We start from the raw sequence: 144,179 nt of genomic DNA, 5'->3' as shown, positions 1-144,179 counted from the left end.
GTTGCTGAGAAATTACAAAAACACTTTGAAAGTGCTTGTTCTAAGGTCAAAGGTCAAATGTCATACCTCCTACACTCCACTTGATGCCTCCAAGTCAAAGTACCCAACATGACTGTTCCAATAACACCTCTTTTATATAAATGTGCTAAATGGTAGCAGAGCAACAACAAAAAAACACTTTTGGGTGGGAGATTCTAAGGTCCAAGGTCAAATAACAAAACCAGAGTCCTTATCTGATCCATAAATTAAAAAGCACAAATCAGGACTTTCGAAAAGACACCTCATTTGTCAAAATCGGTCCCACGGTTGTATAACAATTTACAAAAAAGCACTTTGCACTTGATTATTGTGAGGTCAAAGGTCAAATGTCATAACCTCTCTACATATTAGACAATGGATTATGGAGAACATGTGATTAACTTCCAAAAGACACCGCAATTAAGACAAACAGATTTAGGATTATAAAGATATGATGACAAAAACATTGAATGTAGTGCATTTTAAGGTCAAAGGTCAGATACAAAGACTCTGTGACCCATTGGCTCACATACAGATATAACACGTTCGAAAATTGTCTGCTGACTAAACATACATAACAGAACAAACCATTTACTAGACTTTATTGAGTTCCAGTTCTGAAATAGAGATTCTTGCAGGGAAAACAGCAAGGGAAATAAACAATGTCGGCCATTTTTAAATGTATGTAAGACTACCCAGAACCTCTGAGAATATTTATTTTCCTTTGCATCATATTGCTACTAACTAAAACATGATTTCCCTAACGACGCTTCTAAATTATTGGTATTTTCCTTTCACTTTTTTCATTATATTTGTGGATTGGAAAAAAGTTCACATTTGACACTCATGGGATGCACTTACGCTAAGCCCCAAAAAATAAATAAATAAAATAAAACATAAAACTTCAGTTTTTTGTCTGAGCAGCAAACATAATATACTTGAAATTTGCCCATCTACCTACTGCAAAAAATTGTTTTCTGAAAGTGCTACCTTTGTCGTCAGTGATATATACTCTGTACAGTGATATGTGTCCACCATATTGAATTATGTCATGTGACCTCAGGGTGTGACACAAACGTGTGCTTTTTGGCTCATTTTATAGGGAAAAATATACTGAAACAAAAAATGTATGGTTATCCTATAGTATTATCGATTTCTAGTGAGCTATAGCAATTTGAGATGAAACAGCTAAGAATCAGAGAAAATAGCATGGCACTGAGTGTTTTCCAATGGGCACTAAATATGTTTCCATTTCTTTTAAACCGAAAGTGTTTGCTATATCAGAAGGAGTCACCTGCTTTTTTTTTTTAATGCAAACTTCGATTGAAATCCTCAGTAAAATGTAGACATCTTGAACAATGATGCACAGCAAAGGCCTATGGTTTAAATGCAACACTTACATGTGGTTTCGTCGTTTGTGGGTGGACATAGATTTCGATCTGTTGCGGGTAGTTTGACAAATGTTATCCTTTTTTAATTGGGGACCACCCCAACTCCAACCGTGCTACCTGTACCCCCCATGACCTAACTCATACATATACATAAATATATTGGTGGATGAAACACCCTAAAAGGTTTAGCTAAATGTCCACTCACAATCTATGGTCGACAAAACCCCTGTAAAATATCCGATTGCACCATGTGGAAAGTCAAACCTCCTACCTCCTGTTCAATTCTGATTCTATGCTGGAACAGGAAAACTTGTCATTTTTTCCTCAATTCACCACTAAACACCACTGGAAAAGTTTCAACAGGACCCGCAGTCCAGTATTCATTTAATTCGAGTATAAGATGAAACCTCAATTAACTCGGCCGCACAACCTGCACAAATATAGTTTAAGCATTTATGGCTTAAGTAGGTTTCACATTCTTTAAAATCGCACCCATTCAACGCCCAGGCTACCAATTCCTGTCAGAAATACCACTATCAGCACCCGTGCACGCAGTCAGGCGATAACACAACGGATTATTGCACATAAATAACAGCTACCAGCAAAGTGGCTATTTCCCTACAATTGGACACCAAACGCACATGGTGTTGGTGTTTGTCGGCTTTGTTCTTTCTAGCCCATCAGGAAAGGGCTCGTGTGCACATTGTCTGTTAAGTTTTAGCAGCTGTTGAATATACAGTAGCTTCCTGCGGCCTGCAGTGTACCTCCGTTTCAATTTACCATCTGACTTAAACGCGCCAGCATCACAAAAAGGAACTTCTTCGCGCAAAGCTGTACATATAAACAATCCTCCTGCACATGTATCCTGTTTATCCAATACAAAATTCAAAAAATGGTTTCCAGTCTTTCTAATAGCTGCTTTTTATCCATCCTTGTGACATAATTCACAGAGCATTTTCCAATGGCATTGCTCCATTATAAAACACGTCTGTGAATCAGGCTATTACTAACTCACTATATTTAGAAACTGATCCTGAAATGCTATTACCAGTTTTTCAAATGTTAGCTGAAAACATATGGTTGGGGACAAAAAAACATGTTTTTCATCTATCTTAATTACGTCTTTCATGGGGCCTGCCACCTACCAGCAGCATGTGTACAGAAAATATCGTTGTGGCATGATAGGTAGCAGTGTTCCATCATTATCCTGCGAATATTAACAATAAGAGGATGTGTGATTTGTTTATGTGGTCTTTCTATGTCAGAGGCCAAAACATAGTGGAGCCTCTGCAAATACCTACCGGTATTGCAATCAGTAGTTAGCATTAAATGTAATTGTTTTTGTCATACAGGGCGCCTGATTCTGGCCCTACTACTGAATTGGAATGGTGCAATAATGTCGGATTTCGCGTTAACCTTGTTTACAACTCCCTTTTCCCATCTGTGTAATGTATGAAGCAATATTGCACAGGGATGGGGAGAATGGCGCAAATTAGTCACATGCCACAGCTATGGTTGACCCCCACAGACGCTCTCTACCTCAGTTCCAGTGGTTTTATGTAGACGTTTTTGGCCTGATGTACACAAATGTTTTAACATGGGAAAGGCCCAGTGAAAACATTTTTGTAAATGAGGCCCTTGGAGTTTTTCAGTAAATTATATATTTTTTTCAGATCATGTTAAACTGTTTCCTACCTTAATAGAAATGAGAAACCCCCCTGTCAGGAAATTGTAAATCTACAAGCCTAATAATGTCCTCATTGTGTATGGTAATCTTCATTACTCCGTATCATACTCTTCTTCGTCACATGCCACACCCTGGAATTTAGGCAGGGATGCACAAGTAGGTGTAGCAAATAAACTTGTATGTGTATTTCTATTTATATGTGTCTGTGCATATTTGCTTGGAGTTGTGTGTGTCTGTTTTTGTACACTTTTGAATGAATACCTATGTAAACGGGTGCACATGTGAAGGAGAGTGCCTGCGATTGGAAGTGTAATGTGTGTGTGTGTGTGTACTGGGGCAGCCAGTAGAGTCACTGGGAACCTGGGAAAAGTAGAGCCAGCGAATATGAGGGTGCATAGGGGAGGACTGCAATGCAGTCATCTATCTCACATTTTGCACTGTCTCTCTCCTTGCACTCCCTCTCTCTTTGCACTGTTTCTCACTCTCTCTTCTCTGACCACCTGTCTCCTTCTCTCTGCTTCTCTTTCCTCGTGTGCTCTCATTCATTTGTTCTCCTTGTACACTTATGCTCTCTCTCCTTGAGCTCAGTCCATCTGTCTTTCTCTCGTGACAGCTGCCCTCTCTGTCCCATGTGCTTCTCTCTCTCTCCCCTCGCACTCAGACTTTTCAATGGCACCTTTGCAGGCATTCTGCCTCTCTCATTTTTCCTTGCACCTATATTTTCTCTCTTGTCCTTCTGCTCACATCATCACTCCCTCTTACCATCGCTCGCTCACACCCCCAATTGCTCTCCTCGCAGGCATCCTCCTTTTTCTCTCTCTCAACCCTTCTTGCATCCTCCCTTGCAACCTTGCACGCTACCCTGTGCTACTGATGCCTATGCATGCAGACTGCAATAAGCAGTAGAAGACAGCAAATCTATTTGACTTGCCAATGTTTTTTTTTTCAAATATAATTGTGGTTGCAGCCCACATGAATGGTGCACATCTAAATGATTATGACAGCAGGGTGCCACTTCTTGCATTTGTACGAAGACCAGGAATGCTTAAATGGCAAACCTCGTGATGGGCAACCAGTCATATTACATGTTCTGTTACTATGCTTTTGTACTGCGCCAAATCACCAGCATAGTGTATTCAGAGCACAAAAACCTTTCCTGAGGTACGTTTTGCCCCCACTCGGTATCAACAGACCATAGTTTGGTGGGAAGAATAGCATAAGCATGGTTGATGTAAGAGGGAGGGAAAGCATCGATATCAGGCACAAGCAACCTTCTCAATTTTCTTGCTGTGAAGGCATCATGAAGCAAGACACATATAACAGATTCAAAGTTCACAATAAAATGGTTTATTAAATCAAATGTCAATATGGCAGAAGGTGTAACTTGCCCTATGCTAAGGTGGGGATTCCCTACCTGAAAGAAACTAAGAAACGTCTGAGTTCCACTTTAATGCAAGTCTTTGTCCAAAGCCTATCCTTGCCCTCACAACTAAAGCTAAGCAATGTGTAGGAATGTCAATAAAAAAATAAATGGCAATGAACACAAAGGTCTGAGCTTCTTCCAGCACTTAGTTTCCTGTTCAGCTCCCCTTTCCCAAGTTCAAGAAAGTTCCACCAAAGTCTCAGAATTACCTTTCCCAAGTTCAAGGCAATACAGTTCCACACAATCCTTGGGGTTCCCTTCCCCAAGTTCAAGGCAACACAGTTCAAAGGAAAAGGGGTCTTGGGGCTCCATCCTCAAGACAGCATTTGCAGTTCATCAAGTCTCAGGGATCCCTTCCCCAAGACTTCAACGTAGTAGCTTGTACTTGTTTCAATCTTTCAAAGTTCAACACAACTTTAGGTCCACGTGACTCTACATCGGGATTGCATCACCAGTTCACTCACAATTCTCCTTCTTAGTTTATTTCACAATGATGTTGGCTATTACAATTCAGGGCTCCCTGGTCTAGGTGCAATTTGTCAGACCACAAGGTCCACCAATCACGAGTTGTGCAACCAGGATCCCTAGGCTTTTTAGGTTCTTCTGTATTGCCCATGTGTACAGATTCATGTTTACGTAGTCTCTTTGTGTCAGCCTCTTGGCTTTATGTGCAGGTTTACACTCTCCTGGCTTCTCCTTGTTAGCCTCTTGGCTTTGCCATTATGTGTTGCACGTCTTATGCTAGTGTTTGACCTTACCACACTGTGTCCATTCATAAAGTTCATTTTGAGGTGGTCTTATGTATTCCACACCTTTCCATAACACATTTTCACACTTGCATTCTTTTTTGTAGGCTACTTTCAAATGGCACTTTCTTATTTGGGTTTCATCAGCTACTAGCTTTTCCCATTAAGTTTCATTCAGTTCAATATTCGATATGTGTAATTTAGCGGTCTTTCAAGTTTTCATTCATTTCGGTATTTTATGTACGTGATTTAGATTTGCTTCAAGTTTTCATTCAGTTCTGGATTCAATATCATTGATATGGCACTTCATTACTTATGTGTAGCCCTGTAGGAGTGCCCCGCCAACATTCCCTTCCACTTACCGGTACACAGCATTCCTCTCCAGCTGCTTCCATTCTGCTTCACAGGCTGGCGAGCTGATCTTGATTCCAGGTGCTTCCTTGCACACGCTGGCAGGTGTGCTTCTTTTCCACGGGTGTGGACAGTATCCCCACATCCTTGTTCGCATCTACAGCTGCTTTCTGCTAACCACGTAGGCTCCCAAACCTGTGGCAGCCTAACGGCCTGACTCACCATGGGCTCCAAGGGATCTCTGCAACATCTGCCAGCATCCTGTCTTCCTCTCAGGACCCACCATGGCTGCCCCCTCATGAGAATGGTCGCCTGCCAGTCTCTCCCACACAGGCCTCCTTGTTGCTCTCCCTGCTGCTCCTTTGGTCTACCTTGATACACCTGCAACCACTTGACAGTTTACAGGTGTGGACTCTCAGTGGGTAATTCATAGAATTCGGCGTACAAGTGGCGCAAGCGAGTGGCGCACAGTGTGCGCATGTGGCAGTCTGCACATGCCGCGTGCAAAACCCATTTCAGCGCACATGGTATTCATGGATTTTAACATCCATAACCAGCCGTGGCGCAGAGTGGCGCAGCGACCCTGCAGCAGCATCAGTTACACCCCCAACCCCGCCCCGTGCACCATGAACAGCGCACAAATCCAGTACATGGCGCAAAAGCCAGTGGACCAGCATACAGCCCCCCAACCATGAAAATGCGTGTAAATCTCCCCGCGCACCCCTCTGAATACACATACCCCTCTCGCGCTAGCAAAATTGCGTGTAAAACTCCCTGTGCACCCCTCGGAATACACATAGCCCTCTTGTGCTAGCGAAATCGCATGTAAAACTCCCCCCCGCACCCCTCAGAATACATGCATGCAGCCCATCCCCATGCCCCACAGGCAGTCCATCCCTCCAGTGCATGCCCCACAGGCAGCCCATCACCCCAGTGCATGCCCCACAGGCAGCCCACATCATAGGGGGGACTATTCCCACGCGATTTCGATAGCACGAGAGGGCCACGTGTATTTCGAGGGGTGCGTGGGGAGTTTTACACGTGATAGGCCCTGTGCGAGTGGGGTACGTGTATTTGTGGGGTACGTGGGGAGTTTCACACACGATAGGCCCTGTGCGAGCGGGGTACATGTATTTGTGGGGTACGCAGGGAGTTTCAAATGCGATAGGCCCTGTGCGAGTGGGATACGTGTATTTGTGGGGTACACAGGGAGTTTCACACACGATAGGCCCTGTGCAAGTGGGGTACGTGTATTTATGGGGTACGCAGGGAGTTTCACATGCGATAGGCCCTGTGCGAGCGGGGTACGTGTATTCTGAGGGGTGCGTGGGGAGTTTCACATGCGATAGGCCCTGTGCGAGCGGTGTGAGTGTTTTTGTGAGGTACGCAGGGAGTTTCACACACAATAGGCCCTGTGCGAGCGGGGTACGTGTATTCTGAGGGGTGCGCGGGGAGTCCTACACACGATTTCGCTAGCGCAAGAGGGGTACGTGTATTCCAAGGGGTGCGCAGAGAGTTTTACACGTGATTTCACTAGCGCGAGCGGGGTACGTGTATTCTGATGGGAGCGCAGGGAGTTTTACATGCAATTTGGCATTGTGTGCCCTCCCGGGTATATGGTTTCCCCCCTCCCCATGCCCTGCAGGCAGCCCATACCACAGGGGACTACCGTACAACCCTCACCTTGCCCTGCAGTCAGCCCACATGGCACCATGCACTTGTGAGCACACTTGTGAGCCCCGACTCATGTCCCCCACCCATCCACCCACCCCCGGTGATGGGCACCTGCCAACAGGCCCTGACTCATTTCCCCCACCCATCCACCCACCCCCAGTGAAGGGCACCTGCCAGTAGGCCCCAATTCATGTCCCCCACCCATCCACCCACGCCCAGTGACGGGCACCTGCCAGCAGGCCCCAACTCATGTCCCCCTGCACCCCCACCCACCCAGCATTGACAGGCACCCGGCAACCGGCCACAACTCATGTCCCAGTGCACCCTCACCTGCCCAGCATTGACAGGCACCTGCCAGCAGGCCCTGACTCATGTCCCCCTGCACCCCCACCCACCCAGCATTGATGGGCACCTGCCAGCAGGCCCTGATTTATGTCCCCTGCACCCTCACCCACCCAGCATTGAGGCGCACCTGGCAGCAGGCCTGACTCATGTCCCCCTGCACCCCACCCACCCAGCATTGATGGGCACCTGCCAGCAGGCCCCAACTCATGTTCCCCTGCACCTCCACCCACCCAGTATTGACGGCACCTGGCAGCAGGCCCCGACTCATGTCCCCCTGCACCTCCACCCAACCAGCATTGACGGGCACCTGCAAGCAGGCCCCAACTCATGTCCCCCTGCACCCCCACCCACCCAGCATTGACAGGAACCTGCCAGCAGGCCCTGACTCATGTCCCCCTGCACCCCCAGCATTGACGGGCACCTGCCAGCATGCCCTGACTCATGTCCCCCTGCACCCGACCCACCCAGTATTGACGGGCACCTGCCAGCAGGCCCCGACTCATGTCCCCCTGCACCCCCACCCACCCCCAGTGACGGGCACCTGCCAGCAGGCCCCGACTCATGTCCAAAACCCATCCACCCACGCCCAGTGACGGGCACCTGCCAGCAGGTCCTGACTCACGTCCCCCTGCATCCCCCCACCCAGCATTGACAGGCATCTGGCAGCAGGCCACGACTCTTGTCCAAAACCCATCCACCCACGCCCAGTGACGGGCACCTGCCAGCAGGCCCCAACTCATGTCCCCCTGCACCCCCACCCACCCAGCATTGACAGGCACCCGGCAGCTGGCCACAACTCATGTCCCAGTGCACCCTCACCTGCCCAGCATTGACAGGCACCTGCCAGCAGGCCCTGACTCATGTCCCCCTGCACCCCCACCCACCCAGCATTGATGGGCACCTGCCAGCAGGCCCTGATTTATGTCCCCCTGCACCCCCACCCACCCAGCATTGAGGCGCACCTGGCAGCAGGCCCGACTCATGTCCCCCTGCACCCCCACCCACCCAGCATTGATGGGCACCTGCCAGCAGGCCCCGACTCATGTTCCCCTGCACCTCCACCCACCCAGTATTGACGGGCACCTGGCAGCAGGCCCCGACTCATGTCCCCCTGCACCCCCACCCAACCAGCATTGACGGGCACCTGCAAGCAGGCCCCAACTCATGTCCCCCTGCACCCCCACCCACACAGCATTGACAGGAACCTGCCAGCAGGCCCTGAGTCATGTCCCCCTGCACCCCCAGCATTGACGGGCACCTGCCAGCATGCCCTGACTCATGTCCCCCTGCACCCGACCCACCCAGAATTGACGGGCACCTGCCAGCAGGCCCCGACTCATGTCCCCCTGCACCCCCACCCACCCCCAGTGACGGGCACCTGCCAGCAGGCCCCGACTCATGTCCAAAACCCATCCACCCACGCCCAGTGACGGGCACCTGCCAGCAGGCCCTGACTCACTTCCCCCTGCACCCCCCCACCCAGCATTGACAGGCATCTGGCAGCAGGCCACGACTCTTGTCCCCCTGCACCCCCACCCACCCAGCATTGACGGGCTCCTGCCAGCAGGCCCTGACACATGTCCCCCTGCACCCCCACCCACCCAGCATTGATGGGCACCTGCCAGCTGGCCCTGACTCATGTCCCCCTGCACCCCCACGCACCCAGCATTGATGGGCACCTGGCAGCAGGCCCGACTCATGTCCCCCTATACCCCCACCCACCCAGCATTGACAGGCACCTGCCAGCAGGCCCCGACTCATGTCCCCCTGCACCCCCACCCACCCAGCATTGACAGGCACCTGGCAGAAGGCCCCGACTCATGTCCCCCTGCACCCACACCCACCCAGCATTGACGGACACCTGCCAGCAGGCCCTGACTCATGTCCCCCTGCACCCCCACCCAACCAGCATTGACGGGCACCTGCCAGCAGGCCCCGACTCATGTCCCCCTGCACCCCCACCCACCCAGTATTGACGGGCACCTGCCAGCAGGCCCTGACTCATGTCCCCCCCAACACGTCATCACGATCCACACACATGGCCCTTATGGCCACCCAAATCCCACCCCACGCCACCCCAGTCCAAACACCCAACCAAGTATTCTATCCACCCCACATTGAAATCCCCATTACATGATACATCCCAAATGGCAAGTATGCACATCAATACATGTCCATCACACACACTCAATGGGTACAAGTGAATGAGAAAACCCACATCATGACATGCACAAAACCAATGAGAGAATACCACACAAATGAAGTATGAAACCTAAATGTATTAAAAATAAAACCAAGGGAATGAAAGAAAATCACACAATAATAGAAATAATAAACAAAAGGCTGCATGTCCAAAATAAATGAAATAAAATATACGAATACTGCATCAAAATAAATCCAAATGAAAATGTCTCCAAAGGGTTCATCCATCAAACAAAATCCAAATGAAAAAATAAATCCATTGCTCCATGGTAAAAAATGAAAAAAAATGAAGTCCAATCCTGTCTTCAACTATATACAATTTCCAAATCCAGGGTCCATGATGAGCCCAACAAACGAAATGAAACCTACAAAAAACCCTACCTAATAAACAACTATATACAAAAAGGTGGGACATAGTCCATGCGCCCCAAATGAAATGAAAATATAAAGGAAACCTAACACTAATTAACTATATACAATGGCGGCGGGCAAGTGCTACGGCTCACTTGTTGATTTCCTGGGCCAGGGCATCATCGAACTCCTGTTCAACGTCCTGGAGGTGGGCCTGTTCCCTGGCCCTGAGGTCTCGCAGGGATAATGTCATATCCACCTCCAACTCCCTGCGAATTTCCTCGAGGCACTTAGCCCGCCTCAGCGCCCTGCACATGGAGTTCTCCGCCCTGACCATAGTGAGCCGTGCCTCTTCCGCCCGCCGCCGCGCTGCATCTATTTGCTGGCCCAACCGCTGCCACATGGAAGACACTCCCAATCCAGGGTCCTCCTGCCCACCAGCCGATGGCTGCCCCTCTGATGTTGATGGCCCTGAGCCATCATCGCTCCCACCTCGAGCCTGCTGCTGCCGTGCATGTGCCCTGCCTATTGATGCCTGCACATCCTCCTCCTGCTGGGGTCCAGTTGTTGGGGTGGCTACCCCTGCTGGACCTCGGACTCCCGACTGTGTCAGGGATGTGTCCTCCACCAGCCTGGCTGCTGGGTTAGAGGCAGCTCCACAGGGTACCCAGATGATACTTGGGCCGGAAGATGGCACAGAGGGGGTTCAGTTGAGGAGGCGGTCGATACAAGGTCCAGCAGACGGAGGAACCCAGCACTGGTGACCCATCCTAGTAGGTCAACGCAGCCAATGAGGCATCCCAAATAACGTGCAGAGACCTCACGAAAACCATGCATGTCATCCCGGATGCCCCGTTGACGCAATGCCACCCCAGGCAGGACAGGCTCAACACAGTCCCGGATTGCCACGTCCGCAGTGAGAGGAAGGCTAGTTGTTGTTCGCGCATCCCCTCCCTGCGAACGGGTCTGGACGAAGGCATCCCTGCTGGTGCGGGATGATGCAGTCAAATGATCGGGGACAGGATTACACACAGACACCTCTACGGCAGCCTGTGCTACCTCCTGTCCCTGCCCCTGGACTGCACCACTAGCACCAGTGGAATCCCCCCTCCAGACCCTGTGTGTGTGCCTTCTACGGCCTCCTCCTCAACCAAACCCACCATCAACCTGGATGACTCCATGCCATCTTCCTCCATCGGACCGTGTGGGGTCTCAGCTGCCCCTTCAGCTGCTGAGGAGTCCACCTCTGACCTTCGCCTCTTGGCTCAGGGTCTGCCAGCGCAGGCTGCGTTGGCTCTTGAAGAGTCCATGGAAGATTTCCAGGAGGTCAGGAGGCACACTGTAGGTGCACGCAGGGCTGCCCTGACTGAGGCACGTATCCCTGGGGCAGTAATGTCATCTGCTGCCCTAACCAGCCAGGTTTTGGCAAGTGCATGGGCAGATGCAGCCGATACCACCCCGGTTGTGAGTCTACCAACCAGGACAGTCCCGGTCAATGACCCTGGCACAGCGGATGTTGCTGCGTAGGGTCCATTACAGGGCACCCAGCAGCCACTGACGCAAGTCAGGGCTTCCGTCCATGTTCCACCTGCCACTCCCTCGGCTCATTCCACCAGTGCCACTGCCCATACTGATCAGGGCGGCATTTGCCAGCCAGGGTCCAGACCAGCGTCCAAGAGGAGGAAGGTTGCAACTGCAGTAGAGGCTGGGACCCCAGACACAGCTACGGCCTCCGGCAAGTCGACGAAGAAGCCTTTCTGCGTGCAGGAACACAACCATGACATGCTAGTGGGGCTGAATTGTCAAACTATGGCTGCCCATCGTAATACCCACTGGAAGCAAGTTGCGGATCATGTGAGTGCATTCGGCCATGAGGTGCACACAGCTCAAGAGTGCAAAAAGTGTTGGGATGACCTCAAATGCAGCACTAAGGTGAAGCATGCCTCTAATTACAACATGACTCTGGTAACTGGCAGTGGGCCACCCCCTGAGGAGGAAGACCTCACTCTGCACAAGTCAGTCACAGCGGAGTTCATACCGACAGGAATGGTCGAAGGAGTGGGAGAGATGCTGGACTTTTATGCCCCGTCCAGTGAGTGTTGCCGTGTGTTTGTCGAGGCCATGGGTGTTTTGCTTGTGTGATGTGTTGTGCTTGACTGCCACTACATGTCATGTGTACATGGTTCTCATGTGCAAGTCATGCAATGCTTCACTGATGCGTGCCTGCTGTGCAGGATAGTGGACATGTAGAGCAGACGGAGACTGTCCTCATCACCACACTTGCACCCTACTCACATGCTAGTCACCCGGCTGCCCCTGCGGTCCATGTTCCAGCTCACTGGCCCTTCTGTATGTAGCGTGGGGTGTCTTTCCTCTCAGCACTGGGAATACGTCATTGCATGACTGGTGTGCATGTGTCCTCTGCCTGCATGCGGGTGTTCCATTTAGGCATACTCCCTTGCCCCTCCACCCCCCTTCACCACAATTTGACCATGGCACTCGTGTGCATCATGTTGGTGTACTGCCCTGGCCTGTTCAAGCCTCCTGTGTACATGCAAAATTCCACCAGGCAACCTGCCCGACACATGCAGTGGAGTACATCCTCTGTCCTTGATGCAGGGTGTCTCACTTGGACTGTGCAGATGGCAGATGCTCCACAGGGACATGAGTGCCCATTCATGCTCCATGTGCATTCCATGCATGCCCCTATGTGTCCTTGACAGGATGATCATAGTAGTACGTGTCCAGACTGACGTAGGGTGTCACAGTCTGTGTGGGGAACAGGCCTCACCCTGTTTCTGGCCCACTGACTCTGTGCAACTGGTGTAGTGGCTTCTGCACACATGGGTGTATTACTGAGGGTTCCACATGTGTCCTGCTTACTGTCCTATCATCATCTGCTGTGTTGTCAGTTGACTCAGATGATGCAATTGACGCTAGTCAACACTGTCTGGCAATACACAGGTCTCTGGTCACCTTTTCGCTGCCATGCAATGCCTCCCTGCATTTTCACTTGGGGGGTTAGGGGGTTTGCCTGTAGCAATGCAACCAATTGCATGCACATTGCACGTGATGCCTGAACTTGCCCTTGCACTGCCTACACGTGTATTGGTAGACTTCATGATGTACTTGTTCATGTAGATAGTGGGTCACGTACACATGTTCTGCACTGCATCATCCCACTTCTGAGCCGGGTTACACCCGTCTACATAACTACTCACTGATGCTATGTCAAAGTCACCTGGCATGTATGGACTGTTTTTCATCCCTTCTCTGTCATGTATGCGACGGGCACAGGTGCATCCTGTGACACATGTACTCAGTGTTAGGACTACCTAGTGGTTGTTTAGATGAGTTTATTGGTCAATGTGCGGCTTATTCTAACTGGCATAGGCCACTGATTGGATGTAGCCTGCCAATTGGGTTGTGATGACTGTGGAGCATCCTTCACGTGTGTATGTGTGCTCTTCCACATACATCAAAGCAAGCAGCGTTATAGCTGCTTGCTTTGGTGTATTGGATGCTGGTCATGTTCACAATACAGGTGTATGGGGAAATGGGTGTTTTAGAACGCTTTCACATGCACATATAAAAGCAGCTTCAACGTTGTGTGGTGCAACATTGCGAGTACTCACTCTTGTGTTTGTGAAAGTGTCCATTTACACATGTGTCTTCCGCAGCTTTATTGTTGACAGAGTAACATGTGGTTGATAGACGTTTCTGTTGGTGATATTTCTGCATTGCGCACGTCAGGTGGAACTGGCATGATCCCAAAGGTTCACTGTTGTGCAGTATGTGTATGCCCAGGCCCACTTAGCTACTATGGTGGTTCCTGGGCATGTAGAGTTCCACAGGGAATAATGTAAGAGGGCACATTAATAGCCCAATGTGGACAATCAGGACCTGAGGGGTGTTGTGGAGGCCTCATGTCCTGCAGCTCGGACAGTACAGGGTGTTATGGTCCCTCATGCCTGGTTGCAGGCCCTTGCTTTGCTTGTGACATTCACTATTTCTACATGGACCATGCCACCCGCTACGGGGCGAGCTGCAGATGGATGTAGCTATATTGATGATAATGCTTCAGTGATACATGGTTACGTGTATGTTACCTGTGTCATTGTGTGTTTGGATTCACTTGCAGCAGTGGTCAATTTGCAGTTCAGGCATGCTTATGGTGTGTTGCATCTCTTAGTTGCCATCTGTCTTTTCTGCCTATGACATGTGCCAGATAGAGGTGGTATCTGATGGACTTCATATACGACATTTTGTAATAGTGTAGGCTTTGCTATTTACACACATCCATTTCTGCTTTTGGGATGTGTTTGCATATCAAGGCCACTGGATGCCTGCCAGGTTCTCATTTGTGTGTGACATGTCTGCTTCATGTGTTGGCTGTGTATATGATGTCTATGTGTGTGTGTTTCATGTGCTTCTGACATGTGTACTAATGTTCATCTGTTTTCCCCTTTCCAGATGATGACGCAATGGAGCCAGAGGATGGTGGTGTCATGCCAGACACAGGGTTGCTATCACACCAGCAATCCAGCACAAGTCGGGTTGTGGGGTAGTAGGCCACGAGAACCCACTTGTGTTGCAGAACATCTTGTCTAAGACTGGCAATTAATCTAGCTTGGATGATCACTCTGACGACAATGTCGAGTTGGATGTGCATCGGGTCCATTAGTCAGAGGTGAGTGATTCTGATGTGGATGCTCCTCTGTCCTCGACACCTGCACTGAGGGGCCAGACGGTGGTGGGACCTCCGCCTGTGGTGGATCGGGATGCAGGGTCACCCTCCACTGAAGTTGCTGATGTGCCTGGGGCATCAGGTCGATGGTGGAATGTAGTCCTGCAGCCATGGGTGGTGCCAACCCAACAAGGACGTCGGCTCTTGGGCCAGGCAGGTGTCAAGCCCAGCAATGCAGTGGCCACGCGCCACTGGTGTATACTGAGTGGGAGCAAGCCATGGTTGCCAATTCAGAACACCAGGGGGCAGCAATTGATAACATCGCTGAGAGCATGGAGCGTGTGGCCCAATCCGTGCTACCCCCAGCTGGGCAGCTGGAACTCTATTAGCGGGCGGCACAGTCCACAGCCCGCTCACTCAGGCTGGGCACGGCGGCCTCAGACACGGCACTCCGGGCTGAAATGGTGTCTTTGCGTCAAGCAATTGCTGCTCACGCACAGGCACACATGGATGCGATGAGGGTTGAGTATGATTCCCTCAGATCTATTCTCGGTGTGCTCTTGATGTCCCAGAGGAAGCGGTCAGAGGAGAGGTTGGAGCAGCTAGAGAGTACCATCTCGTCTGAGCTACGTGCTTGCCGGGAAGTATTGTCCTTGATGTCCCAGAGGAAGCGGTCAGAGGAGAGGTTGGAGCAGCTAGAGAGTACCATCTTGGCTGAGCTACGTGCTTGCCGGGAGGTATACCAGTTGCCCAGCCAGGCCATGCAGGAAGAACTCTGTGTTACACGTGCTACCTTGCAAGAGGAAGCACGCGTATCACGCAAAGTTCTAAATTCTGACCTACGTGTCATCGCCGCACAGAACCAGGCTCACCCATCCCGCAGACTTGGTGCTGATGAGGGGCAAGCTGTGTCTAGGTGTGGGCAGGGTACTGTGCCACATCAACCTTTTCAGCCAGAGGGTAATTCAGACGACGAGATATCTCCCACACAGGTCGAGCTGTGCAGGCGTTGAACCCATGGAGGATTTCTTTTTGTCTCAACATCATCGCATGTGGGTGTTGAGGGGCACCCTGTACCTCCCCCCTCAGGGTGCCTTCCCCGCTGGGTCATATGTGGCCATTTTTGATTTTTCTTCTTAGTTTAGTTAGTTAATATGTTTTTTGATAGTTAGTTTAATTAGGTCATGTAGGTTTTTTATAGTTAGTTTAATTAGTTAATATTGTTTCAAATTGCTTGTCTATTGTGCATTCATGTGACGGTGTGCTGCTTTTTGGCTTTTGAAAGCATCCACTGTCTTTTCCAGCTGGGCCCTTCAAGCTTGTCTCGTGTATGTATTTGCATCTTGGGGTCCTGACTCACAAAGGCCACTCCTGCTTCCCTTATTCATGGGCTCGCAAGGATGGTTCGGTGTAACAAACATTTACACAAGGGCTTTGGACTGTCATATCTGTGGCCTGTCTGCTGCAGTACTACTTGTGTTAACACCCCTAGTGGGGATTGTGGGGGTTTTATCTGTGATCAATTTGGGTGGGTTCATGATTGATGTGTCCATTAATTGATCTAGATTGTGATGTATGTTGTTTTCTTTCCTGTATATGTGCTTAATGCACTTCATGCTTTAGACAGTAGCCTGCACCCTTTGCCTATCAAAGTCACACCGATGGTGGGAGGAGTTCTGTTGTAGGTCTCTAACAAAGCCAGTGACACACACAGGGAAATTTCAAGCGTTATTTATAAGTTTTATGCCCTTTCTGCAGGACAATGAGCCTCCAGACCGCCTTTGTCAGCAGACACAGGGCAAAGCACTACAGTCGGTGGTGCAGACATGCGCATGTGTGTGCAAGCAGTAGCACAGGGCTTGTGCTCATATGTCCAACAGAAGCAGGCGTGTTTCCAGGAGCTACAAGCGAGGTGAGCAGCACAAGGGGGCCACACCACAGCCAACCTTCCACCAGGCCACTTGTACATGCATTTTATTCTCCACCTGTGGTGTCCCCCAGGGATCAAATCTCTCTCCCTGGCTGTTCAACCAGTATATGGCACTCCTTGCCCACCGCATCGCCGCTCTCTGCCCTAATTTCCAGTGCTATGCGGACGATACCCAGCTCATTTTCAGGCTACCCTCAGCCTCCCCCTCTCCTTCCCTCATCTCTGACTGTCTGTCTGCTATCCAGGAATGGTGTGCCGCAAATGACCTCTGCCTTAATGCCAGTAAGACTGAGATCCTACTCATCGGTACACCCACTCCCTCCTTCCCTGCAGCTCTCTGGCCTGCCTCCCTTGGCCCCCTCCCTGCTCCTACCTGCAATGCAAAAAACCTTGGGGTCATCTTCGACTCCACACTCTCCTTCTCTCCTCATATTTCTGACGTCGCTAAGAAGTCACACTACCAGCTGCACCTCCTCAGAGGTATTCTTCCCTTCCTCTCCTTCCCCCAGAAGCTCACTGTCTCCCGAGCCCTGGTTCTCTCGAAGCTGGATTACTGTAACAGCCTCTACCTTAATCTGCCTGCCTCCACTCTCCGCCCTCTGCAACTCATACAGAACAGAACTGCGAGACTTGTCCTTGGCCTCAAGCCCAGGGACCGTATCTCTCCAGGACTGAAATCTCTACACTGGCTCCCAGTAGCTGCGAGGATAAAGTTCAAAACCCTCTGCATTGTCCACAAGGCCTTCTGGGGCCTTGGTCCTATATACCTTCAACTCTCTCTTCCCAAATATCTTCCTTCCCGAGCCCTTCGCTCATCCGCCTCCAACTCCCTCAGGGTCAGCCGCTTCTCGAAGCAACGAGCTGGGGGTAGATCTCTCTCCGCGGCAGGGGCCTCCCTCTAGAACAGCCTTCCTGCCTCCCTGAAACTTGAGGAGAACCATCTCTGGTTCCGGAAGCACCTCAAAACCTTCCTCTTTGCCTCTGCTTTCTCTCTCCCTCTCCCCTGCTGAACAGCCAATTATTCCTCACTGATACTGCACTGATTCTGCAACTGGACCACTCTTAACGGCCTCGGTCCTGGGCCCAGCTATTCTCCACTTGCACTGATGCCCTGGAATCCCTCTGCACTGCAGGACTGTCTCTGTATCCCTACAGCCCCCCCCTTTTCCAGCACTTGTTCTGCACTTACCTTGCACTTGCCACCAGTTGGCCCTATTTATTTATTACTTTACGCCACTTACCTTTACTGCACTTCCCCCCCCTCCCCTTCCCCTTGCACTTTTCCCCCTCCCCCACCCTTGCACTTGCGCGATCTGAATGACACCTGGCCTAGTAGGATCGTTGTCTGTTTCCCCTTGTTTCCTCCCCTCCATGCCTCGTCGCGCCTTGAAACACCTGTGTATAGGCGCGTTACAAATGCCATATCATATCATATCATATCATATCATATAATATCATGCTAAGTAGCGCCACTGATCGGGGGCTTGGCCAGATATTGTTGTAGAAGCGCACAGTACAGCTAAAATGCGTTGAGGGACAAATGCTAAGTAGCTTTAGAAGTTGTCAGGGGCACATGCAGGGGCCGTCACACATATCCTCCAGTCCCCCCTGCTCCATAGAAGCTGAGTTATTAGCGCAGTAGTGTACCTAGCCAGAAACTTATACAGCGCACAGGGACACCCAGCGAGGCACAGACATGTGTGCAGTGCATGTCATTTGCATGTGAAAATTGCCACTTGCACTACCTATTGTAATCCACGGCTGCCAAAACATGACTTGTATTAAAGTCGCACCTCACTATACGCGTCTAGCAGGTCACCCAGGGACCATTCTATCATGTGTGATTCTTGACGCATTGGTCTTCCATTTACTGCACGCCCACGTGCGCCTGCCTTACTGCATTGACAGTGTATGAACCATCACAGGGGCAAGCTAACGTATACATACATAGCAGCAGACAAGGGTGTTTGTTTGTGGAGAAGTCACTTACTTTGGGGCAGGAATGTTGTTGTGTGAGTGTTGTAAACACACACAGATTAGTAACTGACGCTCTCTTTGCAGCATTGAACTGATCCTGTTACCGGACCTGAGAGTGCGCAGGCAGGAGGCCAACACTCACCCCAAAGATAAGTCTCTCTTTGTCTTGCATTTCACTCATTTTGTACTATGTGCATGTAGAACATGGTTTCTCTGATTGAGTATGTGTTATTGTCAATAATTGTATTTTGTATTTTGCCTACTTTCCCTTGAAAATCCACCTCCCCTCTCCTGCCCCTCTTTCCGGTTATCCTGAATACCAATGCCTGTCCAACCAACGGATCCCTGACCCTCTTTCCCTGCCACGGTCTCAGAGGCTTGTGTAAGTTTTACCTTGCAGGCACCCAGACCACGGAGGGGGTGGTTGGTTCGTGCCACTCCTGCGCCTGGAGACCTGAGCTGTGATACTACCCATCAGTTGTTGCATCCTCATTGTATGTTGTTTCCGGGAAAAGGTTACCTTCCTGTTGAACCATTGTTGAATTGTGCTACCTTGTTAGTTCGATCATTCTGATTGTACATGTGCCAGGACTTTTTTTTCCACTTCGAGTAATCTACTGGAGACTCTTCCAGGGTTTTTTTGTACTGAGAGGCTTTTTCCCTGGTTTGGAGGTTTGGCTCCTTGGAGTTCTCTGCAATTGTATATTTTTACCAGTCAAGGAGGCCTCTGAGGGGGCTGGACCTTATTTACAAGCAAGGTGGAACATGAAGACCAAGGGGTAGGGGGATCCTGTAGCCAGGTAGACTAAAAGGGAGAAGGTTATATACCCCTGACACAGTTGTTCAGAAGGTCCTGGTGATGTGTAAATGAGGGAGGGCCTTTTGTTGTTGGACAGTAAGCCTGGGCTACAATATTTGGGCACTCTCTGACAATGCCATTGTGGGGTATTATGTACATGATGTGTTCTGCTGGTCAATGGCTGTTCCTGTGTTGTATTTACTTTTCAGGTGTCAGGGGATTTTTGTGGTTTGACATGCTGGGGTGTACACATGGGCAATGTTCACATGTGATGTGTATAGGACACTGAGGGTCACTTGATTTGACATGCATATATTGAGTGCATGTCCCTACTGACACACACAGTTGCACAATGCTCTACCACATGTGCAACCACCCTTCCATGCCCACAGGTGCACACAAATTGCCTTCTCGGGCACACTGTGTCCCTGCAGCGCATGATCAATTACCATTTGGGGATTCTAGTCAATGGGAAAATGTGTTATTTTGTCCTTTTGATGTGATGCTCAAGGTGTATCCCCAACACAATGGGCCTCATCACGAGTTGGGCAGTAACGCCGGCGGTATTACCGCTGGCGGTATTAGCCCTACCGCCAAACCCCCCGGCGCTATTAGCACCAGATCACGGGTTTGGCAGTAATGGAATTCCCCATTCCCCACTGAGCCCATTCGGGAATGCCCCATTCCCCATTGGGCTTAACGGGGAATTTTCACGCTCTTACCACCAATGGATTTCCCGCTGGCGGTAATAGGGCGAATTTTCAGCGGATTTCCCCTAGCTCAGAGCTGGGGAGAAATCCGCTGAAGCCCTGATTTGGTGGACCCTAAAATCCGGCAGTAATAGCGCGACCGCCGGATTTAAGGGTTACCGCCAAACTCGTGATGAAGCCCAATGGCTGCTCTCAGTGCTCTGTACTGAGCAGTGTGTAGCAGGAGACACACACAATACACGGGTTTGGGAGAGGTGATTTTGACTTGCCCAATGTGCATGTGAATAGGCATTCAGTGCTGTGTTGAAGCTACCACTGGTGTACATCATTTGTGTATGATTTGGTATGTGTGGAAGGTTGTTGTCAGTCATTTCACCTGATTCCATGTCAGGCATCATTGTCTCGGGCCACTTTCCATTCAACACATGTCACTTCGTATATTATTGGTCATGTGTTGGCCTTTTGCTGTGGCAGGCAAGGGTGATGGGATTTGGGAGGGTTTGGGTGACATACCAGGGATTGTCATGGCCTGTTTTGCGGGGGGGGGATGTGATACACACCTTGCATGTGTTCCTTTAGGTCACACAGCATTGGTTATGTTTAAGTAGCTAGGTATGCACACAATGTAGCACTCCCATGGAAACATCCCCAGGGTGGTAAGGTTGTGACAGTTGACTGTCTCTTTGTCATCATCGATTGTCACCTGGTATGTGCCAGGCCTGTGCGCACTCCGCAGGGGTGGGACTTTAGGTGAAAGATGTGGCCACAAGCAGGGTCCGGGCAGCCTCACCACTTGCCCTTGACCCTCCCATGGGCAGCGCCTGTGCCTGTGGTTGGGGATGTGGGGGCACCACCATGTCCACCGGTACGCCCTGCCTTGTTGCAACATTGTGCAGGACGCATGCTGCCACAATGATCCTGCACACTACTGGGGGTCCATATAGTAGCTGGCCGCCACAGTGGTCAAGGGAGTGGAAGTGTGACTTGAGCACACGGAATGCGCGCTCCACTATGGCCCTGGTTGCAATATGGGCAGCGTTGTATCTTACCTGGGGTGGTGTGGTGGAGTTCTGGATTGGCGTCATCATGTGGTTGCTCAGAGGGTAGGCACTGTCCCCTGGGGAGGTCATAATGGTTGTGATTAGTTGGGTTTGTGTATTTCTCTGTGTGTGACATGCATGCATGTGTACAGGCATTTGTACTCACCTAGGAGCCATGTGTCGCCATGCTTCCCAGCTTCCAGGGCCCGGCTCAGGGCGGACATTCTGTATATGAAACTGTCATGGGTTGATCCAGGGTAGTTTGCATAGACAGAGGTGATGATTCCCTTTGCATTGCATACAACCTGCACATTGATGGAATGCCAGTGCTTGCAGTTTCTATAGATGTGCTCAGTGGCCCTAGGTGGACGTAGGGCCACATGGGTGCAATCTATGGCACCGAGCACTTTGGGGAAGTGTGCCACCCGGTAGAAGTCCTGAACCACGGCCTGCCTTTCTGCGGGTGTTCTGGGCATGTATATGTGCCTGCGGACTGAGGGGCGCACAGTCATGATTGCCAACACCTGCTGTAGGCAGCGTGACTGCGTGACCTGTGAGACCCCCCACACTATGGCAGTTGTCTGCTGAAATGACCCAGTTGCCAAAAAATGCCGGACATTGAGCACCTTCTCCAAGGGGCTCAATGCTTGGGAGCACAGGGTGGGGGATGTAAGGTAATTTTCCCACTCCCTGATCAGGTCTAGGATGATATGAGGTGGAAACCTGTACCTGCCATAGACCTGGTCATCAGGCATCCCAAAAAGGCTGGTCCGGGGCAATAAAATGCAGGGCCTGGCTATTCTCATCCTCCTGCGGTGTCCCACGATCAGTGCTGCGAAAAATGGGGCATTCATCATAGCTGTATATACGTGTTTGCTGTTGCGCGCACTTTTGTACTGTGCGCGGGGATGCTTCCGCCTGCCTTCGTGTGGCGGACGTGTTGACGTCAGTGCGCGTCTTTTCGCATGCGTGGGTTTTCCGTATTCGATTCCATGAATACGTGTTGTTCGTGTGCGTGTGGGCATTCCGTGTATTTCCCTGGAGTACTGCCCCAGTTACGCCTTCTTTTTCATGCGTTGTTCCCCATTCCGTGTGTTACGCCCCATATCCGCCCCCTTTTTGGTGTGTGTGCCGACGTTGTGTGCTATCGCTGTGCGCATCGCGCATGTCGTTCGGGATGTTGGAATGACGTGTGCACCTGTGTGCGCCACGTAAGGATTTGGCGCACATCCTGCAGTAAACACGCGCAGGCACTTCCATGAATCGCATGTGTGTGCGTGCGGTTGCTTTTTCATGCTTGCGCCAGCGTGTGCCAGATTTTCGGCACACATTTGTTCCATGAATCAGCCCCTCAATTGGGCTTGCCTGACTATAGTTGAAGGGACATGCCTGACCTTCAGAGTACTCTGCAGGCTTCTTCTTTGGCCCAGTACCAGAGTGGTGAAATGAGGTTTTAGTGTTCATTACTCTTAGTCGCCTCTTCCTCGTCCCAATACTCTCAGAGGTAAAATAGACGGAAATGACGGGAGAGGTTTCACAGTGGCCTATAAAGGCCGGGGGAGGGTTAGGTTGGACGTCAATAGGGAATGGGGATACCAGGTCTCACCTCTGGGCACCCCACTGCCAATCTCCATGGTCCCTCAACCCAGGTGATCGTCCCTCGCTTCTCCACCACCAGGATCAGGATCCAAAAGCATTGATGGCATTTCCCTGGCCACATGAGAAGAGGATATAGCGGAGTAGGAGTGAGGATATCGTCAGGTTTCTCTCGGGGGCCCCATTCAAATGACTGTTCTGGTGAATGTGGCATTAAAACGGTCCCTTATGTAATGCCAAAAATTCAGAATAAATGCCTGCCTTCCACTTTGTACTTCATTAAGTGTGTATATACCTTTTGTTTTACGGCTATAGAAACACGTTGAGATAGAATATGTTCATTATGTACATTGGTGTTTATACAGTACACATCCACCATTGCTATGGCCTGGTAGTTCTGCAGGCTTGTCCAGTGGGGAGCACTGCTGCCTGGTTTTGAACTAAGGAAGTACATATGTAAAATATTGTGTAGTTGGATGCCCCACATGGTCAGAGGCACTGTATCTGTGCATATCAATGGTTTGTTTTTAGAGGCGTATAGAAGTGTTACAGCTGTGCTGTTAGGAAAACACTTTGCCCTGACACTACAGGGATGAGTTTCAGAATACGGTGACATACTGTACTGTGTGTTAACACCAACATGTTGATGATCATAGAAAGATGTTGATAGCCATGCACTGCTTAACAGGGAATTGACATCTCCTGAAGGAGACAGTTGTGTGTGACAGCGATTACCCAATGTCAAAATGAAGTACGCTCAAACCCTGGAGGCTTGTCATTTAGTCTCTCTCACCATAAGGGCAACTAAAGAACTCCCACAAGCACAAACTGACAAACACAACTAAGGCAGGAAAAGACCAGGCATGGCACGCAAGCTATGTACTTGTTTAGCTGCAGCAATGCCACACTTCTTTGCCAGAGAGGTGAGAATGTAGGCAGAGAAACAGTTATCTCTTCTCTTCCTCTACACCCATAGTGCAGAAAAAGATAGAGTACTTCCAGTTTGTGGTGCCTTCACTCACAATAACTTGGAGGAAGTAGCAGGCCAACTATCAGTGGGTTATGTCAGCTCCTGCTTAATTCAGCTCAGCAACGAGGAGCAGGCCAAGTATCAGAGGCTAATGTCAGCTCCTGCTTAATTCAGCTCAATAAGAGCAGTGGGGAGCCAGAGGGGGAAGCTGCCTCCTGCTTCTGCTCCCCGTTGTGCCCAGCACACCCCCAGCCTCCTGCTGGTGCCCTATAACCCCCCCTCTTGCACTAAAAGCTGCCTCTGCCATTTTTGTGCATCCATATCGACCAGGGCCAAGAGCTCCACCCAGGTATGTGTGTCCTCCATCAATGAAATTTGAATGATGAAGTGTTAGGCATTGCAGGACAAGATAGGCTTTTGCATTGGTTGCGATTGTGTACTGCTGTTGCCATCTTCTTCCTTCTGATTGACGAGCCTATTAGCTTCCCAAACCTGGCAGCAGTTTCTTGGGGAAGCTTTGTCTTGGATGATACTGATCTCCACTATAGAAGCTCAAGTTACCCCATCTCATTCATTCCCTGTCACCAAGGGAAAGTCAGCCTCTAGCACTATCCAACTGCTTTGGTTTGCTTTTTGTTGGTGGTACTGGTGTTTTAGTTTCACTTCTATAGAGATTTCTCCTCCAGTCTGTGTGTCTTTTCCCCTCTTCTTTTGCCCCATCTTTGATCTATGGATACAGAGGGCCTCATTCACAATTTGCCGTAAATTCAGTGTTAATTCTGCTGAATTCCTGACAAAATCATTTACTGTTACCGTGACTTACCATGGGTTTACACGTGGTGGTACGGTGGTGTGAGTACCCATTTTTGGAATCCATGGGACTCCGTGGAGATTTTAGCAGAATTACACTGAGCAGTAATTCTGCTTTGTTTATTCCACTGATTTTATAGGAAAAGTGGATGATTTACCTTCATCATGCTGCTCAAGGTAAATGCTCCACTTTTCTTCCAAACTCGTAATTTGGTGGTGCAGTAAAAATGGCAGTAGTTCTTTTAACACTGGAAAAGTGACAGTTACAGATTAACCACAGTTTATTACTGCACTGCCGAACTGGTAATGAGGCCCATAGTATTTTAAGGTAGTAGGAGGATTAACGACTTGAATAAGTGCATCCTTGATTTCATTTTAAGACTCCTAGAAAAGATAGTCAATTGGACCTCATCATGCCATGCAGTGTAAGAGCCAAAATTACTAAATTGGGTGATGCACATTAAGAGATCTCTACTACCCAAAAAAGATTTATCGACAAAGATCGATAAACTTATTTCTGACTGACTTCTCAACATATTGTTTGCTGAACATATCTTGGAAGGCTTCGTAAAACTCATCAACGTTTTGAGAGAATTAGGTCATTGTTCTCGACATAAGGAGTAACTCAAGCCAGAGTGGTTTTGTCCAAGGTCAGCAAAATGAAGGCTATCTTATCCTGCTGTGAGGCATACAATTAGGATCTATTCAGAAAATGTATTCTACATTGTGTGAGAAACAACCTATATTCCTTAGGGCTCCCCCCCCGAATTTAAGAGGCATGGGGGAGAAGGTATATTAGGAAACAATAAGGGGCATGGCAATGTACCTGGGGTAAGTGCAGGTGGGCATCCTAAGAGGAACTCTGACTACCAGAATGGGTGGCACCTGCAACTTGAGTACTCCATGGACATCCTGCCATATGGCTTTTACTTGCCATTTTATGTACTGTGGCTTTGAACAAGACAACATTTTCTTGTCGGAAGTATTGACTTCCGCCTGTAATTTCTTCCTTAATCATAGCTTACATGGTTCAGGAGAGAAAACGCTCTTTCAATCTGTCAGTAATTAGATCGAAAACACTAACCTGAACTCCCAGGAACCTTGGAGTGATTACACCTTGGGATAAATAGAAATGTTCCTGGTATAAAATCTACAGGGACCTTCTTTTTCTGCCTCCACCATTTGTGCTCTCTGCCCTCTTCTGCACCAGGAAGACAAGGGTGGAAAGCACATCCAGGAGTCTGTGGAGTCAAGAGTAACTATATGAGGGGGGTTCCGTGACATTTAATTGACAGTAATTACATTGTGGTAATTTACTATGAAGTAATTATTTTGAAATTTTACTTTGAATGTTTGCTTTTTTGTTTTATTTGTGGGGTGTCCCCATTCCATCCATTGCCCTTCATTACTTCCCATACCCAAAACCAGCCCCATCCCATTTGTATCCCTTAACCCATAAAGACCCATTACCACAAAGTCATTACTGTCGAGAAAGCAACAGAATAACATGAGGTGAAGCGAGACTGTCCGCTAATAGCTAAAAATCCGAGGTTTAACCCTCTGATAGTCCCATGCATGATTTACCTATGAATGGGACAATTATGGGAAAAAGGAACCCTGTTAGTTCACAGGGTATTGCTCAGCCACTTTACCTAAAAATATTTGGCAGAATGGTCATACTGAGAACTTTGTATACAAAATAGAAACAAACAAACTTAAAACCCAATTACCTATTTAAATAGTCTTGACAAAGCCCTGAGGAAAGAGTCCAAGGTTGTGTTACAATGGTTCATGGTTCATGAATTTGATGTTGAAAGTTGCTAGGTCTGGTACTCGGTTTGCTTTTATCTGCGTACTGCAACATGATGAAGGTGGCCATGACACCTCTTTAGCGTCCACCATCTCATATGGGGACACATTTTTTGGCTGGGGAAGGCTCTCAATTGTTAGCATCCGCCATCTTGGATTGGGACTCTTCTTCATCGGTGGACCACACTACGGCTTGAGACAGAATGGAGTGGCAGCGTCCTACAGGTGTCAGAACGCAGAGTCCAGAGGAGTTGACTGAGGCACCCTGGCAACAAGTGACTGTGGCCCTTAATGGCAGGTAAGGGCTTCCTGACAAAATAATAGTGGGTGGTTGCAAACCGGGAGAGCACTGAGAAATGTAGCGGTACTGTAAGAGAACACAAGAATCTTTAGGGGGTAGCTTCACAAGCTGGGAAATGTGTGCACGTTAGGGCATAGCAGTGCCCTGTTGGAGAGATAACTTTAGTGGTCCGTTGTGTTTGGTGAAAGAACGCAAGAAACGTAAGAGTGAATACAAAAACTGTAATATTTGGCTGCACAATGTGGGAGATCACAAGAGATCTTAAGTGGTTGGCTTTGCCCTGTGAGTGATCAATTTAACGTTTATAAGTGGTGTGAACAACAGGCCATGCAAGGACTCAAAAACATTACTCATGCAGTCGGCTGTGGCATGTGTGAATCAGTTGGTCAGGGCCTCTTACTTACATCCACAGCTATTTATATCTAATCCACATGCTCTACATTTTAGTGTATGACATACGCCATGTAACAAAGTGTGATTTACGTCATGAGAGCTAGTGTGTTGGCTATGGGTAGATGTCATTTAATAGTTTCTGCAAAGAAGTGATTGTTAATTGTTATATGTGTCAATTGTTCAACATGCTATACTGTGAGGTCTTTCCTGTGGTTAGAGACACTAGTTGTAACCATACTTAAATCACTCTCACACTACATACTGGCTAGATGGACCACTTGCTGGACCAATGGTGAAGTGCCCAGTAGATAGGCATTAGGAATCTTTGAGGCTCATGATCTGCTGTCTGTTCCTGTTGATGACCAATCTGTATTGTAGATGCAGGAACTATTGAGGATTGTCTCCAATAGGTTCTCCTCCTCATAGACTGAGCCCATACTGCTCATGAAACGTTTAAAAATGTGATGAAATGACCACAGATACTGTCAATCCTGAATTGATATTTCTGGTGAACCTGCAGACATTTGGGCCAGTTGGTGTTCTTACTGCTGCCCATGTTATTTCTCCAATTGATGTTGCATGTGATGCAGCATAGCATCCTTGCACATTTGCACAGTATTACCTCCTTGTGATGCATGCTGTAAGTTCTCCTCACCCAACACACAATGATTTAAAACACCCTCTGTTACTTTGAAATTTATGTAAAGAAAGGCAGTACTCAATGTTGTCTTTCAACCTGTGTATTGGCAGGCAAGGTTAAAAGCAGGTTCCCCACATCGGTGCCACATTAGCATCACCTGCCAAGGCACCTGCCCTTACCATGTAGCTCAGGTTGAGCTCAAATAGGTACTCCAAAGGGACAACCTCACTCAGGGATGCACAGAGGTGACTAATCTGCTGCGTGTCATTTGAAATGGCACACCATGGAAAAGACATTAGGAGACAGCTGCCACTGACTTACTGTTCAAAATGACTCTAATAGACCTCTGCTGTGAGTGTTGCAGTAATCTTTGCTGATGAAAATGTACTTCACAAACAGAGTCTCCAACACATAGGTCGGTAAGATAGCTGAGCTTGTTGAACGCTTGCTGCTGTGATCTTTGTTTGCTCTGCAGGTCGCAGGTTTGAATCTCGGCAAGGCCAACTCAGCCTTTCACCCTTCCAAGGTTGAAACATAAGGAGCAACTTTGGTTGGGTGATACTGTCTGTCAATCTGTTCTATGTAAAGTTCCTTGCTACAAGAGCAATATGAATAATACATCAATATTATTAACATGTGCAAAGCAAAGTTTCAATGAGTGGCCGCTAATGTCTACAGGTTGTGCAGGGACAACAGTGCATTTTTGGCATGGTAAGACCGGCTCAAATGGGAGCTGCTGATATTCAGGCTCACAGTGACCATTTCTTTTACAGGATCACAATTGCTGGGATTCGATCAATTCCCTACTGCACCAAAAAGACTTTTACCATAGTGGCCCTATCTCCCTCACCTTTTCCCAAATACCAACTCCCCTGATGCATCAACCCTGAAACCCTTTCATGCACAATGGGCCTCATTATAAGGGTGGTGGCCATGGTATGAACAGTGCTGGTGAGGCACCGGCACCGTTCATACTGTGACACCGCATTACGAGTTCTGCTCGTGGGTTCCTGACAGCCTGCCAGGTCTTACCTGACGGGCTGTGCGGAACCTGCGAGCAGAACTCATAATACCGCTGGCACCATTATCAACGGTGCCAGCGCATCCATGCTCCCCACCCCCATTCTGCTCTATGTGGCAGAATGGGGATCGGGAGCCCGGCAATACCGCCACCCGCGAATGGGCAATTACCCACCCATTCATTTCGTAATGGGCCGGTTATTGCCCAATTGCAGGAGGTGGTGCCATTCTCATAATGAGGCCCAATGTTTTGTTCTTCATATAGCAGAAACGCACTCCCCTTCCACCCACACCTCACATACTGCTGTAAGTACCGCTATGAAGGAAATGTGATGTTTCTTCATAACATTAAAGCAGTACTCCAAATGTACTAAAATACTACACTCAGTGTACGCCAAAACAGTCATTTCAAGACTACATATCACAAATAAATACACAAATACAATGAAAAAACATCCCACATTTTTTTTCAATATAACCGCAACTAGAGTTCAATGACATTTTTTTATAGCTGCTGTTCCAAGATGATACGTAGGGGGGGATGGGGATTACATAGGTTTTCAAACACATATTTATATCAGTGAAAAAACCTTGTTAAAGGGACATTATGGTTCCAAGTAAAACCGCAAAACCCTTGAAATTCGCCAGTTATGGTAAGCTAAGCAACCATAACTCGCACCACCCCTGTGCACTGCTAAGCCTAACACCCAGGACATCCAAGATGACATCACAAATGTCATTGATGACATATCTGATGACATCACATGTCTGACGCCCCCTTTTTTCGTTTCCTGGCATATCTAGGCCACATGATTTTCTTCAGTAACAGTCAGGAACTAAAAATTGTAAATGTACCATATTTGTAGACTTATCCTTCAAGTATGTTCTTACAATAATTCCCTTATGGTTCAGTCATATCATATGAAACATATACATAGGGGAAGACACAACCTTGAAAGACAGCAATCCTTTTTGTGCATTGAAATTATCAGTAGAGTTATCAGCACTTTCTGATAGTTTTGATGTTTTTTTATTACTGTACTTTCCCTGCATATGCTCATATTTTTATAAGTTGTACTCACACTATTTCCCTTAGGGTCCAGACACCATCATGTGATATATATAGATAGGGTAAGTAACAGCTTTCAAACAGAGCAATCATTTCTCTGCATAAATGTAATCAGTTAGGTTATGAACAATTTCTGCTACTATTACTGTTTTTTTCTTACTTCAATTCCCTTGTATATATTCATATTTGTATGTGGTGTTGTCTCTTTGTGATTTGTCTATAATAATGCATTTATTAAGTAAGTGGGTTTTATTACCTACTTATCAAAAGTTTCACTGTACGCAAAACTCTAATGTGAAAACAGTTATCATTTCACTATTCAACATGGCAAGCTTATGAATATTGCACCTCCATCATGTATGCTGCACACAATGCCTATGTTTCTACATGAGTACCTTAGTATACTGGATTGAAGTTAATTATAGAATGCTATTTATATCAATGCATAGCTTAATGCACTGATTAGCACTTGATATTTATTCCAAGAATCTTTGACACTTTTTTTTATTAATTTACACTAAGAATCCCTTGTACAGACTTTTCATGAAAGGTAAATGCACATGTGATGTCATCAGTGATGTCATCAATGACATTTATGATGTCATCTTTGATGTCCTGGGTGTTAGGCTTAGCAGTGCACGGTGGTGGCGAGAGTTATGGTTGCTTAGCTTACCATAACTGGTGAATTTCAAGGGTTTTTCGGTTTTACTTGGAACCATAACGTCCCTTTAACAAAGTTTTTTCACTGAATTTCATAGGTTTTTAGTAGCGCAACTTAACCATAACGTCCCTTTAACAAAGTATTTTCACTGAATTTCATAGGTTTTTATTAGCACAACTTAACAATAATAACTTTGACTTTATGTACATGTAATATGGAACATACTGAACCCCTTCTGCTGAATTTTATGTCCACAAACTTTGTTGATGTCTGCGAACAGTATCACTACCTAAAAACTCTGGGAGGGTATGTTTAATTGTTACATCATAACATAGTAACATTTGAAAAATTCACAAAGCAGCACACATACATATTATATGTAGTAATACATAAGAAATGTAACCCATATATGTAACACACTAGCCATTCATTTAAATACAATATGTTCTAAAATGGAATATACCAAAAAAAGATAAATTGGCTTCCAACAAAATTACCTCACAGACACTCCACAACTAAGAGCAAGACCAGACCTACAGAGTACTCAGAACATATCTTACCTGAAATAGTAAGTGTACTTCATTTTACTCATATATTTATAAACTTTCTGTATTAGATTAAAAAAAAATATATTATCTTTTTTTTTTCTCACAGAAATGTCTAGTACTCTGGAATGGCTAGAGGAGCATTTCCCACATGAGGAAATGTCAGAAGATAGTGAAACTAATGGTACACACTTTACAATATAAACCATTTAATTATTATTATTTTATATACATTTAACATATATATATATATTTTTTTTGTACAGAGCATACCAAAATAGAAAATACCTCTGAAGAAACTGTTACGGATAACACTCTTGAAAACATAAAAGAAAAAATGGATATATTGTTGACCAATTTTTATAATTTGAAAACGTTTGTTGAGGAGCATTTTAAAACAAAAACCTCATACCATTGACCCACATGTACTTGTCCCCCCCTCACCACATCCCAGTCAATTATCTCAAACCCTCTCCATAACCCAAAACGTTTTGATGAGTCTTCCATCCCTTCTTCATCTGATACCAATCATGTTGAAACCCCTAATTCTCCTGTTTTTGTTTCCGTTTTTGCCTCACCTTCTCTGTCATGAATTGTTAATATACGTTAAATAAAGTAAAATTTTTATATTGTGTTGTAATTATTTTCAGTTTTAAAAAAAAAACAATTTAGGTGTACGCGGACAGCGCGGTTGTTCTGAAATGTTCGTAAATAAATGAAAATGGAGGTGTCCTGAAGAACACTATACCTGTCCGTACTGTTTGCTAGCAAGTTGAAACTGTTCTAGAACATAGGCGGTGTCCTGAAATGTTTGTAAATAAACAAAAATGGAGGTGCCCTGAAGAACACTATACCTGGCCGTACTGTTCGCTAGCAAGTTGAAACTGTTCTAGAACACACGCAGTGTACTAAAATGTTCGTAAACAAACGAAAATGGAAGTGTCCTGAAGAACACTATACCTGTCCGTAGTGTTCGCTAGCAAGTTGAAACTGTTCTAAGAACACACGCATTGTTCTGAAATGTTCGTAAATAAACGAAAATGGAGGTGTCCTGAAGAACGTTATACCTGTCCGTACTGTTCGCTAGCAAGTTGAAACTGTTCTAAGAACACAAGTGGTGTCCTGAAATGTTCGTAAATAAACGAAAATGGAGGTGTCCTGAAGAACAGTATACCTGTCTGTACTGTTCGCTAGCAAGTTGAAACTGTTCTAAGAACACACGCGGTGTTCTGAAATGTTCGTAAATAAATGAAAATGGAGGTGTCCTGAGGACGCTATGTCTGTCCGTATTGTTTGCAAGGAAGTTAAACTGTTCTAAGAACAAACGGTTGTCCGTAACTGTTAGTTTGACGTGTGACACACTTTTAATTACTTCAGGACCCGAACAGTGTCCGTAGAACATCAACGCGCATGCGCAAACCAATGTCCGTGCATTTGATGTCCTGCGGACAGCCGCTTCCTTCGCGAACATGTCCGCGAAGCGATCATATGACCGCACCCATGCTAATTGCGTGTTCTTAATGCGGACACTGTTCGTGTCCCCGAACAATTTAAAAGTACATTTAAAAGTAATCCACAATATTTGTCAATAAAAACTCACCATAGCACAAGTCCCATATACTAATCCTGAGTTTCTACATACTTTTTGAAAGTTTTTTAACCTTTATTTGGGTTCGATCTGTCCGCGGACAGCGCGCATGTCCGCGAACCACATACAAGCACCCCTATGAAAGACCACGCCCTAGAGCTTATTCTCATTGTGTTTCTGGCTATTCTTCAGAGCACAGCTATTTTTCCTGCAACTTGCAGATTACACCATCATCGAGATGGCACCTATGGCTGCACTACTGCCACCTGGTGCTGCACCTGCTTCAGCACCACCCCCACCCCCTCCACCACCACCACCTCCCCAAGGGCCTGAAGAGGAGAACAGGAGTGAGGATGCAGAGGAGGAAGAAGAGGATGACGAGAATGAGGTAGTGGAAATTCCTACTACCCGCACTCGGCGTGAGTCTTGGGTGTGGCGGTTATTTACCATTCATGGGGATAGTCCTAAGGCTTGTGCGAACCGAGTCACCTGCAATGAGTGCAAAATGGTACACAGTCGCGGGAGGCATGGTTCGTACAGCTTTGGGACCACTACCATGAAGCGACACCTAAGGTCATTTCACTCTGGGGCCTTTTGCAAGGTTGTAACTTGCGAGGAGCGTAGTAGGTTGATTTCTCCTACTTCATCCTCCGTTTCTGATTCTGTCACCATAAGGAACCCCTCTGTGGGACAGCGTGTTCCTCAAGCTGCCTAACAGGCCATACATAATGCTGATGACCCTTACCTTTCGAGGGTCACAGTTGTGTGTATGTACTGCAACACAGTACTCTGCAGGGGGGAGCGACTTCGTAGTGCTTTTGAGGCCATCGTCTCAGTGCACGAGAAGACCTGCCCACTACCCAAATAAAACCCACTCTACATCTTCCTCTCTCAGCTCGCCCTTTCTTATCCCTGTGGTTGGTGTGTCCCCCTTTACCCTCCTCTCCCCTCCTCTCCTAGTGTGTCGTGTATAAAAAACCAAAAAAATATAAAATAACGAAAAAAAATAAGGCTCTTTTCAGAGCCACCTTTCACAGTTAAAAAATAGAAGTGAAAATAAATGAAGCAGGGCCCTTTGTATTTTTTAGAAGTCCGCGGACAGTCTAAAATTTTCTCTGGGAGGAAGTGGTGGCTCTGAAAAGAGCCTTTGGGAGGTGTTTGTGTTTCAAAAATTATAAATATTCAACACCTACTTCAAAATGTAAGCTGTCATTCTAAAAAAGGTTGCAATGCATTGTGCATGCTTCTTAGAAAAATCTGATTGCCAGCATAAGTTAGATGTACTCCATCTCTGCGAAAAATGTATGTACTACAAAACATAATATTTTAATTGTGAAAAGAGGACATGCCAAAATATTTTGGAAAGGCACAAACAGCCTTATTGACATTGCGCCTTTGCTTTCTCCATTTGTGGACCAAATGAAGAAGAACAAAGCCACATTTGTCTCTGCGCAATCCGTGAAAAAATTACTTGAGAATTTGGAAACATGTCCACTACCTTCCCAAGTCCTTCTTTCATTGAAAATTGCAAAGAAATTCCAGACACATGTCCTAAACTGTTCCCTCCACAATAAATTATAATTATATCTGGATGTTGCTCTGTCTCCAAAGTAGCACAGAGAGGTAACAAGTCCAACCACTTCATTCCACGTACTCCATGCCAGTGTACTTCCACATGTGGGAATCCAAGTTCTACAGCTACTCCACAGGTTTCTGCATGCACCTTCAACCAATGTATCCACGAGTCTCCCAAAATCCAAACAATCTGTTTTCTGAAACACACAGCCACAGCTATCTGTTCTTCTCTCAGCAAAAAGAGTATCTGAGAAACTCTCTTCTGGCACAACAAACCCACTAAACTTTCCTGACCAATCCCTTTCAGTGCTCATTCTCATTTGCATGACTTCTGAACCCAAAAATCCCCGGATGTAACACCCGATGTCTGCGAACTACCGCCATGTCCGCGGACATATGTAACATGAACAGCCCTTCTACCATTTCCAGTTCACTCTCTGTGCCATTCCCTCATTGGATGTAGCTAAGAAGTCACATGACCATCCACCCATCACATTCAAGATCTCTACATCTAACTGCATCATCATAGATCAGCACTGCAAATGTACTGTGAATCTCTCTGAGTACAAGTGTCATATCATTGGCAAGCACCATCTACAAGAAATACTGTACAAGTCTCCAAGATCTCTACTTGCAGCTCCATGCATATCCATATGCATGAACACAAACTACAGGTATGCATATTTTCTATACAGTACATGAACACATTTTCTAACTGACTTTTAGCTTGTATAATCTGTAAAATGAATCTACTGTCTTTTTTTCAATCTCCTAAAATCAACTGTCACTTACAAATCGTTATACTATTTAATTTCTTTATACACACACACACTCAAATCATGTTAAACTAACATTTTTGAAATGAAATATATAGACTACATATAGTCAAACAAAATTGCATGCACACTCTATGTTCAAATCTCAAACAATAATACTTGTACAATTAGATATTTCTTTTTAATTTCTTTATTTATTTGATTACTTACATTTATATAGGACAAGCAGCCCATGACATTGAGGCACTATTATTTGGAAAAGCTTAGTTACAGGAATAATGGTATTCCGTGGTACATTATGAATTTCACAAGATATAGTAAAGATATTTTGTTTGCTACCGTTAGTCATTGCAATACAATTTGTTCATTAAGAACATATCATATGTATTCAACTGGTGCGACGTATCTTATATAAATAAGATAGTTTTCATGGTTTTGAGGAAGGCGCTGAGGATTTCAATTAAAAAAATCAATGTCTAAATTAAAAACAGTGCTATATCCATACAAAATTACTAATTTGTTTCTTTTACAATTCCAGTGAAGACCATTCTCCTGAAAAGAAGCAACCGAATTTGAAGTACAAAGAACAACTAAGAAGTAACCTACTCATTTTAGAAAAAAGTAAGTAGAATATCACCATAATATTTGTATTATTACTCAAACACACTATAAGGTTAATTCATGCTATTTATGTGCCTAAAAATAGGGATTCTGCATCATTCTGTCCAAAAATCCCCATGTCTTAAACAGCGATTTACAGCCAGAATGGCCCACAAATTCCTATTTTTCGACACAAAAATTACCCAAGTCAACCACTAGAATTTAGATGTTATAGAACAAACAACTGTTTTAATTGTATAGCATTAGATATACTATTTCTACTTCTCCACATCACTAGCTTACTTTGTTCTGTCATCTGAACCCCGGTTTAGTAACACATTAATTCAAGAATACCCATCCCTACTAGTTGTAGTTCCCAATGAACAATCACACACCATTACATACATCTTTATCATCTTACTCAAACACTCATGCACACAGCACACATACATTGCAGAACACCACAACCCATCCCTTCCTTATTTTTTTTCAACAGACCCTAAAGAATGCCTACCAAAAATAAAGTCTGTAGAAAGCAACGCAGAAGTAGAGCCAATGAAAATAAAAGTGTCCAACATAAGCATCCATCTCTAGCACAATTTGTAAAAAAAAAGTTGAAACAAAACAGCTAATACAGTCATTTAGTGAAACAAAAGAAGTTTCAAGTACAACAATTTTGCCTCCTCTATCAAAATGTAAACCAAACCAAAACACAATTAGCAGAAAATCAGCTATCACTACAGATAAAACTGCTTCTTTAAATCTTGATATAGTTCAAAGTAAGCATACCAAGAAAAGTATTTTAGCCAAATTGTTCCGTCACAAAGTCCTTCAAAATCTTATAAAAACAGGAGAGAAACCAGGTTGAAGCTTAACACCTATTGTAGGAAATTAACCTTGGAAGCGTTTCTCAAAAGAAAGTTATTTATTTTAGTGTTAAACAAAATGAAACCACTAACAAAACTAATAACTAAATTACAAAAAAGACTTCTCAATAAACGAAATGTCAGCAGAAAGAACTTCTTAAGTATCGGCGGAGGTGAATGGAGTCACACTACGAGCACAGAACCATACCTTAATAATGAAGCGTACAAACAAAAGCAAACAAATAAAATTGCCATACATAGCAGTGGTCGAGGTTATGAAAAAGTTAATAATACCATCATGGAACAAGAAGTGCTCCTTACAAAAATATGTCCTGAAAACTTAGAATTACCCCTCCATTCAACTGAATCAGAACATCTAGTGTACAAATGGCCATGCACGTCAATGTGTAACATTCCCAAACAATTTTTCAAGTCTTTACGCCAATTCCTCAATCAATATGTGAAAAGCAAAGACAAAATGAAAATTAAACTACTGCAAAATATGGATACCTGTCCAGTACGCAAGTACGCAGGACTACAAGGACATTCATTGGCCTGCATTACAGGACCTACTTGCAAAACCACCATCCATGATATCAAAAGGATATCAACACATCATTGAACTATAAGAAATCTAGTTTATAAACTGTACTATGCTAAAAGTCCTGCTTTAGCACTAGCCAATTTAAATAACATTCTTCTACATGGTACAGCAAAAGACCTACTAGAAGAATTTGACTATATCCAGAAAAATTATCTTGGAAGTGAAACCCACTTACAGAATGAAATAGCTGTAAACCAAATTAGTAACAATTCTACACATGGCAATCTTTTACTACACACATACAAAAAAGAAATACTAAAATGTAAAAGTACATCAGCTGAAGTACCAAACCATGTGTCGGTTTGTTGCCGCAGAACTTTTTATAAAAGTAACACAAAAACTGTAGACCTATCATACAAAATAGAAGATAATGAAGATTCTAAATGGTTTGAATTAGCTCTCTACCTTATAGCAGAAAACAAATACGAAATAACTGACCCGTAATACTTTGTAGTTACTGCACTACAAAACTTGACAACAACCAAACTCCTTCACGTTCTATCACAAATAATTTGGAATTATATCCACTACCAAAACCCCTTCGACATTTTAATTCATTTGAGAGCATCATAATTCAAACAGTGCACCCATTTCAAGCAATAATACGCCTTCAACTAAAAACTGCAAAATTACCTCCCTCTGAATTAGTGAAAGGTATTCTTGGAAAAGTAGTGTATTTACCATAAGATCTTAAAGAACATGTGCACACTCTAGGAGTGCAACGTCCAATGCAACAATCTTTAATTATCTTGGTAAATGGAGTACCTACAAAAGCAAAATAATTTGTCAACAGCTGGTAGATTTACATAATGTTAGAGAAGCCTTGCAATATCTTAAAGAGAATAATGAATATTAAAAAGAAATTAATATTGAAGAAAACTTGAAGGATACAACTGAAACAATTCAAGAGACACAAGAAGCTGGTCAATTTGAGCTCCTAGATCCTGCTACAATATCAAACACTTTAGACCATTATACAATTCATCCATTGCACTCTAATGACACCATAGAAGATGCACTGGAAACGTACCAAATGCGTCAAACAAAAGGATCACCAATCAGCATATGGGAAAAAGAATAGAAGCACATGCTTTTACTCTACTCTTTCCTACTGGCAAAGGAGGAAGGTACGATGATAGACCTATTCAAATATCAGCATCAGAATACCGCTCATTACGGATGCATTCTGAAGATCCCAGATTTAGACAAAATGTGGAATACATATTCCACCTACTCTGAACAAGCAACTTTATGTTACGGAGTTGCACACATATTAAAATCAGGATCACACTTTCAAAATATGACAGCTACACAATTATTACAAAAAGTGCAACAAAAAGATGAGGTTTTACAATCAAATATTACAAATCTATTAGCAAATATGCGTGGTACTAAAGAGTACTGGTTTCAACGTCACGGAGATGTACATTGTATGATCAGAAACCTTGGCCCACCCACTTGGTTTGTTACATTGTGCAGAATATGCATGGGAAGATTTACATGATTTCCTACGCATATCAAACAAAAACTAAACAAACATAGATATACTAACACCTGGAGAATTTTGTTCTCTGGATCCTGTTAATGTTTCAAGATATTTTCACCATCGCTTCATTGCTATGCTACATTTTATTTGTAATAAAACTTTTCCTCCCCTTGGAGAAGTGAATACCAAGCCAGAGGAGCACCACATATCCACATGCTTTTATGGATTAAAGATGCTCCTAAATCTGGTCAAGACAGTGATGCCACTGTTTTACAGTTTATTGAAAAATATGTCACTTGTGAAATTCCATCGGAATCCAAAAATAGTGATCTTCATGCACAAATTTTACAATTTCAAAGACACAAATGTGGCAAATATTGTTGTTGCAAATACAAAAACAAAAGGAAATACTACACCAAATGCCGATTTGGTTTCAGTTAGACATAGTGTTAAAGGTAAGTCACCTAAAAATATATATTACATAAAAAGAAAAGAAGAAGAAAATATATCAATGATTACAATGCAATCATTGCCCACTTATGGAATGCAAACATAGATGTGCAGTACATTGCAGACAATTCTACTGCAGCTGCACGATATGTCACAGCATACTTAACCAAAGCAGAAAAGACCTCTGGAATGACCTGTCATCAGATAAAACAGTGTCTCAAAAATTATACAGCTTGGGCATAAAAATGCTGTCCCATAGAGAATGTGGATCCTACGAAGCGGCTGATCGTTTAACTGGTACTGCACTGTATGGTAAATCTGAAAATATAGTATGACTAAGTCTTGGTCCAGCTAAATCTAGAAAAGGAGTTCTAAAATCAAACGAAGATATAGAAACAATAGCCAAACATGATCCCAACAGCCAAGACATTTTAAAAAACAATTTATTGGACACATGCTACCCAAACAGGAGTACCACTTTGGAAACCATGTGTCTATACACCACATAGCCCAAAACTAAACATACAAAAATAATATAAAACCTGATAAAAAAAATGGTAAATACAAAGTGACAAACTGTGAAGGCAGCTTAGTAAAACTCACCAAACCAAATTTAATTAATCATATCAAATTGTCATTAAAGACTCCTCAACATAAATAAGTATATTACATGTCACTGCTACAACTCTTTAAACCATGGAGAAAAGAAGAAGAAATACTAGATAACTATGACTCATATGAAGACACTTTCAAAGCAAATGAAAGCACAATAACTGATGGAAACTTTACACAGTACAAAACAATGTTGCACAATGAACAGCAACACGAAGAAGAACTCCAGGCCCAACTAGATAAGGACACTTCTGACAGTAGTCAACCAGCCAAGAACCACTGGCAGAGCCACTAATAACAAATGAGAGTAGTAGAAAACACCATGTGTCAGTATGAAGATAAAGAAGACTTAACTATACTACAATCAAAACTAAACAATGGGCAACGTGGCATTTTTCAAGAAGTAACAAAATAAATTGCACATGGTGTACAACATGAAAACAAAGAATGCACCTGCCAAAATTACCAACCTATACTATTGTACATCAGTGGTGAAGCTGGTTCTGGCAAAATATTCCTAATAAAAATCATCAGTAAGTTCCTTCAACAATTGACAAACAACAAACTGTCAGCTGTTGTCACTGCCCCCACAGGTTTAGCTGCCTACAACATAGGTGGTGTCACTTTACACCAATTACTAATCCTGCCAGTAGAACACCAAAACAAATTAGACTATTACAAACTTTCTACAGAAGCTGCAATGGAACTACGCAGAGGATTGAAACAAATGAAAATGCTTCTAATAGATGAAGTGAGCATGGTGTCCAACCTAATGTTGGGTTTGATTCACCTCAGATTACAAGAAGTACTCAAAACAAACTATGAAGAGCTCTTTGCAGGAAAACACATGATTGTTTTCGGAGATCTTCTTCAATTGACACCAGTAAAAGGTGAGCCTATTTTTAAAACATTAGGACACAAACTCTGCTGTAAAACTGTTGGCAGCTTTGGAAATGTCAACCTTTGGCAACATTTACATTACAGAGAATTAACAGAAAACATGTGGCAATCTGCAGATCTCACTTATGTCAACATCTTAAAAAGTATCAGAGTTGGTATACTTTCTAAAGAAGCAGAAGCAATATTGAAAACCCGGCACATTCATGCACTTTATGGTGATAATGCATGTGCTACAGGTGTTATGGAACAATTAGCCCACAAAAATGTCAATTGTATGGCCTTAATGCCAACACTTGCAAGCTGTTTCAAATTCAATGAAATAATGTTAAGTAAAGAAATGCAACAAATAATGGAAATTAGCGCCACAGACAAACTACATGTACATGGTATGATACTACCCATGTGTGACCAAGCCACAACAAGACTAAATAGTTTAGAAAAATCTATCTCAAAGACAGCAGGATTGGAAAAGATATTAAAATTATCCTTAAATTGCAGAGTAATGCTTAAACGTTACCTTGACGTGGACCAAGGACTAGTTATTGGAGCACTGGGTACAGTTGTTGGCTTTCAAACATACCCACGTGACAACAAAATTCAGTTTGTCAATATACTCTTTGACAAACTTTCAGAAGTAAAAAGGATAGGACGCTCGATAGCTCGATTCCTTCTCTTCAAAGACAGGTATGTACGCAGAGAACAATTTTCTCTAACTCTTGCATACGCAGTCACCATTCATAAATCACAAGGTCTTACCCTAGACAAATCAATGATAGACATTGGTAACACAGTCTTTAAAGAAGGCATGAGCTACGTAGCACTATCACGCTTACATACACTTGACGGTCTATTTCTAATCAACTTTGATGCAAGTAAAGTAAACGCTGGTATTCCTTGCATTTTAGAATACAATAAACTTCGCTCACTATACACCCCCATCTAAACACATATTCTATACCACAAAAAGTAAAACGTTGTAAAAGAAAACTAAATCAAACAGAAATGCAACAGGATGTCACTGCAAATCCTCTAAACAGAGTAAAAGAAACTAAAACTTCATCAAGTACCACAAACATAAAAGAACCCATTAGGGAAAGTAAACCAGGTACTTCATCAAAGAAGGAAGACAAACTAAAAAAGAATCAATCAGATACAGAACTACCTGGTCCATTTAAACTCTCAAATATAGTTGGAGTATGCAAATGTAGCAATGAATATTCTATTTCAATTGCCACCAATTGTTGACAACATTTACTTACACAGTACAAACCAATTGTGTTTGCAAATGTTAGTACTTCACAGAAATGCAACAAACAATCCTGATAACACATATAGTGCTTATGAAATAAGACAACAATTCGACTACTGTGATGGAATGGTTAAATTCACTATAAACTCAAAGAAAGATCCACAAGAATGTCTAATGTACTTACTACAAGTACTGGAAAATAGCCAAATGGCCATGCACCCAAGACTCTATGCCCTGGCCACAACCAACGCAGCATATCACAACCATAGAGTCAAACATTTCAATTATGGCCTATGGAAACTTTTAATGTCCGCTGACATTATGAGTGTTCTTAGAAAACTTTCAACTTGCCAGCGAACAATACGGACAGCATCCTCAGAACACCCCGATTTTTTATTTGCGAACATTTCAGGACAACGCGAGTGTTCTTAGAACACATTCAATTTGCCAGCAAACAATACGGACAGGGTCTTCAGGACACCCCCTACGAACATTTCAGGACACCGCGAGTGTTCTTAGAACACTTTAAACTTAACAACGAACAATACGGACAGTGTCCTCAGAACACCACCATTTTGTTTTTTCATGAATATTTCAGGACACCACAAGTGTTCTTAGAACACATTCAACTTACCAGAGAACAATATGGACACCGTCCTCAGGACACACCCATTTTTTTTATTTACGGACATATCAGGACACCGCAAGTGTTCTTAGAACAGTTTCAGCTTGTTTGCGAACAAAACTGACACATATTGCGCCCTCAGAACACCCCACATTTAGTTTATTTAGAACTTTTCAGAACAGCCGTGTTGTCCGCAGACAGATCAAACACAACAAGAGCGTTCATCACATAAAAAAACACAACCTATCTCATACTCTCCCACCCTCTCCAAACATTCTTAGACACCAACACACTCTACTAAATGGCGCTACCGAAAATCTGACGCTCTTCACGCTCCACGCCGTCCAATCAGCGAACACGTCGCATGTCCGCGGACATCACGCAAGCCGATTGGCCAATCAGGACACTGTCCGCGGAGTGAACAGGGAAGTGTGTCCGCGAACCGAACACAGATATCACACATTTTTTATGACCTACTTTTTGGTCATTTTAAAAAAAAAAACTACTGGATGGATTTTCACCAAATCTGCAAAAGCATGCTTGCGGGACCAAGCTGCTACTCCTGGTCCAAATCTGGGGAAAATCCATCCAGCGGTTTGGACTGTAGGCACGAGCAAAGTTTTTTCCCCATTCAGTCTATGGGAAAAAAAAACCGTTTTGGGCCATATACTTTTTTTGCAAAGTTTGGTGAGGATTCGTCCAGGGGGAGCGAAGCTATAAGCCGCCCAAAAAGTGCTCTTCCTATGGAAACAGCAACTTAAACATAACAACATGGCCACTAGCGTGGCCATGTAATGTATGCAATAGTTCTTAAAAAGTACTCCTTCGAATAAATAAATTGTACTTTTCAGTATGAAACCCGCAGCTACGACCTCCAGACGTATATTTCAGTTATGTATAATGTAATTAATGTTGTCACTAGTGATGGCATCAGTGATGTGATTTGTTATCTCATCAGTGTTCTCATACACCATTTATATTGGTGATGTCATCAGTGATGTGATCTGTGATGTCCTCATTGTGGTCATAGGCTGCGCAACCGGGGTGCAAAGTTAAGGTGCCTTTAGCTGAATTTCGGGCTTTTATTACATTAAGTTCTCACATTAAAGTCCCTTGAAGTAAAGTTTTTTCCTTGAATTTTCAAGGTTTTGTCACAATGTATTGCTCACCTTAACGTGCCTGCAACTAAAGGTTTTTCTTTGAATTTCAAGGGTTGTGTTAGTCCATGCATAATTGACATCAATATTACAGACAATTTGGCTAATGAAAATGACATATCATGTCTACAAAGTAAAATGAAAAGAAATTGCGTAACCACATCCCCCCAAATAAACCTGTTAGTAACAAACTTTGTCTGCATAAGTGCTTAACTTTATTAAATGTTTACAATTATATGTAATGTTAATGAATACAAAGTTATTAAAGTGTTACCGTAACTGTGTACAAGGACTACGCTCAATATATCTTAAAATACATCTTTACAAGACTTCCCCTTATCTATATCGACACAAGCTAAAATAACACAAAATGACAAACTGCAACGCACAAGACAAAGGACAAAAGTACAGGAAGAAGAAAGGTAAACAAATTGATAAATTAAGGTACGGCTTTTAATAGTACCTGAATGCTTACAAAGAAGTTTGCCCACCAAGAGACAAAGAACAATGACAGAAAACAGAAACAAGGTGCTTGGCAGAGGGATTCAACCACTGTTACACAATATAGTGAACCAGAATTTGTTTTACATATGCACGGGTATGCCCAAACACAATGACGTGTTTGCACCTAAATTATTGACCAATCGCCTAAATCAATGAGAAGACGTGCCTGCACATAGCTGTGGCCACGTCCAGGAAAGGCCCAATTATTTTGAAAGCTTCATTAATGCAGATACACAGCTTTGCACCTGTTTGTAACAGGTAATCGGATCATGTAACAGTTTTGCGTTTCCAATATATCTTGAATGTGTACATTTTTCTAATGTTATCCAAGTACAGTTTAATGTACAATTAGTACCAGACTAGGGGTAATCGGATTGGTACAATCTGATTCGCCCTCATTGGGTCCTTAGCATACAGACAAGGCACTGGTTACCACGCTATCGATTGGTGTTTTTTCTGTGAGTGGCTGCCATGGAAAGAGAGAAAGGACTGCATGTACTCCCTTCTTCCCTTCTCCCTTTCTATAGCGTCTATTTCTTTTCTTTTTTTCTTCTATCTTTTTAATGGCTGTCATGGAAAGGTAGAAGAGACTACATATAATCCCTTCTCCCATTCTATGGCGGCCATCTTCTTTGTTTATTTTTTGTTATTATTTTAAATGGCCGCCATCCAAAGGGTGAACTGACCTCCTATCCCCTTTCATGTTGTAGAAACCACTTTTTTCTTCCTTTTTTCATTTGCGAAATGATGCAGTGTCTTCACCCGAATACAAAAATATTAGTACCCCGGGATCAAGTGGATGAATACTTCAGGCAGATGCATTGCATCAGAAAGAAAAAATCCTGGGAAGGCCTATCGCTCATCCAAATGGTACTGCTGGACCAGCACATGTGTAGACACTTCATGAAAAGCCTCCTCTCTGAATGTCTCTAGCATTTCGAATACCACTTCAAATAGAGTGTTCCAGTCCTACCAGTGTTTGAAAACTCTGGCTGTTGCTAGCAGCACCTTTAATTTAATGGGTGGATGTTGATTGTGCACAACCACCGCTCACAGCTGCAGTGAAAATATGACCATGTATGAGATAAAAAGGCTGTAGCCCAGTATGGTCCAAAACATGTCATGCATTTTCCAATATGCATCATCTACATCATTCCAGGTAACTCTCACCAAATGATGTATCATAATTGATGTTCCCAAGCTTCATATCCCATTCTATGGCAGACATCTTTTTATTTGGTATTTTTCAGTTGTGAAACTATTAGTACCCCAGGATGAAGTGGATGAAGACTTCCGGCAGATGCATTGCATCAGAAAGAAAAGATCCTGGGAAGGTCACTGACTCATCCAAGCGGTACTGGTGGAGATAGGAGCAGCACATCTGTAGAAAATTCATGAAGATTCTGCTCTCTGAACGTTGTTAGCATTTCTAATAAATCTTGAAACAGAGTGTTCCAGTGCTGCCAGCATTTGCAGACTCTGGCTGTTGCTAGCAGCACCTTTCATGGGTGGAAGTTGATTCTTCACGAACACCACTCACAGCTAAAATGAAGATATAAGACCACAAATAAGCCAAAGATGACTGAAGCCCAGGATGGTCCAGACGATCTCATGCAATTTCCAATATACATAATCCAAATCATCCCAGGAGACTCACACCAAATGAGTTATCATGTTTGATGTTCCCAAGCTTTCTGATAGAACATTAGAAGGTCCACGTATTAGTGGTTCCTTGCACAATTTTATACATATTGAAATGTCAAACTGGTGACAAAACTATGAAATAACAAAAAATACAACTCTAAAAAGACGATGTCACAAAACATGAAGTCTCTGCTCCAAACCTCATTAGCATTTCTAATTACTCATCAAATGGAGTGTTCCAGTGCTGTCAGTCTTTGAAGACTTTGGATGTTCCTAGCCGCACCTTTGATGGGTGGAGGTTAATTCTGCACAACCAACGCTCACAGCTACAGTCAATATATAAGACCACATATAAGCCAAAACATGCTGCAGCCCAGTATGGTCCAGAGCATCTCATGCATTTTCCGATATGCATCATTCACATCTTCCTAGGAATCTTGCACCAACTGATTTAATGTTCCCAAGTTTCATATGCCATTGTATGGTGGCCATCTTTTTTTTTTCAGTTGCAAAATGCTGCAGTGTATTCAACCAAATAAAGAGATTAATAGTACCCCGGGATGATGTGGATGAAGACGTCGGACAGATACATTGCATCAGGAAGAAAAAATCCTGGGAAGGCCTCTCGCTCCTCCAAGTGGTACTGGTGGAGATAGGAGTAACACATGTGTAGACACTTCATGAAAACCCTCCTCTCTGAATGTCTCTACCATTTCTAATAACTCTTTAAACAGAGTGTTCCATTGCTACCAGTGTTTGAATACTCTGGCTGTTGCTAGCAGCACCTTTAAGGATTGGTAGTTGATTATGCACAAACACCGCTCAAAGCCCACATATAAACCAACAAATCCAAAGCCCAGTATGGCCCAGACCATCTTGTACAATTTCCAATATTCCTAATTCACATCGTCCCAGAAGACTTGCACCAGATGATATATCATGATGGATGTTACCAAGCTTTCTGATAGAACATTAGAAGGTCCACGTATTAGTGTTTGCTTGCACAATTTTATACATATTCAAATGTCAAACTGGTGAGCAAAACAGAAAATAACAAACATGACAACTCAAAAAAGACAATGCCACAAGAAACAAAGCCTTCTTTCTTAACCTCTCTAGCATTTCTAATAACTCTCCAAATAGAGTGTTCCAATGCTGCCAGCTTTTGAAGAATCTCGCTATTGCTAGCAGCACCTTTAATGAGTGGAGGTTGATTATGCACAACCATTGCTCACAGATACAGTGAAGCTATGAGGCCACATCTAAGTCATATAATAATATAATATTTATCATTCATAACATCCCAGAAGGCTTGCACCAGATGATATATCATGATGGATGTTACCAAGGTTTCTGACGAAACATTAGAAGGGCTACATCTTAGCGTTTTTTTGCAGAATATTAGAAATGTTCAAATGTCCAACTATTAAGGAAATCATAAAACTACAAACTAGTAAGGAAAATATAAAACTACAAACACAACTCTAAAAAAACAATGCCCCAAAAATTAAGCCACCTCACTGAGCATCTCTAGCATTTCTAATGACTATTCAACAAGTGTGTTCCGGTACTGCAGATGTTTGAAAACTCTAGCTGTTGCTGGCATCATCTTAAATTGGTGGAGGTTGATTCTGCACAACCACCACTCATAGCTACAGTGAAAATGTAAGACCACATACAAGCCAGAAAACGCTGCAGCCCAGTATGGTCCAGACCATCTCATGTGATTTACAATACGCTTCATCCACATCATTCCAGGAGACTTGCAGAAGATGATTTATCATAATTGAGGTTCCCAATCTTTCTGTCAGAACACTAGAAGCACCACGTCTTTTGTTTTCTTTCACAATGTTAGATATATTCAAATGTCCAACTGGTAATGAAAACATAAAATAACAAAAATGACAACTCTAAAAAGACAATGGTACAAAAAATTAAGCCTCTTCTCTGAACCTCTCTAGCATTTCGAATAACTTTTCAAATAGAGTGTTTGCTGCAGATGTTTGAAGACTCTGGCTGATGCTAGCAACACCTGTATCTGCACAACCACAGCTCACAGCTACAATGCATATAAGGATACTGCAGCCCAGTATGGTCCAGACGATCTCATGCTATTTCCAATATACATTATCCAAATCATCCCAGGAGACTTGCACCAAATGATTTATCATAATTGATGTTCCCAAGCTTATGGACAGAACATTAGAAGAGCGACATCTGAGTTTGTTCTTGCACAACGTAAGACATATTCAAATGATATAAGACAACATAAAATCAAAAAAAGGCTGCAGCCCAGAATGGCCCAGACCAAATTGTGCAATTTCCACTACGCATCATCCACATCATCCCAGAAGACTCACACAAGATGATTTATCATGATTGATATTCCCAAGCTTTCTGACAGAACATTAGAAGTCCCATGTCTTAGTGTGTTCTGCACAATGTTAGACATAGTCAAATGTCCGACTGGTGATGAAAACATAAAATAACAACAATTACAACTCTAAAAAGACGATGCCACAAAAAACAAAGCCTCCACTCTGAACCTCTCTAGCATTTCTAATTACTCTTCAAATATAGTGTTCCAATGCTGCAGATATTTGTAAAAAAAAAACATTACAAGGACCTTGTTTTACGGTTTTCTTGCACAATGTGCACTGAACATCCTATGCCTCCCTTTTAATGCATGACTATGATTTTCACACAGGAATCTACTGTAAAAAAAGGATCACTACTGCTGCAGTTCTCCAACCAAATAAGGACACTATTACTACTCCAGTATAATGAGCCAGAGTCCTAATAGCAATAAGCCCAAAGCCAAGGGGCCATTCCCGCATTACATAATACCCCACAGCCTTTATTAAATCCCTCACATTGGTCAGACCTGTAACTATGAGCATTCTAAATATTCACTTTAACTCCATGGAAGAACCAGTGTGCCCAGTAAACTAGCATTCACAACTGCCACTATGTCACTATCGAGTAGCAGTAGAGTAACAATGACAAAACAAAAATCAGTGTGTTTCCTATTTTAAACTGTTGCATATGGCAACTTCTAATACGCCATCCCAACATTTTACAGCCTCTAATTTGTGCACTCAAATTGGATTGTTAAGCACATGCATTGATTAGGGCAATTTGCATGGTAAAATACCAGCGGCAACCATGGTACTAATATCGCCATGGTTACCTCCTACCGTGTAATGAGGCCCACTTTCTCTTAAAGATAACCACACAGTAACACACTTTAGCAAACCAAATCTTTTTTTAAATCACACACATTTTCAAATTACCCTACAACAGGCTAAAAAAAACAATAGTTGATTATAGATAGCATTTTAGATAGCATCCCATTTCCACTGCTCTGCAATCATTCTTTTATTTTTCGTGCAGGAAGTATAATTAATGATTCCATATCATGCACCTCACTGAAATTGTTTTTCTTTCCTAATAAACAACTTCCAACAATTATTCTCACCCATTTTCTCTATATATAGCAGAACCATTTCATTGTTAACAAATACAGTAAACAACCAAAAAGAATCAACATACCCATCAAGATACCCATTATCAACATATTATCAAATAAAACTTTCAACAAAACAATGAGAAACAACTGATTATTGCCAATCATATTTTATTACAGGTAACATGAAGTGTGAGCTCTACAGTCAAAATGAGAAAAGTAAACACAACGGGGAGTTTCATACTTTCCCAAATCAAAACCCGAAAAAGACCACTATATTCTAAGAAAAACAATAAAATGGCTGACACATATTCATTGCAACCTATCACAAAGAAATACACATTTACAACATTAACACCAGCCAATTACAAACACCAAAACACAAACAAAACCCTGCACAGCATCAAGAGTAGCCGCAGATATTCAATGTGGCTACAAAGCTTACTTATTGCCGTGGCTACACGTATATTTTCTACAATCAAAAAACCTAACTAAGCTAACCTTGAAAACTTCAAATAAGACATGACAACACCTAAGCACACAAAATAAACACACACACAGATAAAATTAATGCTATAATATCCACATAAGAATATGAATATTGCACAGAACATTTATGTTTATATACACAGCATAAATATAACTGCGCCTATGGACACAACCAATAAAAAGACAAAAAGAGCTGATTCGTCAACACACATGCTTTTTTATTCATGTGGTTATAAAAAACTGATACATGATCGTTTTACTTATAGCAGCTGTTAGACGCAAATACTACAACTTAAACATTGATTTCCTCTCCCCATAGTCCTCCTCCACTCCCATGGTTCTCTCCCAATCCCCCAAAACACTCAATGCATCTATGATGCCACTCTACTCAAAACGTCGGATAGACACAGATACCATATCTCCACTAACACACAACATACCATTTGCCACAGTATAGCTGTGGTTGCGCAGGTTAGCACACTTACCCGCAGGTAGCAACAGCATGCGCTGAGTGGCTTCAAGACAGCTGCAGATAATTACAACAGTACCATCAAACAATTACAAACTCAAAACACATAAATCATACATACCCTGCTCATACAAACAACTAGAAATTCAAATTAGAAATAATTTTGCTGGAAACAGAGAAAGACTGCAGATATCATGGCTGGTTGAAAACTGTGTAGCTGCTCGGGGACAGTTGGCTGTTATGAGTGTTGCTTTTTTAAATAAACATACACATAATAGATCAGTCTTAGAAATATCATACATAATTATTCAGTCTTAGCTGCAGTTATTCATCTATGTTTAAAAAATAATATACTTCTATCAGAAAAAAAGAAAATATAATCAAATAAAAAACACACACACTTTAAGAAACCCAATTTAATACATACATTTTTGTGGCCCTCATATTTTGTATGGAGTGCATCACATCACCATATAAGATACATCATGTGTGCCTACACCACTGTTGTACTTTTTCCGCATACTAATCATTGGGTCATTGGGAACAAAAATCCAACATAGATTTAAACTAAACATTAAAAGCTAGGTGTGAGCAGTGTTTGTGCATAATCAAACTCCACACTTTGAAGGTACTGCCACCAACAACCAGAGACTTGAAACACCTGTGGCACTTCATTTAAAAAATCATCGGAAATGTTAGACAGGTTCAAAAAGAAGGCTTTTCATAAACTGTCTACACATGTGCTGCTCCCATCTCCAACAGTACCACTATGTTTTGAATATACGTTGACCTTTGACAGAAATGACCTGTCCAACATCTGGTGCAAATCCAATGGGATGATGAAAACAATACAACTAAAACACAATACAAAAAGAAAAAGACTGTCTAAAATGTATTTACAAAACACCATCAACTATACTGCATCACAAAAAACTCAGAAAAGTTAAGATTACTGCATAGCAGAAGCCACATTAAAATTACAACAAATAAACCTTCATCCTCACTAACATGAATACAAAACTAAATCCCTACATGTAAATGCCATTGATTGACAAATCAAATGTTGTAAGTCAGTGTTAGTGAAAGTAAAAAAATACATTAAAAATACTTTCCACACAATCGGAGCAGATGGAAAAAAGATAATAAACACCATCTGAAAGCATTCCTTAATATATCTAACACGCACAACACTGCAAATAAGCCTTCAAATGTGTAAATATTCAGCCACACTCCTTCCATGTGCACAGTGAAAGTTCTTGACTCCAAAGGTTACAACTGCAGAAAATGGTGGCTTTTATACTTTCCAAAATTAATACCAGAAAAAGTGGATTATATACCAATACAACTACTAAAATGGATGACACATTTTCACTACAAACAATCACAAAGAACTACACTAATAGAACAGTAAAAACAAGAAATAACAAACAGTGAAACTAACAGAAATCTATTTTCCCCACCCAGTCTCTTTCATAGCCATGAGTATTTGAGGTGACTGCAGACCTTGCTTTGTATCCGCGGCTACCCGCACATTTTTCTGCAAGCCCAACATCTTCAAATAAAATAAGTGAACAACTTAGTAGATACAATAACAGAACCAAATAAAATTCTGTACTGTATCAGCCACATAAAAATATGGTTATTGCACAGAAAATGTATGTTTATCGATGCAGCTTTAAATATACCCACGGTTCCAACCACAACTAATAAAACACTGAATAGTATTGACGCGCCCTACACACATGCTTTTTTAATAGACGCGATTACAAATACACAATTTCCCATTTGCAAAACTGTGTCACATTTACACATGGGTAACAACACTGTGCACAGAGTGGCTGTTGCATAGCTGCAGATCATTATCTGTACCATCAACCAATCAAAAACTTAAAAACACACACATCAAACACACCCAGCTCATACAAACTATTAGAACATTCAAACAAGGATCATTTTCCAGGGAACAGAGAAAGACTGCAGATATCATGGCTAGTTTGAAAACTGTGTGGCTAATTGGAGACAGTTGTCTGTTTTGTTTGCTGGCTTTTCGTGAGAAACGAAATATAAACGTGAACCTAGGTTTGAGAGATTTCACAATAAAATGGTTTGGATAGCAGGGAATGTGTTGGTTCCAAGTTTTTCCAAAATTGTTGAGTCTGAGAAGTACAGGGCAGCCAGACATCATATTAATTCATTGTAGAGGCAATGATTTAGGGAATTTACAAGCCATGTCCCTTGATGAAAAACGACTTGTCAAAACTAATGGAACTATTTCCTCACACCATCTTTATCTTTTACAATCTGACTCAGAGGCAAAAATGGAAATGGACCACTGGATATAATGGTAAAATTGAGAAATCCTGGAGAAATGTAAATAAAGCAGTTTCAGCATTCATGACAGACCACAACCCATTATGGATTTTGAACAACAAAAATCAGTTCTACATGGCCAATTTCTATAGACATTGATGAAGGAGATGCAAAATATCAAAACATCACTGTAGATGTGCTAAAATACTATACTGAGTGTACCCCAAATCAGTCCTTTTAGGGACTACTTGTAACATATAAATACACAAGTACAATAAAATATACAAAAACACATTTTTATTATACCAGCAGTTACAGTTCATTGACTTTTATCGTAACCGTGGTTAAAAATATATGTTAAAACGGGAGCTCACTTCAGGTTTTATAATACAATACAACTTAAAAGCTCAATACAGTACAACACTACTCATTTACTTATGTAAAGTAAAAGTAGATAAAGATAAAGAAATCAGAGAATAATACATAACAGTAAACTGGGTAGACAAACATTTTACAGCCACACAATATGATACCATAAGTGAGAATATGCAACCTAAAATACATTGAATGGGGCAACTAAAACTAGAGTACAATTCCTCCTTTTTTATAATGTTGTCAAACTATTTTCTTCTCTTTTTCTCCAAAGTCTCACATATAGGAAAGTCTAAAAACACGCAGTCAAAATAAAAAATAAAAAAAACAAATATAATACCTACCAGGTCACTGACCATGACCTTTGGCAATGTCCAGTGATATTTCACCAACGTCATCATAATACCAATACAAATAACTTTTTTTAAAACACTGACACCCCAAAATATATAGCCACGGGCATGGAACTACTCCTACCCGTGTATATCTGTAGTCCTTCATAGCCTAGGATATATCCATGAATATCGACAAAATGGCCCAAAAAAATGAAATCATTTCATATCCCCAGGCCCTCAGCACGTGCTCCACTCATCTTTGCCAGCTCCACCCACTCCTCAGATGGCCTCGTCACCTCCCCTGCCCTCTCCCTTGCCCCCCACAAAAGACACTGTTTCTGTGATGCAGTTTGCTGTCAGATGTCGGATATTCGTGGCTATAACCGAGGCTACAGATAGCTTTGTGTTGCAAACTTGGTCCCTGGACTCCTCTAACTCCCAAATTTCACTTGGTGCCCTCTAGCCAACCCCACCTCTGGCCTGATGGCATTTGCATGTTTTTTGACCTGCAAATAGCTTTTACTCTGCAATACTTTTTCCCATAATCTTGGCTATAGCAGCGGGTAACTTTCGCATCAAGAGAAAAACAAGATGGCAGTCATTTAATTTCTAAAAAACTCTGCTTTTGGGTAAGTCTGCTAAATATTTCTATTGGTTTTTGGGAAGGGGCACCCCATTCTCTAACAACTATTAAAAAAATGACAGCACAGAATAGCCCCAAACCAAACATGGATCGCATGTCAATGCTTCCTGCACAAGTTGTTTCAGATCTGGTCCAAATACGTTCAGCAGTTTGGGCTGTGCGCTTTGGCAAAAATTGACCTTGTTTGTCTGTGGCAAAATGAATGGAAAGTAGGCCACACTTTTGAAAAATAAAGTTCACATTTTTTAACAAATCTTTACAAAACTTTTTAATCTGCGGGGCACGAGTTTTTAATCACTTTTGAAATTTCATCCACAACCGTTACTCAAATCAGCAGTTATTAACAATTGAATTTTGAGGAGTTCCTATGGGAGTCTGACACACCTTAACTATAGGGTGGCTAGTACCACCCTATAAAATATTACAGGACCTGCATTAGAGGCCCTTTAGTTATGGTTAAGTTGCTCAACCCATAGGAAGAAAACTTTCTGGCCAGCTTATAACTTTGCCCCCCTGGATGAATCCTCACGAAACTTTGCAAATAAACTATATGGTACCGTCAGTTTGGTGATGCTTCGTGCATGGGGGCAAAGTTATAGAGGGGTCCCAAAATGTGTGGTTCTTTCCCATAGATGCATTGCAAAAACAATGTTGCCCACGCCTGCAGCCCAAACTGCTGTACAGATTTTCACCAAATTTGCGAAAGGAAGGTGGCTTGGCTCCAAAAGTGGGCTTTTGTAAATATGGTATAAATCTGTCCAGTAGTTTATTTTGAAATGGCCAAAAAGTATGTTGAAAAGAACTTGTGATATGTGGAATCGGTCTGCGGACTGATTTCAATGTTCAGTCTGCGTACGGGACCCTGATTGGTCCAAAGGTTGACGTGAGGTCCGCAGACATTGACACGCCCACTGATTGGATGGCAAAAAGCATGAGGTGTGCCAGATTTTTGTAAATGCCTGCCAATATTGGACCTGCGGACAGTCGCTGGTGTACGCGGACATCACAGTGGGGGAAAAGTCTGGAAAACACATCTGGGGTTATTTAGTGGTGGAAAGGGTTCCATGTCATTTCATCGCAGGATGTTTTTTGTGGGCTTTTTTACAGTGATTTTATTATGAAAAAACCCATCACATTTTTTTTAAATTCTTTTTGGGGGGTTCCCCTCAACCCCCATTTTCTTTAATTTGTATTTATTACCAAAACCCCACACCCCATATATATAATTTACTAACCCCCATCAAAAATTTGATGGGTTTTTTCAAAAAAGAATTTGTGGCAAAAAAACCACGAAAAAACATCCCACAATGAAAGGATGTTGTGCCGTGGAAAGAGAGGCTGGGAAGGGATGGGAGTGGAAAAAAGATGATATGGGGCTAGTTTTGTAGGTGGGAAAAGGTTAGGCAGGTGTCATCGCTGTCCACAGACACTGCCACAGTTCGCGGAGAGCACCATGAATGGCAGCTTGGAAAATTCATTTAGGGTTATTTGATGGCTGAAAAAGGGCATAATAGGGAATAGGGATGAAGGTAATGTGGAGCTGTTTTATAGGTGAAAAAAGGGTTTGGAAATGCTGCAAAGTCCACGGTCAACTTTGGTGTCCGAGGACATAATTTCGAATGAAGAGGCTCAGAGTGAGTTTTATCAGTTGACGGTAAATGATACGCACTTGTTATATAGTTAATTGTATTGTGGGGCTGGATGCCTTTGGACAGATTCTGGGGGGCATGGCTGCAGGCCATGGGCCCAAGTATATGCCTGCTTGCTCCAACCACTACAGTTGTGATATGTGTATAGTAGTTATAGGTAATGTAGTAGGAGTATGGCCAGAATCACCATAGTAGTAATGTGTATATAGTAATTATAGGTAATGTAGTGGGAGTACAAAGTGTTTGTAATATGGAGGAATGATGTGATTGAACTATATATGGTACTTATGATTGTAGTACAATTGAGGATTGTTCTCATAGAATATGCATTTGAATATAATTGCTATGTTTACTTAGCGTTATAGCGTTGTGAAGCTGGTATCTCTGGTTTATTTTCTGTGACAAAAAACAGTACAATTTGTTAAGCAGGATAGTTTAAAAGCTGTGTTGTTTTGACATTAAATGATCATTAGGTCATTGGGAAAAAATCTCTGTACTGGATTAAAAGAAAACAATCTCAGTTACATGAGTGTAAGGGTGATAGTTTGTTTGCTTGAAGTTTCTTGTGATTAAGGAAATGCTTGATATAGGTAGATACCTGTTGTCACATTCTAACTACATTAGAGGTTAGAAGATGTTTTGTCGTATAGGAATTGAGATGCCGTATTTGAAGTGTTTTGCAATGAAGGGTATTTCTGAACCAGCATGATACCTGTTGCCGTATTCTAATTAGAGTGACTTTCAAAAGTACTATTGTAATATTATGGATCTAGTTAGATACCTACTGGCATAATCTAACTGTTAATTGAGCTATAGTTTATTAACTACATGTGGGTTGAAGGAATATTAAGTAGACATTTGTTGAATTTGCTGGTAACCTATGCTTTGAGTAACTGAGGTATTTTTTACATTAAAACCAACCACTTAATTTATTGACATTTGCAGTGTACCAGTGTGGTACACTATACCTACTGTTTGGAAGGTTTTCATTCCAAGAGATACTTGGCCATGTGTGAAGACTGAAATCTTACAGTTATTTTTGGTATCATCTGCATTGTACCTTAAAAGCATTAGTATGACATAGTGACTGTGTGAGTTTATTTGTATGGTGGAAGCATTGTCTGAATTGCAAAAAGGCCATAATATGCCATGATTTGCAATCTGCAGAAGCTGGTGAAATGGAATGGATTCAGAATTTGGTATGGATGCATATACAAATTGTTCATTTGGGATGTGGTGTTGTGAAACATGGTTGCAGAGAGTGCATGCATGTTTCCATGTGTATGGAATCTGGAATATTTCATTTATAGGGATGTTTTTGGTTTACAGTACTTGTAGTAAGAACATTAAGAATTTGTGTGGATCTTCCTGTGTGTTTATGATCAATGTTACCATTGCTGCCTAGTAGTCCAAGTCTTGCCGTATAACTGAGACACTGCAAGTGTTGTCAGGATTATTTGTGGCATTTCTGTGAAGGAGGAGAATTTGCAAACACAACTTGTCGAAGCCATTTAATGAAATGTTGTGAACAGTTGGTGGCAATTGAAAGAGAAGATTCACTGTCACATTAGCATAACAATTTACTCTAGTTGTGTTGCTGAATTTAAATGGAGAAAGAGAGTTCTGTATGTGGATTGTTGGATGGGCCTGCAGATTTTTCTGGAGAAGAAACATTTGTGTTTTCTTTTCTGGTTGACATGCAGTTGACTTTGTACTGGACAGTTTTGCGGTTGTATTGTTTGATGCAGAAGGTGTTGGTCAATTTTTTTAGTGGAATTTTTGGGAGATCTGCAATACCTCCTTTTTGTATTACTTGTCTTTTTAAAGGTCTCTTTTTTTAGGTACAGGGTCCATATCTAGATACGGGTGTATAGTGCCCGTAGCCTGTTGTATTCCAGGATGCAAGGAATGTCAGCGTTGACTTTGATTGCATCAAAGTTAACTAGAAATAGTCCATTGAGTGTGCACAGACGTGAAACTGCTATGTAACTCATACCTTCTTTAAAGACTGTGCTGCCAATGTCAATCAATGCTTGATCTAGGGTTAGACCTTGTGATTTGTGAATAGTGACAGCATATGCAAGAGATAGAGAAATTGCTCTCTGCATACATACATATCTTTGAAAAGAAGGAAACATGCTATTGTTCTGCAATTTTGTTAAAGTGGATGTTGACAAACTGAATATTGTCATGTGGATATGTTTGAAAGCCAACAACTGTACCAATTGCTCCATTGACTAAACCTTGTTCTACGTCAAGGTTACATTTTAGAATTACTCTGCAGTTTAGACACAGCGTCAATATTTTCTCCAATTATTTAGTCATGCTGTTGCTTTTTGACACACAGGAAGTGTCATGCCATGCATTTCTAGTTTGTATGTGGAGCTGATAAGCAGTGTGGGTTGCATTTCTTTTTTCAACATTGTCTCATTGAATTGTCTACAGCTTGCAAATATTGGCATTAAGGACATAAATGTTAGATTCTGTTGAGGTACTTGTTCCATGACATCAGGAGCAGATGTGTTTCATCCATATAGCTCATGGATTGTCTACTATTTAAGATGGAGTTTACATCTTTAATAAGCAGACCGGATCTAATGCTTTTTAAAATATTAGCATAGGTGAGGTCTGCAGACTGGCGCATGTTTTGAGTTTGTTCTCTGTAGTGAAAATGCTGCTAGAGATTTATATTTCTAATGCTGCAGAGGGTATTGCAGCATTGATTATGTCCTAATGTTTTGAAAAGAAGTTGACCTTTCAGTGGTGTTGAGATTAGTAATTAACACATTTCAGCCTGTGACAACTTTGAATATATTTGAAAGTTTTTTGTAGGGGTCTTTTCTGTTGTTTTGTGGAATGGTAACCTGATTTGGTTTGGCTGAAGTAATTAGGTTCCAATTCTGAGGCTGACCAGAATATTGAAAAACTATAGAAAGAAGCAATGGAACCCTTTGACGTGTGCCAAAATACCTTGGGCCTCATTACGACCCAGGCGGTAAGTTACCGCCTGGGCCGTGACTTTACCACCATGGCGTAAACTATGTTTACGCCATGGTGGTTGGCGGACTTACCGCCCCATTCCGAGGTTGGCGGGGCGGTAAGTCCCCAATCCCCATTTACCGTTCCCCATTCCCATTTTTGCCCCATAGGGCATAATGGGAGTGGGGAAGGCGTTAATTATGCCACTGTAAATTACGGTGGCGTAATTAACTCCATGGTCCCTTAGCGCCATGGATTTTAACACCTGCTAAAAGCAGGTGTTAAATCCGCCATGGCGCTAAGGGACCTCGTACTCAGGCGGTAAGGGTCGGCGCTGTTTACGCCGGCGTAAACCCCTTACCGCCTGAGTCGTAATGAGGCCCTTTGTCTTATTAGAAAGTCAGACAAGACACCAATTTGTGAGTTTGTAGTCTCTTTATTCTCAGACCTTTGTTTATGATTTGATTTTCCAAAATAAATAAAATATCCTCTTGCTCTCAGACCTTAAGTTTCAAAAGAACATTACCCTCTTTCACTGGTGTTAACTGTAGGAGATCTCCAAAAACAATAACATGTTTTCCTCCAAACAGTTCTACTTTGTTGGCTTTTAGGACTTCTTGCATTCTGAGATGAATTAAAACCAACATGAGGATGGAAACTATGCTTACTTCATCTATCAAGAGCACTTTAATTTGTTTTAGAATTCGCACTGCAATATTTACACAGACACGTACCAATCCAGAACATTGAAACACACTATCACATTCAAGAAAAGGAAAATTGGATTGGTTAACTACTACAGATTGCTCATCGCCAAAAATGAGTGACTTGTGGTATGATGCAGAGCTGGTTATTGTAGGTCCTACCCTAAACATAGTATAGTGTAGAAGAATATAAAATAAACAAGCCAACTGTGCTCATTATGAATTTACGTGTGCCAGTTGACCTTATAAGAAGGCTGTTTTACACCCAAATTTGATTGTGCAGCAATATATATTGTACACTTTAATTTTAATTTTCCTTATGTATTCTGCTTGTTTCTCTTTTGTTTGTCTCCCATTCTTGACCTTGGTATGATAATCCACATTTTCATATTAATTATGTTTGTATGTACTATGTATTAAGAAAGTCAACACTGAATGAATATCAGCCTTGAAAAAAGAACATGGGTCAAAATGCGTGTCGGCTACGGCTATGGCTATTCAATTCACTGTTTAAGATTTATGAATTGTGTAAGAATTTTGTCAAATAACTAGATCAGATAAGACAGAGGATCAGATTACAATATGTATTGCTGCATAATCAAATTTGGGTGTAAAACAATTAAAACTGTCACTGCATTCTCTACACAAGCACACATCAACCCACCCAGAACATTCAAACATACGCTATCACATTCATACTCAATCACCCACCAGTCACTGCCCACTCATACACCTTCTCTTACATCAACTCTCACTGCATTATCTACATAGGCACACACCCACCCAGAACATTCAAACACACATGCTAACACGTTTCTTTTCATTCACCCACGACTCACTGACACATAGCAAATACATACATCCGACACACACTTCACACATGCAAAATACAGATTTATGAAAAAAAGTCTTACCGGTTTTTTTCAGCTTCGGTATGTCACTCCAGGCCACACTAGGCTCTGCCGTGCTGTTCAAAAACAGGAACAAGGAACAAGGAAGATGATAGTGCTTCCTGCTTCCTTTATAGGAGCTGCAACAAAGCCAGAGGAGAAGGGGGTTGGAGCTGAACGTGGCCTGTGACACCTGCCACATGTCATGGTCAGCTCCAACCACTACTGAGCACTTTCTTCTCACGCTGCAAGTCCCGACCCAGCCTTCACCCTGATGTTGTGAAGACTGGGTTTGGGACCCCCAGATCTGTTGTGGCAGGGCCCCCCACACTGTGGAGGCTGTTGTGGCCACTGCGTAACCAGTGCCCAGGAGCTTCCATTTATAAAAATAAAGTGTTCCAAATCTTTTAAATATATGGGTAGCAAATGAGACCACAGGGGTTGTGGCTTGCGACCCCTACCTTTCCCTTAATTATACCCTGGCCAAATTATACAGAATATTTAAAAGACAGTCATTATATATTTCTAAGGCACTTCCCATTCTGCTAGCTCTGGGTAACAGCCTGAAAAACAAGCAGAATAGGATGCAGGAGGGGGAGGGAGTTTAACTAAAGAAGCAATCAAATGTATTTAAAAGACCTGTCGTCCTTCAACTTAGCAGCACACCATGTAAATTGCTACATTTTCACATGCTGCCAGCACATGCAACACTTAGAAAGTTAAATGACCAAAAGTGATGATTTCAAAATGTAGGCTTTTAAACTGCCAGATGGGTGTGCAAAGTAAAGTTTCATTTGCAGGAATCATGGTCATAACAGAGTGACGGCTCATGACCCTTGGCCTGTGCTTAGAGAATTACATGACCTCATGAGAAAGAATGCATTATTGCCTATTAGTTCAACATGCACACCTGCTATGCATTTGCTGGGCTTTAGACAATATATTTTTAAGGATGAATTTGCACACCTGTATGCTTTGTGGATTGCAACACCAACAACAAGGCTTCAACCTGGGTTGCAGAAAACAAATGGTGGGGAAAGCTTGAAGGCAAATTATACAGAATATTCAAAAGAGAGTCAGTATAATTGCAAGAAATCAAAGAAAGTAATCTCTGTATTTTTCTCAGACACATATTCAGCTGGCTCTAGGCTGGACATTAAGCAGAACAGGTTTGCAGGATGAGGAGCTATTTAACTCATAAAGGAATGTGATTTACTGATTAAAAGCATTGTGGTCCTTTTTTCCATTCTTACTTGATGCAACTATTTTCAGCATGCAAAATCATAGTGATGACTTATTGCTTTTGGCCTCTGCTTAGCAAATTACCGGTACCCTACCCCTTGGAGAGAATGCATTTCTGCCAACCAGTTTGACACACAAATCAGAAATGCATTTGCTTGGCATAAGAGATTGTAAAGATATTAGAAAGCTTCAATTGAGACAAACATGTGATTTGTGGGCTGCAACATCAAGGACATGGATTGAAAAAATGTGCAAAGAAGGAAATGAAGACGTCTGTAATTGTATAAGACACTTTCCATCCTGCTACATTTGAGAAGCAGAGACCCTAGAGGTTAAGTAGAATGTGTGTAAATTCATCCTTTGTAGTGCCTTGTACCTTGTCTAATAGCCAGCTCAGGGACCAGAACACACTTGTTGATCTTTACTCTAAGACCCTGATGATATATGTCGACACCATTGTCCCATTAGTGTCTTGAAATCCCAAACCTTTGGCTCACATGAACTCTTGGTTGCATATAGTCTCACTGAAGATGCTGTTAACAACTTCTACAAAACAGTACAAAGAAGCAATTCTCCTGGTAAAATCTACCAACCACAAAACCAGAATTGCTGATGCAAGTTCAAACACTTGCAAGATATTTTCCATCCGCGGGGAACTAGAAGCCCCGGCTACCATCACGAAAGATGAGTCTTGGTGAATTTACATTCAAAATGCTATGTTAGAAAAAATGGACCCCCCCCAGAAAAAAAAAAACATTTTTAAATCTCAGCAACAGCCGCTTCTAACCACCTATTGTGCCTCTGCCCTCCACAAAACACTCCCTAAATTGTCTCTGAAGTGGAGGCCATAACCTTACTTAAGGGTCTGAAACCATTGAGATGAATAGGAGATATTTGCCCAGCAGCCCTCATCAAAGACTGCTCTGACACTCTGCCATAGTACATTGCTACCTGTATCATGCCTCCTTCACTAAGGGAGTAGTCCCCACCTGCATCAAGGAAGCTTGGATTCTCCAACTCATTAAAAAACCTTCTCTAAACCCTGCAATCCCAAATAACTACTGCCCAATTACAAGGGTCCCATTCTTACTGATAATCCTGGACAGAGGCTCCTATCTGCAAATTCAATGCTATTTGGACCTACCACATTTTGGGTGGGTGCCAGTTTGGGTTCCGGCCAGGCCACAGAACAAAATCTGCTCTTCCTGACTTGAAGAACTAACTTGATGATATCAGGGATAAGGGCAAGTCTGCCCTCCTGCTACTACTCAATCTATCAGCTGAGTTTGAACTGGTCGACCACAGAATGCTTTGCCACCACCTTATTGAGTAAACCAACTTCTTCCCTGAGACCACCTCATGAATTACCTCCTTCCTTGAGAAAAAAACCATCAGTGTATTCACTGAGAATGTCAGTGCCACCAGAACCTATCTTCTGTGGGGTGCTGCAACGGTTCAGTGTTCCCTCCAACCTTCAAAATATCTTTTCAAAACCACTGTTTGTCTTACTGGACACTATTGGCATATCCTACACAAACTATGCTGATGACACCCACATTTTACTCCCTCTTTCGGGCAACTACCAGGATGATGCATTGACCCTAAACTCTGTCTACATGACCATTCAATCCTGGATAGCCACACACCGCCTTTGCCTTAATGATGAAAAGAGAGAGAGTCTCCGTGTAAACCATCAAGAAGCTTGACGCTCAAAATACATCCTTCACTATAGATGGCATTAGGATCCCAGTCTCTCCTGTAGTGAAGACTTTGGGTGTCTATCTAGATGGTATCTTTTCTCTCATGCACCAGGTGAACGCCATTGCTTCCTGTGCTGCCTACATCACAAAGTTGATTAATGCCTCCAGACAATTCCTGTCCCCTGACAGTTGCCTCACAAATGACCACGCCACCTTTGGATCGAGACTCAACTATTGCTACAGTCTCTTCGCAGGCACTTTGGAGCACAACATCAGGAAGATGCAGCTGATCCAGAACAATGCCTTGCAAGCAGATCTCAATATCCCCAAACTTGAATATATCACTTCTGCCAGAAGAAAGGCCCACTGGTTTCCTATCCAGCATGTATCCTATCTAAAACCTTACAGATCACTCACTGATGTCCTTCCAATTTCGCCCCCATCTATCTATCACAGAAAATGTCTAAAGTAAAGTCCTCCAGACCGATGAGGACAGCATACGCACACTGCCTCATGCAATAAAAATTCAAACAGGTAAAGTTGGTGGCTCCAGCGTCCCATCGATAGCAGACAAACAATGGAACAGTCTCACACCAGCCCTGCAAGCCAAGCAATCATACTGGGTATTCAGGAGATCTCTAAAAACGTGGCTGTTTGCCTAAATAGACTCCTCAGGATCCTGATGGTCTGAATTGACTTTTGTTTCTGAAACTTTTCATGACGAGTAATTGTTTTTGTAACATTGCCTTGATGCCTGAGGGTATAGCACACTTTATACATGTAAAAATAAATGCATTTCAGAAAATGCCCTTGGTTGAGGGAAGATGCAGGCCTAAGAATAATACTTGGTAAAGTACGCTTTGTCTAGGGACAATAGGGGAACCGTTTCTATAATGTACAATGTGATACATTTAGAGCTAGACTAATATATTACAATCAGATGTATGCATTTCTGAAAATGCCCTTGGTTGAGGGAAGATGCAGGCCTAAGAATAATACTTGGTAAAGTACGCTTTGTCTAGGGACAATAGTGGAACCGTTTCTATAATGTACAATGAGATACATTTAGAGCTAGACTAATATATTACAATCAGATGATTCATGACATTGATGTGTGCAATTCCCCTTGAAACTTGAGTGGACGAACAGCTGAACCATGGTCCTCAGATTAATACTGAGAGATGCCTTGTTGTCTGACCATTGAACATTTCCCTTTTTTAAACTATTGCTAATGTTGTTTGAAAGTGACCAAATGATTGACTAGAATGTGGCCCATACCAACCAGAGAGTGACTGCAGAGGAGAACAGTGACCTGCTCGTAATGTCCAGTAATGACCTTCAGTAAGTAGTCAGGCAACATAGCACAGATTCTATTCTTCCATGCAAACATGTAGTGCGGTCAACCAGTATGTTCAATGAAGGGAATTCATTGTGAAAGGCTGCTGTAAGTAGAAGTCTGAAGTACCAACATGTCCATGTCCAGAACACAGGAGAGCGGTGGTATGGAAGAAGCTTCCATGGATACTTTCATGGGGAAATGTCATGATTCCTGCCCCTCATGTCCCCAGCCCTTCAAGATGTCAGACTGGAGCCAGGCCACGATCACCTACATGGCCCTCAAGGGCCTCTCCATCCCTCCAAAGACCCACTTGGAGTCAGACTTGGTGCTTGTGGCACCAGACTCACTCACTCCCATAGGATAACATTGGGGAATTGGACTTGTAGTGCATTGATGGGGACAAGATGGATGCCCCCACATATTTCGGTTCCCAGAACTGCATGTGCAGTCTAGTCTTTTGGGTGTGGTTCAGCCCAGAGACACCTGGGATACCCAGAGACGATTTAACCCACATCCAGGCTGAGAAACATGCTTTGTGTTTTCTGCACCTGCAGCGTGACACTCACCGTGTTCGGATCGGTCTCCAGTAGGCCTGCATCTTTCTTCTGCGCTCAACTCCTGCAAGAACAAGAACACTGTTAGGAACAGCCTTACCTTGCGGCACTTCTGCCCATCATTCATCGCTCCATCTGTTCTGCGGGCATCTTTGGCGGTGTCATTCCCATCCCGGCATGTTGCTTCCTAAGAAAAAGGGAAAAGAACTGAAAAAAGGCATCAGTAAGCATTCAGCAAATCTTCGCTTATTTTTAAAGACTACGAGTTTTAAACGCTTACCTGAATCCAGGCGCTCTGGGGGAACTCTGTCTCCGGAACTTCTCATCCATCTGCAAGAAGGAAAAGACACTCCAGGTTAGCGTGAAAACATCTAGAGGCGCCACATACCGCGCTTACTCACCGCATTTCTTCTTCATAACCGGCATCCACGCTCAAAACGTTGCGGCACCTAAAAGACACCGAAAAAGAACTCAGTTCAATACAAACACGAAAGGGTTGCATCTCGCATGGCGCTCTCACTCACCTTCAGTGCTACTCATCTCAGCAGCACGTCACCTTTCCCCGGACGCCGGCCATCATCTAAGGAAGGAAAGGAACAAAGTTAGAGGACTGTTCAAAAGACTCATTATACTTACCTGTAGGACTCTTGCCAGTGAAGTAAGTAGGCAGCAATGAGCCTGCATCAATCAACACACCCCTGCACTGAAAGCAGGACGAAGAGCACACTTTCCAAGAAAACAAGGTGAGCTGTGGATCAAAGGGAAGGGTTGGACCCCCGGGAAAAAGGAGTTCAAGCAGACAGAGATAATACAGTGTTAAACTCTGCCAATACTGTGCTTCAGGCCAAGTCTCCAGTCGAGTAGACTCCATGGAAGGGTTTGAGGTTGTAAGAGGTCAGAACAGGCTGAGTGATGCCCCCGTGGATACCAGGTGAGCGTTACAGAACACAAAGAATCACATCAAAATCCACCTGGACGTCATGGAAACGTCAGAAACCGACCAGTTAGCCCACATGTTGGGGCAGTTACGTTCCGAAGTACATGCAGCCAGGCAGGAGACCAACACCCTGAGGAGAGAGCTGATAGTATCCAAAGAACACACTGATGATTTAAGCCAGCAACTTCTCTAGTCACAAGCAGGGCATGCATCATTGCTGGGAAGCATGCCCTTGATGCCAGCACCATCAGCCAATCCTGTTCAGATAACCCTTCCTGGGGCAGTTCCCTTGGCCCCACCCGAACGATTTACGGGGTATCCCAAGAGGTTTGCAAAGTTCATGAACCAGTGCCGCCTGCACTTCCTTTGTAGACCAGGTGCCTTTCCGAATGACCAAAATACGGCTCGCTTTTGTGCTATTCTACCTGAGTGGTAGCACCGCGGACTGGTCTGTACCCTTTGTGGTCCAAGACGATCCTTTGCTGCATGACTTCAGGGGCTTTCAGCAGGAGATGGAAAAGCTGTTCGTCCATCATACTCATGGGCAGGCATTAGACAACAAAATTCTGTCCCTACGCCAAACGAATCAAGACCTATTAACATACATAGCCACGTTCAATAGACTTGTAGTTGAAGCAGAATGGCCAGTGGAGAAGAGAACCTTGTTATTTCATCGGGGATTGCGGGGGGAGCTCAAGGATACTCTCGCACAAGTAGTGAACCCCCCGAAAGACTGCTCAGAATTCATTGACCTTGTTGTTCAACTGGATCATAGGTTGCAGGACAGAAGAGCAGATCAAACCAGACCGGACCCTCGCCCTATGTATGTGCGTTCAAAGGACAATATTGCCCGCACAACGGAAGGTTCAGGAGAACCAATGCAAATCGGGGGGATCAGATCCCCCTTGACTAAAGCGGAAAGGGATAAAAGGAGACAGCAGCAGTTATGTCTGTACTGTGGAAGGTCAGGTCATTTCCTTAAAGAGTGCCCTGTGAAGCCACCGAGGAGGACGTTAGGGGCCACGGACAGGGAAGATACCATCAAGGAATCGGAAAACTCCGTCATACTCATGGGCAGGCATTAGACAACAAAATTCTGTCCCTACGCCAAACGAATCAAGACCTATTAACATACATAGCCACGTTCAATAGACTTGTAGTTGAAGCAGAATGGCCAGTGGAGAAGAGAACCTTGTTATTTCATCGGGGATTGCGGGGGGAGCTCAAGGATACTCTCGCACAAGTAGTGAACCCCCCGAAAGACTGCTCAGAATTCATTGACCTTGTTGTTCAACTGGATCATAGGTTGCAGGACAGAAGAGCAGATCAAACCAGACCGGACCCTCGCCCTATGTATGTGCGTTCAAAGGACAATATTGCCCGCACAACGGAAGGTTCAGGAGAACCAATGCAAATCGGGGGGATCAGATCCCCCTTGACTAAAGCGGAAAGGGATAAAAGGAGACAGCAGCAGTTATGTCTGTACTGTGGAAGGTCAGGTCATTTCCTTAAAGAGTGCCCTGTGAAGCCACCGAGGAGGACGTTAGGGGCCACGGACAGGGAAGATACCATCAAGGAATCGGAAAACTCCCCAGCCCGGCAAGTGTAGGGGTCCACTTGTCGAGTGAAGAAAGTGAACTACAGACCTCCCATTTTGCATCTGTGGTCTCTGTTGCATCTGTGGTCTTGATCAATCACCAACAACCATCTCGGATGCATGCAGTAAGAGTATACATTGACACTGGAGCCGTTGGGAATTACATCGACCAGGATCTTGCAGCAAAGATGGGGCTTCCGTTATGCCCTAAATCAACTGTTACCACTGTCGACGGCACAGAAATAGCTTCTGGTCCAGTATCCCAATGCTCTGCAGCTTTAACCCTTCTGTGCCAGGATGGACACCAAGAATCTATCGTTTTCAACCTCATTAAGGCAGCACAGTTCTGGTTGATTTTGGGAATGCCATGGTTGGTAGCTCACAATCCTCGAATCGATTGGCGAGCAAAAGAATTGGCCTTTCCCGAGGCTTGCGCCCACACATGTTATCGCCAAGAGAAACAACCAATAGACACCAGAACCTCCACGCTTGCGACTGTGGCAATCGGCACCCTACCAAGTGAATACCAGGACTTTCAAGATGTCTTTCAGAAAGAAAGGCTATTATTCTGCCACCACATAGACCATACAATTGCCAAATTGACCTGATACCCAGCACACAAATCCCTTGTGGGCGAATTTACGCACTCACGGAACCAGAAAACCAGCACCCGAAGGCCTATCTTGACCAATACCTGGCCAACGGGTTCATCCGTCCCTCGAAGTCTCCAGCAGCCAGTCCTCTATTCTTCGTACCGAAAAAGGAGGGTGACTTGAGAATGTACATCGACTATCGCGCACTGAACCAGATTACTATAAAAAAAACTCTACCCCCTGCCACTGATCCCTGAATTGCTTGATCAAGTCAAAGATGCCCAAATCTACACAACGCTAGACCCGACGGGGGCATATCACCTTGTTTGCGTAAAACAGGGGGACGAATGGAAAACCGCTTTTCGCACAAAATACGGCTTGCATGAATATCAAGTAATGCCCTTTGGCCTTTGCAACGCGCCTGCAACATTTCAATACTTCATGAATGATGTCCTACTGGAATTGATTGATGTCTGTGCTCTAGTGTACATCGACGATATTATAGTATATTCCGCATCAAAGCAGGACCACGTTAAACACGTCCGATCCGTATTAGAGAAACTCCTTCAACACCAGCTCTACGCCAAGCTCGAAAAGTGCTCATTCCACGTCTCCGAGGTGGAATTCCTGGGCTTTATTCTCAGCCCGAATGGAATCCGAATGGATGTACACAAGGTAGATGCTATCCTGAACTGGCCATCCCCAAATTCATTCAAGGGGGTTCAAAGTATGCTGGGTTTTGCAAACTTCTACTGCCGGTTCACCCCATGATTTTCGCAAATCGTGCATCCCATCACGTCATTCCTAAGGAAAAACAACAAAAAGTTCCATTGAACTACAGAAGCCGAGGAAGCTTTCCAGAAACTCAAAGCAAGATTCACATCTGCCCCAATCTTACGCCACCCTCGCTCTGATCTCCCATACCTGGTCGAAACGGACGCCTCAAGCATGGCTATGGGAGCCGTCTTCTCACAAAAGGACCCCGAAACGGGCCAGTTACACACTGTTGCCTTCTGGTCGTGTAAATTCATACCCCTAGAATTCAGTTACGCTATCACAGACAAAGAACTCCTGGCCATTAAGTCAGCCTTTAAGGCATGGCGGCACTACCTCTTGGGCGCCAGACACACAATCACCGTAATAACTGACCACCGGTACCTCCAGTACCTAAAAACAGCAAAGGCCCAATCCTCACGACAACTATTTTGGGATCTTTTTTTTGCTGAATATGACTACATGATTACATTTGGACCAGGGGTGAAAAACGGGAAGGCCGATGCCCTCTTCCCGTATGGGGGTGGAAGAGTAAGGGTATCAGACCCCTGACCCAATAGCAATCATCCCGAGTGACAAGCTCCTAGGAATCACAGCAACTATAACTCAGAAAGAATTACATGAAGAAATCCAAAACCTGATGTGTCCGGTGCAATTACAAGCGTGGCGTGCACAAGGTGAACATTACATGATAAAAGATCAGTTGCCCTACTTCAGAAATCGTTTATTCTTACCAAAACAAGAACTACGAGAACAAGTCATGTCCCGTTTTCATGATTCCTTGATCGAGGGCCACACCGGAATCGCTAAAACCCTAGCCAAGGTAAAACGAAATTATTGGTGGCCCACGTGGCGTAAAGACATTATCCAATTCATCCGATCTTGTAGAGTGTGTGCTCAAAACAAGTCATCCAAGCAGAAACCGGCTGGGGTATTACAACCATTAGAAATCCCACCAGCACCCTGGCACACGTTGTCCCTCGATTTTATTACTGACTTACCACCCAGTCAAGGGTTTAACACTATTCTTGTGGTCGTGGACCTATTTTCAAAAATGGCACATTTCATTCCTCTTAAGGGGCTCCCAAATGCTTCCACTCTGGCAAAGGTATTTCTTGAAGGCATCGTACGGCTCCATGGGTTTCCTTCATTTTTGGTCTCAGACGGAGGTACTCAATTCGTATCTAACTTCTGGAGAAAATGCTGCTCTCTGGCCCAGATCGACATCCACCAGTATCAAGAATATCTGAGGTGCGTGCAAATCATTATTGGAGCTCTCAGACTGATCCCAGTCAAGACAAAGTATCAAGAATGTTCGAGGAGAGTGAGAAAATCATTACTGGAATGCTCATACTCGTCCCAGTCAAGATCAAGTTTTAAGAGAATATAAGGAGTGAGAGAATCATTGCTGGAAAACTTACCAAGTATCAAGAGTATATTAGGAGAGTGAGAATCATTACTTGAACACTCCTACTCATCCCAGTCAAGATGAATTGTCAAGAGCATATGAAGAGCGTGAGAATCATTAATGGAACACTCATACTCATCCCAGTTGAGATAAGCTGTCAAGAGTGCATAAGGAGAATGAGAATCAATACTGGGACTTGTATACTTGTCCCCAGCGAGATATAATATTAAGAGTGAATGAAGGACAAGAGAATCCAAAACTGGAACCCTCAAACTCGTCCCAGTCAAGATAAAGAATGGAAATTCAGATAAGGGTAAAATCTTAAATCTTAATAAATAGAAAGGAATAAAAGTGTCCCGTGCCCAGTCACTCTTTCCTTTGCCCAGCCACTCCCCATAGCTTTGATACCTGACCCTCGAAAGAACTGCCTGATTAATGGGTGTTATCAGAAGCAGGCAGGTCTGTGTTGCTGACATACTCTCGTGCTACCTTGGGCCTGGCAGAACCACACATCTCCCTTTACTCACCTAACTGGATCCAGCAACCCCTCATAGGATCCCAGGAGATTCCAATGCACAGTAAAGATTGTGGGACGAGGGCTTACCTGACCAGACCCCAGGTGTAAGAGTTCCTTCTGAGGCACCAACACACAAGCACAGGGACACGACTAATGGTGTGCAGCATCTACCTCGCTGAAGCACATCCTGGAGGTAGAACCCTACTTCTAGGAAAGGTTATCAGACACATATTTAAGGCAGAACATTTTGTAAATATTTATAGACAGGGGATGCTCTGCCTTTCAGACTGAAGGCCGAGAGGCAGAGTGGGGTCCAACCAGTAGTGCTGTATGCTGAGAGCCTGAAAAGGAACACCTCCATTTGTATTACATGTAGGAGGGCAGCAGAAGACAAGATGGCCCTGAATCCTTAACATGTGTATCTATATCCATTTGACAAATAATTGGCACGTTCTTGATTTGTATTCTGTTTTGCCACCTTTGTTGTGTATTATCATTGACTGACGAAATTCAGACTTTTGTTCTAGAATACAATTCTTGTGAAGTACAATACTTTTACTAAGCATTCCACTAATTGAAAATTCACTTTAGAACATAGCTGGCCCTTTGGAAGTGCAAGCCACGCCGAACTATATCTGAATTTTGAAGTAGAAGTTATTTCAAAAGAGAAATAATCCTACAGCCATATTTCAGCAGTTGTCGAAAAGAGTATCCATCATGGTGACATGTCAGTCATTAAATGCTGTCAGAAAGGTAGGCCAGAGCAAAGACCTTATAAAGGAAACCTCAATCATCCAAGAGATGGTTCAGTTCAGCATTCTGATATATATATATCCAGACGATAGAAAAGGCACAGAAGCAGGAGGAGGATTTCATATTTCTTGAACGATTTTTTCTTTAATGTTATGCTCTTCTTGATTTATGCGATGTCGATGGTTTCCAAATTATTTCATTGACTCCAATGCTGTTGCTTGATTAATGGTGCTGGACGAGAAATTCCTTATGATGTCATAGGGAGTTCGAAGATATGATGGGTGGCAATGATCGCAATAAATGATGCTGCATGTTGTATATGGCAAGAGAGTGGGTTAGCCATGCAAAACAGTGGGGAGGCTAAGACCCGATGACCTCTCACACGCAGTTTCAGGCTGCTCTGGGTAAATTATAAAAATGTGCTTTGTAACATGACACTTGGCTCATTTTTTGTATAGTCTAGTAAGATAAATCCAATTTATGTCATTAAAACACCTATTGCCATTAAAGGTAATCACTTAAAAAAATAACAATAATACATGTGGAAATAGACCCATTTATTGGCTCAAATCAAATTAATTTCTAATCTATAAACTCAACCTAAAATCACGTTATGGCTGGTAGGTTCTGTACGTTCAAAACAACGGACCGTCTGCTTTTGGTGAATAAAATATTCAAAATGTGCTCTGAGTAGTGCGTATACATTACAAACTGAATTGTGTTGCCTCAGTTTGTTCTCTAAAGAGTGCAACCAGTGATGCACATGTTGTGCCGCTTGTATATGGTAGTATTCCTTCACAGGGAGTATCCCCTCTTGAATGTAGAAGAAACATATGTTTGATGGAAGAACCTACATAAGCAGCCCGGGAAAAGCAAAAAATAATAGGAAAATATATAATTGTGCAGAGGAGACAATAAAATGCCACACTTTAATAATGGAACAACATACGCATGTTGTCTCAGTTTTTGCAATGTGCACCAAGACACCCCATAATTTGAAAGCCTGGTTTCACCAACATACATCTACTGTTAAGAAAGAAGTCACCCACCTCTTGTGGTATGAGATGATTTCTTCTCTGGTCATTTCCTGCCACAAAGTTCACCGACTCCACAACACACTCAGATGCACCAGAGCATTGCCAGAAGAAGTGCTCGCTGCACCCAGTGGTAAGTACCTCAGCCCCTTGTAAATACCCCAGTCTACCTTCAGCAAAACAGACTGTAACATCTCTCAATACTTTGGATAGTGGCATTCTCCACAAGCGCTTAAAGAAATGGAAATGTGGACTGGTCTTTCCAAGTTCACTTGCAAGTGGAAGAGACTGTCAATAGACAAGCCCGAGGATCAAATCCACAAAAAATATGCAACCATCAGATACATCTATGTGAGTGAAAGGGAAGTTATTAAGGAAGGGAGCCACCATATCTAGGCAACTTACTCCCTGACACTAAAATCTTCCTAAATGTTGCATGAAAGAGGAAAAACAATCTGCTAATGTATGTCCAAATAGAATGTGGCTGACTTCCAACTGGTGTCCAAAACCAGGGGAAAGAAATCAATCAACAGAAACTCAAAAAGTAGTGCACTGCATGCAGTAAAGACAAACAATTATGTGTGCATCACGGCCGAGAAGGGAAACGAAACAAGCCAACTTCAACACGCCACTTGCAGGCCTAGTATGTTATAGCAATCATCAGAACCTTAACATATTTCAATATAAATGTAACAAAATCATCACCCTAACATTGTGATTGGCTGGGCGTCCCCAGCCACCTAAACAGTGCTATACAATACTAGAATTCCATTGGTCATTACCATTTTGTTACACAAAGAACACCACCCACCCACCATGGTCACAACTTCCTTGATCTGAACGAAGAATGCACCAAACCCAGCTTGTTAGAACAGTTCAATAAAGGGCTTCATTTTAATTGGGCCATGCCAACTCAGACAATTGGGGACGTAACATCCCACCAACAAACATGGCACATGCCTCTGCTATTCATTTCTCATTCCCACCAGCTGTACCTGCTCACCGTGTAACTCCCTATGTTTTTATATGTTGCAAAACCGGGTACATTGCGTCTTTGCACCCTCTCTGTGATGAATGGCCTGCTAGAAAAAAAGGTGATGGATCCACTGTGGAGCACTGCTCCTGAACCCTAATTTCAGCTATGGTATTCATATAATTCAGTTAATTGTATATTGTGGTTGCCTGAGAACCCTCACTGTGGCCCTCACAAACTCTTTGTATTAATCTGCACCTGATGAGGCAACACTTGTTTGGGACCAATAATGTGTCCCTCTTGCAAGAGCTGGCAAATCTCACACACCTCCCCACCTGCTCTTGAGCTCTCAGCTTGTGTGCATGAGAGGACACGATTTAAACAAGAATGGCTACATCCCTGTATTTTTGGTCAATGAAATGCTGTTGCTAAAAAATGCTTGGTACCTCTAAATACACTGGGCACAATAACACAGTGTATTTAGAGGCCTATAGGCATGCAGCGCATTGTAAGAATTAAAATAAATAAATACATGTGTTCCACATTAAGTGTTCCCCAAAAGGTCAAAAACAAAGGGTGCACATGTTTGACACAATGAAATGTGTAGCGTGATGAACTGTGTGTGGGTGTGTGTGTATGCGCTGGGCTGGATGTTAAATGTAAGTCTGTGGCTATCCTTCATCTCCCATTCTGCTGTCGTGAGATCTGAATATGTGGTTTCAGGTGCTCGTTGTGGGTTTGCATTTACCTGTACTTTGTGCTTTCTGTGTTGTGTTATGCGTGCAGGAATGTTGTGTTATGCACCATGTAAGTGTGGCAGATATGGTGTCATACAGTGTGCTGCAGACCAACACAAATGTGAGGCCGTCTGTTCTGTGAAAGGGAATAGTATATGCCAATAAAATAGTGTTGTGTTAAAATACCGGAAGGAACTAAGAGCTAAAATGCAAAGATCAAAAGCTACAATTCACTACTTATCTATATAATGAAAAGAACATTTGCTGCTGTATTCTAGTGCTATTGTGTGCCATCTTTCACCTGCCCACTTAAAGCTGTTAATGCTTCTATCTTTCTTGTGGCACATGCCCTTTACGTCACTGTTGGGGGTCATAATGATTTTGTGAAAGGACCCTACTCAACCTGTACTTCCACTCACACGGTGGGCCGTGCACCTGCATCTGGGCCCCCTACCAGCACTCCCTATTTTTGTTACATCAGTAATAAACTCCTCCTCTCCAACAACCCCTTTTACATCATACTTTTTCACCAACATCTTCAAACCCCCCAAAAAATATCCTTCCACACACTCCTCCAGGTACCAGATAAGAATCACACAATCTCCCTCACTAATGCAGCTAAGCCAGTATGTTTCATAACAGTCCGTGTATGGTGGTTCCATAAATACTACATCTGCAATCTCAACCGTTTTCCTCACCATCACAAGCCCAGCATCCTTTTCCCCATAACTTCTCCTTTCCTTATTTACCCCATTTTAACCAAAAAATAACATAGGATAGTAAACATTGAGTGGAGAAAGTTTTGATATTCCAGGGTAAGAACACATCTGATTAGCTACACCGTCCCTCCATCAAACAGCAATGTCTTCAGCTATTTTCTAAAAAAGAAAAAAAGGGACACACAGCTCTTGAGATCGAGAGGGAGAGTATTCCAAGTGGCAGGTGCCCAGATATTAAAACTGGCTATGCCAATCATCTTGAGAGTCACTCACGACTGATGCAACAGTTGATTTTCATTTGAGCAAAGGGTCCTTTTTACAAAGGCTCTATTAATCCCCTTGGCAAGTTAGCTGGGTGCATTTCCTGATAAGCATTTGTACACCAACACTGCACCTTGAAATTGAATTCACTGCTCAACGGGGAGCCAATGCAGCTTCCTCCTGACAGACAAGATCTTTGTGTGTCGACTCAAGCCATACACAGCCATGACAGCTCCATTTTGTTTTATTTTTATGTTTGTCTTGGATGGGCATGTCAGGAGACTTTTGTAATGGTCCAATTTTATATTTATGATTTTATGATTGCACCATTAATAATAGCTATATTCATCTCTGACAAATGCGGACACATTTGCCAGAAGAGGTTTGTATAAAAGGCGAACGTTGATTTCAAATATGAGGAATGGCTCTTAAATGATAACTGGGAAGACTCCAAGAGTTTTTTTTTTTTTACATGTTCTGACATTGTAATATCGTTACCATTTATCCTAAAGCATGTATAATGATCATCCAACTTTTTAGTTTTTGTTGGGCGCCTATTATCAGCAGCTCAGTTTTCTCCTCGTTTAGAGCTCGAGAGTTTACTACCATCCATTTTTGTATGGCTTCAAACACATTGTTAACTCTTTGAGCATCATCCCTATATATTCTCGACTGCTCAAAAACCATCTGTGTCTCTTCGGCATAGTTCTTAAACTGGACACCCAGTGTAATGAACAGGTCGCATAGGGGCTTCAAAAATAAATTGAGAAGTACTGGAGACAAGCAGGAGCCCTTTGGTACACCGAATATCAAGGATGATTTTTTTCTAAGAGAAATTTCCTTCGACCACTGCAGCCATTCTGGGTCCCAAAAAGGACTTAAATCAGTTGGCAGCATAGGGTGTACATTTCCCTACTTCAATTAAACTGTCCACCAGTAGAGCATGGTCGATCAAATCAAATGCTGAGGACAGATCCAATAGGAAGAGAGTGCCACATTACCTTCCTCAATGATACTAACAATGTTGGACTGTAAATCCAAGAGGGCTGTCTCCATACCATGATTTGCCCGGACACCAGACTTTTCGGAGGCAAGCATGTCAATACTCTCTATGAATTTCTGATATTGTATCTAGGCGATCCTATCAATAACTTTTTGTATAAATGGCACATTGGTGATTGGCCTATAATTTGCGTGAACAGAGGGGTCCAGATTTTCCTTTTTAATAAGGGAGGCTATCCATGCCTCTTTTATATTTTCTGGGACATATGTCTCACCAAAAGAGTAATTCACAAACTGTGTGGCCTATGGGGCAAGTACATGTGCAAAGTCTTTAAATAATGTGGCTGGGAAAATATCCCCTTTACATGAGGTAGATTTTAAGCTGTGAATAACTTCTAGTACATCCTTCTCAGACACTTCTTTAAATGAGAAGGACATAGAGGTACCTTGCTCTGTAGCAGCAGGTAAGTTCACAGCAGTTTCAACATCATAGAGTATGTTCACCTGATCTCTAATGGCCAACTGATGTTTCTTAACTGGTGAGCATTTTAGCTGCTGCAGAATCATACATCATTCCTTTGGCTGGGATTTAGCCTGTTCTACTCTCTTGTTTAGATTTCTTGTTTTAGATTTAAAAATGTTTTGCTTATAGACTCTTGCAGTCTGTTTGTAAATGATGGCTGGTTCAGTTGTAGGGTGTTTTCTCCAACAACGCTCACCCTTACATTTAGCTCATCTGGCTTCCAAGATCTCAGAAAAAAACAATTTATTGTGACCTATAGTTCTATTCACTTTGGTGGATTTTAAAGGGGCTAAAGAGTCAAATGCTTGATTAGTAGCATTCCTAAAAGAAGCAAGAAACTCTTCAAGTGGTATATGGCCTTCCAAGGATGATAACAATGCAGTCACGTGTGCTTTAAAAGCCCCACAAGTCACTTTTCTACAGTTCCGTGAGAGCACAGGTGGTCTAGTCCTAGTCATGAGTGTATCTTGAAAAGGCAGCAGATAAAGATTGAAATACGTGCAAGTGTTCTGGCCAAACACATTCTTCAACAGCAGTAACTGTTGTTATCAGGTTTTTTATTAGGAGCCAGTCCCAAGTGTTGCCACCATTATGGGTTGCAGATGAGACCAGCTGCGTGAAACCAATGGACTCCAGATAACCTCAGAGCTATGGCTCACCTATAATAGCAATAGCATGCTAAGGGAATATGTAGTGTTAATGTTAAGTTTTAATAGCATTGCCTCACAGTTATCCATTTCTGGAATACTAGAGGTATACATCCTCAGTGTTTGCTTAAAGAGGACAGCAACTCCTCCCCAACCCTGCCCTCCTCCTGGTCAGTATGGAGAGAGGATCAATCTCTTGGCACAGCCATTGCCATGGCATGGTGTACTGATTTATTTATCCAAGTTTATGTAAGGAGTAGAGCATCAAGATGTTGTTCAGAAACAAAATCTGATATTTCTGTGGCGTGTTTCATTAGAGATCAAGTATTTAACAAGCACCACTTCAGTATCTCAGCATGGGTGGTTGTGCATGTAAATATGGCATCATACCACTCTTCCTTGATGGCTCTGCAAGATTCTTCTTCCATCTACATGTGCAACTGGTGTATAGCATCTATTGCTACTGTTAAACTACCATTCCGCTTATCGTTAAATGGTTTTAAGGTGCAGTAACTTGTGCCAATCATCCCACAAACTCTACCCTTCACAGCTGCCATCATGTCTAAAACATACCTGTTCTGCAGGGTCATCAACTCACTTCCCCAAGCTCCTCTTGTATTGCATTAAGACCCCACTCTGTTCTGTTTGCCAACAGTAAAACCTCTAATCTATTGATTTGGAGCCACTTCACGTTGGTGGCTGCCTGAATACCTGGTGCTAAAAGAGATGCAAAAAATGTAGCAATTGCAGACAATAATTAAAATGATGGTGGTATCTCAAGATCTGATGATTTCTGAGATGTATAATTGTTCTCACTCTTACTCCTTCTCCTGCTTCTGTTGTGAGATACATAATTTCCTCTACCATGTTAGCACCAACAGCAAGTTGGAGAATCATAAAGATGGTTCTCTCCCCTCCCCCAAATTTGGGAAGGACTTGTGCTTTGGAGGGGTGTCGGTTGCTGGCAACCTGAACAGAAAAAAACTTTTTTCACTACAGCTACCAGAATCCTTTGAGTCTAATTAGACACACCTGCTTAACAGCCTCCCTGATGATTATTTGAGATAAGAAAGCGCTAGGAGGAGAACAACCACAGACCACAGAACTGCAGCTGAGGGATCTAACCCTGTTATTACTGACTACCTGATTTGCAGCAAGGGATCTAACCCTGTTAATACTGAGTACCTGATTTTCAGCAGAAGGGATCTAACCCTGTGAACATTTGTCCATTTTGGGATGTGACCCAGCTACCTATTTTTTGCAACAGGTTTAATTGACCAGGACCGGGAGTGCGCGCCTCACCCACCTTCTTTTTTGTACTGAATGCTATGGGAGTCCCGGGCTCCAGAGGCAGCGCCACGGGGTGACTGTGCCCCACTTTGGAGAATCATAAAGATGGTTCTCTCCCCTCCCCCAAATTTGGGAAGGACTTGTGCTTTGGAGGGGTGTCGGTTGCTGGCAACCTGAACAGAAAAAAACTTTTTTCACTACAGCTACCAGAATCCTTTGAGTCTAATTAGACACACCTGCTTAACAGCCTCCCTGATGATTATTTGAGATAAGAAAGCGCTAGGAGGAGAACAACCACAGACCACAGAACTGCAGCTGAGGGATCTAACCCTGTTATTACTGACTGCCTGATTTGCAGCAAGGGATCCAACCCTGTTAATACTGACTACCTGATTTGCAGCAAGGGATCTAACCCTGTTAATACTGAGTACCTGATTTTCAGCAGAAGGGATCTAACCCTGTGAACATTTGTCCATTTTGGGATGTGACCCAGCTACCTATTTTTTGCAACAGGTTTAGTTGACCAGGACCGGGAGTGCGCGCCTCACCCACCTTCTTTTTTGTACTGAATGCTATGGGAGTCCCGGGCTCCAGAGGCAGCGCCACGGGGTGACTGTGCCCCACTTTGGAGAATCATAAAGATGGTTCTCTCCCCTCCCCCAAATTTGGGAAGGACTTGTGCTTTGGAGGGGTGTCGGTTGCTGGCAACCTGAACAGAAAAAAACTTTTTTCACTACAGCTACCAGAATCCTTTGAGTCTAATTAGACACACCTTCTTAACAGCCTCCCTGATGATTATTTGAGATAAGAAAGCGCTAGGAGGAGAACAACCACAGACCACAGAACTGCAGCTGAGGGATCTAACCCTGTTATTACTGACTACCTGATTTGCAGCAAGGGATCTAACCCTGTTAATACTGACTACCTGATTTGCAGAAAGGGATCTAACCCTGTTAATACTGAGTACCTGATTTTCAGCAGAAGGGATCTAACCCTGTGAACATTTGTCCATTTTGGGATGTGACCCAGCTACCTATTTTTTGCAACAGGTTTAATTGACCAGGACCGGGAGTGCGCGCCTCACCCACCTTCTTTTTTGTACTGAATGTATTTAATATTTTGAATTGGATTAGCCGTAATCCAGAATTTAGAGACACCTTCTTAATGAGTGAGCAGTATCTAGTCCATTTCTCTTCTTCAATGGGCATCTGTAAGTCCCTCTCCCATTTCTCTTTAATTTGATTGACTGTGGGGGTATGGGCCTGCACTGCTGAAAACAATCTGGATACAATCTGGAAATTCCCAGGCCTTCTGTAGCGGTTACCAACTGTACACATGGATGTGTCTGAGGTTCATCTGAGAATAGCGGCCACTTTTTCTGAAATGCTGATCTTATACGGTAATATTGGAGTGTCCTAAGTGGCCCACCTCCGAGCGCCCTCAGCAGTTCCCCCAGGGTCGCAAATTTGCCATTGATGAACATATCCCCTATTTTCATTTCGTTATTAGGATCCCAGGATTCCTGTATAGTGCTGTCATGTATGGGGGGTATACCCGGGAAATTACATATGGGTATTTCTGGGTTATAGGGTGTCTCCAACTTCAATCTTTTGTATATAGCCTCTCATGCCCTGACCGTACAGCTATCCGGGTTGTATTCACATCTGTCCTTGTATTGTGTGTCAAAAATGACTGATTGTATATTCGTGTGGTGTGTGGAGTGTTCTATCTATGAGTGGGGTGTCTCATGTGTAGTATTATATCAATGTTTTGCAAATTGTGCTTGAGCAACATAATAGTAGAGCTCAAAGTCGGGGGCTGCTATACCACCAGTGGAGTATGTTTCCGTCATCCTTTCCCAACTTATTCTAGCTGTCTTCCCATTCCAGAGGAATGCCACCACCATGGATCAGAGTTTGGTGAAAAAAGTCCTGCCCGGCCATATGGGGATATTGACAAAGAAGTAGAGCAGCTTGGGCCGGATTACCATTTTAAGGACGACGACCCTGCCAAATAACGATATCGGAAGGCACCACCAGATCTGAAGCTTTGTATTTATGGTCTGTAGCGTGGTTTTGTAATTATCTGAATATAACCTGAGTCTATCCCTGGACACAAGGATCCCCAAATATCTAATATGTTGTTGCGACCACTTGAATCCGTTTAGTATATCGGGGCGTCTGGTGGCCGGTGTGAGCGGAAATATTTCCGACTTGGCTTTGTTCACTGTATACCCTGAATAAATTGCAAATTCCTGTATTTCCGCCATTACGGGTACTATATTTGTCTCAGGTTCACGGATATATAATAACATATCATCGGCATATAGTGAGATCAGTTGAGTGGACCCTTTCATTTTTATCCCTTTGTTAGCATGCCTCAGTCTTACCGCAGCCGCCATTGGCTCTATGGTTAATGCGAATAGCAGGGGCAAAAACGGGCATCCTTGTCTGGTGCCCCTGCCTAACAAAAATAGTTTGGAGATGGATCTATTGGTCAACACCAGAGCTCCGGGTTCAGTGTATAGTAGCTTTACATATCTAATAAAATTGGGACCCACCCCAAATACCTCTAGTACAGCCAGGAGATATACCCATGAAACTTAATCGAAGGCTTTCTCGGCGTCAAGGGATATGGCCACCGCGCTTCTCCTCAGGTCTATTTGTGCCATTATGCCAAAAAGCCTATGGAGGTTCAGGGCCGTGGACCCCGTAGGGATAAACCCATTTTGATCAGGATGAACAAGCCCGGGAACCGCCGGCAAAAGCCGATTGGCCATCACCTTTGCAAATATTTTAGTGTCAGTGTTTATGAGTGACAGGGGTCTGTAGGATGATACATCTTGTGGCGGTCGCCGTGGTTTGGGGAGCACCGTGATCACCGCCTCTCTCATTGATGCGGGTAATATGTTGCACTTGAGGGATTCCTCCCATACCAGCATAAGTATAGGAACAAGCTCTTCTCGGAGCTCTTTATAAAATTCGGCCCCTATCCCGTCTGACCCAGGTGCCATGCCCGATGATAATGCTTTAATTGCTTCCGCAATTTCCTCAGCAGACACCGGCTGATCCATTGCTAAGCGATCTTCATCTGGGAGTTTTGGAAGGGCAAGAGCCGCGAGGTATGCTTTTATGTCTGCAAGTGTTTTCTTATCTTTCTTGGCATATAGTTCTTTATAAAAATTGAATAGATTCCATATTTATTTCCTCCTCCCTCAAGAGCACCTCCCTCTGTGGTGTTTGTATGCTAGTGATCTGGTTAGGTTGCCTATCCTGTTTGAGTAGGTTGGACAGTGTTCTGCCAGCTTTGTTACCTTCCCCATATCTGCATGCACGCATGGGGGCTGCCACATAGCATAGTTCTCTGGCGGCCAGCTTATCAATTTCCTGTAGGTGTGTGTGTATGTCAGCCAGTATTTCCCTATCTTGTGTACGAGTGTAGGTTTCCTCTAATTTATATAATTTGCTTTCAATGTCCGTTAGCTCGGCACGTATGCTCTTCAGCATGCCTACAGACTTAGACAGCAACACTCCCCTGATCCACATCTTGAAGGATTCCCACACTGTGGAGTATCTACCCACTGTTCCCACATTATTGGCAAAAAATTCAGCTATTTCGACATGTAGTGCTTCCACCACCCGGGGTCTCCCAACATCCCATTCGGTATTCTCCACCTTCTCGCGGCAAAGGAGGCATTTTGAAGCTTTAACTCTAACATCACTGGGGAGTGATCTGAGAACGTGCGGGCAAGATTTCACATTTCTGCAGTGCAGTAGACATGACCGAGGAAAAAAACCAATAGTCAATTCTGGATTCAGAGTCATGAACCGAAGAATAGCATGTGTATCTCATGCTCCGAGGGTGTATTTCACGCCAGGCATCTACCAATGATAGTTGTGAGAGAATGTTACTCGGGGTGAGGGCAGTCCTACTCGGAGCTCTAGTAATTTTCGAGGATCTATCCAGTGCGGGGTTCAACGCCACATTGAAGCCCCAGATCACATTGGACACACCATAGGCAGCAATCATCTGGTATATATTCACATAGAAAGCAGGGTTGTCTATATTGGGCCCGTATGTATTAACCAGTAGCAATTGTTGGCCAGCGACCCTTCCACATACAACAACATACCTGCCCTGTTGATCCACCTTGTGGCCCTCTAGCCCAAATCCCAAGCTCGGATGAATAAAAGTGATAACCCCTCTGGCCTGAGTAGAGTAATCAGTGTGGAACCGTAGATTCCCCCATTTGGGCATTATATGCATGTTGCCGCCTCCATTTGTATATGTTTCTTGCAACATCAGGACCTGAGGGCCATGTCTAGCAATGTAATTACCAGTTTTCTTGACTTTCATTTGATTATTTAGTCCCCTTACATTCCACAGAAGAGATTTTATCCTCAACCCATCACCCGTGCCTTATAGAAAATATTTTGCCCTTGTCACGACCATTTGAGTTATAACTTTGGTGCAAGCCGGTCAGCGCTAGTCTCAATACAATTTTAACATTCAACAAACAGTTGACCTCTGTCAAACTACCATCTGGATCAAACACCTTCCAGTGGCCACAACTTCCCCTCTTAACCCATCTTGGGCTTTTTTCCAAACAGGAATAACCAATTCCAGTCCCACAATTCCTCCTGCCCATCCTCATCATCACCCTCATCATCACCCCCAACTTGATGATGTTCCCATCTGAACTTGTGGAACATTCCAGGGGTAGCCATGTTGCTTCACATGGCTGCCGACTAGGGTCCAGCTCCACTTAACCACAGTGCACGGTTCGCCTTTACCATTAATCAGTCAAGGCCGCAGCCCCTGGGATATAGTAACTCAGCATGTACTCGATCATTCATTGAGTCTTAGTCCGCCAGTCGAGGCCTGTTGTTCTGTACCGGTCTGCCCCCTTTGGGAGGCAGGGGTATGGAGGTTTCAATATATTGTACGGCTTCAGCCGGGGTTTTGGAAAAATGCGCCCTTCTTGCATGTTGAATCCTCATTTTGGTGGGAACATCAGGGCGTATGGGACTTGACGTTCTTTCAGGAGTTTTTTGACAGGTTCGTAGGATCTTCTGCTCACTTGAACCCCGGCGGAAAAATCTGGGTAGATGTGTATTTGGTTTCCTTCACATTGGAGCGTTCCAGCCTCCCTCTCCAGTCGTAGGATTGCATCCCTGTCCCTGTAATTAAGAAGTCTAGCAATTATTGTCCGTGGCGGTGTGCCTGGTTTAGGTGCTGGTGCCAGTGTACGGTGTGCTCTTTCGACTAAGAAGTGTTCGGAGAATGCCTCCGGCCCAAACAAAAATTTGAGTAATATTTCAAGTTGCTTCTCCATCTGTCCTTTCCCAAAGGATTCCGCCACGCCAACCACACGGATGTTATTTCTCCTTGATCTCGATTCGAGATCCTGACATTTATTCTGTAGTTTGGACACGGTGGGCCTCATTACGACCCTGGCGGAGTGGGTTTACGCCAGCGTTATTCGCGGCGGACCCGTCCGCCCTACTACTAGTTCCCGTAGCGCCATGGAACGTTTTCCGCCTGGTTTTTCCGGGCGGAAAAATCCATGGCGCTATGGGACCTTGTTGTTAATTACGCCACCGTATTTTACGGTGGCGCAATTAACTCCTTCCCCACTCCCATTATACCCTATGGGGCAAAAATGGGAATGGGGAAGGGTAAAATGGGGAATGGGGATTTACCGCCCCGCCAAGGTCGGCATGGGGCGGAAAATCCGCCAACCTCCATGGCGCTATCGGCAGCTTTCCGCCGTGCTCCGCGGTGCATTTAGCACCGCGATTTCCGACAGGGTCGTAATGAGGCCCGGTGTCTTTAAGCTGGGTGATGTTGTGGCCGTGGTGCGCAATGGTATCTTCATTAGTGATTGTTCTGCTTTCAGTTTCCGTGACACGTGCGCTCTCTTTCTCCACTCTGGCCTTGAGGGAGCCAATAGTGGTTACTATGTCATCCATCTTCATGTTTACTGCACAAAATCCATTCTGTACTATCATTGCGGATTTCCCGCCAGCGGTAATAGCACAAATGTTCTGCAAATTTCCCCCAGCTCAGAGCTGGGGCGAAATCCGGCGAAGTCCTGATTTGGCAGACCCTTAAATCCGGTGGTAATAGCGTTACCGCCGGATTTAAGGGTTACCGCCAAAGTCGTGATCAGGCCCTATATCTTATATAATGTTGCTGCAAGGGGTCGGAGCAAGGACTCAAGTTTAAGAGCGATGCTCCCGAGCCATCCTAGGGTATGGTCTGCCGGTGCCCATGCACCACGAGTGGCCTGTGTCCTCCAATGCATTTTAATGCTCAAATTTGAAGTCTGTGGTAGTGCGTGGCTTGTTGACCCCACCAATGTCTTTGATCACCACTATTTGCCCAGTGGATTTATATAGGCTCAGCTCTGGTCCACCTCCCAGGGAAGTATGTATACTTATGTAGTGGGGCAACTAGAGGACCATCATCCTCCGAGAATCCCCCTGCGTTGTTGCGTGTTCTCATGTACATACGTAGAAGGGGTTGAGCCCCAGGACCAGGGTGTTTACTGTGGCTTGCCGGGGGCTGCGTGCAGGGAGGGTCCTCCGGGCACCACTCAGCCAGCCACGTTGTATATCCCACTTGGTGTGGGGCTAAGCTCCCGCAGGCGCTGTGGGTCCAGTGGGGTGGGCCCCGCCTATATTATATTTTTAAAGTTATCAGCCGTTGCAGCAGAGCCCCACGATGGCAAGGGTCCGCCGGTGCGCACCGCTCAAATGTGTTTGCTGGGGAACTTTCCCCCCCACTGCCTCTTCGTCCCTCTTACTTGTTATTACAGGGTGTTTGTTGTGCCCACCTCGGGCACCCAATCTCTGCAGCGCCACAGCTCAGCTGCCCTGCGTCGCGGGGCACAGCGGAACCAGGGCCGGCCCCGGGGGCCCAGTGGCGGGTGAGCGCCGCAGCCCTGATCACTCACAGCGGTCCAGTAGCCACCTCCGCTGCGCACTCCTCCTCTGCCCCGACGCATCTGCGCCGCAGCAAGGATTCAGGCTGGGCGTATTCTACAGGGGCAGGCTCCTCCTCCCCGCAGCCCTCCAAACGTCTGCATCCACAGCTCCTGAGTTGTTATGTCTGGTTCTCACTGCCGGGTCTCTTCAGGCATGTGGGCTGGCCAGTTTTCAGTCTGCCACAACTCCAGCGTTTTTTTCAGTTTTTCGCCTGGATTTTCACGGAATACCTGCGGGCACCAGGGCTGTCCACGCTGCTGGTTTTGGCTTGTGAGGTGACCTCGGGAAGGATCTCGTAGCGCAGGATTTTGCAGTGGAGCGGGAGCTCTGAAATTAGGTGGCCATTTCCACAGTGCGCAACAGTGCCCCCCCTACTCGATCTCTTTTCTGCCTTTGACACGGTCAACCATGGCATCCTGCTCAACCGTCTCCGTGATAACCTGGGTAGCACCGATCAGGCCCTGGCATGGCTGACCTTGTTCCTCTCTGAATGTCCCTCCTAGGTGCAACTTGGGTCCTTCCTTTCCTCTATCTCACTCTCTACCTGTGATGTTCCCCAGGGGTCTAACCTCTACCCCTGGCTATTTAGCCATGACCTGAAAACTCTCACATTGCTGCTCTCTTCTCCAACTTTCAGTGCTATGCGGATGACACTCAGCTCGATTTCAGACTCCCCTCTGCCACCTGGTCTCCCTCTCTCATCTCTGTCTGTCTGTCTGCTGTCCAGGAGTGGTGTGCCGCCAATGATCTGTGCCTTAATGCCAGTAAAATGGAGATTCTCCTCATCGGCACACCTGCACCATCCTTTCCTGTCATTCTCTGGCCCACCTCCCTTGGCCCTCCTCTTGCTCCGACCTGTGAGGCTATGAACCTCGCGGTCACCTTCGACTCCACACTCTCCTTTTCTCCTCACATCTCTTACATCTCTAAGAAGTCAAACTACCAACTGAACCTCCTCAGAGGTATTCTTCCTTTCCTCTCCTTCCCCCAGAAGCTCTGATTCACTCTAGGATGGACTACTGCAACACTAAATCTACTCTAAATCTGCCTGCTTCTACTCGCTGCCCTCGGAAACTCATCCAAAACAGGACTGCAAGACTTGTCCTTGGCCAGAAGCCCAGGGATCATATCTCTCCAGCACTGAAATCTCTTCCTTGGCTCCCTGTGGCTGCAAGAATTAAGTTCAAGACCCTCTGCATTGTACACAAGCCCTGCTGGGGCCTGGGTCCTCAATACCTCCAACTCTCGCTTTGCACATACCTTCCTACTCAAGCTATTCGCTCTTCCACCTCCAACTCCCTCAGGGTCAGTCGTTCGTCCAAGCAACAAGTTGGTGGTAGATCTCTTTCTTCAGCTGGGGCTGGAAAAGCCTCCCTGCCTCTCTGAAACTTGATGAGAACCATCTCTGTTTCCGGAAGCACCTCAAGACCTTCCTCTTTGCTTCTGCGTTCTCTCTTCCACTCCCCTGCTGATCTCCTGTTTGATACTGCACTTGTCACCTGGCTACCCTCTAATTACGGGTCCAGGTCCCTGCCCACCCAGTTTCACACCCGCACTGCATCCTGGCATCTCTTGCACGTGGGTCTATATCTGTAACCCGACAGTCCCATTACCTGCACTTATGGGACACCCGCTGTCTGCACTTAACCCTTGCACTTGCCACCTGCTGCCGCATTCTAGCTATTGTTCCCATGTACAGCACTGCCCCCTCTCCCCTGCACTTGCACAATTTCAATGTCACTTGGCCTAGTAAGATCGTTGTCTCTGTCCTACCTCTGTTCACCCTCCCATGCCTCCTCATGCCTTGAAACACTTGTTTATAGGCGTTTTATAAATGCCATATCATATGCAACAATTATCCCTGCCATCTCTTTTTCCATGGCATAAATCCATTCTCCTGCACCTACAGTGAGGGATGGCAGACTCCTCATCAAAGGCTCTGTTTCCATATTCAGTCAAGGTGCATACAGTGTACCTCTGCAGCCTTTCTGTAATATGGTGGAAACTGTGCCCTTAATTCTTTCATCATTTGTAGTAGTTACAGATATCCGTGTTGGCCTTCTCCTGAACTCTCTGCCCATGGCATGTCATCTCATTCTTCCCACTCTTTATGAGCCCATATTTCCCCCATTTCCTCCTCCATGGCCCCTGCAATCTGAATCATTTTCAAATTGGCCACCTGAAGGCACATTTATGTCAACAACGGGCTAGCTGTCTAATTTAAACATTATGGGCCCGATTCACAGAATGTTTTCCTATGGGATTGCACCATTATAAAATGCTTCTGTGAATCATGCCCTATGTGTCCAGATCTCTATTGATCGGGGGGCGTGCTTACACATTACCGCCTCTCTTCTTGTTCCCTTGTTGTGTGCACAAGCTCCCCCTCCACTTCTTTCAATCATTCGTCTATCTGTCTCTGCACACTCTTCCCTATTTCTGTAACCAAGGAAGCACTGGCCGAGTCCCAAGACATACTTCTACCTTGTGCAGTAGTAGTTTTTACTGTATCTTTTTGTCTGTCAGTGAAATATTGGTGGTTGCTATACCCTGCAGCTGCTTCTAGAAGAACTGACCCTGCTATGGGCGGTGCTGTTGTTGTAACAGCAGCAGTTGTGCTCGCAGCAGTGACGGGGCTAATTCCACTCTGGTGAACATGCCCTCCTTCACCTTTCATCTTTATCCATGACCTGCCCTGTCTTTTCTTAAACTTCCGTCCCTTAAATGTCTCTATGAGAAGGGCATGCCCTATAATATCCTACTCTAGAAAAGCATGTACATCCTCTTAAGGTAAACGGATGTACATTTTTAAACTTCTTAACTGCAAATCCTTAACAGCCAAGGAACATCTTCCACAGAATAAACTAATCGCAGAACTTTGCCGGAGTCTTTTTTTATCCAAAAGACATTACCCATAAAGATAGCGGGAACATGCACAAGGGACACAAGTGGAAGTAATTTGAAAACTGCTGTGGAAAACACCCTGCACACCCCTCAGAATACACGTACCCCGCTCGCGCAAGCGAAATCGCGAAAACACCAATTGACAGGCACCTGCCAGTAGGCCCTGACTCATGTCCCCCACCCCACCTACCCGACCCCATTGACAGGCACCGGCCAGCAGGCCCCGACTCATGTCCCCCAACCCACCCACCCACCCACCCCCCTTGACGGGCACCTGCCAGCAGGCCCTGACTCATGTCCCCCACCCCACATTGACGGGCAACTGCCAGCAGACCCCGACTCACGTCCCCCACCCCAACCACCCACCCGCATTGACAGACAGCTTCCAGCAGGCCCCGACACATGGCCTACCAAACACCATGTCATAACAAAACAGATCCATGGCCCTAATGCCAACTCAAATCCTCCCTACCCCCCAGTAAAAGCTTGCAACCATCCACTGCACCCACTCCCGAATTACCCATGCCATGAGAGTCTTAAAAGAACCAGCATGGCCATGCATGAATGTACAACAGAGCCACACAGTGGCAACACATGACTGACACTCCCAATCCCAGGTCCTCCTGCCCGATGGCCGATGCCTGCCCCTGTAATGTTGATGGCCCCAGCCATTATCGCTCCCACCCTGTGCCTGTTGATGCCTGCACGTCCTCCTCTTGCTGGGGACCAGTTGGTGGGGTGGCACCTCTGCTGGACCTCTGACTCCCAACTGTGGCAGGGATGTGTCCTCCACCAGCCTGGCTGCTGGCTCAGGGCCTGCTCCACAGGGTGCTCATGTGATACTTGGGCAGGAAGATGGCACGGAGGACAACTGGCGCATAGGGGGCTCAGTTGAGGAGGGAGTCGCAAGAAGTTCCAGCACACAGATGAACCCAGTGCCAACAACCTGTCCTAGTAGGTCGACACGGCCAAAGAGGGATTTGAAATTGTCCAGGCGAGAACCCTGCACGTCATCCTGAATCCGACGTTGGAGCAACGCCACCCCAGCTAGGACAGGTTCAATCCGGTCACGGATTGCAACATCCGCAGGGAGAGGAAGGGCAGTTGTTGTATGTGCATCCCCTCCCTGAAAACAGGTCTGGACATAGGCATCCCTGCTGGTGCCGGATGATGCAGTCACAGGATCCGGGACAGGATTACCCACAGGCACTTCCGGGGCGGCCTGGGTTGCCTGTGCCAGCCCCTGGACTGCACCACTAGCACCAGTGGAATCCCCCCTCCAGACCCCATGCGTGAGCCATCCGCGGCCTCCTCCTCAACCGAACCCCCCACCAACCTGGATGACTCCATGCCATCTTCCTCCATAGGCCCCTGTGGGGGCTCAGCTGATCTATTGCTGCCGAGGAGTCCACCTCCAATCGCAGCCTCTTGGACGTACCCTCGGCAGCTGCGGCCATGGACGCAGCACTAGACTCCATACTCCCTGAAGATATGACTTCCTGGGAGGGGAGCTGGACCCTGCATCTCCGGCTGGCGGTCGGATCCCTGCCGCTGTGCTCCACAGCATCATCTCTGCCCTCTTCATCAGTTGACACGGCAGACAGGAAGAGACAGAACACAGGCATCAGGGCACTATACAATGTTCGTATACACACATGACAGTTGCACATGAGTGGCAGTGTCAAACTTCACAGATAGCATAACACTCCCAATACACATATCATTTGAACCCACAAACATGCACAAATTAACAGGAATGGTGCATCAGGCAGCAGCATCCATACACACACACAACAGCATGCATATCCAAAGGTCAGCCTGACATCACAAGCAATATGGGGAGTGCCAAATACATGCACACACACCACGAGACAGACATGCAAATGTACATCTCCACCACCTGTCACAGTACAATCACCGGCAACTATGTCACATCTGCCCTTCGGCTCACTACATGTCTGTGTCACATGCATCCATGGTGGATCACAGTCGCACACATGTCAAACACACACACACACACACACACATGTACACTGTGCACGTACATTAAGGTGGAACCAGCATCCATGTGTCACACCCCAACCATGGCATGGTACATACACAGAAATGCCAACATGTGTGTGTCTCCACATGCATTTGTGCATCATGCTTTGGAACACATCCACCATTGATGTGCATCACACATGACTGTACTCACATGCGGCAGGCTCATGTCCTTGCACATACACATCCATACATGGGCCTTTTCAGACATATGTCCATGCTGCACACTCCTGGCACACCTCAACATGCACAGCGTCCAATCAGTACACATGGACACTTACCGTTCGAGTCCGGACGGGTCTTCATCTCAAGGACCTGGAGGTGAAGCGCTGGGCGTATGCGTTCCAGGAACCTCATCCGGTCGTCAGTAAGGTGAACCCGGCACCCCTCTGCATCTGCTGTGTCCAATAGACGCTGGGCCTTCCTGAGGGTCCTGGACCTGAAGTCCTCCCAGTGCTTACAGATGTGTGGTAGGTCATGGGATGCCACCCCCTCCGTGTTAATGGAAATCCCAATGTCCATCCAGATCCTTCTCCGTCCATCCTTATTGGCACGTGTTCTTCTGAAGAGGGCATCATAATGCACCAAGACTTGCTCCACCACGGTGCTAACCTCTCCTGCTGTGAAGCTGGCAGCCCTCTGCCTCTCTGGCTGGGGGTTGCCAGTAGTCTCTGATGGTGTTTCCCCCAACATGCAACCCCTGAGGCAGATGTGAGTGGGCAACTGGGTCCTGGTGCTGGGCTGTGGAGTGATGGAACTGCAGTCGGGAGTCTTCTGTTCCAGCAGGGGTGGTTACAGCAACTCGACCCAAGCAGATGGCTGACGTGCAGGCTCCAAATAGCAGGGCAAGTGGCCAGCAGGCAGGCAGGCAGCAGCCGATCGCTGGTGGGAGTCAGCTCTGGGATCTGGGGGGCAGGAAAATGGCCTGGGCAGGAGCATGCTCTTCTGTGTATTGTCGCATGGGCAGCTGGATATGGAGGGATTTTGCATGTGAAAAAACAGCACATCAGCGTGTAATTAGAGGAAAGAGCCTTAGAGCATAAGAATGTATGTGATGTAACACGCGTGGGCGTTTCTCTCAGCATGGGTGCATAGTGATATAGCACGTGAAAAAACTGCACGTCTGCGTGTTAATGCGTGTAATTCGAGGAAAGTGCCTAAGCGCATAAGTGACGTGACGCACGCAGGCCTTTGCCTCGGCACGGGTTAAAGGTGTGTGGGGCCAGCAGTTCACTGTACATGCTTTTCGTGGAGACCGACGCGTGTGTTGCTACTTCTGGTTGTTTCACGCGCCATCACTACTTCACAGCAGATCAAGGACGTATCTCTTCTTTTGGCGGGGGTATTGACTACATGTGTTTTTCATTACCATGCTAGTCAGACGGTGAGTCGCGCATGCTATTTTTCCCACTACGGGTCCCCCTGTGTATCGCGTACCAGTTACCGAGGTCATAGTAGCATGCGTGTCCCACACGTACGTGTTTTTCATGTCCCTGGGTGCCACCGCGTACTGCGGGAGGTTAATTCCACACACATGGGCTACCAGGGGTTGTGTGCATGGTTTTACTGCAGTTTTGGGGTGCCTGAGCATTGGGTGACCCGTCACCTCATCACCCGGGTCACATACAGCCTTGCAGGCGCACAGGTATGTTGTTAACATCTAGTACCCCACCCCTTTCACCCCAATTGCCCAGGACAATTGTCGTGTACACCTCCCATTGGCACTACTACTACATCTGTGCCGGCACTACTACATCTGTGCCATGGTTGGGAGGCCACAAAAGGTGAGGGGTGCCTCAGCTGGGCGTCCTCCATGTGGCGGGCATGGTCAGGGATGTGGCCGGGGTGACCAGGGAGTAGGGGGACTCCAGGGTGTCCAGGGTGGCTGCAGAGGGGAAGAGGCAGGGGTGCACCACTTTGGCAGGATGTTCTGCCACGTCTTGGTGCAGTCATGCCACCACCCCCTGTGGTTCCAGGAGATGCAGCTCTTGCATCTGGAACTGGCACCCATGTGACCCGGCAGTCCGTTTCATCGACTGCCACTGGCCCAAGGGTAGTGGTAGCTGCAGGTGCAGCTATGGCCACCACCACTCAGGCTCAGGTTCGGCCAGCGCATGTTGCGTTGGCACCTGAAGAGTCCCAGGATGATTTTCAGGTGGTCAGGAGGCATGTGGTAAGTGCACACAGGGATGCCCTGACCGAGGCACATGTCCCTGGGGCAGTATTGTCATCTGCTGCCCCGAGCAGCCGGGTGCTGGCAAGTGCATGGGCAGATGCAGCCGACACAACCCCAGCTGTGAGTCTACCATACAGGACAGTCCCGGTCAATGACCTTGGCACAGCGGATGTTGCTGCGCAGGGTCCAATCAAGGGCACCCAGCACCTGACACTCCCTCAGTTCAATCCACCAGCACCACTGCCCCTACTGACCAGGGCGGCATTTGCCAGTCAGGGTCTGGATCACTGCCCAAGTCGAGTAAGGTTGCACCTGCACAAGTGGCTGGGCCCCCACACACGGCTCCGGCCTCCGGCACATTGAGGAACAAGCCTTTCAGCAAGCAGGAACTGGACTTCCTTGTGGGCTACGTGTCGGAACACAAACGTGATATGCTAGTGGGCCCAAATTGTCACACTATGGCTGCCCAGCATTGGGACCACTGGAAGCGTGTTGCGGAGAGTGTTAGTGCATTCAGACATGAGGTGCGCACAGCTCTTGAGTGCAAAAAGCGTTGGGATGGCCTCTGACGCTGTGCTAAGATAAAGCGTGCCTCCAATTATGCCATGACTGGGCAGACTGGTGGTGGGCCACCACCTCAGGAGGAAGAACTCACTCCGCAAGAGTTGATCGCTGCGGAGTTCATACCGCCAGAATTGATTAAAGGAGTGGGAGAGATGCTGGATTTTGATGCCCCGTCCAGTGAGTGTTTTTACGTGTTTGTCCAGGCCATGTGTGGTTTTCTTGTGTGATGTGTTGTGCTTGACTGCCAATACATGCTATATGTACATGGTTCTCATGTGCGAGTCATGCAATGCTTCACTAATGCGTGCCTGCTGTGCAGCATGCTGGACATGTAGTGCAGACAGGGACTGTCCTCATCACCACACTTGCACCCTACTCGAATGCTAGTCACCTGGCTGCCCCTTCACTCCATGTTACAGCTCACTTGCCCTTCTGCATGTAGCCTGGGGTGTCTTTCCACTCAGCACTCAGACTATGTCATCGCATGACTGTCGACCATTTGACTAGACACCCCTGTTCAACGCTCCTGTGTACATGCACACTTCCCCTGCCAACCTGCCAGACACATACTGTGGGGTACATCCTATGACCTTGATGCAGGGTGTCTCGATCGGACTGTGCAGATGGCAGATGCTCCGCAGGGACATGAGTGCCCATACATGCTCCATGTGCATTCCTTGCATGCCCCTATGTGTCCTTTACAGTATGATCATTGTAGTACGTGTCCAGGATGACATACATTTAATGGCATTTCATCATCCATTCCATACTCACTGTGGCTCAGTCCGGCATCACGCACATGCTTAGGGTGTCATAGTCTGTGTGGGGCACAGACCTCCCCCTGTCTCAGGACCCCTGACTCTGTCAAACTGGTGTAGTGCCTTCTGCACAAATGGGTGTAGTACAGAGGGTTCATCATGTGTCCTGCTCACTGCCCCATTCTCATCGGCTGTGTTGTCAGTTGACTCAGATGATGCAATTGACGCTACTCAGCACTGTCTGCCAATACACAGTTATCTGGTCAACCTTTCACTGCATTGCAATGCCTCCCTGCATTTTCACTAAGGGGGGGTGCCTATATCCATGCAACCCATTGCATGCACATTGCACGTGATGCCTGGCCTTGCACTTACACTGCCTTCTTGTTTATTGATTGACATCATAATGTACTTGTTGATGTAGATAGTCGGTAATGTGTACATGCTCCTCACTACACCAACCCACTTCTGAGCCACGTTACACCGTTCTATATGCCTACTCACTGATGCAATGTCAAAGTGACCTGGCATGTATGGTCAGATTGCCATCCCTTCACTGTCATGAAAGGCACAGGTGCATCCTGTTACACATGTACTCAGTATTGAAACACCTTAGATGGTGTTTAGCAAAGTTGATAGGTCAATCTGTGGCCTATACTAAACGGTATAGGCCGCAGATTGACTCTAGTCTGCCAATCGGGCTGTAATGACTGTGGAGCTGCCTGCACATGTGCATGTGTACACTTTGACATACATGAAAGCAAGCAGCGTTGTAGCTGCTTGCTTAGCTGTATTGGTTGCTGTTCATGATCACAATACGGGTGTATTGGGACACAGGTGTTTTTGAACACTTTCACATGTACATATGCACAAAGCTTCAATGTTGTGTAGTGCAACATTGCGGCTACTCACTTATGTGTGTGTGAAAGTGTTAATTTACACATGTGTCTTCTGCAGCTTTTTTGTTGACTGACTAATATGTAGTTGATTGACGTTAACGCTGGTGAGATTTCAGCATTGTGCCTGTTATGTTCAACTGGCACAATCCTGAAGGTGCACTGTCGTGCAGTATGTGTATGCCCAGGTCCACTTAGCTAATCTGGTGGGGCCTGGCTGTGATGATTTGTGACACTGAAGAATGGTTTAGGGCACATTCATAGCACAATGTGCTCAATCAGGCCCTGAGGGGTGTTCTGGAGGCTTCATGGCCGGCAGCTCAGACCGTACTGGCCGTTATGGTCCCTCATGCCTGTTTGCAGGCCCTCGCTTTGCTCGGGACATTCACTATGTCTACATGGCCCATGACACCCGGTACGGGTCGAGCTGCAGATGGATGAAGCAAAATTGGTGATGATGATTTAGTGATGCATGTGTACATGCATATTATGTGAGTCATGGTGTGTTTGGAATCACTTGAAGCTGTGGCCATTTGACAGTTCAGACATGCTTATGGTATGTGCCATCTCTTTGTTGCCGTCTGTCAGTTCTGCCTGTGACATGTGCCTGATAGAGGTGGTGTGTGATGGAGGTGATATACTACAATCAGTACATTTGTAGGCGTTGCTATTTACACACATCCATTTCTGCTTTTGGGATGTGTTTGCATATCGATGCCACCCGATGCATGCCGGAATTTCATTTGTGTGTGACATGTCTGCTTCATGTGTTGGCTGTCGAGGTGATGTCTATGCGTGTGTGCGTTGTGTGCATGTGACATGTGTACTCATGTTTGTTTTTTGAACATTACAGATGATGACGCAATGGAACCAGAGGATGGTGATGTCAATCCTGACACAGGATTGCTATTACATCGGCAACCCAGCACAAGTGGGGGTTGTGGGGTGGTAGGCCACGAGAACCCACTTGTGCTGCAGACAATCGTGTCCAGGGCTGGCAATGGGTCTAGCTTGGATGATCACTCTAACAACAATGTAGATTTGGATGCACGTCATGTCCATTCGTCGACGGTAAGTGATTCTGATGTGGACGATCTTCTGTCCCCGACACCTGCACTGAGGGGCTAGACAGTGTTGGATCGTCTGCCTGTGGTGGATCGGGACGCATGGTCACACTCCACACCAGTTGCTGATGTGCCTGGGGTATCACGCCAATGGAGGGATGTAGTCCTGCAGCCACGGGTGGTGCCTACCCAGCGAGGACCTGCGGCCCAGCAATGCGGTGGCCTGCGCCACCGGGGTATACTGAGTGGGAGCAAGCCATGTGTGCCAATTCCAAACAACAGGGGGCAGCAATTGATAAGATCGCTCAGAGCATGGAACGTGTGGCCCAATCCGTGCTCACCCCTGCTAGGCAGGTGGATCTCTAGCAGCAGGCAGCACAGTGCATGGCTCGCTCCCTCAGGCTGGGCATGGCGGCCCCAGACAGGGCACACCGGGCTGAAATGGTGCCTCTGCATCAAGCACTTGTTGCTCATGCAGAGACACACCGGGAGGACCAGAGGGATGATCATCAATCCCTTAGATCTACTCTGGGTTTGCTCAACATGTCCCAGAATCAGCGGACAGAGGAAAGTTTGGAGCAGCTTGAGAATACCATCTCAGCTGAACTACGTGCATGCCGGGAGGTGCTCCAGATGTCATGTGAGGCCATGCAGGATGAACTTCATGTTACACGTGCTATCTTGCAAGAGAAAGCACCCATATCACGTGAGGTGCTGCATGCTGACCTACGTGTCATCGCTGCACAGGACCAGGCTTACCAATCCCGCAGACTTGCTGCCAACGAGGGGCAAGCTGCGCATAGGCGTGGTCAGGGTACTGTGCCACGTCCACCTTCTGATTACCATCCAGAGGGTGACTCGGACGACGATGTATCTCCCACACAGGTCGGGCTGTGCAGGCGTTGAGCCCATGGAGTTTTTTTTTTATCTCAACATCATTGCATGTGGGTGTTGACGTGCACCTTGTACCTCCCCCCACCTGGTTGGTTCGGTGTGACAACCATTTACACAAGGGCATTGAAAATCCACTTCTCGCCAAAAAAAAAGTGTGGAGTATGGATTGGCATCTAACATGCGAACAAAGATGCAAGAGTAAAAGGATGGTTGATGTACCATGTGAGGCTAGAGCTTATGGAAATCTCCAAGCTTATCTGACCCAATTTACAGATTCCACAGCCAGAACCACATACATGAGGTTTAGACTGAATCTAATGGCCACCAAAGAATGTCAAAATGTACATAATCCAAGCATAGAGCTATCTTGTCGCTTCTGTAAATCTTGCACAGAGACGCTGAAACATCTAACTCTTTTTTGCCTGATACTACGCACGCTAAGAACTCAGACATTTGGTCCGGTATTTGTGAAAGTGCAAACACTGAGTGCCGGAGAATGGTGGGAATGGATGTTTGAAGGATCCAATCGTACACTCATGTTCGCCTTAATATTATTCCTGGATGATTTAAACAAACGTTTGAAGGAAAGTGAAACTGATAAGCAAACATCTCCTATTGTAGGCGGAAACTAAGGACCGCTTGAAACGGGCTTCAGGTTATACCTATTACACACTAATGCTAGCTTGAACACAGTAAAATGGATCAGTCTCAGGAAAAGGTGCTTTCCTTTTTGAGATGGAGGAGTGCTAGAATTGCGAAAAGGTTGTCTTGTGCTCTCAATAGGTGTTTCTTATGTTTTTCTTTTTTAAAGGTTTATATAAACCGTATAAAAATTAAAAAAAATAAAATAAAAAAAAATAATGTCAAGGAGGCAGTACAATTGAATTGAACTTACTATCATTTATTTCAAGTAAATTAAACCTTAATCATCATGATTGCATTAGGAAAAGTAGCACTCGGTGCCTTCTAGTGGATGACAACAATCCAGAAGCCTGTGATGACCCAAGGGGAATTATTTCTTCATCTCATATGGAAAATGTTTGCAAGTGCCACCTGATCATCCAATAGAGATTTAGTTTTACCCGTGATTTATTTATATCAATGGAAGGTTCATTTGGTGAGAGCTATGGCACAATCTGCTACTATAGATTTATGCAATAGTTCCCCAAAGTCGAGTGGTGAGACAAAGAAAGAACAAACCATGGGAACCTTTTTATAAAAATAAGAAGCAACCTAAGTCCCTAAGTGGGCCCTCCTTGTCAAAAAAGGATGCTCCTAACTCCCCTCCCCCCAAAATCATTAAACAGAACAATGTCAATTACCAAAATAAGATCACTAAATTCCTGCACCCTGGAAATACAGTGCTGCTGCATACTAGATTTTGGTTTCATATTACTCTTCGGGAGGAATACCAGAAGGATTCCTGTTTAACTCTGAATGAAAACCAAGTAGACCTTCATCAACTTCACAAAGTTACCTTGAGTTCCCCAACAGACTTGGGACAACGTTTCAACATTGCCCACAATGTGGGCTCTCCGTGATGTGCTTACAAGGAGACTTGGATAACTCTATAGGTAAAACGATTGGGTTTGAGAATATTTTGCAGGATAATAAATCTAGTTCTCTCAATGGGTCAAGACTTCTTCATGTCTTCGCACTAATACCTTCTTAACGCTTCATTCACTCTGTTGACATAGATTCGGTGGAATTCCTACAGGAGGAGGGTAATAACATTGTTGTTCATTTTTATTTTACAATTATTGCCCACTTAGTTTGAGAATAAGTAGATTGTTTTAGATCCTTGGGCCTCGATATTCATAATCCTTCCCATAATATACACCATTGGAATTATATTTCCAAAAATGTGTGTAAGAAGGGCCGCTCTTGGTGATTTCTTTCCCCCTTGAATATCAAATTGGTTTTTGCCACAGATGCAGTAAGATTAGTGTCTGGAGCACAAGACCCGTGCGTCTGCTTCTGCACGCATGCGCACTTGTGCACCACCCAACCCGGCCATGGGTTGTAGTTCTTGGCCTGGTGTCTACTGCAGAAAGGACATACAAGCTTTTAATACGGCTGGAAAGTTTCCTGTTTGTGTGTCTTTATGCTGCTTGTCACTGGTCCATGTTTGAGACCTACATCTGACCTCCTCCCACACAACCCCAGGTTCTGTACCCCGACAGGTAGAGCTGGAACTTGAGTCGAAAATATCCAAGGAGGCTGGCACAACTGAATGGTTGAGCTGAGAACCAATCAATCATTAATAGCGTGAACAAAGAAAGGCAGAGACAGCACAAGTCTGGAAAGGCACAGAGAATTCGAGTTAGCCGGAAACAGCTGACAGCAAGTTAAGAGCCACAACAGTTGAATACCATTGGTAAAAGCCAACAGGCAACATAAAGGCATGGATGAAATAGATGAAAGACAGGAGGAGCAACAGAAAGATGCTGTTGAACAGAAGTGTACTGAGGCAAACCGAGGCAGTGTAAGAGTACGTGGAAATAACAGCCCGAGAGACGGGTGGACAGATCTGCAACAAGGACAGTAGCAGGAAGAAGAACAGGGACTAAAGGCACCAGAGTGTGAAAAACAAGTAAAAGAGCAGTAGTCCAGTAGGAAAACTGTGCCATCAGGCAGCGTCAAGGTCCAAGAGGGAAGCCAGACACAACGTGCCGTCCAAACAGAACGGAGTGTAGTAGTAGTATAGGCGGACATCTCAGGTGAGGACTGGCCTGTGAGTCGTGCCTCTTGCGTCACATTCCTAATGCATCCTCCTTTGCCACAATCCCCAGGGGCTGAACTCAACACGTACCAACTTGACATTGTCAACATTCGGCCCCCTCCCACCATCAGTGTGACTTTGACAGTCAAAGGGTGCAGGCTACTGTCTACAGCATGAAGTGCATCAAGCACGATTTCAAGTGTCGGCATTTTGATTTTGCTATGTCTGCCCAAGGTGCGTCGTCTATGTTTGAGCTTATCCTCATGCCCAAGTATCTTGTGTTACATACAGAGTTTAGTTTTGTATTTTCGATAAACCAGTTCTGTTTTTTATGGGTTTTCTTCACAGTCCACAAGTTTTGCAGTGTTACCGTCTCGCACTTTTGTTTGTTGATTTGCAGACTATTTCGGCGCACATAGTCTTCCAAGGCATCCATTTTCCGTTGGAGTCCAGTTGGAGTCATATCTAGCAATATAAGATTGATTGAGGATATATCATCCGCGTAAACAAGCCAATTTACATAGGTGCCATTCATCTTAGGTGGGAAGGAAAAAACTTCACTAAGGGCTTCGCCAACATCAGATAGAAACAGATTAAAGATGATGGCGGCCAGAGGACAGCCCTGTTTCACGCCCTTAAATGTTTCAATCGGCTTTGAAAGAGTCCCCTGTTGGTCAAGCCGAATTTTGATGTTTGTGTTAGAGTGGAGTTCCCTAATGGCTTCAGTGATGCTTATTGGACAATTCCATGTTTTTAGTTTTTCCAAAGAATTCCCCGATCAATTCTGTCAAAAGCATGAGAGATGTCTATAAGGGACAAATGTATTTTGGTATTTAATCTTATAGCTTCGATCTTAAAGAGATTCAATATTAGCAGGTTTAGTCCACACCCCACACCCTTCACAAATGCTGTTTGTCTGGGATCCATGTGATGACTTTCACTTGCCCAACTCAGTAGCATCTGTTGTAGTTGGGTCGCATAGATCTTACCAATGACGTCCAACAAAGCAATAGGTCTATAATCACCAGGATTAGCCCTATTGCCCTTTTTAAAGATCGGGACTACAATTGCGCTCTTCCAAGATATTGGAGAAGCTCGTTTATCAGATATTCTTTGAAAGAGTGTCATACAGAAGTCCGTCCAGGCCTCTGGATTACGTTTCATGGTATAATTTGTAAGTCCATCAGGACCCGGTGCTCTGGAAGCGTTAGCTCTCTGTATGGCTGATAGAATGTCGTGGCGCTCAAACTTTAAGTCCCATTTAACCAGTTTTGAGGAATAACAGTCTTCTACACAACCTTCCGCACCAAATAAGTTGGAGTAGAAGGCAATCCATGTTGCTTCTGAAATGGGATTTGCCTGCAAAGATTCTTGTGGCGCAAATTCGTTGTTAATAGTTCACCAGAATTCCGTTGAGTTTTTGTTCCGGAGTTTAGTCAACATTGCCTCCGAATCCTTTTGCAGCAAAATTGCTTTGTGTGACTTGCACCAGTTTCTGAAGGCTTGTTTTATTGCCTTTTTCTTTAAGGCAAAATCGTCCTTGCCCTCAATGCTTAGATTTCGAATTTCTTGTCTCATTAGTCTTTTCCGTTGTTGAATCATCAGATCGAAGCTGTGTTTGTGAACACATTTTTTGTTTTTCAGCCCTTGTTTGTGTTATTTGAAATTGGTCAGCAGATGACAATATTCAACCTCGTTGAGTGCTAGGTTTAGGTTGGTACCAATTTTTGTTACGTCATCATCAGCAAGTTCGAGACGTATTCTGCTCGAGCGCACGGACACAACATGCGGCCATATTGTAGATAGTGTCGAGCATGATATGTTTAAACTCATTACCAGCATATCATGGTCACTATGGTTCATTGATTTAACCTCGAACCGAAGTGCTCGTGAATGCACCGCATCTGACACGAACATATAGTCCAGAAAAGAATGTTGGTCCATTCTTCTCCATGTTGAATTGGCGGGGATGTCCCCTGTCACATTGCCATTCAGCATGAGCATGCTTCTGGCTTCCATTTCCTGGCACCATTTCGAGGCAGCTTCTTTCCAAGCAAGTGTTGAAACTTTCCCCTCACCTTTACGGTTTACATACTTCATACAGTCTGTGTTGACATCTCCACAGATGATCAAGTTTGGAGATTCTTCATCCTCTAGGATTGCATCTATTAGAAAGGTTATTTGGTCAATGAAAGGTGTTATTCCAGTCGCAACATGGTTCCAATAGACATTAATAATGTTCAGCACGTCAGATTCTCCGTCTGAGCCGTGTGAAGTCCGAACCTTTGCTGTCTGAATATATGGAGCAACATTAGTAGATGAGACAATTCTGAGGCCAGTGGATTTCCTTGCTGCAATCATTAAGCCTGTCATTGTTCTTCCTTTAAGTTGTTTAATGGCAGGGTTAAGGGCAGTTTCAAAGTCTTGCAAAATAGGGCTTCCCGATAACCAGGTTTCCTGTAAGCAGACCAAGTCCAAGTCTTGTAGCCACGGTGTGTGAAAGAGGTGGCTGAAACCTCTTGTATTCCATGAACCCACTTTAATAGAGTCTTTTTTTCCAGGAGCCTGGCGTTATTGTGTCGAATTGCCACTTAGAACAGCGGCCATCCAAGCCCAGTCGTTCCTTGGCTTTGATTTGTCTGTCTCAACTGCTGCGTCGCTTTGCGAGGAGGATAGCCTATTGATAGTTATATGGATTTGTTCAACATGTTTGGGCAGGAGCTTTACCTTCTCGTTTACAGGCGAGACATTCTCCAAAGTGTGTTCAAAAGCGACGGAACGGCTGACTGGTTCAGAGCTGAACCTGTTACATGCCGGTTTAGGGACACACAACTGTGAGTGAGGAATATTGTCCAAGCACCTGTCAACACTCTTGTAAATCTCGAATCCTAGATATAGCAGAGTAGGACTAGCTTCTAATAGGATGTCGAAAATTATTTTCGAGTTCATATGTAAAATCACTTTGTCATCTCTTTTTTCATCGCAAAATTCCACAATTCTCAGATCATCAGATAGAATTGTTCTTAAGCTTGGAATTAGTCGAAACAGATGTAGCACATTGTGACTGTTTAGGATCAGATTGTCCGCGTTGTCAATTATTTCTAGAGTCACCTTATAGGGGGTTGTCATCTTGCTTTTGTCCATAGATGAGTTGAGTCAGTTCTGCGATGATCGGGGGGGTCTCTTCATGTTGCCGTTGAAGGTCTTCTTAGCCGATGCTACAACATTCGACTTGTTTCCTTGCACCTGATCTAAAGGCATCCTTAGGTTAGTTAAAGAAGAGGCAATCTCTCGTTGATTCAAGTCACTCGAGGAAGTGAGTGGCAGGGTTTTGTTAGGTAATTCAATGGAATTTGTCAGTGTACGAGATGTGGCAGCTTGATTCCGTTTGGCCTCCATTGTCAAAAATATGGGTGAACCTGGCACATCTGTTGCTGTAGGGATAGCCGCCTTCGTAAACATCGTGCATGTGCGATGGTTGTTACAGATTTTCGCCACCTCGGGAATAACAACCCGGTTATGGGAGGGAGACACTTCTTCAACCATTCCACTGTTACTCTTAGCTGTATCTAAGGGTTCTGAAACCTCTATTAGGTCCTCATCTCATCGTCATATGTGGATAAGTTTATTAGGTCAGACAGCTCCTCTCCCGTCTCTTCCACTAAGTCCACTTTATTCTCAAGTGTTTTTTATGTGATGATGTTTGGGCTTGCCTTTTCCAGTTGTTTGTGTTCACTGTTACATTTACAGTTTTTAGGTTACTTAAAAATGTTCTCGAGTTGTTTGTCTGTCTCGATTTGTTCGGTGGTTGATTTTTGGTTTTCTTCATTTTCGAGCTGTTGGAACCAGCGATCACTGCAGTGCGACAGACAAGTCCAGGTGCATTCTTGAAAATATCATATAAAGGGGGATCCTCGACCCTCACTTTAGCAGTGGCTTGAGACACATCGTGTGTATTCGTGGGCAAGATGTTTGAATCCGCTGGCAAGGTTAGTGCGGCCACATTAAGTGCAGGTACAGTGTCAGTTAGGGCATAGTTGTCGTCGAAAAATAGAGGGCTCATTACCGGATTGTTTGAGGATGAAGCTAACTGGGGATTATAGAGGGCCAAATTAGAAGACGGCATGCTGGTTTTCAAGACTTCAGCAAAAGAGCTAGTTTCATTGTCATAGGGGTCGGGGCACTTCACCACAAGTGCGCAAGCTGTTACTAGCCGAGGATTTTTTCTCTCGGTCATCATCTTCCATCGTTTGTTTGTTTCTGGGTGCGTTGTTGACTTGGGTGAGTTCGAAGTCAGCAGGAACATTAAGCGTCTCTGATGGAGTACTATGAGATATGCTTAGCGCTTCAAAGGCTGCAGATTCCGCTTAACAGCCTGCACTGGTGGAGCGGCCTTTTTGCGTCACTCCATCATTGATGTTTTTCTGTTTAAAGATACTCAACGCCTCCCTTGCAACTTCTGCCAGAAGTTTTTTGTCCATATTGTTTTTTAACTGATTAGTTATGGTGTTCAGCATGCAATCGTGCTTTACAGATAGGGCCTGTTGCGCATCTTTAAGTAAAGTGCCGTTTTGTTCAAGGTCCACACATTTTGAATTCAGTAATGCTACCAGTGTTGAAAGGTCTTTAATATTCTCATTTAGATGTTCATACAACTTTGTGAACGGTGCCAAAGTAATGGCCGTGGATGATGTTATGATAGATTGAATCTCACTGAGCCAATTAACTTTGTTGGCGGCAGACACTTTTTTCCGACCGCAAGCTCGCCTTTCATTTTTAGGCCTTTGAGCTTTGCGGGCCTTTAAATGTGGGCGCTCTGCTGGTGAATACTCATCTGATGAGTAATCAGTGGCTGATGAGGAGAGCGATGAGTCATTCATGTCAGGGCGCATGCTGTGGTTTAAGTGGCCGGTGGCCCTTTCCTCTTCAGGGGCGGTCGGGTTTAGAGTCCCGTCCCTTTTAGATTTTTTTCTTTGAGAGCATCTTAGACTACCAGCGCTACTTGCATCTCTTCTTCTTCGTTTTGTAAGGGCCATTCTTTGGATGGTGGTGTATAAAGGACATTCTTCACATGTGGAAATGTCTGTGCCTTTCATTACTGGTGACCATAAACTCGTTGTTGTGGTTGCATTTGTCTCACAATTTGCAACACGAGCTTTGTTGATTCGAGTTAGGTCAGACAATAGCTTGTTTACCATATCAAGAGAGTTGCTCCGGTTTTCCATGTCACATTGATTTCGGATCGGGTCCCTAGGCAATTTTGAAATGACATCTTTTGGCTTATGTACAGAACAGAAGTCTTTATTCAGGACATTTGATTCCATTGCAAACACCTCCTCGTCTACAGGAGGTGGTAGCTCATCATCAGGCATCCAGTTTGAAGCCGCCTTACCATTGGGGTTTTTGCTAGCACTGTAATATACTGATCTCATTCCAGTAGTTCTTACGGTAGTTCTAGCAGGCGGCAGAGCGGCGTGTAAACTAGGCCACGTTTCATATGAGAGTAGGGCCTCCTGGCTTTGATGTGACTGCCTAGCGAATTCTTCCCTTGGAGCACAGCTCTTCCCCGCTAAGGTTTTAAAACGTGACCACGCCAGTTCCTGTAGAAGGGGAACCCAACGTTGTGCGCAACACGGGGTAAGACTGGACTTGATGCAGGCTGTACTGTCCTTTGTGGTAAGATGACTTTCGCTATCATTTTTTGAGCGTGGCACGTCGAGCGTTTCATAGTTTAACCCCGAGGTCTCGCCACCATGTAAATAAGGCCACATGAGCGTCTGGGAGGAGAAGGGAGAAGCTATGTCTTGCTCCGCAGCACTCAAGGGGAGCCCCCTCTCGTTGTCCTGGTTCATCCCAGCCACCGTTGATGGCGTAACATTAGCACTAGTAAACATGCTGCCGGTCAGCCGTACCGACAGCGCCGCTATATCGTTAGACTTTAAGTTTGTGTTTGCAGCACTGGGAGACGTATCCACATCCGGCAGCCCAGCAGTAACAGCAGTTGTGCCCCAAGATAGGGACCCAGAGACTGAGGAATTCGCAGTGCTTAGGTGGCTTACCTGGTTTGGAGTCACTTCGGTATGCACTGCGAGCTCTTCCACGACAACCAACTGCTCTTGGTGAGGAGTCCAATTTTTCAGTTGGGCTCGTGTTTTTGGATGTTTGGAGAGGCTAACCACAGCCGTTTCAGAGCGACAGTTCATCATCTGTGCTCCTGAGTTGTTCCAAACAGTCAAACAAGAGCACGGCAGAGACAGCATGAAGCGAGCCGAAGCTTGAAGGCCGCCCGCACCGCCCACTCCACACAACAGCACAACAGTGTCTGCTCGCCCTTTCGCCGAGGGCTTACCTCCTTGACATTATCGTACTGTTTAACAATCGATTGTAAATCTAGACAAAAGGCTGTAATTGAAGAGGACCCAAAATATCCAAAGATGGCACATTTCGGGAATCCATGAACTGGTTACCATTAAATTTAGTCAAGGGACTAGCCACAGCTATTTTGAATGCTGTCATTTACATTTTACAATGCACTATCACATGGGAGAAAGTTACTCAGATCTGTGTTCACATCCTCCTGTAGCATCAAAATAGAGTAATAACACTATGCATGCCACATCGTTAGACATGATTAGTCCAAGACAATTGAGTTGGGGACCCGTGGGGCAGGAGTAACATCCTCTGCGTTTTCCTCATTAGTCATGAAGTTTAAGAAATGGGTGATTTTCCCTGTTTGCTTAGACCCAATGTGCTTATTCTGGTATTGCCTGTGGCTATGTTGCCCTGCCCCAGCCAGCGTCTCAGGTAACCAGATTGGCAGGGCACTGCTTTTATTGGTTTTCACATTGCTTTGATTAACTTTCCAAACTGCAGCATTGGAGGGCCACTGGAGGGTAGTGTAGGATCATTACTCTATAGCTTCTTTTCAGGACATGGAGAAGAGGCAATTTGTTTTTTTTTAGAAAATACAGGTATTAGTGCATAAGCGGGTCATGACAAAAGACAATACAAATCCTTCTTTCGAGCAATGGGAGACTCTGCAAGGAGGAGTCCCTATGTAGCTCTAGGACTAAACACGATCCATAAACAGAAATAAAGCCATCAGACACAGAAGAAAACACAAATACAAAGTGTATTCACTCGAACAGACTTCGATCTTGACCCATTTCTCAGGGAGAGTTGAAAAGTGAGCAATGTATCAGTGGGGCAATCCCTCTTGTATATACCGTTCACAAAATGTACAGTTGGTGTGGCTTATCACAGGTTTCCTGTTATGTACACAATTGTCCAATAAAAGATGGTTTAGTCATTAGCTCTTTGCACAACCATCAAGGTTAGCCTCCCCAGATAAGGAGGCGCCAACCATATCTTATCTTTGTCCTGGCTGCTCGTGGCTCAAGTTCCACCTTGCAGCTGCAAAAACAAACAATTCCTGCAATAACATGCTTTTGCTAACCTATGGCATAAACACAATTCTTCTCAGCAAAACCCACAAACTCGAGTCATAGATAGAAAATGGCATTCCTGTTGTAGCAAAATGAAGTAGGTTAGGGCTAAGCAATATATTACATTTTCACAAACCCTCCTTTTAGCCTAAAACAAATCCATTTTATTCAATTGATGCTGACTTCCCCGGGTGTATGGCCATACAGTCATCATACATGTGTCCCTATTCGTCCACAGCAATGGCCATTAAATCGTTAGTTTCTACCTCCTGCATTATCAGGGTATTTGTAACGTTAACATGGGTTGTAGGTGTGGGCATACAGGCCGTGGCTATCATAGTACAGCAGAAAGGAACGCATTGAACACAGAGGCAACATCCCAATACTAAACCTAGGATGATAAAGAGGGCTAACAATATTTTCCATCCTCAGGGGCGCAAGATATTCCAAAACCATGATAACAAATCACAGGTCCATGATTTGACATGGACCTGGTCTGCTTGCTAGATGGTGCATCCTGGTAATGGCAAAAAAAAATGCCTTTTCAATACTCTGGTATGTAAATGCAAAAGGAAGACCCCAACTCTTCCTCTATCGGCCACAACCATCCGGTTCTGGAGAGCCACTAATCGGATGGATTGCTGTTCCAAAGTAATATTGGTAAGAGTGCCTACCATTTCATTGATCTTGGCCTCCAATGCCCTTGCCAGTTTCCTAATGGCTGCTGAATGTATTCCAGTAACTGCCCTAGGGGAAAACACCCTTCAGTATATCGCCAATTATTTCTCGTGCAGTGTCACCCTCCATTTCTTGTCTCACTCGCCGTGCGAGTATCTCAGAAGAGTTTGCATAGTGTACATCTTGTAGTAGGGCTCCGAAGTGACAAGTACCTCCCCATGTAGAAGGCAGCCATGTGTAGGCCTTTTGTCCGCAAATGAAATAAGTGCTTCGGCTAACATTCATAGGCTCGGTATCATTAATAGTGGTATTAGAAGGAAGGGTAATAGTATAGTTACATTGCGTACTTTGACCCATCTGGAAGGGGGCATTCATGGAAAAACATAAAGAAGGCTGTGAAAGGTCATACGACACATACCTGGGGAGGACACTTTTTAAAAAACTGGTCATATTCTTGTACCCATCGTAAATAAAATCGGGTATAACATTCAAATGTCCCTTACAATATAGGGATAGGGAGTCATGTTCCTAGCACAGGGTCAAAATGAGTAGCCCAGGAGCAGTTTAGGTCCTGTTGCTCCGTATTATTAAAATGGTAGGCAAAACTGATCTGTACTCTTTGGCTAGAACCCCAGTCCATGTTTGCCACCATCTCCTGTATAATACTGATTCCATAATGTAGCATATATGGTGACACAAGAGGTGATTAGGGGTAGGTTATTTCCCTCCATGCCAGTTGGTGTTCAGAATGCTGGGGGTATTGGGCACCAATCCAGAAATGTGCTTTGTTCCACACCTGGTGGGTCTCTTTTAATAAGGTAAAAAAGGAGTTATTTTGATATCCTACTTTCTTTTCTCTGTCAAGTGGATGAATGGTGTAAGATTTAACCAACAAGGAGGGTTTAGTGGGAAATATAGCTAGCAAAGTATGCATGTGTGCCTTTAACTCCAAAGTCCAAAAACACCAAAAACAAAATTACCAAAATAATAATACTTGTTTCCTTCATTGTCCATGGCCGTCTCTTATTCAGGTTATCATAGGCAATGACCCTCTGGTTACCAAAAGGGTGCACAGCTCTCAGAGTCTGTTAAGAAGCCTCACTGATACAGGCTTTATAAATTCATCCGTTGGTGGCAACTTACCTTGTGACCTGTCTTGATTGAAGTTTTCCTTCTTTTCCCTGCTCTCCTCTGCCAACAGGCGTCTTTAGGGAGTGTGGAGGAAATGCAGTTGGTTTCTTGTGGGTGAAGCACATGGTGCCACACTTTCTTACCTTTAGAAGTCCTTCCCTATTCTTTCCTTTTATGCAGGGTATAGAGATCCACTCCTGGCATGAGTGATCCTCGACAATTCAGGTTTCTCAGAATCCTACGAATCGTCAGAATGTTTACATTCTGGGTCAGTGTATTCTCTGTCACTGAAGGGTACGTACTGTGGTATGTATTCACCTTCACAGTCTCCAACTCCCTGTTCTACTTATTTATCATAGGGCAAGGGCCAGGGTATTCACTTCAGGTGTGCTGAATGTATCCAGTGTTTCTTCCCTTCCACTCGGACAGCTGTCTGAGTGGCCAGCAGGACCTGAAAAGGCCCTTTCCAATGAGGCTCGAAGCTGGATTGTCTTTGACAATCTTTCACCAAAATGTAGTCCACTGGCCGTAAGCTATGACGGGGACAAATGTATTTATCAGGCAAAGCTTCCCGAATCTGTTGATGCATCAAATGCAAATTTTGTGTCAACTGTTTACAATAATCAACCAACAACGAGTATTCAATCTCTGATAGTTTCCTAGGTGTAGGAGCATTCCAAGCATTGGCAGGTCTACCCATTACAATCTGATAAGGTGAGAGGCCTGTTTTAATTTGTACTGTAGTTCTCATAGACAATAAAGCTAGTGGTAATGCATTAGGCCATTTTATTCCACTATGTGCACATACTTCCGCCAATGTGTTCATTATGTCTTGCAATTGAACCAGTTGTTTGAGGGTGAATGGCCGTGTGGAATTGTGTGTTTATCTGGCCCCCATCACACACATGTGGTTCTATTGTGGCTGTAAAATTAGGTCCATTATCGGACCAAATCACACGAGGCCACCCAAAACGGGGAAAATATTCTTTTAGCATAATCTTTGCAGCATTATCTTTTAAGGGAAAGGCCTCAACCCACTTGCTGAATGCCCAAATTACCAACAATACATACTTGTGGTTCCATTTCTATGTAGTCGAGATGTATCACTTAAAAAGGTATTGTGGGGTTACCAAAACTACCTTTAGGGACTGAGGCCCCTTTCCCAATGTTGTGCTGCAAGCAAATAATACAATTCTGAAATAAATGTCTGGCTACCTTTGGTATATTATAATTTCTCCACACAGGGTCTACATGTTTACAAATCACTTTGGCACTAATATGTGCAGGACCATGAGCCATGGTGACTACAGCCTGTACATAAGCATTAGGCAACATCTATCTTTGCTTAGTGTGGTCAACCCAACACCCTTCATCATTCAACCGGACTGGTCCAGAACACCACCCTTCAATTTCTACTGCCGTAGCTTCAGCCTGTATTTCCTTTACACTGCTTATCCCTTCTTCCATCATTCCAGTTTCAGGTAGCCATCTATCGGGACCCAATGCATACATTCCAGATTGTAAATCTGTGGCAGTTTGTTAGAATATCCTGTCTGCAAAGGCATTCCCTTTCCCAACATGGTCAATGATTTTTTGTTGGGCTGCACATTTTATAATTTCCAACTGTTTGGGTACTGTCATAGCTGATAGTAACTGTACTATTGGGGGGCATGTTGAATGTTGGTACCATGGGATGTCAAGAACCCTCTCTGAGCCCAAAGTTGCCAATGTTGTACACTACCCGAAAGGTATATTGAGAGTATAAATATTCAGTCTAAGCCCTTGGAATATCTCACAAGCTCTAGTAAGGGCAATTATCTCTGCTGCCTGTGCAGAATTATAGGGGATCCTTCCAGTCTCTATTACTGTATCCACTGTGGTGATTGCATAAGTGGCAGTAGAGATTCCATCTGGCAGTTTAAAGCAAGAGGCAGCAAAGAAGTGGGCACCACTTTGTAATCTTTACTCGGATACTGATTTTTTAGAAAATTAGTTTCTTATGTGATTTCTTGTCCAAAAATTGTAAGAGGGAGCCAGCTGAGATAAATGAGGAGACACCCAAATCTAAACTCAACTAAAAAAAGCAAAAGACCAAGTACACAACTAGGTCACTCAACTGCTCTCCAGAAAACCCAACTGGGTACATTGATAATGCAAATTCATCAAAAGTTTAATGTATTTCCGAAATTATGTGTTCACATATAATAACCACGTTAGTCCATTGATTTTTCAAAAAAAGAGAGTTTTTATCAACAAATAGTTGCGTGAAGGTATAGTAATCTGCCTCGTGGTGTGAGGCGTTACCAATGTTTCCTTAGCGAGGAAGGAAAAGCCACTTAACATCTCATGTCAGACCAAAACATTTGCCAATGCATTTCGGATTCATATATCCTTCTTCAGGGCGAGTCTGCAAATTGTATATGTGTCATATAATAATATTCCAAAATTAATGTATCGACAATAATTAAATGAATAAAGTAAATAACATACCAATAATTGTTGTGGTGGAAAAGGTCAAAATTGATAGATGCGGATAACAGGAAACAGAAGGAGAAGAAGAAAACAGTAGTGAGAGGGCTGATGCATATAAAATTGGCAAGAAATAAAAATTCGAATAGCATTTACCTGACTGAGTAGTAAAGTGCTTGCATGCGTGGTGGCTTGGTGTGCGAAAACATGTGGACGGCAATGAACTGCCCGGGAAAATGTCAGCGCCGTAGCGCAGCCTTCGGAATAGGCTGAAATGTAATGAAAGTACCATAAGCTATGGAAGCAGACAGGTACGATCAGTATAGATAAATCTTTAAGAAGGCTTACCGTGTGACCAGCGAGCGATAGAACTGTTCCTCTCGCTAGCTCACTTGAAACTGCGATGCACGCATCGGCGCGTTGTCAGGACAACGCCTCTTGAATCTACCACGTGACCGCGTTCCCGAAGGACTCGCGGGTAGGGATAACAGACTGTGTGTGGATCTCCGGAAGGGAGTGCAAAGTCAAAAAATAATTTACATTCTACCAAAAGGTAATCACGGAATAATGGTGACTCAAAATTATCAATAATGAAAAACGTGGAAATAGAAGAAATACTGCCAAAGTAAAGAAGAGTAAAGACAAGCAGTAGCCAAAGGTGTGAAAGAGAGATGGCAATTAAAATGGTGTCCAACCCAGAGGCGGGCTGCTAAATATGTTAAGCACAGTATACATAATATTAGTAACACATGGTTGTGGAATTACATTCTGAAATTACAATCAACATACAAAATGCAGTGTCGAACAGTGGCGTCACCAAAGGGAGTAACACTGATGGTGCAAGCCTCCCCACTGCTATGGTGGCGCAAAACAACGCCACCTTGGGTCCCAGACAATTGTCCAGGAGACGTAGCGGGGAGGACACAAATAGATCAGTCATATGGAAATTCACAGTATATAATAGCTAGAAACATGTCTATAAAGCAATTCACAGTATATAATAGCTAGAAACATGTCCATAGAATCAAAGAAAAGGTAAAATTATAAAAAACAGTGATAATTGATCTCCTCGTTCATTCCATGGGGAACCAAACTCCCAAGTTTGTCGATCCAAAATGTCTCTCTTCGGTTCAACCGCTGGTTCAAATCTTCGTGAGGATTATTCTTAGTCAGTACCTCCAAGATCACAAATCTGATTTGGGTCAAATTATGACCATTCTCCATCCAGTGGCGGGCTACAGCAGAGTTGGTGTTAGCAGTCCGGATGCATGAGCGATGCTCATTCCACCTCACTTTAGCCATTCTTGTGGATTGTCCCACATAGAATTTTCCACACGGGCATTTGATGCCGTAGATTATATTGGTGCTATCACAAGTACCATAGTTCTTGAGCGGAATCTTTTTCCCTGTTCTGGGATGGTTGATAGAGTCTCCTTTAATTACTGAATTACAATTGGTACAGTGGAGGCAAGGGTATGTCCCAGTGCGTTGGGTTGCAGATTCTTTCAAGGGGGGTCTAGTATATACCAGTTCATCCCTCAAGTTCCTGCTACGTTGATAGGCAAATACCGGTAATTCAGTGAATAAACTTTGTACTCGGACATCATTCTTCAAAATCCCCCAGTGCTTACTAATAGTTTTCTTAATCCTGTTACTCTGAGTTGAAAATTTAGAAACAAATACCGGTGTTTTTAATTCTTTCTTATTTCTGGGATTTTGGGTAGATAACAAAGTTTCTCGTGTCAGGGTACTGACCCTATTAGCTGCTATGTCGAGTTCTGTTTGTTTGTAGCCCCGGGCTAGAAATTTCTCTTTCATAATCTGTTGTTGAACTGCACAATCCTCGGGGTCGCTAACAATCTTCTTAACCCTAAGCAGTTGACTGTATGGAAGGTTCTTGAGTAAACTGGGTTGGTGAAAACTTAAGCGATGTAACAGATTGTTACGATCTGTCGGTTTCCGGAAGATTGAGGTACTGTAAGATGTAGTCTCTCTCTTAATGCAGATATCCAACAAGGTAATCGTGTCCTGTGAAACCTCTCTAGTGATTTGGATGCGTTGATCAATACTGTTAAGATATTCAAAGAAGGTGTCAAAGGCCGTCTTGGTGCCCCTCCACACTCCAAAGATATCATCGATGTAGCGAGTCCATAGGCGAATGTCATTTTTCCAACGTTGATTACCCAGCACATTATCAGTTTCAAATTTATACATGAAGCTGTTGGCGTATGAGGGTGCCATTGTTGCCCCCATAGATGTTCCAGAGGTTTGTAAATAGAACTGATTACGGTACTGAAAGTAGGAATTTTCTGATATGAATTGTAAGAGGGCTAATAGAAACTCCTTTTGTGCTCGTATATCAGGTGCTTGTAGCAGTAGCCATTCCACAGCTTCTAATCCTAGATCATGTGGTATAGATGTGTAGAGGCTTCTAACATCTATAGTAAACAGCCAATCCCCTTGTTCAGGAATAATGGAGTTGAGTTTCTGTAAAAAGTGGGTGGTGTCGCGAGTATATGTGGATGTTTTCTGAATTAAAGGTTGTAGAAAAAAATCGACATAGACGCCCAGTGGTTGATTAATACTTTCCATGCCAGCCACAATTGGTCTTCCTGGAGGGTTGGTGGGATGCTTATGAATTTTAGGTAAAGTATAGAAGTTTGGTATCCTTGGATGATCTTTAAGCAAAAACTTCTGGGTGTGTTCGTTTATCCACTCTAGTTCGAAGGCCTTATCTAGTAGAGTCTTGAGATTTTGTTTAATCGTAACGGTAGGATCACGGTCCAGGGTGGCATAAATTGACCTGTCCTGAAGTTGCATGTTACATTCTGCATCATAGTCCACCGTGTTTTGGATAACTAACGCTCCACCTTTGTCCGCTGGGCGAATAGTTATTTTCTTATCGCCATACAGGTCTCTAATGAGTCTCATTTCGTGAGGTTTCAGATTCTTATGGGGAGGATTCTTATAGCTAATTCTCTCCAAGTCACGAGTAACTAGTTTCTGAAAAATATCGATGGAAGGAACAGTAATGGGTGGCACAAAGCCACTCTTTTCTCTAAATTCTTGAAAATCTGGACCAATGGGTGGTTTTTCTTGGACTTCAAGTTCTTCGAAGAAGACCTTCAATTTCAATTTTCTAACGAATTTATAGAGCTCAATTTTTGTGTTGAAGAGAGTAGTACCGTAAGTGGGTACAAAACTCAAGCCTTTTTGTAATATGTCTTCCTCTGCTCCTGTCAGTGGTCGGCTAGATATGTTGATCACTAAGTTTTCCTTAGTTGAAATCTGGTTTGTGGTCTGTTTTTTTGATTTCCTCCTCCCCCTGCACGTTCTTTTGGGCGGGCGCCTAAAAAAGGCAAAGAGGAAGGTGCTTGTGTTGTGGAGCCGCTAGCTGTATTAAGCTCTTCCGTGGTTCGTTCTGTGGAAGTTTCTGATTCTCTCTGAGCTTCCGAATCAGAGCTGCTGGTATTATCTGACGTGTATTTAAATGGTTTCTTAGGTGTTACAGAACTATACCGTTCCATCCATGTATATACCTCATCATTAATGTAATCGTAGGTATCACGTTTAAATTTTTTGACTTTTTTCTGTTCTAGTTCTGCTTTGTAGTCTTCAAGCTTAGTGTTGACATCTAGCAAGATAGTATCGTATTCTTCTTTTCCTAATGAAGCGGTTAGTTCTTTCTCGATATCTTCAATCTCTGTCTTCAATGTCATCAAGTTCTTGGAAAGTTCTTGGATGGTTAACAGAATCAGATCCAATGAACATTTGTTTAAAATAGCTTTACTCTTCTTTACTTTGGCAGTATTTCTTCTATTTCCACGTTTTTCATTATTGATAATTTTGAGTCACCATTATTCCGTGATTACCTTTTGGTAGAATGTAAATTATTTTTTGACTTTGCACTCCCTTCCGGAGATCCACACACAGTCTGTTATCCCTACCCGCGAGTCCTTCGGGAACGCGGTCACGTGGTAGATTCAAGAGGCGTTGTCCTGACAACGCACCGATGCGTGCATCGCAGTTTCAAGTGAGCTAGCGAGAGGAACAGTTCTATCGCTCGCTGGTCACACGGTAAGCCTTCTTAAAGATTTATCTATACTGATCGTACCTGTCTGCTTCCATAGCTTATGGTACTTTCATTACATTTCAGCCTATTCCGAAGGCTGCGCTACGGCGCTGACATTTTCCCGGGCAGTTCATTGCCGTCCACATGTTTTCGCACACCAAGCCACCACGCATGCAAGCACTTTACTACTCAGTCAGGTAAATGCTATTCGAATTTTTATTTCTTGCCAATTTTATATGCATCAGCCCTCTCACTACTGTTTTCTTCTTCTCCTTCTGTTTCCTGTTATCCGCATCTATCAATTTTGACCTTTTCCACCACAACAATTATTGGTATGTTATTTACTTTATTCATTTAATTATTGTCGATACATTAATTTTGGAATATTATTATATGACACATATACAATTTGCAGACTTGCCCTGAAGAAGGATATATGAATCCGAAATGCATTGGCAAATGTTTTGGTCTGACATGAGATGTTAAGTGGCTTTTCCTTCCTCGCTAAGGAAACATTGGTAACGCCTCACACCACGAGGCAGATTACTATACCTTCACGCAACTATTTGTTGATAAAAACTCTCTTTTTTTGAAAAATCAATGGACCAACGTGGTTATTATATGTGAACACATAATTTCGGAAATACATTAAACTTTTGATGAATTTGCATTATCAATGTACCCAGTTGGGTTTTCTGGAGAGCAGTTGAGTGACCTAGTTGTGTACTTGGTCTTTTGCTTTTTTTAGTTGAGTTTAAAGCAAGAACCATCACAATAAATTTCCCCCATGTGGGGATAACAAGGGGGTGTCAACTAGATCACTTCTCCCTTTTGTTTCTTGTTCTGTGATATGAACACAAACATGATTGGCTTCATTAATCTTGTCCCCCTGATGGAGGGGTATTAACTCAGGTGGATTCAAAGAGTTATTTCTTTTAATTGTTACATGTGCTGCAAATAGGAAGAGCTCCTACCTAGCAAGGCAAGCAAAAGTGAGATGTTGAGTTTGTTTTCTGTTCAATTGTATACCCACTGAGTGAGGCACCATTACGGTCAAAGAGTGACCTAAAACCATGCCTTCAATCTGTTTAACTAAAGCAGCTGCAGCTGCTACTGCTTTCAAACATTTTGGCAAAGTGCAAGCGACAGGTCTAACGTGGAGGAAAAATAGCTGCATGGTCTGCTTTTTCCCCCATGTTCCTGGGTTAGTACCACTGAAGCACATCCCTCCTTCTCATGCACAACTAACACACATTATTTAGAATAGGTAGGTGTGCCCAATTCTGGGGCAGAACATAATTCAGTTTTGAGTGTTAGAAAAGCTTTTTGACAGTCATTATCCCAAAGGAGAGGTAAGGCAGTGTCCTTTTAAATTAGAGCCAATAGGGGCACAATAATAAGTGAGAAAATCAGAATCCATTGCATACAATATGATGCCATCCCTATAAAAGCCCTTACTTTTGTTTGAGTGTGTTGTACTGCCAAATCAGAGGTAGTTTGTATTTGTTCAGGTGCAAGACATCTGTCCTCCTTCGACAGGAGCTATCCTACATAGGTGACCTCTTGCTTACAATATTGAAACTTCATTAGGGATGCTTTGTGGCCGTTATGGGCTAAATGCGTTGATAATTGGATGGTACCTTGCTGGCATGCTGGTTTGGAGTCTGCAGCTATTAGTAGGTCATCAATGTATTGTACCAACAAACATGATGGTGGCAATGCATGGGAGTCAATCTGTTCTTATAGAGCCCTAATGTAAATACTTGGGCTTTCAGTACAACCTTGTAGGCTTCTAGTGAAATTGAAAAATCAGCCACCAAGAATAAAAGCAAACAAATACCTGCTATCAGAGTGTATTTGGATGCTAAGCAAAAGTGTTTTTGAGGTCAATGACAGAAAAGTGAGGGGCCTGTGCAGGAATCATGGTCAAAACAGTGGCGATGTCAGATACAATTAGAAATTGTGGCAAAACAATGTTATTAATAGCTTGTAGATCAATAACAAAATGATATGGTAGGGTGTTATCGCCTTTCCTGTAAACTGGAAAAGATTGGGCTATTTCATTAGCTACCAGAGATCTCTTCTATTACTCCCTGGTGAACTAAGTCAGATATTATGACTTTTAGTGCAGCCTCACCCTCTACTGATACATTGTATTGTAGTATACGGGGTAGAGACACGTGAGATTTGAGAGTGGCGTGTAGTGGTTTGAGATTAAGGATGCCAACATCATTATTGCTTGTGGCCCATAAACATGTAAGAATATTTTGCAATTCGGTGGTCAATGGTAGTTTGAGATATTGAGAACCGTTAGTGGTGTGAGGAGAAATAATCAGATATACACAGCCTGGAGAACCGTAGATAACAGTGTGCAGCTATTTTAACAAATTTAGTCCCAATACATTTTCCCCCACAAATGGAGGTCAACAAAAGGGGCATTTATCAAAAAAGGGTCCCAAGGAAAAGGGTACTGGTTTGGAGACAGAACTAATTACAGGCGTACCTGCAAAACCTACAGAAATGTTGTGCTGCCCAACTGGGGGATTTCTGAAACCACAAAGTGGTCAATGGAGCATTTATGCGCTCCAGTGTCCGTAATCAATTTATAAGCTATATCCCCTACTCACATTGTTATGTAGTGCCCTTTTTGATTAACAGGGATAGGAATTGGTTCCAGATCCTGCTTCGGGCTGTCTCAGCCAAACAGGACATTGTTAGAGGTGCAGTCTTCAGGAAAATTGTTACGAGAGAGGTTATCAAAAATATTGATTTTCACGGAAGGCTGTTGAGTACCCCTACTAGCTACACCAGTGAACTGTGGTGACTGGTTACACTGATTTCAATTTGGCCCCTGCATACCATTGCTACATCCTCTACCTCTTCTATTTAACATACCACTTCCCTTCTGTTGGAGGATTGAACACTATGCTGTGTGACCATGACCATATCATTTGAAGTAGGCACACTTATTCGGACCAATCATTCCAGATGCCGCAATGGGTTGGCCTCTGTTCTGTGTGTACGCCCCTCGTTTTCCTCTAGCTACTTGCTATAAAGACACTCTAGCCTTTAGATCTACTTTTTTCTTTTCTACTTTATCTTTCTCATTATTCACTCTATTCTCGGCATATTGAGCCATGTGCAATATCTCATAATGAGTCGAGTGTTCGTTTGTCAGGTACTCTCTGAGACTGTGATTTGAGACTATATTTCAGATAAGAGGGCACAGACAAGCTTATCAACAAACAGTTTCTTCCCAGGTTCAGTACTTAAATCAAGTCCACCATAATCAGAAAATATGTGTTCAAAACATTTCAAATATTGTTTGCTCTCTCAGGGTTCCCCTGCATGCAGGTGGCTAATGTATCCCAATTAATCTTTTTCTCAGGGTCCATTGTTTTAAGTTTAGTCAAAGTTGCATTGGGCAGTGTTAATTTAACCTGTTGCGGTTTCTCGCCAGCCTTTCTTTGGCCATATGTGATAGTGGAGAGGGAGGCATCAAAAATCCATCTCAGAGCATCTCTAGTAATAATGCATTCTTCTTCGGGACTCATGTAGTTGTGACAAAGAGTGCCTTCCTGCACATATGCGGTAGTGTCCTGGAAATGAGTACTTGCATGTTCGTCCTGTCCGGATGCACATGTCTTATACATGTCATCCTTAATAGTGAATAAGTCAAATGAGCTTGAAAGTGTTCAGGCTTAGTGTGAGAGCATGCCAAGTAGTTCAAGACCTGCAAGTGTGGGGGTGGAGCCATACTCGTCAATTCTTTCCAAGTTGTTTCTAATCTGAAACCCATACATGCTAATACCCACTGTTGTTCAGTCATGTTATAATCGGAAATAGAATGGAAGCAGGATTATCACTTGTGATATATTCCTGGGCCAATATCCTCAACTTCTCTCTCACTCCTGGATTAAGTGTGCTACAAGGAATTGCTTTATTCTCTTTTATCCAATTAGTTGAACATTTGCATGCAGGGGATCATGCAGCAGTGCTACTGACAGCAGGTTCTAGGGGGTGCGGGAGAAGTGAAAGGGGAAAGTATTGCAGGTGTAGGTAGTAGCAGAAGTTGAGGTTGGGGAGATTGCTCTGGTGGTACTAATAGTTGAGGAGGTGCAAGTGGGTCATACGTGGGTGATGCTGTCAATGGGGTGTGTCTCTCAGTTACCAATGTGTCTTTTAATTCATCAGCGGTATATAACTCTTTGGATGGATATATTATGCATATATCCAACTGAAGTGTCCTATCTTCCACTCTAATACCATACTCCTGTTTCTTCTGGTCATGCAACAAGGCCTTTTCTGCTTGGGTCATATGCCTACAAGACTGGTTTTCTTCCCCTTTGATGTGTTGAGTGCCTTCTTTATGCCAATCTCGAACAACATCAAAGGAGGCCGTTCTGGCAATTTTCTTCTGTAACAGAACTGCATCTAGGTGTTATATTTTACTAAGATCAAAAGATCCCTCTTTCAGCCACTGCATCGCTGGTCTATGTATGCTCTGGCGGTGCCAAAAACTATTGAAAACAATTGCTCCTAAACCATATTTTATATACATTTCATAGACAGGAGAACCATCAGGTGGGGCAGGTTGGCCATAATCAAACCCCTTCAGTTGTGATCTGCAACAACAAAGTCCTGCCCAAAAAGTGCGTATTTTTAATAAAACCAGAAATATTGAAACAATGCAATCTTCACCCGACAAAATATTTGCAAATATTTGTATCTTACCAACACGAAACAAACTCACCTGATGTCAATGCAATCAAAGTCTCACATCAAGTGTAAAGGTAGTCTGTGACTGATGGTCTTCTCAAATGCGAAACCAAGTCACAGCTACAATGTTTCATGACTTTCATTGGGATAATCACTGGAAGAAGAGGCTGAGGTGGATCATGAGTAGCAGCTGCGAGAAACTCTGTTTCCTCTGGCGGGGATCCCTGATACTCCACCACTCAGTCACTCCTTCCTTGAAACCCGATCGATCATTCTCAAAAGGGTGCCCTAATCGGGTGCCATTTTGTAGGACCAAATATTATCTATAAACAGAAATAAGGCCATCAGACACAGGATAAAACAAACATACAAATTGTATTCACTCAAGTGGTCTCAGGTTCAACCACTACCCATAGCTCAGGGAGAGTGGCGAAGTGAGCAATTTGCCAGAGGGGCAATCCCTCTTTTATATACCATTCACAAAATAGACAGTTGGTGTGGCTTATCGCAGGTTTCCTGTTACACACAAAATTGTCCAATAAAGATGGGTTAGTCATTAGCTCTTTCAATGACTGCGAGGCCTCACAAGATTAGCCATCGCAGATAAAAGGCAACAACCAGATCTTATCTGTGTTCATGCTGCTGGGGGCTAAAGTTCCACCTGCAAAAACAAACAATTCCTTCAATAACATGGCTTTGCCAACCTTTGCAACATATGGCATGAATACAATTCTTCTCAACTAAACCCAGAAAATTGAGTCATAGATACAAAATGGCATTCCTGCTGTAGCAAAATGAAGTAGCTTAGGGCTAAGCAATGTATTACATTTTCACATAGCACCAAATATTTCAACCCTCAGTGGAACACAGCAGACCACACTTGCATCTGCACTTTTTCTCTCGATCTGCGCAGCAAGCCCTCTTTTAAGGAGCTTCTTCTTCAGTGAATAGATACATGAGTGTCTCACACAAAGTAGTCCTCTGGGAAAAAAGAGCAGACTATATTTGAGTCTGCATTTCCAAGATGTAAATTCAATACAACTCTAAAGCATAAACAATCTTTTTCAACTGAACAGAAGCCACCATCATTGTATTGCTAATAGACAACAACATCACAGAGTCAATTCAAAATATTCCAACCATATGTGAAGATTGGGGAGAGAAATCCTGAAATGATCAACACTTTGTAGAACAGAATCCAATCTTGCTGCAGTTTATATTTAAAGAGGTGAAACTCATGTCACAATTGACACATTAACGTTGGTTAGTACAAGTGTTTCTTATTATTATTATTTTTTTTATTTAATTGATTACAATTTTTACAAATTTGTACAAACAACAACAAGGTTGATCCCATTCTCTCCCTTAGTCTCTCTTAGTTCCTTATGGGCTTTAACATCTCACTCGTCTGTATTTGATTCAGTTCCAAGTCAGTGTGTCAAGGAACGAGAGAGGAAGAACCACGAGAGTGCCAGGACTGTGAGTAAAAAAACCACAAAAACTACGAAAAAAAATAAATAGCAAATGTCGAGGAAATGCAAGATATAATCTCTCTTCATGCCAAATTAACATTGTGGTTTGGCTGCTTTAGTGTCATTTTGTTTGAGTGGGGTCCAGGTCCCCCTGTCCCTTGAGGGAGGATACTGCATATAAATGAGACTGCCGCTATCACCCACAGTGTTTTCTCCCCATTCATCAAGTTTGCCCACAAGTTATCCTCGTCATAGGTCTGAAGTTTTACTACCAATGGTACCAGGTACTTGTTCCGTTCCTTAGTTTTACTGCTTTTCATGTTCCCATAACCCCGGCTATAGCCCCGAATATCTCTTGCATCAAGAGAAAAACAATATGGCGGTCATTTCATTTCTGAAAACCATGATCCTGCAATGCACCATGGGAGATATAACTATATTTTTTATTGGGACGGGGGAACCCGCTTCTCTGTCAAATTTTAAAATAACCACTGCACAGAATAACCCCCCAAACCATAAAAGGATTGCGAGTCAACGCTTCATGCCCAAATTGTTTATGACCTGGTCCAAATACATCCAGCGGTTTAGGCTGTGCGCTTTGGCATAAATTAACCTTTTTTGTCTATGGGAAAATTAATGGGAGGTAGGCCAAAAATACATTAATTGGACTCTTAATAGATTTTTCATTTTTCAACAAATCTTTACCAAACCCTGCAGTCTGTGGGGATGAGGGGACGCAGAATGGTAATCACTTTAGAAATTTCAGCCAAAGGTGTTACTCAAATCAAAATGTATTAAGAATAGATTTTTGAGGGTTTCCTATGTATCTCCGACTCACCTTCACTAAATGGCTGCTATCGCAGCCCTATAATATTACACAGCCACGGTAGTTATAGTTAAGTTGGTGTTTCCATAGGAAGGGTGGCTTATAACTCCGCTCCACTTGGACGAAACCTCACCAAACTTTGCAAAAAAAAGTATATGGGCCACTCTGAATTGTTTTGCAAAGTTTGGAGATGTTTGGTCCAGGGGGGGGCAAAGTTTTAGGGGGGGTCCCAAAACATTTTTTTTTCCCATAGACTGAATGGGGGAAAACTTTGCGCATGGCTACAGACCAAACCGTGGACGGATTTCAACCAAATTTGCAGCAGTGGCAGGGGTGTGGTCGTGAAAGCGTGCTTTTGTAAATTTTGTGACAATCCATCCAGTAGTTCCCTTAAAAATGATCAAAAAGTATGCGTCTACAAATTAGTGATATCTATGTCCGCTCCGCGGTCAGACTTCCCTGTTTGCTCCGTGGAGAAGATTGCAATTGGTATTCCGTGGCGTGCTGGCCATGGCGATGTTGCGCTTTCACCGATTGGTTGTGGCACAGCGTGAAGTGCGTCTTAATCTTTCGATATGTCCGCCATGTTTTCTGTTGAATGTGGACATCGCTGCTAATATACCTAAACGAAGAAGACACCAATGCACTTGTTACTCTTATGGAACACTGTTTCGAAGTGTGAGCGTTAATGAGACTTGGTAGTAGAAAGTGAAACATTGTAGTATTCTTGTTAGCACTGTCGTACGGTACAGTGAAACTTGCTACTCATTGTACAAAATGAACCTACTGCGTCCAATTTACAATACATAAACAGCATTACTGCGGTCAGACTGGCGGGAATTTGAGGCAGCCACCTTCTCTATTTCCTACACACAGCAGTTCCACCCGTGTACGGGAGTAGCGGTTCTCATGAACAGCCGCTGATATGTTGTTGCAAAATGAGAATGTATTTGCATTCGCAGTGAAGGCCACTTCATTTTCTGTTTGAAATACAAGCTCGGTACGGCCGCATATTTGTCGACAGCCATAAGGGGCAGTTGTCTTTTAACCTTGAGGTCGATGGGAAAGAGCAGAAAGAATATAGGTAGTAACTGTTAGAAAAACATATCGTTTGATAAGGTTATTGTTCAAAAACTTTTGCACCAACCATGAAATATTAGTTAGACTATTGTCTGACTGCAGCTAACGCAATGGAGCCGGTCCACATCATGGAAGTGTATTTTTCCCGCCTATATACGAAATACACATTAAATATTTACTTTGGGGGAAAAAAATATTTCCTACTGCATTACAAGGTTTAAGTGCCGTTGAATTTTTTTTCCCCATTATGGACATTGCACATTGTCGCCGTTTGCAGGGTGCCAGTACATTTCCCCAAATTAAATGATTATTTAGTAGTAAAAGTATGTGTTACAACTTTGTTTTGTGCAGAGGTTGCGTATTGATATACATATCATTTACGCTTTTCCCTTGAGATACTTCCTTTCCTATTGTGATTGTCATGGATTACAGCTGCTGAGTGACGCCTTTTTTAACCATCAAATGCAACTGTTCATTACCGTTTTTCTGTGTGTCATATTGCACATACTCGCCGTTTATAGGGTGCCAGTACATTTCCCCCAATTTAAATTATTCTTTACTAATAAAAGTATGTGTTATAACTTTGTTTTGTGCAGAGGTTGCGTATTGATATACCTTTTATTTACGCTTTTCCCCTCAGATATTTCATTCCCTATTGTGATTGTCATGGATTACAGCTGCCGAGTGACGCCTTTTTTAACCATCAAATGCAACTGTTCATTACCGGTTGTCTGTGCGTTATAATTGAGTGGGATGATTGTGTTGGACATCTCTGTCCGTACGCTGCTGTCGCAATAAGAAGTAACATTCCAGCCTTTCTGGTGGTGTAGATCACAGCGGTTGACGTCATCTTGCACGTCAATGTGGGAGGAAAACAACTATTGTGGTGGCAACGCTCACTTTCTGTGTGTGAAAGAAACCAACGTGCCCATTAACATTTTCTTTGTCAACGAAAGACAGAAACGTACTACTTGTATGGAAATGTTCATAGGGCAATCAGTTTGCACAGTTCATTGTGAAACACAACTACTTTACTAATTGCTTAGAGCGATGATTTTGCTTAGTTTATTGTGAAATAAAACTACTGTACTAATTTTGAAATGTCAGTGTCCAAAAATAAATAGCAAATGTCGAGGAAATGCAAGATATAATCTCTCTTCATGCCAAATTAACATTGTGGTTTGGCTGCTTTAGTGTCATTTTGTTTGAGTGGGGTCCAGGTCCCCCTGTCCCTTGAGGGAGGATACTGCATATAAATGAGACTGCCGCTATCACCCACAGTGTTTTCTCCCCATTCATCAAGTTTGCCCACAAGTTAACCTCGTCATAGGTCTGAAGTTTTACTACCAATGGTACCAGGTACTTGTTCCGTTCCTTAGTTTTACTGCTTTTCATGTTCCCATAACCCCGGCTATAGCCCCGAATATCTCTTGCATCAAGAGAAAAACAATATGGCGGTCATTTCATTTCTGAAAACCATGATCCTGCAATGCACCATGGGAGATATAACTATATTTTTTATTGGGACGGGGGAACCCGCTTCTCTGTCAAATTTTAAAATAACCACTGCACAGAATAACCCCCCAAACCATAAAAGGATTGCGAGTCAACGCTTCATGCCCAAATTGTTTATGACCTGGTCCAAATACATCCAGCGGTTTAGGCTGTGCGCTTTGGCATAAATTAACCTTTTTTGTCTATGGGAAAATTAATGGGAGGTAGGCCAAAAATACATTAATTGGACTCTTAATAGATTTTTCATTTTTCAACAAATCTTTACCAAACCCTGCAGTCTGTGGGGATGAGGGGACGCAGAATGGTAATCACTTTAGAAATTTCAGCCAAAGGTGTTACTCAAATCAAAATGTATTAAGAATAGATTTTTGAGGGTTTCCTATGTATCTCCGACTCACCTTCACTAAATGGCTGCTATCGCAGCCCTATAATATTACACAGCCACGGTAGTTATAGTTAAGTTGGTGTTTCCATAGGAAGGGTGGCTTATAACTCCGCTCCACTTGGACAAAACCTCACCAAACTTTGCAAAAAAAGTATATGGGCCACTCTGAATTGTTTTGCAAAGTTTGGAGATGTTTGGTCCAGGGGGGGGCAAAGTTTTAGGGGGGGGTCCCAAAACATTTTTTTTTCCCATAGACTGAATGGGGGAAAACTTTGCGCATGGCTACAGACCAAACCGTGGACGGATTTCAACCAAATTTGCAGCAGTGGCAGGGGTGTGGTCGTGAAAGCGTGCTTTTGTAAATTTTGTGACAATCCATCCAGTAGTTCCCTTAAAAATGATCAAAAAGTATGCGTCTACAAATTAGTGATATCTATGTCCGCTCCGCGGTCAGACTTCCCTGTTTGCTCCGTGGAGAAGATTGCAATTGGCTATTCCGTGGCGTGCTGGCCATGGCGATGTTGCGCTTTCACCGATTGGTTGTGGCACAGCGTGAAGTGCGTCTTAATCTTTCGATATGTCCGCCATGTTTTCTGTTGAATGTGGACATCGCTGCTAATATACCTAAACGAAGAAGACACCAATGCACTTGTTACTCTTATGGAACACTGTTTCGAAGTGTGAGCGTTAATGAGACTTGGTAGTAGAAAGTGAAACATTGTAGTATTCTTGTTAGCACTGTCGTACGGTACAGTGAAACTTGCTACTCATTGTACAAAATGAACCTACTGCGTCCAATTTACAATACATAAACAGCATTACTGCGGTCAGACTGGCGGGAATTTGAGGCAGCCACCTTCTCTATTTCCTACACACAGCAGTTCCACCCGTGTACGGGAGTAGCGGTTCTCATGAACAGCCGCTGATATGTTGTTGCAAAATGAGAATGTATTTGCATTCGCAGTGAAGGCCACTTCATTTTCTGTTTGAAATACAAGCTCGGTACGGCCGCATATTTGTCGACAGCCATAAGGGGCAGTTGTCTTTTAACCTTGAGGTCGATGGGAAAGAGCAGAAAGAATATAGGTAGTAACTGTTAGAAAAACATATCGTTTGATAAGGTTATTGTTCAAAAACTTTTGCACCAACCATGAAATATTAGTTAGACTATTGTCTGACTGCAGCTAACGCAATGGAGCCGGTCCACATCATGGAAGTGTATTTTTCCCGCCTATATACGAAATACACATTAAATATTTACTTTGGGGGAAAAAAATATTTCCTACTGCATTACAAGGTTTAAGTGCCGTTGAATTTTTTTTCCCCATTATGGACATTGCACATTGTCGCCGTTTGCAGGGTGCCAGTACATTTCCCCAAATTAAATGATTATTTAGTAGTAAAAGTATGTGTTACAACTTTGTTTTGTGCAGAGGTTGCGTATTGATATACATATCATTTACGCTTTTCCCTTGAGATACTTCCTTTCCTATTGTGATTGTCATGGATTACAGCTGCTGAGTGACGCCTTTTTTAACCATCAAATGCAACTGTTCATTACCGTTTTTCTGTGTGTCATATTGCACATACTCGCCGTTTATAGGGTGCCAGTACATTTCCCCCAATTTAAATTATTCTTTACTAATAAAAGTATGTGTTATAACTTTGTTTTGTGCAGAGGTTGCGTATTGATATACCTTTTATTTACGCTTTTCCCCTCAGATATTTCATTCCCTATTGTGATTGTCATGGATTACAGCTGCCGAGTGACGCCTTTTTTAACCATCAAATGCAACTGTTCATTACCGGTTGTCTGTGCGTTATAATTGAGTGGGATGATTGTGTTGGACATCTCTGTCCGTACGCTGCTGTCGCAATAAGAAGTAACATTCCATCCTTTCTGGTGGTGTAGATCACAGCGGTTGACGTCATCTTGCACGTCAATGTGGGAGGAAAACAACTATTGTGGTGGCAACGCTCACTTTCTGTGTGTGAAAGAAACCAACGTGCCCATTAACATTTTCTTTGTCAACGAAAGATAGAAACGTACTACTTGTATGGAAATGTTCATAGGGCAATCAGTTTGCACAGTTCATTGTGAAACACAACTACTTTACTAATTGCTTAGAGCGATGATTTTGCTTAGTTTATTGTGAAATAAAACTACTGTACTAATTTTGAAATGTCAGTGTTCTTTTACAAATGTACTCTCTGCTTTCACAATGTGGCATGCTACGTTGCATGTTGTAATGTATTCTTTTGTAGGTGCCACATCACGGCACGTACTTCAATATGGACGCATTATGGAGAAGGAACATTATTGAGAAAGGTACTGCATACCCCATTTGCTTTGGCTACGGGATGGTCAGGCCCATATCATATGCTTTAATGCCGTCAGGCCAATTTCTGTCACCGTCAGACCAATTTTTGTCACCCAGATGCGCTATTAACCAACATTAGTTCAGAATACTTACTATCTTCTTAAAAGCGGGAAAATGAGGTAAGGTGCATGTTGTGGCCTGAATGGATGACAGGACGCAATAGGGTTTCTAACAGTCTTTATTGACTGAGAACAAGGGAGAATGTCTTAAGGTGGACTGGTGGCGCGGGGCGCTTACTCACTGTTGAACTGACCAGGTCCTGTGCTTCCCCAGTTACTTCACTGTGGAAGGATTGTGCTCACCGGTGGCACGCTGTAAACTCATAGGGCCCCCATGAAGCCTCCATTGGCTGTGGTGTTATGCCCTATGAGCTGTAGAGATGGTCCTGGAGATGATTCTCCTTTCTGTGAAATCAGGAGCAGCGCTCCTGTGCGACCGCTCTCGCTGGCAGGGCGCCAACTGTGAAGCGGGAACGTTTTCCCGCGGAGCGTGGGCTCGCGAGATCCCGTGCATCGAGATCTCGCGAGAACACGCTCCCGCGATCACGTGATGTCCCCACACACCTCCTCTGCTGGAAAAAGGAATGGGAGGTCACTCCATGATGAAGTCCGCATATTTCCCGGGCTTCCTTCTCTCTCTCTGGGGCCTGCCAGGATCCGGGTATGTAGCGGGATCGATGAAGTGTCCTTGTGAGGGTGCTGGTGAATCGGGATCTCTTTGCCCAGCTCCTTGCTGTGATCCCCTGGGTGTGGTTGGGAAAAGGGAGCTTGCGAGATCGTTGCGATGTTGCGGCTCTACGATGTCTCCACTCGGGAGATGATGGTTCTCGTATGGCTCTTGGCAGACCTGATCTCCTCCAGTGTCTCCAGGGGAGTGTACAGTATCATCTTTCCTGCGGTACATGGCTACCCTCTCTAGATTCCATCTCCTGCCATCGCTGGTGCGGATGTGGTTTGTCCCTCTCTCCATGACTTCTATGGGACTGCTGTATTTGGAACCTGTGATGGTGTCCTTGTGGGGAAGTCGTATCTTCACCAGATCCCCTTTGTTGACTTGTGTGTGTCGAGCGGCTCGGCGCAAGTCCCCCTGTGCTTTCATTGCTTCTTTGTTGCGCTGCATGCGGCACGTTACGTCAGCCATGTCGACGTCTTCGTCGGCCCTCACTTGCTGAAGCCATGGTGGTACCAGTGAGGATGCCGCCCTTCTCCCCCTCAGCAGATGGAACGGAGAAACACTTGTGACGGCATTGGGGGTGAGACGGTGAGCCGCTACGGCTTCTTTGACCGTCTTGTATGGGTCTAGGCCCGAGGCGTGGGCCAGTTGCAGCGCCCCTTTGATGAAGCGGTTGGCCCGCTCGACTAGGCCATTTGCCTGTGGGTGGTATAGACTCGCTTTCCGCTGTTTGATGTTGTTAAGCTTGAGAAATTTCTCCATTTCCCTGGATACTAGTTGGACTCCGTTGACCGTGACGAGTTCTTCGGGCAGGCCCTCCCGCTGAAATATGGCGGTGAGAGTTTCAATGACTGTTCCCGTAGTGATGTCCGGGGTGAAGTCAGCTTCCACCCATTTGGAAAAGTAGTCGACCAAAACTATCCCGTATCTGTGCTCAGGGGGCATGTTGTCCAGCGGCCCTATGAAATCCAGCCCCAATTTTCGCCACACCCCTTTGGGGACTTCGGTGGGCAGCATGGGGGCTTGCCTCACGGCTAGGCGCTTGTCGCTGTTGGAGCATTCGTGGCACCTGTCGACCATCTGCCGAACGTCCTGGTCCATACCTGGCCACCAGTATGCGTCGCGTATCCTTCTTCTGGTCATGTTGCACCCTAAGTGGCCCGAGTGTGCTCTGCACAGTATGACTTTACGGATTCCGCTGGGTGGGATGATTTGATCACCTCTGAGAATGAGACCGTTCATGGCGGTAATTTCCTCATTCACCTTCCAGTAGGGGCGAAGGCCTTCAGGGATCGCTCTCTCGTTGGGCCATCCATTTCGAACCCAGGTGCTTACGTGCCTTAGAGCGAGGTCCTGCTCGAACTCTTCTTGCCAGTGGCGCTCGCTCATTTCCATGTACTCGACGTTCCTCAGGTCGCCGATGGACGCAACGACACATTCGTCTTCCAGGAATGTGGTGCCGGGGGCGCTTTGGTTGAGGAGCCTGGACATGCAGTCCGCTTGTGCGTTTTTCCAGCCCGCAATGTGTTGTATCTCGTAGGTGTACTCTTGGAGCTTCGCGGCGATCCTGGCCAGTCTGGGGGTGGCCGTCCTGGTGCCGCCCGGGCTCAACATGTGGATTAGCGGCTTGTGATCGGTGATCAACTTGAATCTTGTCCCCCATACGTATGATCTGAAGTAATCGACGGCCCAAGCGCATGCCAACATCTCTTTCTCTACCGTAGAGTAATTCTTCTCGGATGAGGATAATGCCTTGGATGCAAACGCCACAATGTTCTCTGTGTCGCCCTTTTTCTGGGTCAAGGTGGCCCCTAGGCCGTATGCGCTGGCGTCAGTGGTGATGTAGGTGTCCCATTCAGGGTTGTATGGTTTAAGGCACGGCGCGTGTAGAATCCTATTCTTGATTTCGCCGAAGGCCTCATCTTGTTCTGGGCCCCAAGAGTACGCTGCCCCCTTCTTCAGAAGCTCCCTCATGGGAGACGTGGTCTCAGAGAACCTGGGGACGAATTTGGCATAGTACTCAGCTAGGCCTAAGAATGAGCGCAGTTCCTCTTTAGACATCGGCGCCGGCGCCTCAGTAATGGCCTCCATGAGGTTCCTTTTGGGGCTCACCCCATCACTCGAGATGCAGTACCCAAGATACTCTACTTTGTTCACCCCGAAGACACACTTTTCATGGCGTAGGCGAATGCCTTCCTCCTGAAGCCTGGTTAGGACTGACTTGAGCGCCTTGTCATGGGTCTCGCTGTCCTTGGCGTATACCAGAATGTCGTCTTGGAAGAATGAGACGTTGGTGAGGCCTTTCAATAGAGAGTTCATCATCCTCTGGAATGCGGATGCTGCGGACGATAACCCGAAAGGCATGCGGGTGTATTGGAAGGTGCCAAAAGGAGTGATGAACGCCGTCAGGGGGCGGGAGGACTTGTGTAGGGGGATCTGGTGATAGGCATCCCGCATGTCCAGCTTCGAGAAAATGGCCGCCTCTTTCATCATGAGGACAATCTCGTTGATGCTGGGGAGCGGAAAGCTATCCGTGATCACCTCCAAGTTCAGGCTTCTCAGGTCGATGCAGATCCTGAGGTCGTTGCTGGACTTCTTCTTAACTAGTACCACCGGACTCAGCCATTGCGAGGATTCCACGGTTTCGATGGTTCCTTCCTCGACCATCTTCCTCAGGTGAGCGTCCAAAGCTGGTCTTGCGGTGGCAGGCACCGCCCTTACTTTGTGCTTGACTGGGGTGGCGTTGGGTTTTAGTCGAATTTTGTGTACGAAGTTTCTCACTTTTCCCGGTCTCTCGGAGAACAGGTTTGGAAAGATCTCCTTATAGTTTTGCGCTGCTCCTGACGAGATCATGAGCACCTGTTCCGGAGTGCTGGGATCTAGTTTCATGCTGAGTTTGTGTTGGTCATCCCACCCCAGCACGGCAGGACCTTTGGGGGAAAAATACACCTTGGTGGTGGTAGACCTCCCCTTGAAATCGATGCGGGCCTTGACGTAGCCCAACAGGTCGACCGTTGCCCCTCCAAACACGGTGGGTTTTTGCCTGGTGGATCTAATCTCCACTCTTTCTTGTCCCATCATCTCCTTGTACGTGTCGATGGGCAGAATGGTGAGGTCGGATCCCGAATCAGCCATGACGCGCGTTTCCATTCCGTCCACTTTAATGGTGCAGTGGGGCTTTTCCCTCCTGGCATGGGGGGCATTGACCATGACAACCATGGGTCTGTCCAGCAGTTCATCCTCATCGGTGGAGGTGCAGTCACCGTCGACACGGGACACGGTTTTCTCCCGCCACATGCATGCTGGAGCCACGTGGCCAATGCGTCCGCACTTGGAGCATTCTTTATTCCTGGCGGGACAGTCGCGGTCGTTCGCCATGTGCTTGAGACTGGCGCATCTGTAGCATTTCAGTGCCTCCTTTTTCCTGGGACTTTTGTCCTTGGGGCCGTCGCGGGATTGCTTGTCTCTGCGACCTCTCCATTGTAGCGCCGCCATTTCGGGCACAGGCAGGTGACTTCCCGCCTCCTTGCGTCTGCTGGAGGTTTCTTCCTCCGCCCTGGCAATCTGGATGGCTTTGTCGAGGGTGACCTCCTTCTCCTGGATGAATTTGTCCTGCACTTTCCTAGAGTTGGTGTGGACGACGAGCATGTCGCAGATGACCTGTTCTGCATTTTCTCCGAAGGCGCACAGAGAAGCGAGTTCCCTCATCCTGGTGATGTAGTCATCCACGGTTTCGCTCCCTTCCTGTTTGCGAGTGTAGAATCTCAACCTATGCAGTACAATATTCTCCTTATTGGTGAACCTCTTCATGATGCGACGCGTGGCTTCTTTGTACACGTCGTCGTCATCGGCGTCTTCGTCGGCCGCCGGTATTTCTTTAAGGCCTGCAAAGATACGTTGACCTTCAACCCCTAGCGCATTCAACAGCATCGCCCTCTTCCTGATGGGGGCATATCGCGTGCCGCCCACCGCTTCCAAGTAGGTGGAAAAAAGGGGTTCCCATTGCATCCACGGAATCGCCGGAGTCCCTGGCAGGGGTAGAAACGCAGGGGGTGGCGTGGCGCCTTGCATGGTGGGTCCGTGGGACTTCAGGTATCCTCGTCGCCAGTTATGTTGTGGCCTGAATGGATGACAGGACGCAATAGGGTTTCTAACAGTCTTTATTGACTGAGAACAAGGGAGAATGTCTTAAGGTGGACTGGTGGCGCGGGGCGCTTACTCACTGTTGAACTGACCAGGTCCTGTGCTTCCCCAGTTACTTCACTGTGGAAGGATTGTGCTCACCGGTGGCACGCTGTAAACTCATAGGGCCCCCATGAAGCCTCCATTGGCTGTGGTGTTATGCCCTATGAGCTGTAGAGATGGTCCTGGAGATGATTCTCCTTTCTGTGAAATCAGGAGCAGCGCTCCTGTGCGACCGCTCTCGCTGGCAGGGCGCCAACTGTGAAGCGGGAACGTTTTCCCGCGGAGCGTGGGCTCGCGAGATCCCGTGCATCGAGATCTCGCGAGAACACGCTCCCGCGATCACGTGATGTCCCCACAGTGCACTGAAAGTGTTTGGTGCACAGAAATGTTTGTAAAATAATACATGGTTACACCCTCCCAATACACATATCTTCACACCTTTCGAACTGTGCCACGTACGAAATTATGTGTCGAACGGTGAGTGGTAATGGTGTTGCTTCCAGTATTTCTAACGTCATTGCGCTTCCCATCACAGAGTTTGTTTCAGATTTTATGTAACCGTAAGTAGAGTACTCTGCGTTTTGTAAGCACATTTTTACAGAAAGAAATTAGTACATTTACAACAGATACAAGTAAAGGTCATTGCCAACATGCGGAAAGGTTTATGTTGTATATGTGATAGTGTTTTGATGCCTCTGAGGTTTAACATCTATGTATGGTTAGTGGCCACAATGTCGGGGATGTGGCTACCAGCCATTACTGGAAGGGACAAAACATTGCATTGAGGTTGCCATGTCCACCAGGGACTGACTTTCTGGTAAAGGTGTTGCTTATAACCATACATTTCGCAAGGAACACAAATGTGGTGCTGCCTTTACAGTCACACAGTTTCATTTTTGCTTTCTGTAGCCTGCAATGGAAAGCGAAGAAGGGTTTCTATCCAACACCCGTCTTCCCTTTCTATGGTGGCCATCTTGAAAAAGGATTCCGGTTGAAGACACAAAATCCTCTTTCTTGGTAGCGCGGGTTACTGCTGTAAAATCTTGATTGCTTATGGCATTCATCCCCGACTCTTTGGCGAAGAATGGGGGTAAATGATCCAGATACGTCGGTATGCACTCTTGCTTAAATTGTGTTGCACGCTTGCCTTGTGGAGTTCTGTGCCGGAAATTTAGCATTTTCAAGTTCGTACAAGAATATACAATGTACTTCTCCACTATCACACAGCTACACATGTCATTGTGAAGTGCGCTTGACTTTTCAAACACGCCCCCATGCTGTGCGCCAGCATATGATAATGTGGAATTCTTCGGAAGGTGGGCAGTTACTTCAAATGTTCCTTTACAGTAGTATACTTATGTGTTACTATTAGAACCCTGATAAATATAGTACAACATTTTTGTTAACGTACTGTTACGTACTGTTACGTACTGTGATGATGTATTTACACTACCAAAAACCTATGGCATTCAGTTAAAAAAACTTTGTTAAAGGGACGTTATGCTTACGTTGCTCTCTCAAAAACCTGTAAAATTCACTACAAAAAAAACTTTGTTGAGGGGACGTTATGGTTAAATTGCCCTACGAAAAACCTGTGCACTTCATTAAAAAAAAATGTTCGCCTTCCCCATTATGGTTCAAATTAAAACCAAAAAAAACCCTGAAATTCGCCAGTTATGGCAGACCGAGCCCCCATACTTGCCATCACCACTGTGCACTGCTAACAGTCACACCCAGAACATGAAAGATGTATCTCAAATGTAATTGATGACATCACTGACCACATCACATGTTTAGCCCCTTCGTTTTCGTTCCCTGCTCTATATATATATATATATGTACATTCAGTAAAAAAACTTTGTTAAAGGGATGTTATACTTCACAGTGAAACCAAACAACACTGCACATTCCCCCATTATGGTAAGCTCATTGCAGCATCTACGTGCATTGCTAAGACTAACACCCAGGACATAAAAGATGACATCACAAATATCATTGATGTCTGCACTGCTTGAGGTAATGTTTAAAGTGCATATATATGTGGTATTCTGGTTATATGCACTGTTGCAGTAGTAGGAATTCAAATGGAGTATGATTTTTTTTGGAAGTGGCGGTACTATGGTTGCAGTTAGATACCAGTTGGCATATTCTAACTTTATATTTGTTTTCTCAGTTTAGCAGTATTTGTTTATGCATTTGCTTGCTGTTGATGTTTTCTAAGTACTGTGGTATTGCAGAGTAATATTGCAGGATTGTTGGGGCAGTTAGACACATGTTGGCCTATTCTAACTGTTGGTAGTTTGAAAGTTGTTGAGGGTATGTGTGATTGCTGAAGGTTTATTTTGTCAGTTTGGTCGTGGAAGTAATATTGTAGTACTGAGGGGTGCAGTAAGAAACTAGTTGGTGTGTGCTTGTTGTTTATACTTAATAAGTACTGAAGGGTTTCCTCAGAGGAACTTTCATTCATTTTTGTTGCTGGATTAATGGGAAGTAATATTGTAGTATTATGGTTGTAGTTAGATTCTAGTTGGCATATTCTAACAGTTTACAGTTTTTCATATGTGATGGTGGGTATTGGGCAGTAGCTCAGTGAGTACATGTTGGTTTCAAGAATATTAAGTAGGCATTTGAAAGATTTCTTGGTATTCTCTGCTTCAGAGTAATATAAGTATCATTGCATTCAAACCATCCACATTTCTTTTTAAAGTACACAGTATAGTGACCTACACTGGTTGTGGCACCTGTGTGGTAGATTATGCCTACTCTTGTGAAAGGTTTTTTGACAAGTGATACTTGTCCATGTGTGAAGCTAGTAAGCTTGCAGTTGTTTTTGGTACCGTCTGCATTGTATCATAAAAGCATTACTATTATGTATTGGATATGTGATTGTATCTTTATGGTGGAACGATTGTCAGAATTGCAAGTAGTACATAATATTCCATGGTTTGCATTTTGTACCAGCTGTTGATATGGAATAGATTCACAGTTAGGTATAAACACACACACACACAATGCTCATTAGGGACTTGTTCCTGCACCATATGGCTGCAAAGAGAGCATGTATGTTTCTACATGTATGAAATCTGGAAGATTTCATTCATAGGTATGTTTTTGCTTTCCAGTACTTGCAGTAAGTACATTATAAATTCTTGTGGATCTTCTTGTGTGTCTATAGTGAATCTCACCATTCCCACACAGTAGTCCAATTCCTGCCTTATTCCTGAGACACTCTAAGTGTTCTCAGGATTGTTTGTTGCATTTCTCTGAAGGAGTAGCATTTGCAAACACAACTGGTCCATGCAGTTTAAGTAAATGTTTTCAATATTTGGTGGCAATTGGAATAGAATAGTGATTGCTACGTTTGCATAGCAATTTACACCAGTTGTATTGGAAATTTGGAATGGACCAGACAGTTCCGTGACTCATTTGATGGAAGTCCACATGGTTTCTTTGAGTAGTTCTCTTTTTTATCTGTATTTGGGTATGCATTTGCCTTTTCAGTAAATCATTCTGTGGTTTTGGTAATTGATGGAGTAGTAGCTGTTTTCAATTTTTTGGTGGTACCGTTGGGAGATCATGTATAAGTTGTGTTTGGTCTAGTTTTCTTTTACCATGTTTACCTTTTTGAGGAACAGGGTACATTTTGAGATGGGGTGTGTAGAGTACACATAGGGCCTCATTACGACCCTGGCGCTAAGTGGTTAACGGCACCGTAAAAGGCTGCGGTGCCGTTAACCACTTAGCGCCTTACTACGAGGTCCCTTTGCGGGACCCGACCTGAACGGCTGGTCTAGTCCAGCCGTTAAAGTAGGGACCCGCAAAGGGACTCTCGAGGTAAGTACGGTACCGCAATTTGCGGTCCGTACTTACCGCCTTCCCTAGTCCCATTGAGCCCTATGGGGCAAAAATGGGAATGGGGAAGGGCCAATGTTCAATAGGGAATTACTGCCCGGCCAATCTTGGAATGGGGTGGTAATTACCCATTGAACATTGGCAGACTCGTTACGATACCGGCACCAACCATGGTGCTAATAGCGCCATGGTTTAGCGCCAGTATCATAATGAGGGCCATTGCTTGTTGTACTCTATGATGCAAGGAATGTCAGCTTTGACTTTACCTGCATCAAAATGTACTAGCAATAGTCCTTCCAGTGTACGTAGGCATGACAGTGCTACATAGCTCATGCCTTCTTTAAAGACTGTGCTGCCAATGTCAATCAATGCTTGATCTAGGGTTAGACCTAGCAATTTATGAATAGTGACTGCGTATGCTAGAGACAGAGAAAACTGTTCTCTGCATACATAAATGTATTTGAAAAGGGAATCAGGCTGTTGAACGTCCTATCCTTTTAACTTCTGAAAGGTTGTCAAAGTGAATATTGACAAACTGAATGCTATTGTCACGTGGATATATTTGGAAGCCAACAACTGTACCAAGTGCTCCATTAACTAAACCTTGTTCCACATCAAGGTTATGCTTTAGCATTACTCTACAGTTTAAACATAATGTTAACATGTTCTTCAAACAAGCTCTGTTAGAGATCTCTAATTTAATTAGTCATGTTGTGGCTTGTTGAAACATAGGTACTGTTATACTGTGCACGTCCAGTTGTCTGTGGAGTAAATTTTCCCTAGTGGTTGCATTTATTGCTTTGGTTGGCTTTAAGGACAAACAGTTTACAATTTGTTGTGCTAATTGTTCCATGACATCAGTAGCACATGTCTTATGCCCATATAGCTCATGGATGTGTCTGCTATGTAAACTAGACTGTGCTTCATAAGAAAGCACACCAATGTGAATGCTTTTCAAAATGTTGGCATAGGTGAGGTCTACAGACTGACACATGTTTTCAGTTAGTTCTCTGTATTGGAAATGTTGCCAGAGATTTACATTTCACATGCTGCCAAGTGTCTTATGGCACAGTTTGTGTCCTAATGTTTCAAAAATAGGTTCACATTTCACTGGTGTTAATTGAAGAAGGTCTCTGAAAAGAGATCTTTGTAGTCTGTTTCAAGGACCTCTTGCAATCTGAGGTGAACCAAAGCCAACATTAGGTTGGAGACGATGCTCACCTCCTCTATTATGAGCATTTTCATTTGTTTCAAAACTCTGCGTAGCTCCATAGCAGCTTCTGTTGAAAGTTTGTAGTAGTCTAATTTGTTTTGGTGTCCTACTGGAAGGAGTAGCAATCGGTCTGAAGTAACCCCACCTATATTTTAGTCAGCTAAATGCAGCTGAAAGCTTGTTGTTTGTCAATTGTTGGAGGAACCTGATGATACTTTTTATCAAGATTGTTTTGCCTAAACCAGCTTGACCACTTACATAAAGGAGCACAGGTTTAAAGTTTTGACAGGTACACGTTTTAGTTTCGTGCTGCACACCATGTTCAATTTCTTTAGTTACTTCTAGGAAAATGCCATGCTGCTCATTGTTTAGTTATGATTTCAGTAGAGCAAAGTTTTCTTCAGATTGTTCATACTGATACATGGTGTTTTCTACTTCACGCATGTTTAACTCTGCCTCATTTGCTATGAGTGGCTGTCAGAGCGGATTTTGGCTTCCTGTAAGAGAAGGTTGACTGCTCTCAGGAGTGTCTACATTTACTTGTGCTTTATGTTCTTCTTCTTGTTGGTGTTCAGTGTCCAAAATGTTTTTTGTACTATGTAAAATTTGTATCTCTTATAGTGCTTTCACTTGCATTGAAAGCATCTTCATAGGAGGCATGGTTGTTCAATAAATCTTTTTTTCTCCATTGTTTAAAACGTTGCAGTAGGGACATGTAGTACAGTTCTATATGTTGTGGAGTTTTTAACGATAGCTTCATATGATTAATGAGGCTGTGTTTGGTAAGATTAACCAGGCTGCCCTCAGAACTGTTGCCTATGTATGTACCTTTTTTCTCATCTGGTTTAATATTATTTTTGTATGAGAAGTTTTGGGCTATGTGGTATAGGCACATGGTTTCTGAAGCAGTACTCCTGTTTCAGTAGTATGTGTTCAATAAGTTGTTTTTCAAAATGTCCTGGCTGCTGGGATAATTTTTTAGCCAGACTATGTTTTCAGATTTCCCATACAAGGCGGTGCCGGTTAAACAGTCTGTAGCTTCGTAGCAGCCCCATTCTCTATGGGAGAGCATTTTTATGCCAAAGCTGTACAATTTTTGTGACAGTGTTTTGTCAGATGATATGTCTTCCCAGAGGTCTTTCATCTCTGTTTTGTCTGCTTTAGTTAAGTAGGCTGTGACATACCGTGCAACAGCAGTCGAATTGTCTGCAATTTACTTCGTATCTATGTTTGCATTCCATAGGAGGGTAATGATTGCATAATAATAAATGATGCACTTTGATACTATGGTTATTTTTATGCAGTATGTTCTCTTAGGTGGTTTGCCTTTTACACTTTGTCTAACAGAAGACATGAACCTGTTTACTTATCCTTTTGTTGAAACAGGTCTAGAGAAACCAAAGCAGCATTTGGTGTAGTATTTGCCTTTGTTTTTTATATTTGCGCCAACAATACTTGTATTTGTATGTGTATATGTATTTATTTGTTTATACAGCGCTTTACACCAAAATGCTGCACAATTGAACAACTTGGTACATAAAACATAAAACAATATAATGGTAGAAGCAAATTGCAGTTATGAATGAAATGAAATGAAATGAATCAAATCAAATTACTTGCCACACTTGTGTCTTTGGAACCGCAACATTTTTGCACGTAGGTCACAATGTGTACTTTCTGAAGGGGTTTTGCAAGTGACATCTTTATGAATGAACTGCAAAATAGTGGTATCACAGTCCTGACCAAATTTAAGAGCACCTTTAATCCACAAAAGCTTTCGGATGTGTGGTGCTCCTCTGACTTGATATTCTTTTTTCCAAAGCAAGTGTTCCACTTCTCGGAGGGGAGGAAGTGTTTTTTATTAAATATGAAGTGCAGCATGGCAAGTGATGCTTGAAGTACCTTGACACATTTACAGGTTCAACAGAGCAGAGTTCTCCTGGTGTTTTCATGTCTATCCCTGCTTTGTTTTAATTTGCTATGCCTATGAAGGTTTTCCCATGCATCCTCTGCACAACTTAAATTGAAAAACAATGTGGGTGGGCCAAGGTTGCGTAGAATACACTGTACATCTGTGTGACATTGGAAACAGTATTATTTCGTACCCTGCATGTTTGCCAAAAGATTTGTAATACTTGACTGTAAAACTTCATCTTTCTCTTGCACCTTTTGAAGTAGCTGCATAGCAGACATGTTTAGAAAATTGGAACCTGTTTTCAATGTGTGTGCAACTCCATAACATAGAGTTGCTAGTTCACTTTCAAAGAACAGGTGTAATCTATTCCACATTTTGTCTGAATCTGGGGTCTTCAGAACACATTCGCAAAAAGCAGTATTCTGATGATGTTATTTGTGTGCATCGTTCACGTATCTTACATGTTTTCCAGCAGGAAACAGTAGAGGAAAGGTGCATGGTTCTACACTTTTTTCTCATATGCTCATTGGAGATCCTTTGGCTTGCCGCATTTAATATGTTACTAGTGTATCGTCTAAGGTGTATTTGGAGTGTAGTGGGTGAATTGTATACTAGTCTAAAATATTGGAGGCTATAGTACTATTTAGAATTTCAAATTGGCCAGTTGATGAGGAATCCAAAATTATTTTGATGGTTTCTCTCAGGTTTTGTTCAGTGCTTATTTCTCTGTAGTATTCATTGTTGCCTTTAAGAAATTGCAGGGCTTCTCTAACTTTGTTTAAGTGTAATAGTTGCTGCCAATTATATTCTTTTCTTTTGTAGCTACACCATTCACTAAGATAATCAAAGATTGATCTATTGGTGGTTGAACTCATACAGTGTGTATATTTTCTTTGAGATCTAATGGCAAATAAACTACTTTGCCACAAATGCCTTTCAGTAATTCAGAGCGAGGCAATGTTGCTGTATTTGGTTGAAGGCATATTATTGCTTGAAATTAGTGCACTGTTTGGATTATAATGCTCTCATACAAATTAAGCTGTTGGAGTGGTTTTGGCAGTGGGAATATTTCCAAGTTATAAGTGATAGCCCAAGAAGGCATTGGATTATAATCAAGTTTTGAAGTGCAGTATATGCAAAGTACTGAGGGGTTAGTAATTTCATATTTGTTTTCTGCTATAAGATAGAGAGCTAATTGCAACCACTGGGATTGCTCATTGGGCCTCATTAGGACCCAGGCAATAAGGGGTTAAAGGCGCCGTAAAAAAGGTGTCAGCGCCGTTAAACCCATAACGCCTTACTACGAGGTCCCTTTGCGGGACCCGACCTGAACGGCTGGTCTAGACCAGCCGTTAAAGTAGGAGCCTGCAAAGGGACTCTCGAGGTAAGTACGGTACCGAAATTTGTGGTACCATACTTACCGCCTTCCCCATTCCCATTATGCCCTATGGGGCAAAAATGGGAATGGGGAAGGGCCATGGTGGCATGGGGAATTATCGCCCTCCAACCTTGGAATGGGATGGTAATTCCCCATTCCACCATGGCGGACTCCGGCATCGACCATGGTGCTAATAGCACCATGGTTTTCCGCCGGAGTCCTAATGAGGGCCATTGTCTTCTATTTTGTACATTATATCTACAGTTTTGGTGTTCTTTGTATAAAGAATTCTGCAGCAACACACACATACTTGGTTTGGTACTTCAGCAGATGTGCTTTTAAACTTTGCTATTTCTTTTTTGTATATGTGTAATAGAAGATTTGTTAAACGGGAAATCATATTGTGCCTCCTTCTGATTTATGTTGGCCTAAGCCTAGTCACTCTGCGAAGAAAACCGCGTTGCAAAGTTCCGATTTTGGATCAACTTCGCTGCCATTTTAGAATCATCCGCCATTTTGATTTCTGTTTGTATGTGAATTCTCTGTTCTAAAATGGTGGACTGTGTTTAACTTGCAACCAAGCCTTCCCGACCTTTGAGCCTTGTTAATGGTTAGACTGTCCGAGGGCCGACTGTTTAGGCTAGGTAATGCGACCTTGCACCAAGTTTGACTTGTTGTCCTAGGATCGTCTGTATTAACAAACCTAATCCACGAATACACATCGAGGACAATACTTTGTAAATGTCAAGCTTGGACACTGGCAGAACTACATTGTGAAGGGATATGTACTAAGGCTCACTGCTAAATCCAGTAATACACATCGCCATTGTAACTTGTTGGAAACACAAACCTATGTAATCCATGTGCATATTTTTGTATGAGCTATATGTGAACTTGGCACAAACTCTAGACTGCAGATTAATAACCTGTAGAGGGGCTGGACAATATTGTAGGAAATGTATAAAAATGCAAATTTTTAGATGTCCAGCACTCTCCCTCCTCACTCTGACGGGCTGGTACTCATTGTGGGGTGTCGAGAGCCAGATAGCTATCTGTATCAGATCTGTGTTTCTTTGTAACTGGGCAGAATTAAAGATCTGTGAATCTTTGTAGCCTGTGTTTGGTGTATTTCCTTTTGTGGTACTCAGCCTCGATATTTCCTTGCTTTTACAGATGGCGCCCAAATAGGGAACCTCAAGATTGATGCCATCTCGTTGAAGTGTTGACGCGGCTATCGGACCGGGATCGGACGGTGAGAAAGGGGGCCCCTTCTTGGAGGCGATGCGATACCTCAACAGTACTGCACGACCCGATCCCTGGATGGTGAGGCCGCGGTCCGAGACGGCATCTTGACGAGGGTCCATTTTGTTGTCCTTTGTTATCCGATCAGACCTCCTTTAGTTCTTTGATCAGGTGAGTCGTGACCCGATTCTTAACTATCCTGATAATTTGATTTGGCGTATTGTACTCGCAAGCACAATTATTGACCAGGTAACACCAGGAATCTGATATGCCTGAGAAATTGTCTGCCTGTTTCAGCGCATTATTCCGCAGAGACAGACAATCTTTGGAATGTGGCCGTCCGGCGCCACAGGAGGGTATGCCGGCGTGTACTATGGACTGTAAGCACGGCATTGGTAGACTAGTGTTTAATGATATTTGGCACACACAAACTAGACATGCTTCCGAACTTCAGTGGCCAATCAATGGTTGCTTTGAGATCCCTCGTATAGAATATTTAGAGTCTATATTGTTGAAGAAAAAAGCGAGACCTGCAGCATTTGATGTATTACAAAATTGGAAGAAAGAAGCTATGCAGCAACTTAAAAGTAGAGAGAAACATGCGTGCCGACATATGTTCAACGCAGAGAAAGCGTCATTGTATGATCAAACCAAACAATCAGAGTCAGTTAGAAATACGGATAGGGCTTTTCAACTTGGCATTCAGAAAATATATCCGTCTAAAGATTTTCATGTGTCTGATGAATTTATTGATAAGCTTCAAATGAACGAAGGCCTGGTGCCACTGCGCCACCTCCGTATGTTCCTATTCCTGTTGCTTTACCTCTTTCTGCTGTCGTTCCTCCTCCCGTAGTAATTCCTGCTTCTCCTATCGTTCCTCCTATTGCTCTTCTTCCTCTGGTTATTGTTCTTCCTCCTATCGCTGCTCCTCCACTTGTACCTCCGCCTTTTCCTATTGTTATGGGGCTGGTAGATTTGTCTTCTGCACCAGGGATTGTACCTTTGTTACTGATTGTACAAGATTCTTCTGCTCTTTCTCTTCCAAGTGGTTCTGTTCCGCTTGTAGTTGATATGGGAGCAGAATCAAAGATCGTAACTTGCAGTACTGTGTCTAAAGAGAGAAAGCGTGATTTGACTGCATGGGCTAGACAGTGCATGGAGAAGGGTGAACAATCTGATGTTTTTGCCATACTCTCTAATCTAGAAAGTTTTCCAGAGAAAAATGTTTTTATCGAAGGACTGGGAATTAATTAATCTGTAATGTGGAACAGACTGAATGATGTAGATCTCCCACAAGGGTTGAGCGATTTGAATGTTTAGTATATTCAATAGATACTGCAGAGAAAGTATATGAGCATGTCGAAAGGTTTTTGACTATAGAAGGGAGTTAGAAAGGTAACGGAATGAAGAAACTGATGGTGATAGTTTGAGTACTATTTTTGTACAGAAACGGTTCCTTCTTCTTTGTAAGTCGATGAGTGAGGAAACATGAATTTGCACAAAAGATGCAATTAGATGGATTTCAGACATGTCGATATCTCCTGTAGAAGTATATGACACGTATAGTCAGTATACGCCAGAAATGCAGATGAAAGTGATACAGGTTATGGTAGAATACCTACAGGGTGAATGTATAAAAAGAAAGATTTGTTATCCCGCAGAATTATTGAATATCTACAAGAGAGTTTTTTCGTCTGACACTCGATTTAGCGCTCGATTTAGCTCTGTTGCTCAGTAAGCGTTCGGAGTTTCCTATCTCTCAGTTGCCTATGAGAGAGGTTCCCAAAGGTTGAAGTTCCAGCTAATGCCGCAGCAGATACTGCTGCTTACGACATTCCTGCACATTATGTAT

Source organism: Ambystoma mexicanum, chromosome 7q (assembly GCF_040938575.1).
Source record: "Ambystoma mexicanum isolate Mex_15411 chromosome 7q, UKY_AmexF1_1, whole genome shotgun sequence".
NCBI classification, from domain to species: Eukaryota; Metazoa; Chordata; class Amphibia; order Caudata; family Ambystomatidae; genus Ambystoma; species Ambystoma mexicanum.
This window is presented reverse-complemented; position numbering follows the sequence as displayed.